The sequence below is a fragment of the Buteo buteo genome, chromosome Z (genome assembly GCF_964188355.1).
Source record: "Buteo buteo chromosome Z, bButBut1.hap1.1, whole genome shotgun sequence".
NCBI classification, from domain to species: Eukaryota; Metazoa; Chordata; class Aves; order Accipitriformes; family Accipitridae; genus Buteo; species Buteo buteo.
In genome coordinates, this window is record NC_134204.1 from 13,498,444 (window position 1) to 13,624,046 (window position 125,603).

At 38.2% G+C, this 125,603-nt stretch overlaps 1 protein-coding gene across 1 annotated transcript; it reads right to left on the minus strand.

Moving 5' to 3' along the window:
* Nucleotides 1–4,847: 4,847 nt before the first annotated feature.
* PRLR (prolactin receptor) lies at nt 4,848–86,771 on the minus strand. The gene is made up of 15 exons (XM_075019458.1): nt 86,585–86,771; nt 62,673–62,763; nt 28,304–28,372; nt 22,806–22,919; nt 21,663–21,795; nt 19,316–19,485; nt 18,374–18,540; nt 16,636–16,777; nt 13,835–13,967; nt 12,426–12,595; nt 10,983–11,152; nt 9,852–9,996; nt 8,929–9,028; nt 7,913–7,982; nt 4,848–6,678 (listed from the first exon to the last, which is right to left on the minus strand). The coding sequence occupies exons 4-15, from the start codon at nt 22,873–22,875 to the stop codon at nt 5,653–5,655; spliced, it is 2,496 nt and encodes an 831-aa protein (XP_074875559.1). The 5' UTR covers nt 22,876–22,919; nt 28,304–28,372; nt 62,673–62,763; nt 86,585–86,771; the 3' UTR covers nt 4,848–5,652.
* Nucleotides 86,772–125,603: the final 38,832 nt, after the last annotated feature.

Here is a 125,603-nt window from a genome sequence, read left to right on the forward strand (position 1 = left end):
TCATCTGTAGATCTGTCTGAAAAGTTGAAGGTTGCTTTTAAAAACAGTGTGGTACACTTCATTTCCCTTGATTTTTTTCCTTGGGAATATAGGAAATGCAACAGCAGATCAGATGAGGGGTCTAGCTCTTCAAGTATTCTGTTTGCCCAGGACCAGTATAAGGTACGTGGAAAAAAATCCTGTAACTGAAGGTGAATGACCACTTCTCATGCATAGGACTTCTTTTTCCTCTTGTATAAAATAGCTGATACACAGTAGTCAATTTCAGTGTTTTGCCAACTATTTAGCATTTAATAAGGCTTTACTACTTTAGTAGACTATTTCACTTGTGCATATTCCCACTTTTGATATAAAAGTATTGTCTTCTTTTCCTTTTTTTCTCACAAACTCATTTATCACTCCTTTCAGTTCTACTAGTTCTAATTTTTTCCTATCTACTCTTTCATTTGATTGTTTTGCTTCCATTTTCTGTTCTCCATCCCTCTCTTCTCAGCTGTAGTCAAAATGTATGTTTACCCCCTCTGATTTCTCTAATTATCTACCTATGTACCATCCTTTAGTGACTGTACTCCTCTTCCATTATGACACGTGCAGCAACTGTGTCCCTCTTCCCATCATTAAACTCTCTTTTCTATCCCCATATATTATGTATTTCTGTATTCCATTGATCTTTCATCTCCTGCTTAACATACATGGGAAAGATGAAGAAATTCCCTTATTTGTTTGAAAATGGTTTTCAAGGCAGGGCTACAAGAGGGTTAATGTAATTCAGTCCATCTTTCCACACCCACAGGAACTGGAGTGTGGATTTAGTATGAAAGTTTCAGATAGTTGAGAGCAGTGCCAGTCTCCATTTTCACTCATTTAGGGACAGAGTTTGAAGATTTACTTCTCAGGAACTTAGCTGAAAACAAGTCTTTCTAAATAACAAGTATTGCTAAATGCTTAGTTCCTTCGCTGAGATCCAGAATTAGAGCATCTCTGACAACTCAGCTCATTCAGTCCTAGCGAGCTGGGCACACAGGCAGTGGCAAAAAACTTTTCAGCCCAGGAAAGGGACTGGTGCTTGGCTGCCATACTTGGTCAGTATGGCTTTCTCTACAAAATGGAAAATTCTCTGGCATTTTCTCATATTAAAAATATTTCATTTTGCTACACATTTCAAATATCCCATCCTAGTACTACCAGAGCAACACAAGTGATAATTCCATGACAAGCTGTTAGTTAACAAAAGTAATTTGAACATTACCAATAAGATTTTTTTAATCTTGATAGAATGCTTCACAATTTGACACACAAAGTAAAATACTTTCATCTGCCTTTTCAAAGGGAGCAAAAAAAATAATCTGAGGTAGCAGTTCTTTGAGAATATGATGCCTGATCTCATGACACTTTTTCATTTCATTTGTCTTTATGGCTTTGTAAAAGATGTCTAATATCTGTCAACTGGCTTAGATGACTTTGGTTTCCTTGCACACCACCTTCAAATTGTTTACAGTTAGTGAAAAATTATTGAATACATTTACAGGCTTCATGATGTGAACCCCACATATACAATGCTTCAGAGATCACAAAAAATTTCCACTTCTTCATTTTGAACACCTGCTGTTACTACAATACTTAAATGACATTTAAAGCAACTGTATATTTTCCAGCCATTTAAACATAGTCACGTAAACAGATATACCACAGAACTCACTGCTTTAACATAAATCAATTATTATTACATATTTGTTTTACAGTTTGTTCCATAAACACATATATCCTCTTACTAGTATTATGTAAGGTCAGTTTACTGCATTTTTATTAAATAATCTTTGTAGTTACATAGTATCATCAAGACCATTCTTCAAGCCTGCATTTTATGTGACAGCAAGTTTCGGGAGCACATATCCCACTTCAATAAATCGTATTTCTTTAAAAGTCAGGAATATTACACTGAAATACTAAAACTGTACATCAAATATGTCTTTGCTAATGAAAAAAGTCTAATTAGAAAATTTAAGATAATGGGTTGTATTTGTCAATACTGAAGAAAAACTGTTAATCAAATTAGTCTGAGTCCAAAGGAAAGGTATTTTATTAAAATACATACTTTTTATTCTATGAATTTTATAAAATTAATTACTTCTGAGGAGCCTTTATGCTTCCTTTTAGGGCTTTTATGCTACTAAAAAGTAATTCACACTTCAAGTGACACATGCATAAATCGATATTGAAAACATTCAAACTTTTCAAATAATTATTCCAAGTGAGAAATTTGACTAATGGTGCAAGAGCTAGACGGCTAATCCCTGTTCCTGGAGTAAATTCTGTTACGTACTTCATCTGTCTGTATATCAAAGGAGGTGTTAAGAGCCTGTTATTCCCCACTGGCATGTCATAATTTTACAACAATCAACTGTGTAAAAATGCTGCAAAATCTCATCTATTTCCTAATAAATAGCTACTCCTTAAAGCCCTGCAAGGAAAAATGTTGTTGCAAACAGGAAGAATGAAGTATTTGAACATCCAAAGGCCCACACACTTAGCTGAAGGTTATTCTGATTTTAGAGAACACTAGTTTATTCTCTTCTTAATGTATTCCAGATGTTAAAGGCCACTTTTAGAAGGTGTTGCTGCCACCTTGAGAGTAACAAGGTGTTTTGGAAAATAAAAGCAAATCTAAGGGAAAAATAATCAACCTGCACACTTGTTCAGCTTAAAGAATGAAACATATTTATGAAAATTGTGTTCAAATTGTGTTTAGCTAGCAATTCCCTCAAAAAGCTTAGCTACCTCAGAGCAATGAGCAAATGCACCTTTTCCACTCTGGCTGAATTTCCCTTTTCACAGAAAGCCATGATGACTTGGCATATTAAGACATTCATCAGCAAAGGTGGGAGAGAATCTACACCTCACAATGTGATTTAGGCTACAGCTATTTTGCAGCTTCAGTACCAATTTATGGTAAAGCATATAAACTCTTCCACTCAGTTCTCTTTCTGTATGGATTTCTGGAGGTACACCCATAGATACATACAGTGACGCAGGATGAACCGTACACTTAAAATCTGCTAAAAGTTGTGTCTGTTTGCCTCAGGTCCAAAGTGACTGACATGACAGCAACAGCCTGCTGCTGACACTTTATCCCACACTTTCTTCAGTTTACAACTTCTGTGTAGTCACCTGTGTTTTACCCTACAAAATCCACTGCATAAGGAAAATCTTTAGGCTGTGGTTTGCTAAGATTCTATAGCCTCTACGCATCACCAGATGCATCATGGAAGGCCTGTAGCAGCTTTATGCATGGCATTTGGAGTAGAAAACAACGGCTTGGCTCAGATATGATAATCTGTGTAAAGAAAGAGAACATGTCTGATCTGGATCAGCTCTGTCAGATTCAGTCAGAAAACTGAAGTGTAAATGAAGCAGAAATACTGTCAGAAAGTCTGTATTATCAGCTTACATACATGCATACACACAAGTTGCTGCCCTGCAAAACGTTCCAGTTTTCACTGATAAGTTGATAGTTTCTTTGCAGTACTTTTAGCATCTCTAGAAAATTTATAAGGTATACTACAAATGCTACAGTAAAATTGTGGTCTTAACTAAACAAAATTTTATGTTTGGCTGCTCTCTGGAGTAGCCACTTCATGTCTTCAAGCATTAAATTTAAGTAGCTGAATTAAGAATCTAAGCTACTTCCCTACACATTCAGCAGAGCACCCAGACTGCTCTCATCAACCTCTGGAAGTGGACAATACATTGCCCGTATAGGGGACACAGGCTCTAAATTTGATGCTTAAAGTAAATGTTACAGTATACACTAACACATATGTTTACAGACACACAGATGATTAGTTAAATCCTAAAGTCCTGCCAGTGGAAGAGCTAGACAGCTCGACTGATCTGTACTTGAGCAGTTCCATGGCATGAAGGTAAAAGGTAAGAATCTGATTTCCCAAACTGGATGTGGCTTTGTGGGATCTTCAAAATCTGAAAGCCTCTTTTGTCTGGCTCTGCAGCAGGTTACCTGATACTGCAGGAAGGCTGGCTCAGTGCGTAAAATCATGAAAAACTGGAGAAATATAAAGCTGTTCAGGAAGGACAAGAACAGAACAGAGCTCATCTATAGTAAATACACTTTCCTTCACACGTCCAGTACAATTTTCCTTACCTTGTGTTTCCAATTTCCCCTGAAGCTAGTGATACTAGCTGAATACTTGGCCCAGTTTTAATAAGTCATCACTTGGTCATACTTTCCTGGAGTAAATTAAACTTTTGTTTCAAGAAGGAAGGACGACAGTAAGTTCAGAGCCATTCCAGTATTATTTTGATTCTGCCTTTGGTTACATGGGGTATGAGGAATCCTCACTGTTCCCACTGCTGTTCCGGAGACACTGGTCCAGCCCAACTACATGGACTCCTTTCCTTATTCCCACCGGTATTTCAGCAGAGCTCTGACTCAGACTTTATGTCTCATATCTTTGACTTTGGAGGCTGGATTCCAAAATTAAGGTTGATAACTTCATATGAAAAAATCAGACTTCAAACTTTCCTTCCAGGCTCAGAGAAAAGTGCAATGTCTGTGGATGCAGGAGAACACCATTCCATTCGTGATTGGCATCAGAGTACAAATTCAGTGGGAAAGAAGCTTTGCTCTCAAAACCTAGATTCTATTTTAATTTTATAATTACAGGTGATAAAAACCACGTGAAATAAATAATTTAAAATTCAAATAGTAATACATCTGTAATATATTAGAAATATAGTTTAAAAATTAATTCATATTCTTAATTAGTATAAAGTTTAATTTTATGCTTTGTATAGAAATGGTAGCTTTACTTGTTACCACTGTCTCAGCAGAAGGAAACAGAAAAGTTCCTAAGTAGCTAAATAGGATTGGGAAATTTAAAAATATTTTATTTTGCTTTTTTTTTTGGTAATAGAAAAATAGCCTTTAAAAATAAATTGTTAAATATATGGGCTTGTATTAAAGTAGAATTATGTATTATATACACTAAAGGAGTACATCAAATATTGTTCCACTGTTTTTTTTCATGTTTTGTTTGATTGGACTAGGGTAGGAATGGGATGCAAAGTCTTCTGTCACATTGAAGTGAAGAAAAAATATATTTAGAAGAATTTGTTATTTTATTGTAATCTGTTGAATCTATTCTCTTTTATATATGATTTGTCATATATAAGAGCTCATTTTTTCTTAAGGATTGAGAAAAAATATAAAGACTTAATCTAGTGTCAGAATGCATTCAGAAGAAAAAACATTGTAGATCAGAATGCTGTTGTGCAATGATTTATCCGATTGAGGAACTTCTGAGATCACTGCGCTGTACTGACTGACCTGTAACAATTTTCAACTTTGTTGAATCTGCAGTATTCCCTCAGGTTTAATCAACTAATAGATTTGCAGAGCTGAATAACTAGTTTACAATGTATTTTTCATGGCAGATAATATCCATTTCCTCATTTCCCTGTGTCAGAAATGTGTTAATATCCAAGGTTTACTTTTATGATTATTACCTCAACCCACAGTTTAGTTTATTCTCTGTATAATACACACAGAAGGCTAGGCTTTTTAAAGGAACTATTTGCTATGTGGTTTTGCTCTACTGTACATAACTACTAAGTATGTACTGTACTAACTATTAGTTATTTAAAGGAGGGCATAAAAGAAGATGGGTCCATGTACTCTGATCCATTGTTCTCTCTTTTGCACTTGCTTGGAACTGTCAGACAGTAGCTCATATTTTTCTCAGCTTGACTTTGCTGAAGGTTCTGAGACGTTTCCATTGCAGGTTCTTGAGACACAGATGTGTGCTGAATGCGTGAATCTGGCATTAATACTAGAATATTATGGTCCACAACTGTTGAGACCTTGGTATATTCTTTGCTGGTTCCTGGAGCAGTGTATTTTTCGGTCTTTCTACTATTTTCTTTATGTTTCAGTAATACTGCTGGTTCTACATCTTGTCTGACTTTGTGAACTTCTACATAATCCATTAGTTTAAGATTCAAAAATGGTGGCTTGTCATTAGGTCTGTTTTGTTTGACATGCACTGTAGTTTGGTCAGTTTTGGAATACAAATTCTCCATCCCTTTTTGCTTTTCCATGTCATCGTGGCAAGTTTCAGTGATAGGATATTGTGATTGATGCTTTTCTTCATTTCCCACCAAAACTCGTGCAATGTTGACATTTGTGGTATTCAGTGTTATCTTATGTATATCTACAGGATTGTGGTAGGCAAACATAGAAGGCTGATTATCAGGTAACTGAGCTGTAGGCCATGTGGACAATTTTGTACTCTCATCATTAAAAAGGACTATTTTCTGTTCTGAGGCTATACACTGAGTTTCCCAGCTCCTTTTTCCTCCTTTATTTTCTTGAACATCTTTTACATTTTGTGTTTGAAGTGTTGATGGAAGGGCGCGGGACTCCCTGCACTTCTCAGAAAGGAGAGAAGGGCTATCACAGCTCCCTCGGCCTGAGTCACTGTCTGTTTCCTTGGGTATAATTTTTGCATTTTTACTGGGATGACCGTTGTCATGGCTTGGCATGAGTTGCTGGTCCTCACCGTCCTCTACCTCCAGATATTCTATCAGTAGTTCCTCACAGTCTGATGTTGGAGGGAAACCATGGCAACCAAGAGCACTCAATAATTCTTCAGATTTTCCTGTCTAAGGGCATAATAAATAAGATATTTTTTTCACTGTTAAACTTAGGGTTTATCTGACTAGAACAATTGTGAACAATCTACACATTTAATATACAAATACTTTAATAGTTGTATCGCTAGACCTAAACTGGATTTCTACTCCTGCAGAAAATAGTAGAAGAGAAGGAAGTTTCTTGAGTTCCCTCAGTGGGGAGACACAATCCCAGAATTCATGTGTCTAAAATGGGGGGACTAGGGAGCTTTTGGCAGGTAGAGGTCTCATGGGTTTAACAGGAAGGAAATGGAGGAGAATGATAGAGCAGCCATGTCCTGTCTCCTCAGCATGGCAAGAGACTGTGGAGAGCAACTTCCATAAGAACTACTAGGAAGATGACACAGGCATCGGCTCTTGTGGTGTCCCAAGGAACAGCTGTGGTCCCAAACCCTGTTCTCAAATGCCCTCCTACTACTACTGCAAGGCAAGACTGTCAGTCCTAGTTTCAGCTGGGATAGAGTTAATTTTATTTCTAGCAGCTGGTATAGTGTTATGTCTTGGATTTAGTATGAGAAGAATGTTGATAACACACTGAAGTTTTCGGTTGTTGCTAAGTAGTGTTTATGCTAAGTGAAGTATTTTTCAGCTTCTCAAGCCCAGCCAGCAAGAAGGCTGGAGAGGCACAAGAAATTGGGAGGGGACACAGCCAGGGCAGCTGACCCAAACTGGCCAAAGGGATATTCCATACCATGTGACATCATGCCCAGTATATAAACTGGGGGGAGTTTGCCGAGGGGTTGGGGGGGCAGATCGCTGCTCAGGAACTAACTGGGCATCAGTCAGCGAGTGGTGAGCAATTGCATTGTGCATCACTTATTTTGTATATTCCAATTCTTTTATTATTATTGTCATTTTATTATTGTTACTACTATCGTTATTAGTTTCTCCCTTTCTGTTCTATTAAACCGTTCTTATCTCAACCCACGAGTTTTACGTTTTTCCTTCTGATTCTCACCCCCATCCCACTGGGTGGGGGGAAGTGAGTGAGCGGCTGCTTGGTGCTTCGTTGCTAGCTGGGGTTAAACCACAACAGTTTCACACATACCCTCCCCACGATCAATCTGAAAGTGTCACTTATTTTTAACATTGATTAAATTAATTGAAGCTGGTTTATACTTTATTACTGTAATTGTGTTTGCTAGTACATAATTTGGAAAAGTAAGTAATGGTGCATTCTTCTGTTGTTATCAGGGGTACTCACCTCTAACAGATGTGTATCTATGCCTTTTATCTTCGGTCCTGGAACTGGCGGTAGGATAAAGGCTATCATTCTAAAAAACCAACGAAACATACAAGGTGTTAAGTATAGGCCCTATCTCTCTATTTGTTCTCCCATTTCCTCAGACTGTGACTGAACTTTTAAACACTTTTTTCATATCTGATACCTCCCTGTTGGACCTCTGTTTCCTGTCTACCTCTCAAGCCAGGTAATTTATAAATCCAGTTACAGTTCGCAAGTTACACTTAGATGTATTTATAGGAAAAAGAACAGTACAAAAGTTATTCAACTGGAAAAGTAACACTGCTAATGCCCTTTTATTGTCCTTTGTCCCTTAACCTCCAGTTCTCCAATATCACTGTAACTTCATCACTGGCTAAGAAACAGCTATGTGGGGCACAGTTCAGGAGGACTAGTGGGCCTGTACATATATACTTGACTGTCAGCTGACCAGGATTTACAATGAATGACTTCTGATGGCTTTTCCATCAACAGTTTCTATCTCTTTCTTCTACTCAGCCAGTACTTTTTGCAAGATTTGTACAAAAGTGATAAGCTTTGCGACACCTTTCTCTTTCAGATTTGATTGAAATTAGCCAATGTTCTAATAAATTATTTGGGGAATTGACAGACGGGTGGGCAGAAAGACAAGCTCATAATATAACCTTATTTCCTTTAGGAATTTAGGGTAAAACCAAAAGTCATGTCTTCTACCTGAGCAGGGATACTCCAAATTATGTTTGCTGAATACTTATATGGCTAACCAAGATGGTCAGATCTAATAGGGACATGTCTTTACCAACTGAGAATTTAGCTTGGTATCCCTAAAGAACAGAAATACCTCTCTATCAGCTGTGAATTTAAAGTCAAATACCTGTAATTTAGAGTTTATAAGAGAACACATAACACATAGGAAATTGAATCAAATGTTAGAAGTCTATTTTTGAAAAGTTTGGTGAGATTTTCAACTCCATGTAATTGTGAAATTGGTGACTTACCTGTACCCTTTCAAAACCATTGTCCAGCTGATGATTAAACATATAAGAGATGACAAGACACCAACGACGATCCACACAACCATATCTTTTACTCTAAAGTCTAGGAAACAAACAGAATTATTTGAGAACACACATCTAGTGTATGCATAGTTGACATGCAAAAAAAGTCTCAAATTACTTTTTTTAAAAAATTGGTCTAATCTGCCATATTTGGTATTGAATCTAGAGGCCTTTATTAGCATAGATAGATCTCAACAATCACTGTAATATCTGATAATAAATATACTTCTTATTAATGGCACTGTGCAAGACATGAACTCTCTTGAATGACACAAAAAATGTATGAAGAGGGAAATTTTGTCACAGCCAGTTATAGCAATTGTGTTCAAATTCAATTATGCCAATACTGTAGTCATTTTATTATGAAATACATATCACACAATTAATTAAATGGTGGGTTAAATTATCTAGGACTATATATTTTTAAGGATTTCTATTGTAACATGACACTTTTTACATTGAGGTGTTTATTTCAAATTCATTCCAGATAAAGAGTAATGAAGAGCTGTTAATGTCTGGGAGCAGTCACTCTTTGTCGTCTATGTATCAGTTTTAATGCAGTTACTGGTATTCTTTTAATTAAAAACTACCATCATGAGAACAAATGAGGCAATAAACAGAAAGAATGTGGATTAAATAAGTAAAGAAATTGATTCACCTTAACTCCAAAAAGTAATGAAGGGGAAAGCTAACTGGCTATGGTGCAGGGATGCTGAGAACTGTGTTACCTTAGCAATAATGTTCTTACCTGTCCTAAGGAAACTATGGGATGTCACTCGGCATGGATGCTACAAACAGCTAACAAAAGTACTACATGAACTTCCATGTAATAAAAATTACCAAAGGGATGCCTGGCCACTCACCAGTAGGGATCTGAATATACTCTTCTGAGCTCCATTCACTCCATGATCCATGGTGGTCAGGTCTGCAGTGAATCTGTACAATATACTTCTTTCCAGGATTTAAACTAAACATTTTATATTGTGTTTGCTGTCCCACAAAAATAGTCTGGAAATTAAATAAAAACCATAAAATGCATATAAAATTAAGACATTTTTCTATGAAAATCACAGCTAGGTTTCAGTCTTGAATAACCAAGTTGAGAATATAGAACGAATCTGGATAGCTTTCTAATAATTCTTATGCGGGCATGGAAAAATGGTACAGTTAGTTTATTTCTATAGTTCAGCTTTCTAGCATAATTCAGTGGGAATGAGATCTGGCTCTAGTATATTGTTCAAATTACTACAAAAAACATATCATGAGCATATGGCAAATAGGGGTGAACTGTGGTAATGGTGGGAACTGCAATGGTGAGAGGAGAAGGAGGCAAAAAACAGAGATGAGGGAAGAAAATGCTGAGAGAAAAGGAGTGTGGAGTTGGTGGAACTGCACAGGGTAGTAAAAAGTGGATCTTGCAAGGGTCAGGGAGCTGGGAAGTGCAGTGGTAGGGGGAAGGAAGGAGGAGATACAGAGATGGCTGGGAAGTATTGCAGCAGACAAGAAGGGGATGCAGCCTAATACCAATAGCTAGAGTCTTTAATTTGCTGCCCAGTTGTTTGAATTGCAGATCTTGGCTATGGACAATTATTATTATGTGGCCATGACAACTATCACCTAATGACTATTTGTACAAATTTAAATGATTTTACATAATGTCACTGAGCTTTCTGTTACCAAAGAAGTGCTTGTGGTTAAGAACAAATTATCACAAAAGATACCTGACTAAATGAGAACAAACAACTTTAACTGTAAACCCAATATGATTAATATATAATGGCCACACTTAAAAATAAGTTCTTTATCACCTGCTATCACACAACAGCTTCTGAGATACCAGTATTCTCAGTAGGAAATCACATATCACACAAGCACTTTTGAAAAACAATGAACTATTCAGTGTGCCTGCTTCATTACATTCAGGCATGCGACCTAGCTGACAAAATCTAATTGATCAGGAAACACCATCTAGCGAAAACTTGCAACATCCTTACCTCCCATTCCTCTCCTTCTTCAGGCTTCAGCCGCAACTCATATTCAAGGGTAAGCCATCCAGATCTGACATCAGCCAGCGGGGGTGGAAACCATGTCAAGACCAGATACGGTTTTCTATTTATTGACTTTTTTAATTCCAGAGTTACATTCACAGGGGGATCTGGCTGTACTGTTAAAATAAAAGAATTGACAATAAGAGTCTAAGGAAGAAAGCATCTTAGGAAGAAATATGAAACGGTGTGAGTCACAAGTTGCCACCTCCATTGTGTCTAGTAATTCAGAACTGGTGCTGGAATACAGGTATCAAGAGCTTCCTGATAAAGTAAGCATGGATTTATGAATTTGAAGAAAAAACTGAAGAACAGTAAATATGTTAAGTTCACGTTGAGATTTGCCTTAATAATTTATCACCGGAAATAATTTTTTCTTACATTACCATTTATTGTTGCTTTTCCCCACAACTGTGTTTCAAAATTAACATCTTTAATGCTGTGTTATGAAAGTTGTGTTTTACCATAATCTTATCAAAGTTGGCATATATGGTTAGGAGTTCTGAAAACGCAGATGTAGTTGATGAAACTTGCCCACCTGCCCCCCCCCCCCCATCTCTTACTTTGAGAAAACACAACAGCATAATCCCTACATGCATTCATAAGGATATTTAAAAATAAAACAAATCAGTAATATTAAAAACCTGTCTATATCTCAAAAATAAACAAAAATGGAACACAGGTTTCTGCTACAGTCAGGCTTGCAGCTTCCTCAGTTCAGAGGGAGAGCTTCTGCATATCGTGCATGTATTTTACCACTGTCTGATGCAAAGCTTCATCAAGTAAGTAGTCAGGGCATGGAGGTAAAATGTAAAGCCTGTTCTCCAGCAGCCCTTTTCCAGCTGCAAGACTCCTGGCAGCCAGATCCTTGATAACAAAATGCTTATTGGTGGTAACGTTCTGTTCCCTTAGAAAAAAACCTAAATCCTTGTCCACAGTCACTCTGTGGAAAAAGTCTGAGAAAAGAGATTATCAGTACACTGCAATAAAAAAACCTAATTCAGCTTCTCTTGGGTCTGGAAACTACTTTTAGGTAATCAAATTTAAGTATTATTAGTTACAAGATCAATTTGATTTCACTTGCTGGTAGAGTGGGAAAAGATTTTAGCTGGATGATGTTTCTTAGGGCCTGACTGAAAGAAATATGGAAAACCAATAAATGGTCTGAATGCAATTTTAAAGCTTTTAGCATTTTTAGGTTTCCTCTGAAAATAAAATGGTAAAGGGATGAATATTGATTTATTATTACACCAGATAAGATCTTATTTGTTCTTGAAAGTTTTTAACTTGGATATAATACTTTATATGAGAAGAGCTGGAATTAGAATTTTTGTGTCAAAACCCATAATTCTGAATTATTTGGTTTCACAGAAAATACTTGTCCTCTCTTACCTATGTAGGTCACATCCACATAATGAGGATCAGAGATGTTACTACCCATTTCGTTAGTTGCCCTCACAGTAATATTGTATATGGTCCAGAAAGAGGTGTGCTTTTTATCAAAGTAGCAAGAATTGGGGCCTGCATTTCTGTAATCTGGACACTCATAAACTTGTTCTTCTCTGAAATGAAAGAATCACAGTGATTAGTTTACACAGACTAAAACACCTGACTTTGATTACTAGTAGGTCAGCATTATTTAGGGCTGGATCAGATTTTTCACGCCTGGCAATGTGAAGAAAATCAGAAAACTGCTTTCAGACTAAAGAGTAATTGGACAATTCCAGAGACTGTAGTAAGTATTTTCCCCCCAAAATAAAGACTATAAAGGCAGAAGAATTTAGGCTGTTGTAGATGCAGCAGCAGACTAGTAGATTGCAGCTCTTACTTTTCTGAATGCCATTGTCCACTGCATAGGCCTTACAGGTTCCAGAGAGCCAGTAGAAGTGATTGCTGAAGTCTTCCAACCCATCTATTAAAAACTGAGTATTTCCAATGTTCATTTCACACTTACACAGGTTCTGCATATTACATTAATATCCTTTCAGAATCTATTTTGGTCTTTCATCACTTGTTCCTCAAAAAAATCTACTTTGTACCTGTCCTCCAAATCCATTCCCAAGCTTCACAAAGGGAGCAGGGATAGATAGGAGAGAAAGTTGAGTATGTAGTACTTGTTTCCAGGCTCCTCTGTGATGCACAATAACAAAAGAGAAAGTTGTGGTTGTGGACCTCATACTCTGCCCTGGCTGGCTGGACCAGTATCTGTCTTCTTCCACTAAGACCTGGCTCTCAGCTGGCAAATACAGAGTTCAGCATCCAGTTAGGTCAGTGCAAGGCTGAGCAGTGCTGGGTGAATGAAAAATAGTTCATAGGACCCAAACAAAATATTGACTACTCCTTTAAAATGAATGTTTAGCACTTGATCTAAGTTCCAGGGCCAAGATTACTGCAGAAGCCAGGAGGCATTCACAGCCTATGAATACTTGTGCAAAATAAGCATTATCATAAGATGAAAATTTTAATATCTGGTCATTTTGGAAAGCTTTATTTCTGGATCTGCGTGGATGAAGAGCTACAGGACTGTGTGTTTGTATTGCATATGCAGTTCCTGAGCCATGGCAACTTTCAAGGTAGTCTATCTTTCAAGGCAGAAGAATTAACAGAATTTTGAAAAACCTGACATTATAAAGAGATCCTATTTCAACCTTAAATATGTTGTTGCTAGTGCTATTCCAGAATATGTCACTTGGACAAAATGACGTGCTATGGAAAATGACATCTCCTAAATGCAAAACTGATCAGCATTGATTTTCCAGGTCCTTCCAATAAAACACTGAATAATATACGCAGCTTATTACCCTTCTTTGCTGTAAAGCAAAGTGTAGTTAGTAGAAAGTCCTCCATCTGAACCAGGTTTCCACCAACAAGTAAATGTTTCCTTTTCTGGAGAACGGCATTTTATTATTGTAGGCTTTTCAGGAGGTGACTTTCCTGTAAGAGATAAAGAAATGAACTAATTAGTAAGCTTACTGCATTAGGTCAACCCTGAACTCATAAAACAATGTCAAGCAGAGCACAGAAAAATACTTTTTTTTCTACATGGAAAGAAAAAGTTTTGCTTCATTTTAGCACAGGAAAGGAAGGACGGTTCGGTGGTTAGGGCAGCAGCCTGCTACTTTGACCTGGATTCAAAATACTTTCCCACTGCAGCTATGCTGAGGAGCTATGTTTTAGTTCCCTGGCTGTGGCTCTTCTCTGCCCCCAAATCTGACAAGCGGTGCTCAAGTACTGTCATAGCAGGTTCTATAAAATGGTTTAAAATACACTCTGCTATCCAATCTATTCTCTACATAAACCATTTCTTCTTTAAAAAATGTGTTTTAAGATGCTTCTGATTGTTTAAAAAAATGCTGTCATTCGTTTTGGCTTTTACAGGAAAAAAATGAAGAATGTGTTTGCCTATTTATTTATGTCCTTGCCAGTAATTCTCTTCTGAAGCACCTATGCTGATCTGACTCCAAAGATACAAAGAAGCAGCTCTCTCATTTCCTTGTAAAGTGAGGTTATGCTCCATATTCAGGCTACTTGCCTGATTGCTGCCAAGCAATTTATACTTATTTGGATTCCTGATGAAGATTTTATAGTCTCAAGCAAAGCACTTAAAGTAGGGCAGAGCAAAATGCTTAAATTTTGAATAGGATGATGCTAGTCAAAACCCTGATGTGATTGGAACTTCTGCAGTTATGCATTTGTGGCAAAATATGGTCCTATTACATCAATAATATACATTTTTTACTATTTAGAGAAGGGACATTGATTTTCCAAATTTCTAATTGCCTAAGGCAGATCTGAAAATGGAACATGTAAAAAATATTTTTCTATTAACAGTACTTCAGCAATCTCCATGTCAAATAATGAATAATACAATTAGTGACAGAAGATATGAGACAACCTGGCGAAAGTGTCTGACAACAAGATATGATGTCATTCATATTTAATGTGTCCGCTCAAACCCAACAAAACACAGATAACTATTTCCATGTGGTGGTAGCTGCAAGTGTTATGCTCTGTTAGACATGGCAGTCCTTTCAGTCCAGTTACTAGTGAACAAATGAATAATTCTTACACAAGTACCATTACTATGCTATATATATATCTCAATCATATATATATATATATATCATATCTATAGCTACAGATGAAATCAACATCATTTTTAAATAGAGGGAAAGGAACAATAAATTATTTAGGCACACCTGTATCAGAAGTGACTTCCTAGTGAATCTCAGCGTGTTTGTCATAGCCAGTTTCAGCAGAGGATTCTGAGTGGATCAACAAGACTAAATACGCAATTACATACCATGTGTGGTAAGATGCATGTGGTGGGTTGAGCCTGGCTGGATGCCAGGTGCCCACCAAAGCCATTCTATCACTCCCCTCTCCTCAGCTGGACAGGGGAGAGAAAATATAACAAAGTACTTGTGGGTCAAGATAAGGACAGGAGAGATCACTCACAAATTACCGTCACGGGCAAACCAGACTCAACTTGGGGAAAATTAATTTATTGCCAATCAACCAGAATAGGGTAATGAGAAATAAAATCAAATCTCAAAACACCTTCTCTCCTCCCCTCCCTTCTTCCCAGGCACAGCTTCACTCCTAGATTCTCTACCTACCACCCACAGCGGCGCAGGGGGATGGGGAATGGGGTTTACGGTCAGTTAATCACATGTTATTTCTGCCGCTTCATCCTCCTCAGGGGCAGGACTCATCACACTCTTCCCCTGCTCCGGCGTGGGGTTCCTCCCACGGGAGACAGTCCTCCACAAACTTCTCCAACATGGGTCCTTCCCACAGGCTGCAGTTCTTCACAAACTGCTCCAGCATGGGTCCCTTCAACAGTGTGCAGTCCTTCAGGAGCACACTGCTCCAGCGTGGGTCCCCTGCGGGGTCACAAGTCCTGCCAGAAAACCTGCTCCAGCGTGGGTCCCTCTCTCCACGGATCTGCAGGTCCTGCCAGGACCCTACTCCAGCGTGGGCTTCCCATGGGGTCACAGCCTCCTTCAGGCATTCACTTGCTCCGGCATGGGGTCCTCCCCGGGCTGCAGATGGATATCTGCTCCACTGTGGACCTCCATGGGCTGCAGGGGGACAGCCTGCCTCAACATGGTCTTCCCCATGGGCTGCAGGGGAATCTCTGCTCCGGCACCTGGAGCATCTCCTCCCCCTCCTTCTTCACTGACCTTGGTGTCTGCAGGGCTGTTTCTCTCACATGTTCTCACTCCTCTCTCTGGCTGCCGTTTCTATGTGCCCTGCAACATTTTTTTCCTTCTTAAATCTGTTATCACAGTTGCGCTACCATTATCGCTGATGGGCTTGTCCTTGGCTGGCGGTGGGTCTGTCTTGGAGCCGGCTGGCATTGGCTCTGTTGGACACAGAGGAAGCTTCCAACAGCTTCTCACAGAAGCCACCCCTGTAACACCCACGCTACCAAAACCTTGCCACACAAACCCAATACAATGCACTAAGCTGTTTCTCCAGCACTATGAAGTATCTGTATGAGGAACTGGGTTTTCAGGGCTGCTATTTAGACACCTTTCACAACACTGAACTGGCTAGAATTTAAAAGCAATTAACAGAACAGCAATCATCCACTCACCATCAGGGATCTGAATGCACCTTTTGGAGCTCCACTCACTCCATTCTCCAAGGTCTAACATACAACGGACTTGGACAACATACTTCACCCCAGCTTGTAACCTATTCACTTTGTACATTGTCTGAACTCCAACAGGTATTGTCTGGAAAAGAAAATGGATGGGAAAAGTTATAAAGAATTGGGCCACTTTAAGAAATAAACCATAAAGGAGTAGGGTTGTGTCACTGACTTCTGAAAGGCAAGGGTTTCAGTTGGGCATTTTATAAGATGTGAATTACAAAGAGGAAAAGGTAGTGACTTAACAGAAAAACTCACTTCAGTGACACTGAGATTGTGATACATGTTCTCAAGAACATATTTAAGTATAGACTTCCTATAAGTTAGTACTCCATCAGATCCACAATGCAAGGAACACTACAGGTAGTCCAACTCACAGATAAACCCTCTGTGTAATGCTTCTTAGTGGCTAGTTTTAGTGCTTATTTTTAAGTGCCTTCCTGAGGCCCTTTGAATCTCTCTTCAGAAGTCTTTCAAGACCTACAGCTTTCTCCATCATTAAGGCATCACCAATTTAGGTAGCATTAAGGCCATCTGACTATGACTTTAAGAATGATATTTTATCCTGGTACCTCAGCTGTAGGAGTACTGTGGCCTGCTCCTAGCAAAATGGCAACAGCTGGGAACATCAATGGAAATAGTGTGTGTGAGTAGGACACCTGAAATTTTCTGAGAAGGGGGTTGCCCCCAAGTGATCCTGTTGAAGAGGATGATGGTGATGACTTTCAGACCAATTAAATAGTAACTAGGGAATAACTGAGAGACTTTGGAAACAAAAAGCTTCAGCTTGAAAAGCAGTATTGAAGAAGTATGAAAATTTTTAATAGTGGGGGAAGATGGGAAATTTCAGCAGTCCTGAAGTTTAGTTTGATGCTATCAGAAGCTGCTCTGCCAGCAGTCTGGGCCAGACAGAGCAGCCTCTCTCTCTGATGCCATGAGTAGCTGCACTCCAGACAGTGTGGGCTGCACCAGGTAGGAACCTACACTTAGGTGTATGCATGTGACCGTGTGGGTCATTTCTCACTGATGTGTGTCTTAGTAGACTGTAAGAAGGGACGTGGGTTCACATTAAGTTAAAGCATCCATGTCCCCTGTAGAAGCAGGTGTAAATAGGGGAGTTTGTACTCCCAAGAGGGTGGGGTGTGCTTTTAACCTACCCTTCCTGGGCGAGGGGAATTTCTGTATATAGCATATTTCTGGGACTAGTTACAGAAGTGTGTTTATAAATTTGCAGCTGTCTATTAACATTTTTAAGTGCTCAGCATTGTGATTTATCTGTGGTACTGCTGATACTGACCTTGACTGCATAGTTAACAGATAGCTTGTTAATTATATCTTAATGAATCAATAAACTGCTTTGATCCTGATTTGGGTTAAACTACATGATCTGAGCGGTGTTTTACTGTGACACTTAGGAACAGACACAGTGACAAAACTTACAATTAAATGTTGTGTCAGTGGACTAAATAGGTTTTTTTAGTATATGACATTAGGATAATTATACAAATACCTTGAATTTCACTGTGTCTACAAACCACTACAGTATTTTTCTTTCTTTAATCAGATTTGGTTATATTAATTTTTCTATCCTTACAGAAACTAAAACTTTTACAATATCAGTTAAATTCAGACAAGACTCACTGAAAAGGGCATTTATACAATAAATATATTTTTCCATTACCTCCCACTCTTCCTTTTCCTCAGGTTTTAGTCGTAGCTCATAGTGATATACATGTGAATTAGAGCTGACATCAGATAATGGAGGTGGAGACCATTTTGCCCAAAGGTTCATTATGCTAGCAGATGTTTTGGTTTCTAGAGAGAGGTTCATAGGAGCATCTGGCTGAACTGTATAAATGAAAAGTTTGCCATTAATGACTTAATTTTCTCTCAGAAAAGGCACCTCCTTTACGGTTTTGTATTTCACCACATTAATTTCAGATCATTCAGCACTTCTGTAAGGGAATAGCACAATAGCCTTTTTTTCCTTTCTCCCTAATAATGTTTAACTGGCTACTGATTTACCACAGTATCAGCAAATCTTAGACTTTACTCTGAATTTGTCAGGCTAAGGAAATAGAAATCATAATTTCATTAGGCCACTCTTGCAAAATTAAAATGTCAGATATTTCATAGCTAAAAAGTACATTTAACATCACAATGTGTAGATTATGTATATGCAGAAAGCAGAACGGAGTTATGAATACGAAATACTACAAAAAGCCTGCAGAGTGCTTAGGCAGTTATTTTTACCCTCCCAAGACTGCAATGCCAGCAGCCAGAAAGATGTTTACATTTGGAAAATTTAGGTAGCTTAACCCAATCTGAAAGTTTTATCATCTGCAGTGCTAGGAACCTACAAAACTGTCATTGAGTCTAATTGAAATACTGGAGATAACTAGAAACTGGAGCCAATTTTTCAGCCAAAGTTAAAATGACAATAAAATATGTAGTTTCTTAATTTATAAGTAAAATGCATATTTTAGATCATCTGTAGATAAACGCTCCTCCATAGCAAGTTTCACATCATGAGGAGAGAAGTCTTCTACCACTACTTGTTCTGGGATCAAAAACCACATACATCTCCAACTAGTTTTTTTCCATTTCATTCTTCCCTTTTTACCTATGGAGGTCACATCCACATACTGAGGATCTGAGCTGTTACATCCAATCTCATTCCTTGCCATTACAGTGATATTATATGTTGTCCAGGGATTAGTGTGGTTTTTATCAAAGTAGCAGGAATTGGGACCTGATGTTCGGTAGTCTGGACATTCATAGATTTTTTCTTCACTGAAATAAAATGATTTAAAAAGTTAAAAGTTTAGGAAATGAAGCAAAGCAGATCATATTCTAGTAATGGCCTAGGTTCAGCAAAGAAATTTGAAATGTTTAACTTTAAACCTATATATAATCCCACCTCTGGGAAACATTTCAGTGAGTGTCAAATGCTACTACCATAAATGCTTCATTGCTATTTTTACTGCAGTTGTTCAGGATGAACGCTTCTATCCCCTTTTTTATACATAGGAATGTCAACAAAAGAAGGGAAAGACAAATTTCCAGAGACAGCATAAGGCAATTTTAAAAAAATTTTTAAAAGCAAGTTAAAAGGCAAATTAAACACATTCACTTTGACTAAAGAAGAAAAGTTGCTAAATAGTTTCTTTACATATTTCCCCTGGGAAGTAACCTGATGGGCCCTGTGGCAGAGGAGTGTTTTATTGATTATTTTGTTTTCAGAAAGACATAAATGTACCTGCTTTTTAACATGATCATCATCACAACTGTGTCAACAAAAAATATTTGATTAATTGACGATTTCTTACCTATTACCTTTATATAAGTCTTTGTTTTTTTAGGACAGGGATTGTTTTGTACTTAATTAAAGCTGAACTGGGTGATGTACTCAGAGTACAGACTACCACCCCAGATGTAAAGCACAGCACAAACCCTAAGCACCAGCTGAGAGGGTTCAAGGTTGCACTTTAGTCCCACTGTTGGGCTCTATGCACTGCTAATAACAAGGTACTTTAGTTGCCAGGCAGTTTTGTTCCAGTTCACAAAGAAAAGGTGGGAGTAAGGAAGGGGACTGTACTTGAGAGATAATGAGCTAGGAAGGGCAACTCTGGCCCAGATCTGGAGTGCTTGGCAGTGCCTGGTGTTCAGCAGATTTAATGAAACAGATAAGCGCTCCTATCCATCCCCACGCAGGACTGTTCTAGGCTGTGATAGGTATGACTTAAAATGCTCATTAAAATTTCTGTTTTGACTGAGAATGGAACATGTGTCCTTTCATAAAACAAAAGCTCTGAGGTCATTGTTGAGAGTGATAACTTCAGTAAAGGCTGCATCTTTCCTGATCAATTAATACCAAATAATTTGGAGTTTGTTTAATTGAAGCCAGGAAGTCTGAGGCTTGACCTTATCTATTCTGCACCTCACTGGATTTATTCAAAGAAATTTAATCTCTGAGCCTCCCTGCTTACTTGGTCCAGTTCTGAGACCTCTTGTTTTCAGGAAGAAAGGACAGCTATACAAAAAAGCACAGGTTAAGCAAAGTTGCTAAACATATACGGATTTTATCCTTAAACAGGATGAGGGAGTCACAGACTTTACCAGACCAGTAACGTTTGAGATGCAGTACCCACATCTGCTTTTACTCCATTTTGGGAACCACGAGGTTGGCTACAGATCCAGAAGGGGAAGCGAAGGCTTTCTAGAGACTCTCTCCGGATGGGGGGTTGCCATGCACAGCAATGGACAAGCTCCTCGGCAGGCCCCCAAGGGCACCACCAGCCCTCGCTGCCCCTGCCCAGCCTCCCCTGGGGCCTCCCCGTGCGCCGCCCGGGTCCCAGGCCCCCATTCCAGCCCACTGCAGCAGGGCTGGTCTGCAGCTCCCCACAGCCCTGCCCTTGCCAGCTGTGGGGCCCCCGCCGAGCCACCCATGTCCCATGGGCTGAGGTCCTGGCCCAGCCCGGCCGCAGCCTGTCCCTGTCCCAGTCCCCGGGGAGGTGCCTGAGGCCAAGGGCTGGGTTGTTCCCAGCCTGCCCGGCTCCCTGGCTGGAGCGGCTGGGTGGGCCCTAGATGGAGGCCTTGCCCTGCCGCCCCAGGGGAGCCCCCATGGCCCTCCCGTGGTGCCTTGATGCTCCCCTCCTCAGAGAAGCACGCCATTCAGCTAAAAGCTGTGCGCCTCCTGGTAAGATGGACAAAGTACACCTTTCCCAGCACGTCTTTCGACCAGTGGGATTTTAGGTCAGAGGAGTTTCAGTGGAGACGGGCTGAAGGTTTGGGACTGGTAGCGGTCATGTTTACTTCCAACACGGGAAAGCCATTAGTCTCATGTAGCCCTTGTCGGCTATCTAACATGGATTCATAAAAACACCATTATAAATTAATGTTATCATTCCCTCATTCTGTCCTAATCATCACTTGATCACTTACAAAATACCTATGCACCATTTTGTTACCTGTCCTTGCTGTACAACAGGGTGTAATTGGTAGGAAGTCCTCCATCTGAGCCAGGCTTCCACCAGCAAGAAAAAGTCTCCTTTTCTAGAGAACGACATCTTATTATCTTAGGTCTTCCAGGGTATGATTGACCTAGGGAAGTACAGAAGTACAGCTAGTTATATTGGAGTTGGACATTGTTTTTTGTTGTTATTGTTGAATGATAAATTCAGCAAGGAATGCTTTTTCGAGGACAATAAAATTATTTGAAACTATGGACTGAATTTGGCAAATAAATCTGCCTGGAGAAAGCATCAAAACTTTCAGAAACGTAAATATATTTTACCTCAAACTTCTAAAACAGCTACTAAAATTACTTTAGTTCTCTTTTTCAAATGAAAATTTCATTGTTACCTAAACTTAAAAAGTGTACACTTATCTCCAAATTAAATTAAAAAGCTTGGAAGTAGATGTATGACCTTTTGTTTTTTCCTAAAATATCCAAAAACTTTATCTTAAGTTCATCTTAAAATTAAAATTTCACCTTCAACTTCGCAACAGAACCAAAATTCCACTATCTGCACATATTTGGGGTAACTTAGGTAACTTATAGGTAAGACAAATAATAAAAAGAAGGAATCCATGGGCTGTATGGAGTATTTTGTATATTGGCAACCTGAATGTATTAATTAAGTACTTGAATATTTGCTAATAATCCCAATATATTTACGAATATTTCCTGTTAAGACTACTTGTCATTAACTTCTACCAAGAACATAGGACATAAGTTTACATACATTTTGTCATGAAAAGCATATGGGTTTTCAACCTAACCTTACCTTTATTTTATGAAAGTTCCATATCATTATCTCTAATAGTGTTACCATTCATATGATGCTAATTCTCAAGAAGGTGACAAGCATGGAGTGTAGGGATGGAGTGAGTGCCTTTCATCATCACCACCACATAATCATTAAATTAATACTATAAAAAGAAAAGAGGACTCAAGCCATTTTCAAAATCTCCATACAAAACTTTAGAATAAAGTAATTTAAATATGTACAGGCTCCAGCGGTGGTCAGGATAGATCAGGTAAAGCCTCAGACTTCTCTAAAGAAAGTGTTAAAAGGAAAAACAAGTGTTCAAGAAAGTGTTGTACTTACCATTCAGACCCACTTCGGTCAGAGCAAGTAGCAAAATAATTCGAACTGATGATGTCAATTTCTGCTTCATGATGTCGGCTTGTCTTCAGGAGGAAATATCAGATCAAGGGCTCACTGAAAAATACACCATCATGCAATAGTCAATAACAATGCTTAACATGTAATATGTATCACTTGGCTTGATCAAAGTACTTTTTGAATTGCAGCTAACTGATTCTTGTTATTTCTCAAAAAGGTGCAGCAACACCTACTGTTCCACTTCAGAAGTAGAACACCTGAATCACAGAGTAGTAAGTAGGTCTTCCTGAAGGTCTTTGAACAGTTAGCAGTGCTGGGATTACAACTCCATAGTATTAACAAATCTTACATATTTATTTGGCATCTTGGGATACTGAGTGCTTTTCTTATAGCTCTAACTTTTAGACTCATTAATTTACCTGAGAAATCAGCCTTTTAGTAACAAAAAATACACTTTTATCTCTGTTGATATAAATAAGAGCTCAATATATTTGAACTTTGAAAGTCCTGAAAACAGCAGGCAAATAGAAAATATCCAAAATTTATTTAGAAGTTTATGATTTTTGAGCCAACCTCATGACTTCTAAATGTTTGGGACTGGCAATGTCAGTATCACCTGAGCTGAAGAATGCTACTCTTTCTGTGCATTCAACTCATTATTTTTACTGTGTCTGATTTTTCAGTAAAGTGGAAATGCCAAGATCAGAGAAAATAAACCAAGGAAAAAGTAGCGTAACTTCACAGTTAATTTATTAGGTGAAAATGCAAGATGGGATGCAATTATCCCTCTTTTTTCAGCCTGCAAAGGCCAGAGGCAGTGTTGCAGAACTCGGCTGAATTACAGAGGTGCAAGTGGGAAGCCACCAGCTGTGAAGGCCCGGTCCCTGTAGTGGGCTGACACCACTAGAGGTCCTCAGAATTCAGGTTACAGCTCAGGGTGATCAGGAGTCCTTGTTGCTGCTAAATCTGTTTGCTTAGCCTGAAGAAAAGACAGAATGACTTAAATCAAACCTCCTGTTTCTCCCACCAATATGCTTCCTGCTTGGAGATGGTGACTGGAGTCGGCTATTAGATTCTCGGTAACAAACCTAATTCTTTGAAACTAAAGAAGAACACTTTACTGTCTAAATAGGAAGCTCCTTACCTCAGCTTTCCACTCCTACCAAGCACATCTGACAGGTACTTGTATGCTTGAAACCCACTCAGTGTAGCACAGCGTGGGAACAAGCTGTCTCTTTGCTAAGGAAAAATTCTTTGTGGTTTATCAGATGACTCAATTTTCATTATGGAATTCATTTTCTGTATCAAGAAACTATAATCCCCCAGCATACAAATGTTTTTCAAGTGCAAGGGCGAATGAAGTATCAGTTAATTTAACTGAATCTAAAACATGTTTACTGTGGACAATGAGGAGAACAACAACAGTTGGCTACGTTTCCATATGCAACTTCTGAATATCCAGGCATGTTTCACGCATGTAACTGAGCTACAGGCTGCAAAATTGCATCTGGGTTAGTTTTAAACTCACTTACAGCAATCTGTGCATATACAGTCAGTGGAGAGCAAGCCATATAAATATAAATTCCAGGTTTGTGTAAGCACATGCAAATTTTATGACTGTAAACAAACAGCAAGCACAAATGTTAGTGTTTAGCTTCAGAAATGAGCTGAAAACTTGGTGTTACATCATGTGGAGCACACCCCATTGAGCTCATGCAAGAACAAGGCACATTTTCTCAAGTGAAGGTGAAATAACAATCCCTAAACAGTAACTATTTCATGTACATATGATACCACTTACAATATTTTATTATTTCTAAAAATAGTTAGAACATTTGCAAAATACAGGTCTTTCAAACTGAGACTCATACTCTGCTTCCCTATAGGGAAATGGTACCATGATTATTTTCTTTTTACTTTTACAGACATAGCTTTTCTGTGTGAAGAACTGACAGATAAGAGAAACTGTGAGTGAGTAAAAGAATGGAATTTGTCAATATGACAAAAGAGAGAGGCATCATTAAGAAAGAGCTGTATTAGAGCACTCTGCAAGGAAAATGGGATAATTTTGGAGACCTAAAGAACCAAATTAATAGAAATAGGATGAAATTAATGCATTTGAAAACAAGTATTTTTCATTTGGAGCATTTGTTTTTTAAAAATGAGATGATCATGAAGCACTTCTGTAATGTGGCTGTGAAGAAGAACAGGAGAGATACTGGGGAGGAATACGGACCTATTAGTCTCACAGACTGAACTTTCTGTACAGTTCTGGTCACCCGTACTTGGGAAAAAAACCTCCACGTTAACCCATTTAGAACAGATTTAGAACACAGCTACAAAGACGAGCAGGGGATACAGAGGCTGTCTCATGATGACGATGTAAAGAATTGGCTTTTTACCCCACAAAAGGGTGGTTGTCTTCTACAAACATAGCAGGAGATTAGTATTAGAAGAGGGGAAAAAAGAATGGGTAAACTCTAGCAAATGTTGGAACAGGAATAGATGGCCATAATTAGCTCAAAAAATTAGAGAAAAACTCACAACAGTGAGTGTCTGGAATAGTCTTCCAAACACAAAAATTCCATTTAGTTTTCCCAGGTAGTCTGATGTATTATGAAATACATATATCATGGTTGTTTGTGATAGCTGAGGACTGGACTTGGTGATCCAATATATGCTTTCCAGGCCAGTGTTTCAATTCAAGTTGAATACCTTGATTTATTACCAGTTAGAAAACTGTGCAGAAGTACGAGATGACTGGATGTCCTATTTTACATTCAGGATTTAATGATTTCAGAATATTTTCTATTTAAGAATTATCAGAACCTGTGTTTATTTTAAGATCATGCTTAAAAGCATCTTAGAAAGCTTCATTCTGATATTTGTATTGCTTTCTGAAGGAATGTAAGCAGCAGCAGAGCAGTGGCCAGGAGGCTCCAGACATATTAACCATATTCCATTTGTTCCAGTGCCTATGTTTCCATGGTTGCCTTGTGCTTGGTATTTGTGGTTCAAATAATGTTTATAAGGCTTCTGGAGAGATGTCTTGTTTTTTAAAAATACTTGCTTTAATAGAAAAAACAATGCACACTTTGTCATAGCTATATCAAAAGTGTGTCTCCCCTATCTAAGGTTTGAAAATGTTTTCATAAAAGAGTAACGAGCATTATTGAAGATGCTGTGAGGGAATGCCTTACTTTTAGGACTGAGTGCATTCTTCTATAAGCGACACAGTGGATGTTGATTTGCCAGAATGTCATGCAAAATCAAGGGCTGAGTAACTGGTAATTAAAAGATCATACGCCTTCTTTTTGAATGTTTTGATTTAATTCCAACTAAGTTGTTACATTCTGACATTATAGTTGAATTTCCCCTTTCAACACAGCTGTTACATAGTATTCAACAGCTGCACATTGCACCCCAGAAAACAGTGTGCCTTGATGGAAATGGAAACCATTACTGGGGTTTTAGAATGAACAGAATTGCTAGATATTCCTGTAAAATAATCCTACTCTGCAATTAATAATATTATGAAATTGTAGGTTTGAAAACTGTGCTTGCAATGTTCCTAGATGAGGCTGAAAGTTAAATACTAATACTGAAATCAGGTGCTGTGGAGCAGGGTTGAGAGAAAAATGCCCTTGTCCTAATTGAGTTCTAGTTCTTGCATTGTTTTCTCTCTCTTTCTTGGCTATGCTGATGGATAAATTTCTTGAGATTGACAGAGAACTCTTCACTCGGTTCTGTACAGATGGAAAAATTTTCTATCTGTCTGCAGTGTTTTCAGGCTTGCAAGAAGGGTAACAACTGTAGAGCACCCTCTGGCAAAGACATTATGTGCATCACAAGCTTTACTTCTGCTGCTAAAGAAATCTAAAGCCGAAAGTATTTTACCAATCTGTACTGAACAAGATTCACATTCCCACTAGTTATGATGATAAACAATGTTCGTCTTTCAGGCCTGGGGGAAGGCAGTTTAAGGAGTCTCAAAACACTGCAGTTCATTACCATTTGAAAGGCTGAACTACAGCTGTATGAAACCAAGTACAAATAAAGAAAAGACTAAAGGAAGAATGTAGCAATCTGTTAGACCATCCAGAATTCTACTGGCCATACATTCAGCTATACTGTGGACATTGCATGAGCCTGCCTTCCCACACCGAGTTCTCAAATGCCAACACTGATATATGTCCCTAGCCAAGACTCAGGCATCGTTATCACTGGATGTGTTTATGAATGACAGTGATGGTTGGGATTATACTGTGAATTAAAAGCCGTGGATGTGCAGTGTGACCAGAACTCTGCTTTCCCTCTCTGAATGAGCCCTAATTGGAAGTCTCCAGATTCTGAATCCCTCAGGCATCCAGTGCAGCCTTCATGGAGATGTGTAGGCTCCAGAGAAGATAGGGAGTCCAGACATGTCTCTGATCTGAATTTCTTGTGACTGATTCCAGATGGCTACTTTTAGCGCATAGGTTTTGTGGAGTGCTTTGTGAGGATGCATAGTTCCTGCTGTTGGCTGTGTAAGGGAACCTAGGCATCCAGTTAATTTCTTGGGACCAAGCACTTCATATTTCTGTGTTGCATAAACTGGAAGCACCTACAAGTTCTTTTATATTTCACCTGAAAAGCCTATAAAAGGGTTTCTAATATATTTTTCCTAAATTTCTCTCTTAAACAAACTTTCTCCTAATGACCCTTTGTAGTCCTTCCTTTGATTAGCAGTCGATGTGATGATGAACGGAACAACTTCTCTCACCCATGGAGATGTGCTCCTCAGTCTGGAAGACTTAAGTCACTTTTTGAAAAGAAAAATAATGAAATCCCAGATTCTTGAAAATAGGACACTTCTCCATCAAAATACTTATGCACTTAACTCCTATTGATTTTACAGAACTGAGTGTGAAACTCTTTTTAAAACTCTCAACATCTCAACTGACAAGAAAAGCCAAGACAACAACAAGAGAGCACCATTATCCCTACTTTACAGATGGGGAACCAAGACAGAGAATGATCAAGTATTTTGCTCAGACTTATACTAGGAACATGACAAAAGCTAAAAAATGATCTTTTCCTACTAGTTCTTTTTTTTTTTTCTTTTCTGAATACCACCTCTACTGCCTTTGTTTTTCCAATAAAACATGATTTAGCTAACAATAGCAATCTTCTTCTACCAGTCTCATGGCTCCTGAATATTCTATTTCTTCCCTGGTGGTTTGTACATTTAGCCATAATTTCAGGATTATTATTTTTACAGCAGTTTTTTACAGACAAGAAAAGCATAAGCTGTAAAGAGTAAAATTTTAGAGTTCGAAAGTTAGAATTTACATTAGAACTTGAAAATTGCTCTTGAAATATGATGGAAGTTCATCTCTACCAGCTACCAAGGCCAACTCCACAGTCATTATCGTGCTATAATAATTTTAAATATTATTTATACATAGCATAGTCATGAAATATAAAGTCCAGTTTCCTACCTAAAGGATTCATGTGTGCGAGGAAGATTTTTGTTCTTCTCTGTCATGAATGTCAGATCACTTGATAATCTGTGAGAGAAGAGAATTCCAGGATTAGTATATTACTGGAAGTATCACTACTTTATTTCTAAAACATAAAGAGAAAAAAAAAAAAATCACCCTTTGTATTAGCTGACTCAGATACTGACACTCTAAGTCAATACATTTAAACACAGAACAATAGCAGCTATGGTAAAATACCGTGTTACTGCACACTCTTTCCTTTATCTGTTTCAATAAAATTTTGTAGCAATTTAGGATGCAGTTTAGATTTACCAGTAGACTGTGCTAGGCTATGTGATTACAGGCTGATCACCATCTACACAAAGGCTGGGACAGGATCAGATAAAAACTGAAGGGGTCGGGAGGAACCCTAGCAGCCTGATCAGTGAAAATGGGGTACAGGGAATTGGCTACACGTAAGACTACCAAAGCACAGTCAGATCATTGTCCCTTGTGTGGAACCCACCAGGAGGAGCCAACCAAACAAATCCCCTTCCCCATATGCCTCACAGACTGAAGGAGGTATAGCACTTGTTAAGGGATGCAGGCGGGAAAGAGTTTGGGGAGGAAAGGAAGGGATCAAAGTGGAGTGGGAAGAAAGCAGCATGGGAAAATAAGGTGAAAAGGGGACTAAAGGAGTCACTTAAGTGGTGGCTTGTCTGACTGAGATGTCTGCCTCATCACCCTAGTCTACCCTATATTCTCATTAAGTCCTATTTCTAACTCTTCTGTCTGGATGTGCTCTGTTCTGAGTGGGTACGTTTGGATGCTAGTGAACCTGCAGCTGGATTAGCCAGTGAGGAGTGGGATTGCAAACCTCCAGGCTCATATGCAACTCCCCCGCAGCTGGGGAGACCAGAGGATCTGGGGCCAGCTACTGGGTTGACTGAGCACCTAAGACACTAATAGAGCAGTCCATTTTTTTTGTGCAATACACACATATATGTGTAAATGTATATGTTACATCTTTGTTGATATGTGTGGCCTCTGTGTGTGTTTATTGTGTCCGTGTGCCCACTCATTGGGAGCAGCTGCTCAGCTTTGCTACTGGCAGAACCTGAGGATATGGACCTATAGCAGTCTCATGTCTATGGGGCTACCTGATTCAGCTGCCTCTAACAGACTGAAATGAAATGTTTTACCAAAAAAAGCCACTATGTTTACCTAACTGTTCTTTGTCATCCCATCTGAATACACTATGCTGTCAAGAAATAATTTAGATGAGCTTCAATAGACCACTTATCTGCCATCGCAAGAAAAACTATTTATACATTAAAATAGTAACTTTGAAATTACTAACTTCATCATACTTTTTCTTACAAAATCTTCTCTCTTTAAAGAACTTGAAACAAAGTAGAATATATATACCACTAACATTAAGAAAGGTCTGTATTGCCTGGCGACCAGGTGGGAAGCCGCATTACTCAGATACCAGATACCCTTTTGTTTGGCTCCATTTCAGTAAAGCTAATGAGAACAATAAAAATACCATGAAATTATTTGGCATCTAGACATTATGCCATTACAGAGGATCAGATTTAATTGAGGGTGATAACCAGTGTCTTTTTTATGTGCATATACAAAATGGCATAGATAACATACAACTGAATATGGCAGAAATAATGTTTGCAGTGAAGTTACTCAACCATGACATAAGGTGAAATATAGTTTAAAGATGGAGTTCAGTAAGTGCTCCCTGTTTTAGAGGCCAGAAATCAGGCCGTCAGTGTGCATGCTGGGAACACAGTTTAACTCAAGATTGGCTAAATAGAAGAATTCTCCCCAAATACAAGCTGCCTTGTAGACCTAGATCACAGAGACATTTTAAAAATTCTGGAATTGTACCACACTCAAAAGGAAGCCTAATTCTAAGAGAAAATGTATGAATACCATCACTAAATAAAATAAACTGTCCTCTGCTTTTTCTGATTTCTACTACTTGGTACTACATCAAAACATAGAGTTCCATCCTACTGGCATATTTTATTCTGCTTTCATGACTGCTTTCATCAGGAGTGATATAATGAACTGGTGATGCATCCCTTCATAATATGACTGACATAAAAATGTGTTTTTTACGAAAGCTACAATAGTGTCATAAGCACTAGCTTGTTCATATCAGTGATCAGAAAGGATCATGATAGAATTGACCTTACCTCCTGCATTAACCAGGACAATGACTCTCACCCAAGTATTTCTACATCAAAAAATCATTATTCAAATCATATTTATTATGATAACCCTGAGAACAAAGACAGAATCCACTGTCTTGGGTACTGAACAAAGAAGAGTTTCTGCTCTTAAGAACTGAAAATGTAAATAACCAATTAATAATACAGAGTGGAAGAAAAGGATATAACAAGCAGGTCAAAACTTGAATATTTTTGGTTTGAAAGTAAAGATTATTTTCAATGCAAAATATTTTCAAAATATCCCATAAAGTGGAAACTGACTATGCAGAATCAGTTTTAGAAAATTCACTTCAGATTGTCACAAATTCTTTTTCAACCAAAGCCAATATATGCAAATTTTCAAAATTCCAAAATTAACAAATATCACCAAGTATCAACATAAAGCATTTTGTTTTGAATTTTTTCAGTAGAACATTTTCTGAAATCTAAGCAAATAATAACAATTTTATTCTAACTTTTTTTTCTAATGAAAACACGTTGTGATGAAAAATTTCTATTAATCTTTAATTATACACAGCGTTTCAATGAGCAATGCAATGGCACGAAATGTCTTGCTATTTTTGACATTTCTGGGGAAAGATGCTGGTGTAGAGGTGAAAGTTTATTGTGGAGAGACTAAAATGACTAAAACTTTACAGGAAGCAAAGGAACAGGACTTTGAAAGTAGCATAGGGAACATGGTAATGGAGGAAAGTGTGAAAGGTTTATGGATTAAATATGAGGGAAAGAGATGATGAGGAAGGACACAGAAGGGGGAAACAAATAATCTCTTGGCACTGGGCAGTAAAGGGTCAGATGAAGTTGCCATTTCGAATGTATTCCATTATCCCCTTTGAGTTTCAAAACTCCATCCATTGGATGCCATCCCGAAATAGCCTTTTCTTGGTGAACACAGACAATGGGGTTGGGTGGAGGAGAAGCATCTTCTGGATCCTAGTGACTGCAAGCATCAGTAGGGTAATGCTGAAGAAAGCTGTGACCTTAGCTCTAGGACAGTTTCTTTATTCCCTCTCACTGAGACAGGCCATTTTGGCTGAATCTGTGTCTGGAGTCTCTCTTCAAAGCTTTATGACTGTGGTAAGACTAACAAAGAACCTGGCTGCAGGGGAATAAATGTTCAATCACAAATATGCTCAGTAATTAGCAATATCAGTGGGAGCAGAGAAAACTGTTGGACTAATAATTGTTTTCTGTTTCAGTGTTCTCTTTTTCAGGAAGTCCTCAGTATGAGATCGTAAAAGTAGCTGTTTCTTTGTCTTTTTCTGAGTACATGTTGTACCTTTACACTTGAATTGCTTAAGTGACTGTGGAGTTCCTCTGTAAAAGAACACAATTACCAAAAATTACTACTCCAATTAAACTGATATAAACACTCAATATCCAATTATTTCTGAACATGAACATTTCTCAAACAGATTCCCTGAGCTTCAAACTTGTTGACAAAAACAAGATAAAAAAGCTTTGTGTTTGCATGCTAAAGGCTATTATTAATGCCACATGTACAGATCAAGTGGCACACTGGTTAGCTAAAGGAGTGAAATGATGTTATCCTGGTAATCTAAAACTGAGGGAAAAGTCTTTTCTTAACAATTACTTGAGAGAAACTGCTGACAATATTAAATATATTTAACTTTCAACGTTCACTGTCCTGAGCTTAAAATGAGTAATCTTTTGGCACTTCTAACCTAAAGCAGTATTCTTTCTTTAATACAGTAATATGTGGATATGCAGAGAAGTATCTTTATCATGCCTAGCTCTAATCTTGGCAGCATTTTGTAGACCTCCTCTGGTACCTAACTCCTGAGTAGACTAGTGCTTAACACCTTTTATAAACTGATTTTCTACTAGTATTTACATAGGTGGCATTAATCTCTAACATCAGTAAAAACCACACAGCTTCCTTATGAGGAGTGTCTAATTACAGAAAGTCAAATGTTCAAACTACTCTGAACTTCCTACATGCCAAACCAGTAACAGTATCAATACTGCTGTATCACAACCCTGTTAAGTTCCACAAAGATGCTCATTTTCCAGGAAAATTGTCTTTAATTAGTTTTGCAGTGGGAGAATATTGAAGCTCCTAAAAGCTGCAATATGCATTCTGAAGGAACTGAAATCACCCTCTGATCAGGAGTATGAATTTCCCTTCTAATTTCTTCATGATTAATATATAAACTGAATGAAGTACAGCACTAACCTGATCTACCCCCCATCTTCATCCCAGGCTGCTTATTCCTTGAAAATTCTCATTCATCGTGAATTGTGTTTTGGATATTTTCTTTGTTTTGCAGTCTAAGGAAAGGACCCTGAGGCTGCAGACTGTGAGACTTTTATGCACTTGTTTACGGAATAAAGACTTACACTGCAATCTCTGGAGGTTAAAGGTAAATTTATTAATGTATTCATTCATTAACCCATTCATTCATTAACTCACTTGCTCTGTTCCTCCGTTCCTGTTACTGCACGGACAGTATTATGTCTCCTATTGATGAATGCATTTCTATAAGTGATATTTGCATCTCTGACAGAGTAAGTAAAATGTGTCAAGAAGCTACTTGAAGAAACTCATTTTGCGAAGAGAGAGAAATCTTCATTGCACAGCAAAGGCAAACAAATGGCTTCACAAATAAAGATTAACTAAATATGGGATATTAGATTTCGGACTATGGATAGTGTTTAGTTTTAACAAACTAAGGACATAAGAATGCCTCTCCCTTACCTCTGCTGTAACACCACCTATGTCCAATTAGATTTCACATGAGTACTTCAAGTCATCCTACTCTTCTGTGGCATTTGCCTATTTCTTGGTTAAATAATGAAGAAGTAGCTACTAAACAGAATTTGGATAAGAAAAGATTTCAAGGAATAAAAAATATATTCCGTACTAGAGCAAAATCTATTTTAACAGTTTTCTTCAGTATGTTCCTGTTACTTGGTGATGCATCTGGCTACATCTGTTTTTTTCAGTAAATGCTCTTGATTCACTGTTTATTGTATAGCTTCAGTAGCTGCGAAATTTTTTCCTTCTTTGTACTCAGTCTCAGGTTGGACCTATGGTGTGTATGATAATTATCAAGTTTTATAAGCCTTACTATACTAGGTAATGACTTCACCTTGGAATACTGGAGTCAACAATGGAGTCCTCTGCCTTTGAAATGGCATGCTTCAAGATTATAAAACCACCACCCAGTTTAGGGGCCAAAGGGGAAGGTATAAAGGTGGGGTGTTGGAGTGGTCAATTTAGAACTTGCAAGCAAAACCATCTGATTTTCACCTAAAAGAAAACTCTGACCAAAATTCAGAAGTTTCAATTACTGCAGGTAGACAAAGATGACTTTTTATGCCTAAGCATCTGAAATGTCAGGACTGTAATTGGACAAAGGCTATGTCACACAAATGTCAAAAAAGACAATGTGAAGGTAACAAATCTGAAATATCAATGACATTTCTTTTAGAAGTATTTGATATTTACAAGGAATCAAAGAAAAGGCATAAGCATCAGGAACCTTCATGCTTGCCTTCTGTATGGTGGACTTAATGGTAAATTGCAGCAAATTGTAAATTTTACTAACAGCTGAAATAATTTTAATCATGGTAATTTAGATCATAGAAATCAACTATCAGCCTCTATAATTAACATAAAGCCATTTTGGTTTATATCCCATTACAATCAACTTTAATTAGTAATTTTTTGCAGGCACCCAGTTACCTAATCATATTTCAAATGGTAAAAACATTTATTTTGCATTTAATCCACAATATTTCTTCCACAACCCCTGAAATAAAAACCTTATGCTGACATTTATGAAATGGCAGGAGGAAAAAATGCTGTAACTGTGGGTTTTACTTTAGGTAATAACAACACAGGCTTTTAAATCCTTGCTTACATAAAGCCTGACATTTTCACTCGATATAAAAGTCATTTTTATTAAAACTTGGATCCACACCTTCAGTCATTATTGTTACCTGTATCTTTTCAAGTTGCCTTTTCAATGATGCCTTTTATGTGCCTGCATCTTCTTGGCTGTATGTCCTAGGTAGCAGCATATTTTATACAATTTAAATGGAAAAATCACTGAAGAATAACACAAACATGTTTTAAATTACTCTTTTAATTTAATCCCTGGGTTGCTCCACTGACAGTATGTTGAATATATGATCTGACACTGTTTAACAGATACTGGCACCAGACGTTCAAATCCAATTCAGATTGATTAACTGGGGATGGTAGGAACTTTGAGCCAGAACAGAGAGATCTCTGACTCCCTTAAGGTCTTCTTCCACTTGAAATTTTTGCATCCTTCAGAGTGCATGAGAAAAGGATGGTTACACCCCTGACAAGGCTGCCAATAGAACAGTCTTGGGTGGCTATCACCAGCACAAGGAACAAAGCAGCTGTGAAGCAGCTCAAGCACACAGAAACTGTGAGGGCTCCTTTCCTTCCTCCTCCCCGGAGTTTTGTCCCAGGTGCAGCTCAGAGAGTGTAGGGGACTCAGCTTGCAAAGTTGCTATCTGGATGAAGAACAGATTTTGAGGGTTGCCTCGAGGTGGTTTTTCAAGGCAGCACGAATAGCATTAGGACCTTAAGGGGACAAATTAGTTGCAGATGATATGGATGGGTAATTGAGGCATTTCGAAATCTTTAGATGTAAACATACATCTTAGAAATAAGTACACCAAGTGAGTCATAGAAGTCCATTCAGTTATAAATACTGTTTTTCTGCTTTTTTTGCTCAGATTTCTTCAGACTGATTTTTACCTCACTTTCAGAGCCCTAGCTACATTTAAACGTTTGCTGTCTTACTTTTAATTTACACAGCTACCTTCTATGAAGTATGCTGTCTGTTACCGAAATTACTAGCTGTTCAATAATACAGATAATTTCTTCTTCATAGCTAAATGTTGCTGAATAACATACACTAAGGAAACACTTGGTTCAACAGCCACGTCTGCAATGTTCCTAAACTGTTTCAGATGCCTACTGTCAATGAAGCAGCATGCCGATGCAAGCCTCATTTCTTAGTCCTGGACTACAGTGTGAGCTCCTCAGGACAGGCATCCAGAATCACACAGATTGAGAGTCACGGGCGTACAGATCTGAACACACAACCACTAACCTCATGTATGAATATGTTACTGCCCTTCGACAGAAGCTGTAAGCTCAGTCAGAATGCTGTGTTATCCCACACAGGCAAGAGACAGGCAATGCCTCAGTTGTTGGAAGGTTAAGTAAACACAGTAACGTTTAGCCACTTCTCACAGCCCATTTTGTCTTTGATATGAAAACAGTATCAAGAGGACAGGTTTTTTAACAGAGATTTCTGGTACATTCCTGCTCCAGTGGTGCAAAAGAACAGTGGTTCTGCAAGTTGTTGGTGCACACTGCATTTCAAAATCTACTCCACTATTTAAGTTTCCAACTCTAATTTAATTGCTCAACTCTTTAACTGCTTAAACAAAATTCGTTATTTGAAAGGTGAAAATGGTACTTGAAAATACTGATGTATGCATAGAAACGTATGAAAGGAAAAGGTCATGGGCTCTTTTTCATGTCTCAAAACCTCTGATTTGAGCAAGAGTGCTTACTTTTTATATAATCTTAAAACAGTAGCATACTAAATGGATGTGAATTATTGAAAATTTTATCAAATGATTCATGATTTGACACAATTTTTGCTCAAATTCTTCAGGAAGCAAGCATTTTCCTACAGGAATCTGAAGGCTTAGTAGCAGCTTTTCAAGGTCAGTTTTGCTATGGAATTAAATTCACTAGTATACACTCCGATATGAAACCAATTTTATTTCACTGAATTCATGCATTTTTGCCACTCAGTGAATCAAATACTTATATACAATCAATCTATTACTAGAAACTAAAAAGGACAGGAAATAGTTTGTGCTTTTGGTACCATGACAGGGCAAATACTGCATGGGCTAAGTGCATCAACTGGGTATGTAAAAAATCAGCAGGAAGCACTGCTAGCACCAATAATATCATTATCTTAAAAAACAGTGCAGAGATATGGGGGGCAACTGTTAAAATCAGAGGCATTTCTGCTGGCTGTCTACAAATTACATGTGTAGGCTTTAAACCTAGACTCTCAGTTTAGAGACTTGCTGCTGCTGTGTAAGACCTGATGCTATTTTTACTTTCCTTGGTGAAAGCATAGGTTCTGGAGCACAAATCTGTGGATAAGAGGAGGGGAAAAAAACCCCACCCAAGGTCTGAGAATCATGGAGGACACCAAACCTCCCAGGTAGCATACAAGAAGTGGGGAAGACAGAAGTGATTATCAGAAAGCAGGTGTATGTTCTGCTGATGAAGAGGGAGAAATAGAACTCAGCTCCAGAATTCTGCTCCCATCCCTGCCAATAGGTTAGTCTCTGATATTTTGGACATCTCTTGCCCACCTGCAAAATGGGCAGACACTAAATCTCACTGAGATGTGTATCTTTTTAACTACACTTACAATTTCCATGTTGATTGAAATTAATGTTTCCAAGATACTTTAAGGACTTTAGATTGAAGAGATTATTCATAAGCAGAATTATTGCTAGTAGCAATTTAGTTGTAAAGAAATTAAAAAAAAAATCCAAGTGGCAGGAATTTTAGTAATCATAGGATGGATGAGGTTGGAAGACCTTTGGAGATTGTCTAGTCCCACCCCACTGCTCAAAGCAGGGTCAACTAGAGCAGGCTGCCAGGGTCATGTCCAGCTGGATTTTGAATATCTCCAAGGATAGCAATTCCACAACCTCTCTGGGTAACCCTTTCCACTGTTTGATTGCCCTCACAGTAGATAAGGTTTTTCTTATGTTTAAGTGGATTTTCTTGTACTTCAGTTTGTGCTCATTGCTTTTTGTCCTTTCCCTGGATGCCACTGAGAAAAGCCTGGCTCCATCTTCTTTACTTCCCCCATCAGGTATTCACAGCCATTGACAAGACTTCCCCGAGCCTTCTCTTCTCCTGGCTGAACAGTCCCAGCTTTCTCAGCCTCTCCTCATGGGAGAGATGCTCCAGTCCCTTAATTATCTCAGCAGTCCTTTGCTGGACTCACTCCAGAATGCCCATGTCTTTTTTCTACTGGGGAGCTCCAAACTGGACACAGCACTCCAGGTGCTTTAAGCTTAAGACTGTCTAACCCTTCAGGACAACACTCAAAAAACAAAGCTAAAATATATAACTAATTCCATTCATTGAGAAAGGGAGAGATTATGAGGCCAGATCTGAGAAGAACTTTGCGTTACAGCTCCACTATGCTCATTTTCCACTGGTGAATATGTATAAGAACTGGCACTGAGGTTCAGGAAATTCTGGTTCTAATCCTGAATCTCTTTTTATTTTCTTTTATATGATATTTTTCCATTAGTCAAAATCTGATTCCTTTTTTAGAGGAACTGTGTTCATAACAAAAGCAGCAGCCAATGACCGAATTCCTTTACAAACCACTTTATTTTTTACTTTACAGCCAAACCATTAAATAAGTCATATAAATTCTCAACCTGGGAACAAACTGTCATTCTTCAGAAAGTTCATCTGTTTGTGTTTGGCTAACTGCATGGAAAATAAAAGCTTTATCATTTCTTGATATTTTTTTCTCTCCCTCCTTTAGCATGTAGGTTGGTAACCCCTAACAAGAATTATATGCCTGGCATTTCTATCTGAGTGACATTTTCAGTGTTTGCACTGAAATTACATCCCAGAATATTTTAATGATTATCATTTTACAAAAAGCTCAGAGGGACAGCACGCTTCTCATTACTGACGAGCATCTACAAAATGTGCAGGTCTGTGTTTTTCCTGCAGCTTTACTTATACAAGTATGTTTGACATTAAAACCCAGCAAAGCCTCCTACTTATATGATGAAAGTAGTCCTAGGTTATGAAGTCTAGGTGGAGTACCTGACTGTGATGGGTTGACCCTGGCTGGCTGCCAGGTGCCCACCAAAGCCGTTCTATCAATCCCCTCCTCAGCTGGACAGGGGAGAGAAAATACGACAAAAGGTTCATGGGTTGAGATAAGGACAGGGACATCACTCAACAGTTACCGTCACAGGGAAAAACAACTCAGCTTGGGGAAGTTAATTTAGGCTCAACTTAACTCCCGATTTCTCTGTGATCTCCCCCCCGAGCAGTGCAGGGGGATGGGGAATGGGGGTTGTGGCCACTTCATCATGCATTGTCTCTGATGCTCCTTCCTCCTCACACTCTTCCCCTGCTCCAGTGTGGGATCCCACCCAGGGGAGACAGTCCTCCATGAACTTCTCCAACCTGGGTCCTTCCCACAGGCCGCAGTTCTTCATGAACTGCTCCAGTGTGGGTCCCCTCCATGGGCTGCAGTCCTTCAGGCACAGGCTGCTCCAGCGTGGGTCCCCTGTAGGGTCACAAGTCCTGCCAGAAAACCTGCTCCAGTGTGGGCTCTTCTCTCCACGGGGCCACAGGTCTTACCAAGAGACTGCTTCCAGCATGGGCTTCACAGCCTCCTTCAGGTGCATCCCCCTGCTCCGGCGTGGGGTCCTTCCCGAGCTGCAGGTGGAGATCTGCTCCACCGTGGACCTCCGTGGACTGCAGGGGGACAGCCTGCCTCACCACGGTCTTCCCCACAGGCTGCAGGGGAATCTCTGCTCCGGCACCTGGAGCATCTCCTCCCCATTGTTCTTCACTGACCTGGGGGTCTGCAGAGTTTTTTCTCTCACATATTCTCCCTCCTTTCTCTAGCTGAAGTTGCTGTTGTGCAGGTGTCGTTCCCCCCCCCCCCCCCCCCCCTTCTTAAATCTGTTCTCCCAGAGGCACTAGCACCGTCGCTGATGGGCTTGGCCTTGGCCAGCGGCGGGTCCGTCTTGGAGCCGGCTGGCATTGGCTCCATGGGACACAGGGGAAGCTTCCAGCAGCTTCTCACAGAAGCCATCCCTGCAGGCCCCCCCGCTACCAAAACCTTGCCATGCACACCCAGTACACCTACTAAGGACACTGTGAATTGAGGAGATGGGCTCTGTGCCAGCTATGACTATGGCAGCACAGAGGAAGAGCATATTCATCCCAGTTTTTCTAATGATTTATGTACTATCCTTCTTCTCAAGCCAGGACATGAGGTTTGAATCACAGACGGTTGGTATGAAACAAAATTAATTTCAAATAGTTCCATTCTACATGGTGGTATTGACCTATGTCGATGGTTCCCGGTTGTGATGAGTGGCTTAGAAACATTGCTCATCCCTTATACCCTCAGTTGCATCAAATACTTCTTGGCCATCGCTAACACTTTGTGCCCTTGAATATAGTAAGTCTGTAATTTTGTGAGAACAAAAGCTCTTTCAGGAAGAGTTTTGCAATACAGAGTCAACAGGAGTTAAGTTCTAAAACGTGGCAATAACACATGATTAAAGCTGAGACCAGCCTGGAAAAAAACCAAGTTTTTCCATGAACAGTGGAACTAATAAAGCCTGATTTTCTAAGAATTTGTTTCATCTTGCCACTGTAATACCAGCTTCCTCCTTTCTGACATCCTCTATGATTCTTCATTGGCCAAGAGATTGAAAGGCTATGGCTGTGCTGGAGATCAACTTATGCCGATGGGGTGGCTTCTACACAAGTTGGCTTGAATGGCCAGCATGCATATGCTGACAGTCTAATGGGCTTTTGCCAAACGGAACACAATGTTAACTACATTCTGCACAATTTTCCTTCCATATGAGGAGAAACACTAATTAGGGTCTCTCTTTTCCATTCCAATTTGACTATTTTCAGAAAAAATGTATGCTTCTATTATCTTTGGGAATTCTACCCTCTTTTGAATATGATTTATGCTGGGCAACAGGATAAAATAATATTGGAAGGAATGGAGCTTATAGATTGTGAGATCAGTTAGCCTCACTTCCTCAGTAAACCTCACTTCCTTAGTAAACCAAAAGCAGTTTCACATATCAAAATCTCCAATTATTATTTTGTAATTTTAGAGCAATTTTGATTTTATTTTTCTGGTAAGTCTGTAACACTGTTTCTGTTCACTCTGAGCATGCAGTTTTCTTTTATGGGTTGCCACCTGAGCAAACAGGGCATAGGCTTTTAAGAAACATGTGGACTACAAATTAATGCCTCACTTGGATTAAAATAGACTTGTTTGGTCATTTGCCTAGAAACCAGGAGGCATAAGTTAAATTATCATCTCATCCTAGGGAAATTCAGTCCCAAATCTCTTATTTCTTATGGCATAGAGTAATCTGGGCTAGAATTGTTCTCCTCCCCTCTTGTTTCCATTCTGGCTATGAATGCAAGAGTTACAGGGACAGAAAAAAGATAACCAGGACAGAATGTGACTATAGCTTAGTGTTTAGGGTACTTCGTTGGGAAAGAACAAGGTTTGCTTGCTCCTTGCCCAAATTTTCTGTTTATTGTACAGTGGCTGCTTAATGTAAAATACATGAAGAGACCTGGTGAGCAGGAAACACAATATTTTAGAATAGCAATGCAAAGGAATGTGCAAGACAGCCTGGATCTGAATTCGGATGTGAAAAGTGATTTGCTGCTTAACTGGCAGGGTGGGTCAGTCTTCTACAGTAGTTAAGAAAGAACGTGAGAAACAAAAGATTTGGGTGACTGATCAGGAACTGTCCTCAAGCTCTGTCTAGCTTAGTCTGCTGGTGACAAATTCACAAAGAAATGTCAGAGAGACAGGCCAATATTTTTGTTTGGACAAAAGGCAAAAGGAAAGGTTTGGAGATGTTGATTCATGGGTAATCACCACAGAGAAGACAGGTGGAGTTGTTGATTCAGATGAGATTCAGAATAAGACATGGAGGGAGAATGAAAGAGGATCAAGAGTAGACTCCTGCAAAGAAGAGAGAAGACATGCTATAGTAGTCGGGAGAATTTCGGAAGACAGAGATAAAAGGAAACTTCTGTCTCCTGTTGTGTCTAGGTGTGGACACATGCGCGTGCAGAAGGGAGGGGAGGCTGAGGAAGAAGAGAAGACAGTTATAGCGGAAAAGGGACAGAGCAACTTCAATTTGCTATTTTTTTTAAAGATAAATCAGCTACTTAGCAATTTAATTGATATTTCACAAGCTGCATAATAAATAGTGAAAGTTTACATAGGAGAGCTTGTGGAGTCACCATCCTTGGAGGCTAAAATTAGCCAATTATCTGTGTTTGTCGAATCAGACATGCAGAAGCATATATTTGTTTAACTTTCCATTCAAAAGAAATGTTCTAAAACCAGTCTTAAGGAAAAAATCATTGGTATTTGCCTGAACAGAAGTGAGAAAGCCAAAAAAGCTCATTGACCTTAACTCTAGATGCACAGCAGCTGTTTAAGTTAGGAAAGTGGAAAACCAAATACAACATGTTTATTTAGAACTCCATGAAATGCTGTGAACATTTGGAACTACCTAGTATGTAGTAAACAAACCCACAAGTTTTATGGTTAGGAAGCATGGTATCCACATATTCTCCCGCATGTGTTAATTACACTGAGTAGATGTAGGAGGTAAATCTTATTGCCAAGACTAACTAAAAAGACAAGTTAAGTACAAGCTACTGAAGTTTTACTTCTTATTGGGGGCACTGCTAGTGAAGAATTTGAAAAGCAGAGGTAACTGTGTGGGACACGCACACAGGAATCATTAAATTCAGGAAACGCTGCACACAGAAAGAGACAATGTGTCTGTATGGAAAAAGATTGTAAGAAATGTGCTAAAAATGGAAAACAAAAGCAGTAGAAAGACCCAGCAGGGTCATCTAAATTTCATGGGACCTATTAAGGTTAACTAGAACTAGAGATTCAACAAATAATTCGGGTTGGAAGGAAGCTTGGGAGATCTCTAATCCATTCTCTGCTGAAAGCAGTCACCTATGAGACCAGACCAGGTTGCTCTGGGCTTATCCATTCATAGCCTGAATACTGCACAACCTCTCTGGGGCAACACGTTCCACTGCTTGACTGTCCTTAGGGTGAACAAATACTACCCTATATTCAGTTAGAACCTCTCTTGATTCAATATATGCCTGTCATCTTTTGTCCTCTTACCATGCACTGCAGTTAAGAGCCTGCCCATACTTTCTCAATACCTTCTCTGCAGGTACTGGAAGACTTCCATCGGGAAAATGCAGGCCCATATTTTCCTTTCTGTTTATAGCTCTGCTGTCTTATTGTCACTCTCTGGTTGTAATCCAAAATTTTTACTCTCTTGGAGCACTTATCTGAATTTTAGGCTCATCTGCTGCTGCAGTAATTGCATATTCATTCTATCATGTCTGTGGCACTTTGTCCCTCTTAGAAGCAAATGAAAAGAGAGTAAAACAAAACCTGTAGTTCTTGCAGTCACATTGGATAAGTACCAACAATCAAGAAAAATGCACTTGACCTCCATAAAAAAGAGTATGTCAGCAGCAACTTATTATGGACATGTATATTTCTACAAAAGGAAACAAAATTCAAATAGATCATGAAAATGAACCCTAGTGAGCTACTGCTGTTTCCTCATGGCAGTCTCAACTTGAAACAATAATTTTGATTAATTTTTCTGGAATAAGTTTTATAAAATAAAACTCATCAACTCCCGTAGCACTGTCAACTGTGACAGTGAACAGACCTAAAAATCCACCGAAATATTAAAAATAGCTATGTGTGAGATAATTACCAAGTTGTATTTTGACACTTAACTATTAGCCCTGTTACACTGTGCATTTTGATCATCCCTCTCTTCATATCTTGTGCATATGGATGCAGTTAGAAACCTGCTTTGCTGCGAATAAACTAGGTGGTGTCAGGAGGGAGGTAGGGTAAACAGTACCACAACGGTTCAACAAATAATTTGAACCAGCTTGTGGGCTCTCATACTCTCAGGAGAAAAGGCTGATAATGAAATGGTCTTGAAATTAGGGATTTCATTATAGGCTCACAAAAGGACTTTACATTTTGGCTGGTATAATATTATCAGCCTTTCCTAGTCAGTTTGGGGTGAACACTCCAAAAATTACACGAGTAAGTAGGTACAAAAAAATGTCAACTCATTGCTAACACAAAACCTATTCAAACTTTGTGTGTGAAAGAAACAGTTCTAAAACATTTCATACTTATGGAAAAAGTACTTCTTGAAATTGGCAAGATTAGAAAGAGCTTAGCTTGATGCAGCTGCCTACTGTTTCAGATGAAAAAGATTAGTATAGGTGGGAATTCATTTTCCATTGTAATTTTCATGAGACCTGCATGTTCCTGGGTCTAGTCCCTTCCTTTTAACACCACTGTCCCCTTCCCCGCAGACAGAGATACTCTACAGGTTTTCATTTAAACCTACAGCTGCAGAAGAAGAGACAATTTACTGGGTAGCATTAGCATGTCACTAAACTGAGCTCCATTGGAAGAACGGAGCCTATTCAAGAAAGATTGTTTGCCTGCTAAATAAGATCACTAGACAACAAATGTTTAGGTTTAAAACTGTTGAAATGAATGCAGTTATGTCAATAACTAATTATCAGTTCATTGTTCTTAGTCCCTAAGGCTCAAGATACCTACCTGTGGCCCTGGGAGCATATACACTATTCTCTTTACTGTGGCAAGAGACTGAAGCTACTCCTCAAGGAGGGATACAATAAAATTTTATGTGTAGAGAAAAGGCAGCATCCTGCCTTTACTCAGCAACAGAAAATACAATAAGGTTTTGAGATTCTCATATGCTTTCCCACTTTTTTTTGGGGGGGGGGGGCTTGTGCTTATGTGGTATAAGCCTTGCAAGTTTTGCTGATGTTGATGGATTCTTTTACTTGCAAGGGGAGTGCAATGCCCTTTTTCCTCATCTAATGTGTATATCATATAAGTAGCTTGTCAATACTTGAGAAAAATTAAAAAAGTTGCATTCTGCCTCAGAACATATTCTAGATCACAGGAAGTGTAACACCTTTATTTTAAATAAACCCATGCTGTTTATGTGGAAACAGTCTGGTAATAGGTTTAGAAAGATTCTAATATGATAATGCAGCAGGGCTCCAGTAGTACCTTCAGTTATTAAACTGATCTGAAGATAAAAATAATAACCTCTGTCTTTTTATGTAGAAGCAGCTGAAACGAAAACCCAAATGCAAATTCTTAGTGTTTCCCCATTGTCTTAACAAATAAATCATTAAGATCCCAGAGCTAATTTGAATGAAACAGAAAACTCTCCTGGAGCTAAAATTGGTGAGATTAGAATCTCACTTGAACAAAAAAGTCATCTAAATCTGACTTGAGTCTTTTCTGTCACTGCATCACTCTGTTCAATGCAATGGAAAGATAATCCCTGGCACCTTGCACACTCACACAGCATTCCCTATATAACAGTTCAAAATATGCTGTACAAAGTGGGACCTTGGTGGTGGTTGAGTCCTCCCTTCACCTGACTGCTGAGCTGGGTCCCAGTATACCGGACAGCTGCGTTCTCCACATCTGCACTGTGACAAAGTCTCTGTGTACAGGGTGCTGGTGGGGCTTTGACAAAATGGAGCCCTCCAGCTGTATGTTCCTGGGAACACTGTAGACCTCCAAGGCATCCCAACAAGTGGAACAGACCCTCTCTTTGGACAGATAGGCATGCAAAACTATTTCAGCTTTGCACAGGGAGTCTAAACACATCTTCTATATTCAGATGGCATGAGAAGAACACAACTAGAGGAAAATACCACACCTTTTGTCGTGGTTTCAACCCAACCAGCAAGTAAAGTACCACGCAGCTGCTCACTCACTCCCCCCTATCCAGTGGGATGGGGGAGAGAATCAGGGGGAAAAAAAAAAAGTAAAACTCGTGGGTTGAGATGAGAACAGTTTAATAGGACAGAAAGGAAGAAAATAATAATAATAATGATAACAATAATAATTAATAATAATAATAAAAGAATTGGAATATACAAAATAAGTGATGCACAATGCAATTGCTCACCACTCACCAACCAATGCCCAGTTAGTTCCTGAGCAGCGATCTGACCCCACCTCAGCAAACTCCCCCCAGTTTATATACTGGGTGTGATGTCACATAGTATGGAATATTCCTTTGGCCAGTTTGGGTCAGTTGTGTCCCCTCCCAATTTCTTGTGCCTCTCCAGCCTTCTTGCTGGCTGGGCTTGAGAAGCTGAAAAATCCTTCACTTAGCATAAACACTACTTAGCAACAACCGAAAACATCAGTTGTGTTATCAATGTTCTTCTCATACTAAATCCGAGACATAACACTATACCAGCTGCTAGAAAGAAAACTAAATGTATCCCAGCCAAAACCAGGACACCTTTTAATATAATTCACCAATTATTGTCCCAGGACTGTTTCATCTTAGTTAGCTATGGGGTTCGTCCCACAGTGTAACAGCTCAAAGCTCAAACTTAATGTGAAACATTCCTTTTACTCCTTGCAGGTCCTTGGGATTCCTTTCTTGACACATCTACCTGCTCCATTTTTGAATGGCAGTATCTACATATTTGTTCTTTCCATTCTCTGGTTGCATTTGTCTACTCTACATTTTCTGAAAAGACTCTAGAAGAACTTGTAGCATCAGCTGGTGTAATTTTTCAGATGCTCCCCCTTATTCAGGTAAATAAATAACTATTTATATAAATAAGCTGAGACATTGTATATCCCTTATAGTAAACATCAAATTTCAACTCCACTGAGGTAATTCCAATACAAAAAAAAATAGTCAGAACAACTTATAATTTACCCTGCCAAATTTCATTCTAGCTTCGTAATTTCTTTCACACTTCATAAACTGTACAGAAATTACTGTTATTTCCATTTTCTGTGAGGGCACAGTGAGTGAAATACATTAAATACAGCTGAAAATAAAATTTGGAAGGTTATTTCACCATCAAAGCTTGTATGGCAAATAATGTATGTTGCTTCCTGCATAAAAAAAGAAAGATGAAGTAAAAACATAACATTTCCTTTAAAAAATATTTGCTTTACTACCTTTTTTCAGTCTATTTTTAAGATGATGTATAGTTAGATGATTTTTAAGGATTAAAATGAACTAATGCAAATTATTTTTGCACTACATAATATTCTTAAACAAGATACTGATAAAAATAATTTTTATAACATTGCATTTTTACATGCTATGTTTCAAATTTCAGATTAAGTTGCATTCCTATGGCTAATGCCTTACAAGCTAAGAAGGATCAAGCAGAAAATCACAAATGAGGACGGAGTTTGGAAGAACTTCTAGAAGAAATAAGTGTTGATAAAAAGTATTCTTGGAAGCCAAGAATGGGAAGACTGATCCTTCCATAAAAACCTCTGTGAAAGAAGTAAACCTGAATATCACAAAACTCAAATTATAAATTCAAGCCTTTACTACCTGTCCCAGCCAGGTAAGTATTAATTTGTTCCTCAAATGTTTTTTATACTGAGAAAGGAAAGAGGAAAAACAAAGTTTATGTTGACCTAACTGCATTTGACAGAAATAGGCACAGAACAATAACCTTGACACATGATAGCACAAAAGAGGGGGAGAGTGGAGCCACAAGTTAGTGAGGGGTTGAGCAACTGCAGTGAGACTGTGTAGGCCTCAAGGGTAAGGACAAGCCGCTTAAATTCTCTTTAAGGAAATAAAGGGCCTGAGTGGATTGACTCCAGGAGAAGGGGGTGAAGCAGGAAAAGATTAGTTTAAGCAGATTCTATGCACGAGCTGCTTTTCAGTAGCTGGATTTGTCTATAAGGAAAAGGAGTATTTATATTTTGAACAATTACTGTACATATAAAATATAAAATTCCAGATGTCATATTTGCAGCTAGACATGAGGTATTGCTGAATTTGAACCTTTACCAGTTTTACACTTTGCTGTAACCGCATGCCCTATAGAAAAGTAAGCACTGCTTAAAATGTAAGCTGACTGCTGGCCGCACATTCTGTTCTGTTAATGATTTACACATCCAGGAGAAGAAGCCCTCAGATTCATGTACACCACCACTGTAAAGCACATTCACAATAAATTCTGCAGCCATGAGGTAACAAGGAAAAGTGTTTTCTTTTACTGCTGTGACTCTACAAAAGCACCGAAACCCTGCTCAGTCACAAAACATTCGGCTGGCTGCTCTCACCAAACCGAGCTCCTTTAGAGTAAAGCAAGAATGAGAAGAAACTGCCAGGTTGTCTTGGTTATTCTAATGCCCTATTGGCTAAGAAAGACCACACGGACAAACACAAAGCTGAAAGCAAACCAGCAGATCAAATTATGGAAGCTATGAGGAAAACTACCAGGAGAAAAAGTTAGAAAATACTTCTAGAAAGCAGATGTAGAAAAAAACATACTTGAAACTCAGAACTGAGACTGAGCATAGCATAAAAATGCCATGAAAAGGTGAATCTCAGCAGCAGAGAATTCCGTGCTGTAACTGCAAACCTTCAGCCCTTCCCACAACAGAAGACTGCTGCCTAAAGCACAGGGCTGAAAAATGTTCTGTCAAAAAAGTGCAATGTATTATTACAGGTAATCATTTGGGTTTTTTTTTTTTTTATTTCAGAAAGATTTCCTTTAAGTTTTATGCTACAATCTGTGACTTGGTCACAAACACATTGATTCATTCAGCTAAATCTATTTTTTTTCTCAAAAAATCACTGAAGACCATTTTAATGCAGAGGAATACTGTTTTAATGCAGGAACTCTTTCAGCTCTGAATCTAGACATTTGCCAAACAGGTGAACATGATACCACATAAAATACCTCTAAACGAACAAGCTTGCAATAATGTATTTCAGTTTTATTATCACAATATACCAACTTTCAACCATTTTCATTTTTTATACGGACAGCTGGAGTACAGAAAAGAAGAGCAAAAAACATGGGCAAGCTGCCAAGAGAAAAAAAGATTACTTAAAAATAAAGGAGGCATTATTGAAGTCATTGGATGCCTTATCTTCCTAAAATCCTGGAAAAATCTCTATCAGTATCCTGTTAACCTTGGTTTTATTTAAAGAAGGTTATATATATGAGATGAACTAGGACCTACTGATACAGAAAATGTAACTGAGCTTCAGTTAAAATAACAACCACTTCTTAAATACCAGTGAAACAAAGCTTTTTTTTTTTTTTTGGCTGACAAAGCAAATCTCACACACTCTTGAAGAGGAAGACATACTCTTTAGGTTTGGGCCTGGATAACAAATTTCAGTTTCCACTTGGCCAAAAGTTTTGTCGACTTTAGGTCCCAAGAGCTGATTTTGTTCTCACTGTATTACAGGTAGCGCATGATAGAGGAAGAGCTGCAGGAAAGGCAGGGCAACAGAGACTGAGCAGATGGGTACAGATACAAATCAATCTCCTCCTGCAGCTCTTGCTGTTAATGCTGCCCAGAAAGATCTCCAGCGACGGGCTAGTGAGGCAGCTGGGGCTGGCACAGGAATTGCCCAAGGAGTCTGGTATGTGAGGGAGAAGAATTGTGCTCTGTTGTTGTTACACTTTTGCATATAGGACCTGAGGTTTGATCTGCAAACTTTAAGGATACGATAAGAAATTACTTCGGGTCAGGACCACTCCTAAATAAAGAATGTATTTGGTAACTGGGAAAAGAGGAGCTACACTGTTGGTATGAATTAGGCATGTTTTCAGCATGCTGAATAGAACCAGCCTTTCTAGCTCCACCAAAGGCACACATGCAGAAGGCTAAGCTTAAATACCTAGGGAACTTTCAAAACCAAAATACAAGCACCTGATAGATTTTGCAAATGATGGATTTATATGCTTTGATTTTGCCTGAGTGCCACACTAGGTACCTAGAGACGTCTGGAAATCTCACAGGAGATAGTAGAGAAGAATCTTCTATCTGAAGGTAACACGCTTTGCACTGTAACTTCTATCAGCTTCTTCCTGGTACCTTCCACAAGCTTGCAATCATCTCCAACTTGCTGGGTCTTATTTTTAATTTTACTAGCATATTAATTATGAAATCTAGAGAAAATTCTTTATTATCTTGCCTAAAGCCAATTAATTGGTCCGTGGTAACTCTCTGACATTCCAAATCATAATTTAAATAGTTATCCTCTTCTATTCTGCTTGATTATACTGATACCTAATAATAAGACTACCAGGAAAAGTATGGATCCTATCTAAAATACTTACAATTAAGACTGGTGTGATGCAAGATCAGGATATCTGATCTTAGATGAAGATGAAGATTTGGAGGAGGAAAAGTTTAATTATGATATTGCTTGGCTGAAATGAACACATCTTTAAAATGTCTTAAGAGTTTGTCTAACATCCTTCCAAGAAAACAATTCTTATTTATAAATAGTACATTTAAACAGTGAATAATATTTATTTCCTAGTTCTGTATTAAGAATACATATTCTCCTTCTTGCCCACTCTCTTTCCAATTAAGCTAAATATTACAACTGCTTCTAACAAAAGAAGTGTTGGCTTTGAAGTTCTCTTACACCAGAATAGTGGCTGCACCAAGTGGAGCTCAGACATACTCTAACAGTGACACGGCAAGAAGCCTGTTGCCTGTAAGACTACTTACATAACTTGCAAAACTGTCCACAGCAACTATTGCTGTCAAAATCAGTGTTACTGAGAATAAAAAATGGCAACTCAAGATTAAATCGGAAAAAAATTTACTGGGAACATATACAGTGAACATGTATATTCAATTTCTTCAGACCCAAGATGAAACTCTACTAATTACAGAATTATTCCCTCCATGACATTGCCAGGATCCACTTTTAATGCCAAACACCAAATTCAGTACTAAAATATTCCATGAATCCTGAAAAAGATCTCCAGCTTGAAACAGAAAATAAAACAAATTCCAAAACAAAAGACTTCGGTGTCTTCATTTTCCCCTTTTATAGTGCAAAGCATTGATTTGATTTATATCTCATTTTCAGTTCAATATTTTCAGTGTCTGTGAATGCTAGCTCATGATTTTTCCATCAGGAGAAGTAGGACACAGAAATGACACCAGCAGTTGGTAAGCATGGGCAATTAAGTCAACTAAACTTTGTAATTAATGCGTAAAGAATCTGTAATACTGAACTTAGTCTGGTTTTAATCAGTCCCTTAAGACTACTATGTAGGGGAAAAAAAATATTCACATACATTTATCTTTTGTAAATCACTGCACTTTCTCTAACTGGTTAGACAAAAGCTCATCTGAGTCATTATCTTATCTCTAACAATGACCAGTAATAAAAATACAGCAGGCAGTCCTCTAAGTTAAATACTGAGTTATTTTACCTACTGTACTAACCCCATGTACATTTTAATCACTTCTTTTGCTATGGATTGTCCACATTCAGACTAGTATATACAGGGAAATTTGACTGAACTTAGTGTTAGCTGAAGATACGCATAGTACCCCTAACTTCCAGCCACCTAGCTTTCTGCTTCACTGGGCAAAACATAAAACCCCCACAAAACTCAAATTAAGAGCTTTTCCATGAAATGGAATGCATGGAAAGCTTGCATGATTAAAGAAAAACAAAATCACAGTGTTTAACAGAAGTCCAAGAATATCCCCCCGATCTCACTGCCACTTGTGCCAACTTCAGCTGGAATAATTCTAGCATAGTAAGCAGGGATACATTTTCAAACAAGAGGAAAAATGTGATGCATGAAAAGAGAACAATTCCTCAGAAATTAGGAAACAAACCATGTGAAGGCTGCACCCATACCAACACATTCAGGATCATGCTTGAAAGTAAAACTGTAAGTATTTACTCATTAGAGTGGAATTCAAAGCAACTTTTTTAAGCTAACCAAGGTCTTTTCTATTTTATGGTCAAATCATCAAACTCGTTCTCAGTCTCATGAACTGTAATTCCCAAAAGTTAACGATGGAGGGATTTTTAATGTAAAAGGTTACCAAGTGAACAACAGCTTCAGTCCTTTTCTTTCAAGAATGGCAACACTTTGAATATTTGCCATGACTATCTTGCATTTACTTGACAAGCAAACTGAAAAATTCATGTCAGTTCAAATTATCAGTATTTGTTTTTCCAGGTATTGATTTAATGTGAGACTTCCAATTTCTTTAATTGTGTTTGCAGACACTTTAAATCACAGCACCTTGACACTTGTCATATTGTGGTCCAGGATCAAACTGTATCTCAAATTTAATTCCATTTTTCTCTAAAGGTATAGCTGTCTTCTATGGTAGCCCTGTGGCCCTGTAAACACACTATTGTCATTGCTAGTGATGGGCTGCAGACTGTGCTGGCCTTGCAAGTCCACAGGACTGAGGTTTGTCAGGCTTACTTTGAACTTTTCTTGGCCTGCCTGCACCTTTTTGTGGGGTTTGTTTAGGCATAGTAATAATTTTTCTAATTTATTTTACTTCTCTTTTTTATATGGTATAACAATATTTTTATATATGGTAGTAATATATAGTTATTCTGATACAGTGAAATATTTAATAATGGCATAATGATACAATGTAGAGGAATACAAGCCTGGTCTAATAGCAGAAGCCTTGAAAATGAGGACACAGGATGCAGTGCAGAGGAGTTCAGGCATAGGTTGATAAGAAAAGGAGGACAAGCTGACACTAGAAATCCATGGGCTACAAAAAACTCACCAATGGCCAGTTAAAGAATGCCTACACTGAGCTGAGCAAAATCAAGGTAATGAAGAACTATATCCAAAATACGTAAAACCCACCAAGTACAGTAAACTTGGATGTAATGTAAACTGACAGACCAATGAATAAATAGCAAGGTGCAGAACATTAGCAAATGTACAAAACCGGCTCGAAGTGTATCCTAAAGAAGGGGACAAAGAAACCATGAACACCAATATCATATTCCTCCTAGTGAAGAAGTGCAATAAACGCCAGCATCAACATTCCACTCCTCTCAGTGAAAGACTTGGAGCCCTGATGGTTTGCTGCAATGCTCCCCCATCCTTTCTGCTCAAGGCAGACTAGCATTGTTGACCTCAGCAAGCAGAGGCAGCAAAAGGATAAGCACAGAAAAAGAGGAAGATGCTAGGAATTGTGTCCACAATAATTTTCACTGTATTTTTGAGACTTCTTCTGAAATTGTATTCTCTATTTTCTTTTTCTGTAACAATTAGATCTGGACTAGTGTCCTGGGTTCAGCTGGTGTAGAGTCAATTTTCACAGGAACCTGGGAGGGGGCACAGCCAGGACAGCTGACCTGAACTAGCCACGGAGCTATTCCATACCATGTGACGTCATGCTCAGTATATATAAATGGGGAGCGGGCTGGGGGGAGGCTCTCTCTCTCAGTGTGGGAAGTGTCAGAGCGTTGGGTTCTGGGTGGTGAGCAGTTGCACTGTGCATCACTCATTTTGTATATTCTTTTATTAGTACTGTTGTTGTTGTAGTAACTTCTCTCCTTGTGTTGTGCCAGTAAACTGTCCTTATCTCAACCCACGAGGTTGCATATTTTCTTTTCTTTCTCCTTTCTGATTCTTCTCCCCATCCCACCAGAGTGGTGCAGGGAGGAGCAAGCAAGCGGCTGCATGGTGCTTTGTTGCCATCAGTGTTTAAGCCACAACAGTCGTTTTTGGCACCCAAAGTGGGGCTAGAAGGGTTGGGATAACGTCAGGTCTGGCCAGAGCATGTTAAAACAAATTTGTTACATGCCTTTCTTATATTAGTTAAATAGTCACTAGTCACAATGTTGGTTCATTTGTTCACACGGTGGCATTGTGTAAATTCTTATATGCACTGTGTATGCCCTGCAGTTATGTTTATCATGTTTGGTAGAGGGATCAGGATTATCATTTTTCTTTACTGGGTAATGTTGATTTATGAAATGATTCCATCACTGGTCATGAGGTTAAGCTGGTATTTGTATGCAGCATTGATATCATTCCCATACCTTGGGCGTCTTCTATCAGAATTTATTGGTAGTTGCACCCAATCCATGGGGAAGTCAGGGGGGAATACTTCCTCCCATTTGTTCATGCCCCCTTTTCTCCTTCTGGCTAACTACAACAGCTTTTGAGAATTTTGAATATCCTTGGGATGCGCAAGCCAGCGTGCTGTTAGTGCTGTGTCTCCTGAGTGTGTTTCAGGTCTTGTTTAGGGCTACAAAAAAGTTTCCTAATACCACCCACAGATCTACCCCAAAGCTGCATAATTGTGAGTGGCACAGCATGTGGGAGAATATGGGCGGGTATCTAGAGAACTTCTCACCTCCAATGGTTTGGAGCTTCACTCCTGAACAACTACAGGACCCTAATAAAGTGATAGAGTATTTGAAAGGAAAATGCTGTGGCTATTCCAGAGAGGCACAATCTACCACACCATGCTGGGCCCTGGCCAGAATCTACCAAACACTACTCGATATTATGCAGCACCCTCAGGGGAAAGGAGGGAAAACAGACCAACAGGCACTGCGGCTACCCAAACCCCAGTGACAGGCACTGCAGCTGAACCAGAGAAGCAACCCATGCCAGTATCAGTCGCCCCTATAAAGAAGAAGAAATACACAAAGAAATCAGTTTGCTGAAGGGATGAAGGTGAGGGATGAAGGTGAACCAGGGTCATCACGAGAACATGAGGAAGAGGCAGAACCCCAAATAATCACCCTATCTCGATCACCGAGTGAGCTGCATGACATGCGAAAAGATTTTGGCCACCATCTAAGTGAGCACATTGTTACCTGGCTGCTCCAATGCTGGAATAATGGGGCCTGTAGTTTGGGATTAAAGGGTAGGAAAGGCAAGCAGGTAGGATCCCTGTCTAGGGAAGGGGGCATTGACAAGGCGACTGGGAGAAAGACACAAGTCCTCAGCCTCTGGAGGCAACTTCTGTCAGGTGTGAAGGAAAGATACCCCTTCAAGGATGATGTTACATGTCACCAAGGCAAGCGGACCATGATGGAGAGAGGTATCCAGTACCGGAGGGAATTAGCCATGCTGGAGGTGATTTATAATGACCTGGAAAATGAGCAGTCACCCACAGATCCAGATGAAGTCCAATGCACGCAACACATGTGGTGGAAGCTTCTCGAAGTGCACCACCAACCTATGCCCACTCATTGAGAGTAGTATCCTGGAAAAAAGGCTATAGACAAATGGTGGATGAAGTGGCTGTCCAACTCTGGCAATATGAAGGAAGCCTCTCTTCCTCCCTATGGGCATGTCTCTTGGCTGTAGAGAAACTGTCCCAGGAGTTCCAGCAATTCAAAGTGGCTATGTCCTTCTCCCCACCTGTACAAGCCCACATTGCAGCTATTAGGAGTAAGCGTTCCTCTGCTTAAGAGAGAGGAGACAGAAAGTACATACAACAGGGTACCCTGTGGTTTTACCTGCATGACCATGCAGCAGACATGAAAAGTGGGATGGAAGACCTACCCTAACCCTAGATGCAGGGGTATGTGAGTTATGAGAAAAAGCAGGCAGAAAAGAGGATTCCTCCTGGAAAAATGCTGCTCCAGTTTCCAGCAAGCAGCCCTCCCAGCCCCGCCAGGTAGAGTAGAAGGGCTGATCTCATTTCTGATCCTCTTGAAGGGACTTCTGATTCACGTTTGTGAAGAGTGAGTAATGAATACTATGGCCAGGATTAGAGAGGCCCTGCCTCCAGGCAGCTGGAGGAAATGGATAACCGGGTCTACTGGACGGTGTGGATTCGCTGGCCTGGCACAGCAGACCCACAGGAACATAAGGCTCTAGCGGACACTGGTGCACAATGTACCCTAACGCCATCAAGCTATAAAGGGGCAGAACTCATCTGTATTTCTGGAGTGACTGGGATCCCAGCAGCTAACTATATTGGAAGCTGAAGTGAGTCTAACTGGGAATGAGTGGCATAAACACAACATTATGACTAGCCCAGAGGCCCCGTGCATCCTTGGCATAGACTATCTCAGGACAGGGTATTTCAAAGACCCAAAGAGGTAACGTTAGACCTTTGGTATAGCTGCACTGGAGATGGAGGAAACTGAACAGCTGTCCACCTTGCCCAGCCTTCTGATTGTGGGGTTGCTGAGGGATGAAGAACAACAGGTGCCAATTGCTACCACAACAGTGCACCGGCAGCAATATCACACCAACCGAGACTCCCTGATTCCCATCCATAAGCTGATTTGTCAACAGGAGAGCCAAGGAGTGATCAGCATCAGGTTCTGGGTGGTGAGCAGTTGCACTGTGCATCACTCATTTTGGATATTCTTTTATTAGTACCATTGTTGTTGTTGTAACTTCTCTCCTTGTGTTGTCCCAGTAAACTGTCTCAAACTTATCTCAACCCATGAGGTTCCATTTTCTTTTTTTCTTTCTCCTTTCTGATCCTTCTCCCCATCCCACCGGAGCGGGGTGGGGCAGAGTGAGCGGCTGTGTGGTCCTTTGTTGCCGTAAGGGTTTAAACCACGACAACTAGTAAGAATTCTTAGGAATTCTACTCTTCTACTATAATAAAAATAAATTCACAGCTTTACATATAAGAAGTGTTTGGTGTGCTTATACCAAAATGTGAAACACATTACTCCTTATCTACAGCTTATGTAAACATTCAAATTTTATTTTCAGTTTCCTGAGTAGTGCTCCTTAATATCGCATGTTATTTCTCATGGGAAGGTTGTTTTGACAGCAGTTTTTCAGATATAATCTCTTTACTTGATTTTCCTAAAATCTGTGTCATCATATTATATACAGAAACAAAAACACCATGGCAAATACAGCTACATCATATGACTCAGTATCACAGATATAGGACAGAGATATATGGGTTATCTTGAAGAACTGCTAGTTCTCAGTTTTTACCTACCTTTGAAGCATGCCTTTTTCCCCATTGCATGCATATAAAAAATGGTACATGTACATGCATGGACAAAGAGAAGGTGAGGGAAAATTGAAAGATTTATGTATAGAGCTTAATATACAGACTCAGTTCTAAACCCAATCAGTGTAATGCTTTCTCATGCGCATTCTTCTGCTGGAACTGCTTATATAGTCAATTATCTGTTTTAGCATTTGTTTCTAACAGTCTTCACAATGTGTAAACCATGCTTTAGAAACAAGACAGTTGCTGGCCTGGACTACTGACTAATGTGTAGTTTAGTGTGATGTTGCTACAGCAACCAAAAAGATGGAATAGCATGTCATATATCATTTACACATTACTTGGAACATACAGCTTTCTAAAAGCCATTAACCAAGCAGAGGTGCTGTGATGGAGGAGACGAGGATGTCTTAAAGCATTCTAAAACAGTTTCCATTGTTCTGAAGGTCCAGGGAAGTAAATCAAAGTAATAAGCAGCACAAATAAGAGTTAAGTATTTAAAAATAAATGAGCCTTCCTTTTTTAACATATGATATGAGCATTTCTCAGGGTCCAGTTGCCAGAAGAACATGCTTCTAGATCATGGACGAATGACCTAGACTTTTTACTTCAGACTTCCAAAAAGTGAATGTTTGTGGCCCACATCATGGCATGCAGAAATCTTGTAGACCCCATGTTGTGCATAGCAAACAAACTACTGTCTGGATGAAAGCTTAAGAGGTTTTCAAAATGGGGGCTATGACCTTCCTCCAATGGACATCCTCAGCAAATACATGTGCTTTTATTAAAAATAGTCTTGGTCCTCCAATACAAGCTAATTACCTCTTCTCCCTGCAGATAAACAAACTAATATGAAAACATAACCAGGATGTGTTTGTGTGGTGGTGATGGACAAATTTAGCAGACAAATTTGGAAAATTCAAACTGGTAAATTTCCTGATTTAGTGAAGCTATTAAGCATTGAGTTTGTAAGTGATTTGGAAAACATGCAGTTTATTATGCATTGTGAAAAAAAGTACCCACTATTGGGTTAAAATTTTAGGTTCACCAACAGGGTGCACATTTTGGATAAGAAAGTGAACAAAACATCTGGGAATGAGTCTGGGGATGTTTTCCAGACCACAGTAGAAAGATTAATGACCTAACTCTGTCAGGCTGAAATGGAAGCTTACAGAGGGACTGGATAAGGTTTTGATTTGAGAAAAAAAGAAGAAGAAAGAGCAGTAAAACAATCTATAGAGTGAACAGGCCTGCTGCTCATTGTCAAAAAGGATATAATTCTTTGCTCATGTACAAACACAAGAGAGTTTCATAATTTGTAAAAAGGGAACATTTTGTACTGCCAGCAAGAGGAGAAACTCTGTAAGCAATGGAGGATGCCCAGTCTTTTTCTACATCTGAAGTACCAGAGGGTTTCTGGCAGTCACATTCAGAAGAGAGACAAGTTTCTGCACGTTCAAGACACTCCCTGAGAGCACCAAACTGAAACCTCTTGAGTGCACAATGCGTACTATACTTTCCTCAGCATCCTCCTGCACAGTGAGGAAATTGGTGCAATACATCATTTCAGGGCTGGAGACAAAGGCAACAAGAATCCAAGTGGAGTATAGCACCTTCCTTATTTTATTTAAGATGTTCGTGCAAGTAGGATCAAGTTTTTGAAAATGCCACCTACTACATGGACATCACTGCCTATATGCCATAAAAAAATGGACTGGACACAAGGGTAAGAAAAAAGTAAAGAAACTATGACTACGACAAATCTGAGGACAGGGACAACTGGAAGAGGAGTGAGGAGGAAGAACTCTTGGTAGAGGTCCTCACTTTGGGGAAGAACTACAGATCCTGTAACTGTGCATGAATAGAGGACCAGCATAAAGAGGACCTTCAAGATATGCTGCAGATATCTCCTCAGAGGGTAGTGGCAAAACTTCTATTCACACAGCTGTTGGTATCCTTTTACCATGGTACACCACTGTTCCAACAATGTCTTCCCTAGTCATCAACTCATCTAGGTTTACAATTCAGAAACAATGAGATAGAATTACCAACTAAATCCATCCAGCTGGGATGCCCCCTCCTTCTTCTTGCAAGGAGTATCAATGCTATGGAGCTTATTGGCCTCCATCCAGCCTGTTAGTTGGCCCACATACAAAGAAATACCCTTCCCTCTGGAAGGATCTGACTGACAAAATTTAGCCAACCACAAAAAGGAGCAGAGCTCCAGTGAGTCTGTTTCAGTATCACCTAATACAGAGGACAAAGATCCCAAGACAGTGCAATAGATCATGGCTTTGCAAGGAGTCCCAAAGGATGCCACAAAGGATGGGGCACAGTCCTGAATCAGGACAGAAGCTCAATGCCATAGCTAGTCATGCTCTTACAGTGAAATCTCCATTGCAATGCTTGCTGAATGTGCTTTGAGCTACTACGGAAAACCACATGTGCTAGCAAGTAGACACATGCAAGGCTGTCAGCAATGCTCTGGCCAAATGGAGGAGGCTGATTAGATCAACAAGGACTGGCAGCCTTGCCCCATGCTTTTTCCAGAGAATTGTTTCAGATGGAGGCCAGGGACGCTATCATATCATGCCATCTTTTCTTGTATTGCATTCCAGGCTGCAGGCATAATCTCTTCACTCAAACAATATTATCAAATTGCCCAGCAAAGGGAGTCATGGCTTTGGGTGAGTGCATCATGAGCTGAATTAAAGGCAGGCCTGCAATGTCCTACAGAAGATAGGGCAGCATCAATTGTGTATGCTAGAAATAGCAGAGAAAGAAGGTACAGGGCAGCAGAACTGGGTTGCACAACATAGAGACTGGAAAAGGGGACATACAGATATCATTCTGGGGTATCTGCTGAGGCTTTTATCAAAGCTGCTCATCTGGTCTTGACAGGAGAACAGCGTGTAAGCAGGAAAAGTCTGGGCAGCAAAAAGACTTACAGAAAAAAAAGAGGAAAAACCCTGCTGGCACAAGCTATTGGAGGCAAAATCTCATTCAGGTACAGCCAAATGTCCTGTGTGACTGATGAGACTGGGCCTTGGGCAGAGCATTTTCTGATCTCATACACAAATTAAGGTTATTTAAGCTTGAATGTAATGCAGTGCTTGAGGGGATCACGGCCCCCCCAGCTGCCATAAAGCACTTCCTTCCCACCACAGGCAGCACCTTAGCTTCACAAAAGCATAACTAAGCCTTTCATATTCCTCACTGACATGTCAAAAACTCAAGAGTGAGAATATCTAATACCCCTGCACACATGAACCAGCTCTGACCACTGCCTAGACCTGCAATGAAAATATGTGCTGCAGGCAACTGAAATAGTAGCTGAATCAGACAATTCCAGAGCCGACACTAGTGTCATAGTTCAGTCTTCAAAAAATAGTTTTTGAGTTAAGGTAGATCTGTAATATATCAGCAACCTGTCATCCACAGAATTCTCTACAGATCCACCCACACAGAGGCAACAACTGGGAGCAGAGGCTGGAAGAAACCACCCGATTCAGCCAAGCCACCTGCTCTTATGAATCACCATATTGCATAAGCCTGTTAATGAACTAATCAAGATACATTTTAAAAGTAGCTACTTCTTTGGCTCTTGACTTTTCTCATTGCGAGGTGATCCAGCCTTTAATTGCTTTAACAGAAAAGAATAATCTTTGAATCTCCTACTGAAGTTTATTCTCTATTTTACATCTACATGTTCTTGTGGCTCAGATAGTTCAAAGAGTTTTGCATTTTCTTTTCCTCTCTGCCCTTAGTGTTACAGGCTGCCCTTGGCATTCTTCCTCCGCTGTCCAACATGTTACAGAGAGACACAATATCCCCTCTCAGACAGCAGACAGTTGGGTGGAGCTGTGATGTCCCTGCCCATGGTAGGGGGGTTGGAACTTCGTGATCTTTAAAGGTCTGCCCCTCCAACCCAAACCATGATCTATGATTCCATGATTTTATTCCTTCTTGGACTTTTTGCTAGGGTAAACAGATTATTTTTGAGGTATATCATAAGAAAGGCTACTAGAATAGTAGGACTAGAGCCTTTCTTTTCATCTGCTCCAATTTTCATTCATGTTTCTTGAATATGAATGAGTAGAACTTCACAAATTATTTTGATGTGTTCACTAGAACTTTGCATAACATCATCAACGCTCTTCTAATTCTGCTGGAAGTAATTCAGCTAAGGCAGACCAAAGCTTCTAGGACTGTACTTGCCAAAGTAATTTGCCTGTGTTTCCAACTAACAACCTTCTGGCTGAAACAGTAATTTTTGTTACTAGTCCACTCCCAGTCTTTGTATTCCATTCCATTGGATTTGCATTTTGCACTACTGGATTTCATCCTATTTATGTTACTGTAGTTCTCAAAGTCACCTAGTTCTTCCCATATAGCACTTTGATACCGAGAGTGCACTTTGCATAACAGGGAAATTTCATTCCTAGGTTTTATGTCCAAGTGATTGAAAGAAGTAATGAAGATTCAGATCCAACACTTAGGATGAGGAATTTCAAAGCTAACCCTCTTCTACACAAGAGCTTTCCTTTCATTGCTAGTGTTATTATCTATTGAGGTACAGCCCTACAAATCCTTTTCTAAATCCCATTTTCAATCCCATAGTTCCCTACATGTTAACATAAAATATGCTTTACTGAAGTTAGATGAGATTTACTGCATTTCTACATAAACAGGTATCAGATTAGTCTAGCTCAAACTACTTCAACATTTCATTCTACTCTCCCTTTATTTCTGTATTTGTCTTTACCTTAAAAGAACTGTTCTAAAGTTCTGCATATTTTCTAAATTACTCTGACCAGTGCATAGCTGCCTGCATCTTTTTCTCCCAACCTCCCCTTTAATATAGATTCTATATACACAACATTCTTGAGTCATTTTGTAATATCTGAGAATGAACAGACTTTATAATTACATGCTTTGCTTTCTTATACCACTTCCACACAGCTACGTGATGGAGATTCCCTATTCCCCAACATTAGCAGATGAGTTGGGAACTCAACAAATCATTTGTAAAAAGAAATCTTGTGTGAAACCTTGAAAAAACCAAAAATACCAAGTGATATATAACTGTAGAAATCAATGCTGGAGAAAAGTTAAAACATCTACTGAAATGTGTATGAATTTATGAAATGAAGAACAATATTGAAACCGGACTCTGTGTGTTGCTGTGTGTCAGCAATTTGGGCCACTGTTCTCAGATCCGTAGGCAGTATGTTTTTTATTAGCAGCCTGGGTTTCTGTCACTGTGTCTAAAACACCCTTGGTTTTGTGGTTCTCAGATCTTTAAAATTATTATTCTGGTATTGCCTTACACAAATTGGCTTTAGCCCAGATGTTTGTCAGTTCATCATTTCAGCTGCTTCAAAGATGTTCTGCAATTTTAAAAGCAAGTGCTTTTCTTTTTACTAAAGTATCTTATTTCTCACATATACAGTTTCAAGTTATAAACTCAGGTTTGTTTCTTCTATTCAAGGAATAAAATTCTTACAAAACCCACAAAGTTATACATATTGACATCAAAATGAAAATGCCAAGCAAACACACATAGTTCTTTTGAGAACAAATTACTGTAAAAGAAGAACTTTTTTTTCTTCTGGTGATACTAGTTTCTAAAGAAATATAAAATTTTCAGATGGCCTTTCAGGGTTTGCTTGTCCAACTTCATTCCATAAACCTGAGGAAAATACTTTGAAATAAATTACCTACATATATAGATGTAGCACTATGTCTAGATGAAAGAAAAAAACAGAAATAGTGAAATAACAGATCTAGTTCAAAGACACAGGGTTTTTCATTATATTAAATAAAACTGTCTTGCAAATATTCTTTTTAAGTGGACTTGATCCTAAATCTGCTTCTTAGCAAAGTCTGAAGTGTTTTTACAAGTGTTTTCTCTGAAGTCTTTCCTTACAACTCTGTGTCTCTCTTCATTAAACACAAAGCCTCATGGATATTTACTAACATGTAGGTTGTTTATTCCAATACTTAAACTGTGGGGCAGGTACATTATTTAATTTGAAACACTGGGAATTACTTTTCTTGGCATAATGTTGCATTTAAAACTCAAACTCAAAGATTATATATGTATTTGGTAATAACATGATACAGAAATATTCTATAACCCTAGGCTAATAGGAATTTTATGTCAGCAGTAGTTTGCCCATGGCTCAACTTTCTAATGGGATACACGCAGCAGGGCTCTATCCCAGCACCCCAGATACCCGACTTCCTATTACTTAAATCATTCCCAAGTTATTTGCAGACACTGAGTTCAAGGACAAAAGGAACAATCATAACTTCTAGTACCATTTGCACATCTGAGACTAATACATTTCATCCATTTAGCCAAACAATTTGAGATAATATGTATCATCCATAAAAAGGGCAGAAGTAACAGTGTGATCTTACCAGGCTCTGTTCTCAAGCAGCCTCCACTGATTTCAGAAACCTTCTTTGTCTCCAAATCTCCTGGCTGAAGTGCAGTGTTGTGGCTTTTCCCCTGTCAATTGACACAAAAAATATGTTGTGTCACTTTTCAGCTTATGCCTCGTTTCTCCCTATGGATGCCTACCATAAAGTCCTTATCTAGACATTATCCCTGATAATTCATCTTGGGGGGGGGGGGGGGGGGAGAATCACGCTCAGAACTGAAGGGGTATCGTTAACTTTTAAGTTTTCTGGGTTTAGCTTCTGTTGATGTGTTCCTATGGCTTTAACCCCCAGATGAAAAGGCTTTTAATAATTTTTCTCTTTATACAATGACCTAAAAATTAAGTCACCCATTCTTTCTGAAAAACCAGATGGACCCCCTGATTCTCCCCACATGAAGACACTGACTTCAGGTCCCCCCCAAATACTGCAGATCTCTGCACCCTTCTATTTCGTCAGCATTCGTAAAATGCAGGAACATACTGAATACATGAGAATGCATTTTGTAATGGTGTACAGAGAGATTGTAAACAAAATTGCCCTGTTACGGAGGCAAGCTTGTTGAGATCTCATGTTAGCCTATAGCGTCAAACTAACAGTACCTGAGTTGCTCATCCTCTCTGAAGCCTCAGCAGTTCTCAGAATCAGTGATACAGTCTCTACTCTGTAAAAATTAACTTCATTACTCACTGCTTGCTATCTAACATTTTGCACCTAACTATGCTTTACACACTGTACAAATGACTCTAAGCTACCGTGTGACCCACATTGCCATATATGATTACCTGCTTCTCGTCCTTATTTACCTCCATGACAATTGTTGGCCACCACTTTACTAAGGAGTGATTTAATTATTTCTTTCATCATCCAGAATTAATCAAGCAGAAGCAAAGGCAGTATTGTTCTCTCCAGAGGTCTTCTGGCAACCGCTCTAAAGAAACACCACTACCTTTTGAGATTTAGTGTGTATTTTAATCCATTTTTTAAGCTCTTACTGTTTTAAACAGAACTCTGAAGAGAAAATTAAGATTTTTTCAAAGAAAATATATTTTCCTGAACATTACATCATTGATGGAACTCAGACCTTCAAGAACCCTTACAAAGAAATCTTGCTTTGGGATTTAAAGTGGTCCCTATAGCTCAAGAAGAGCTTTAGGATTCTTTTCCATTTTGGATTTGCTGTGGTTAACGAAATCAAATTCAGAACCAACTGATGTAATCTACATTTCAGCTATTCTGTGTTAGATCCTGTGACCTATTCTGATCCAGCAAAGCCTGATTCTGCCAAAAAAAAAATAATTTGGCCTGTCTGTGTTCTTACACTGAACTCAAGAGAACGACATCTACACCTAATGCCTTCTGCCAGCTAAATCATGTCCATAATTAGAGGATTAGAGGATATAATTCTCATACAGAAACTTCAATGTATATCTGAAACAAAGAAATATGCTCAATGACATGGACAAGACGAAACTGTTCTAGTACTGGGCCCTTTTAAAAAGCTTGTGAAAAACCCTTTGTCTGTTAAAAAATCTGAAATATATCTACATTCAGAAGAAAAGCAGTCTTTTCTTGTGGAAATATTTGGTGGAAAATTGTAAGTCCAAATAAAAATCTTCAGGATACAATGATTTCTCATTTTGTTTTTCTAAAGAACTAGCACAACAAGATCAACCCTCAGAGCTGGCCTTTAGGAGTCACCATGATATTCTTTTTTAAGGAAGAATGTAGTTGTTCAAATATACATTCTTCTGATTAAATTTATCCTTGTTGACTTCTGGTCAGTTGTAACAGGGTCAGGCTATTTTTAAGTTTTAGAGATCAGCTAAAGATTACATTAGTTAATAGTTTTCTAGCAGAAAGCATACCTGTAAATCAATATTATTTTGGTATGCCTCCAGGGGATCTCTGTGTTCAGTTTTAACTGGACTTTTGAACAAACTGCACTTTCTGTGCACCTGTAATCTTCATTGTTTGGTGCTATGCCATGTGTTACTGTATCATGTGCCTTGCCCGTGGAATTCTCCAACTAGCTACACAAAAAAACAGAGTCTTTGCTTGACTATAAAATGAACACAGTCTTGCCTATGTATTTTTAACTTCAGTGGTGTATTTAAGGCAACACAGAAGACAGCTTCAGCGCAAGTCACGTCATTTGATTTCAGTTTATGTTTTACATGGTAAGATACCTGCTTTGTAAAACGCGCCAGAATGTTTGCATTAATAGATTATCTAAAGAAAAATAGGACTGACTTCTTGAGGCAAATCTCTTCAGCACAGCTGGGGACCAAGGCAATGGGGAAACAAAAGGTGGAGAGGGGCATGCACAGCATCTGCCCCAGGCCAGTGGCTGCAGTGACACACGTGTTGCTGCTCTGCGCTGTGTTCATGTCCTGAGTCCTGGGAAATGCGCACGCAGCCTTTGGGCTAGGACAGTAGCCAAGAGCGGACTCCTAAGCTACTCCATAGCTTAGCAGGATTGCACTGCCTGATTAACTACCCATTCCGCAGACAAGGGCACCTGGACCTGAGTTTCAGAGTGGATAGAAAATTAGCCTCCCACCAAATTAAACGTGGGAGGTTCTCCACAGGGAAAGCAGCAGAACCACGGAGACTGGAGGCAGTTTTTAATCTACCATTGCTATATGAAACCTGACTAAGCTGTTTTTAGCATGGCATTGATTTACAAATAGGTTTCCTGCTTCAGCTTAACCCTCACTAGTGCCTACACTAGCAGGTTGTGAACTGGATTAGTAAATAAAAGGAAGTAAGTTTAACTAACTCTAATAAAATTATGTAGCTGAAATAAAAAATGAATAAACAGTAACAAACTCATTAATTCATTGATTTAATCTCTTTAATTTTTCCCATGAGGTAGTTTATATAGGAGTTAATGAGCTGCTAGTCATCAGTCATTGGACACTGACTCCTCAACATTCAAGAGGCTGATTAAACAATAGAGGTGTTTATTTCATTCTGGCAGCACAACAGGATTGAGATTATTAGTTAAGAACGAGAACTGGACATTTTGAACAGGGAGAGGCAATCATTCTAGTTGTACCAGTCTGAAGTTATTCTCATAAAACTCACTATAATACTAGCTTTTTCCTTATATGGATTAGAACAGAGGAAAGCACCTAAACCAGGGTATGATACATAAAACAAAACAGGGCATAGGATTTTAACATGCAGAGTTACTCCAACTGTAAAATAGAAAAGGGGGTCACCATGGCTAATGGACATCTACTATCTTCAAAAGAAATTTCTATAGAGAGAGAGAGATTGTTAGAACAGCCTCCACCCTACTTATAAATTGTAGATGTCAACCTATGAGAAAAAAAGCTCACATTTTGTAGTAGGGGATGATTTTCTTCTAGTCTTTTTTGGTGATGCTGAGCAGTTAAGCCAGTTTATGTGGTACAGTTCTACCACTTGAACTAATTTCAGCAGTCTTGCCCAATAAACTCCAGATACTCCTACCTTCTCTCTAGCCTCATTTCCAGCACTCACCTGAACCTGTAACGAATCAGTTCAAGGAACTACAATCAATCACTTTTCTTTTTGTAGAGTTATTTCTTTGTTATCTTAGCTCCTTGAACAAATCAGATGAATATCAGTCAAAGAACAAGGGAGGAGGTGGAGATGGTTTAACCTCTTATGCGATCACACTTAAACCCAACTTTTAAAGTACCTTTGCTTCAGGCAAACACTAAGAATAATCCCTGTGGAGTTTTGATTCAAGTATGAGGACGTAGCTAAAAGTTAACATCGAGGTGACAATGTCAAAGCCAATGAAAAACTAGCTCTTTACTGACTGCTATCAAAGTATTATTAAAATATGTCTGGCTGTTCTTTGTAGCCATTAAAGCTGGCCCTGCATAGTCACTGACCTGCTGAACCTAGTAAGCTGTCTGTTAACAGCAGTTAGCTGAAAAGCAAAACTCAAGACTGGAAATAGAGTAAAGGCATTTTTCAGGTACTCATGAGTATTGCTTATTACCTGCAACAAGTTTCCCTCATGTCTGTTTGAATGAAGACTGCTCATGCTACAAATCCTAGTACAGCTGTGAAGACATACCAGGACTTTCAGAGTTACTAGGCAAGAGTCGTATAAAGAGTCCATCACACAACTGAAGAAGAGCTTCCAAGCACCAGGTGACCTGTGGCTCAGCTACCTGTCTCCAGAATCACAAAAAACAGCTACACCCCCCCTGTGAGATGGGAAAAGCTAGTTGTGATCTGTGGGAACCAAGGAGAGATTTTCCTGAGAGGATTAAAATCAGCTAAATACACAAACAGCAATTTTCTCAAGTATGTTTGTTACAATTAAGTAGCAGTAGGATCCCCATGCAATGGGACAGCATGAGCAAAGTCTGAGAGGTAAAAAATATGGAACATTATGTTGGTCCTTAAGCTATTTCCCAGAGTCAGCAAAAGAAAGCTTTAAGATCTGGTGGAAAAAATGGTAATGGGGGTGTGTGGGGAGACAAAGTCCTACAGATCCAGTGAAAATTATGTCCTATTCAAGGAATCTAGTCCATACACTCTAGACCATATCCACCTGGCTTTGGATGCACAGTACATATAAAATTGTGATTTCTTCTATAAAGAAACTTGAAATTTCATGTTTGTGTCAAGCACCATCCCTTACCAGTGGTCAGAACAAAGGCAGCAGTTCCCCAGCTAATAGGGTTACAGTCCTCAGCTCAGACACCGTTCACATGAGTGTAGGTTACACTAACCTCTCTTCCAAATGCTAGGGGTGTAATTCTACAGCACACTGATTTACATCAGTACAGCTATCTGTCTCACGAATCTTTCCTAAATAAACTTACTGCCCTTCCCATACTGCAGTTTCCTGCTTATTCAGTTGGGTTGATATAGCTACTTATGGGTCTGTGAAGCAATCATGGAAAGGGTTTGTAGTAAAAAATAACCTACATTTTTTCTTAAAGCCTGAGTCATCTCAGTGATTCAGTTCATACTATTGCTAAACAAACAGCTGTATTGTCATGACAGAGTGATAGTGAATTGGAGGACCAGGGGTAGGCAATAAAAGCTTAAGGCTGGAATTTCTTTAGCTTTGCTATTACAAGTAATGTATAAAGGAAATACTCTTTAGTTGACACCTATTCAAGGTTAATATTCTTCCTTACTTCACAACAAATGTCAGATCAAACCCCAACAAAGAAAGTGGTGGGTGCTTTAAAGTCACTTATCCTAAAGTCGTTATGGTCATGATCACACTGTATCAAATTTCCAATACTAGGCATTGACGAATCAACATAACTCTATCATCTCTTGCATTTACAAGAAACAATACTTTTCAGCTGAAAGGGGACAGACAACTCTTCCACTTGAGATCAGTGCCTACATGCCAGAATAATTGTTTCCTTCACTATTCCTAGTTTCTGGCATTAGCTGGTAATTCAGTTCAGGGGGCTGCTGCTCAGCTGACCCTATACTGCAGGAACAGGATAAGGAAGAGAAAAGCTGCTTTTCTCCTCCTGCTGAAGCATTCCTGAGTTCTGGTCTGAACTTGCTAATAAATTTTTACTGGAGCAGGCAACAGCAATCAGGTGTTCACCACTCCTTTGTTTCCAGGATCTGCTCAGGAATGGTGTATTTTGTTGCACATCGACCTGCCAGTTTGTATACTGCAAAGGACCATGTTTCAAGACTTTGGGGCTGGAGCATTCAGGCTTGGATTTTGGGATACTGGGGAATGGAACTCAAACCTGAGTTCTGACACAGGATTAACAGATGTTGAGAAGTGAGATTCTTTGGCAGGGCTGCAGCTTGAAACAGGGCTTTCATTGCTCTTCGATAGATTCAGCTTTGAAGGACAAGGAAAACAAAGATGATTACAAGTTTGTCCCACTAAAGAAAACATATTTTCCCAAATATTCAAGTAGCACGATAGTAGCTTACAGAAAATACAGGTTCCAGACTTTCTGTTCCTTGATTCAGATTAAGAACTTGAATGCAAGTCTTCCTTGCTACAGCGAGTGCCTCAACCACAGAGCTCCTGGCTTTGATGTAACAGTTGTCTCTGTCTTTTTATTAGTAATTCCATCTTGTTCTGATGATGCCTTACTTTACCTATACGAAGACTTGAATGTGAGGTGCCCTGGAATGCCTTGTCCCTGTTTCTTTGGGCACAATCCAGGCACATTTCTCCCTCAAAGAATTGCCTTCAACAATGCTGTATTGCCCTGACAATCCTTTTGTACTATCCCTTCCTTCCAGAACAATAAGAAAAATGAAAACACTTCTTGCTATGCATTAGCAATCTTTTCCCAGAATAAGGACTTCCAGAAACCTCTCCTGGGGTGCCTCTTAGCTTCCATACTCCACGACTTAGACTGCCCTGCTTGTATCAGGCATAAAATCTCCCGGCCATGTCCATTTCTATGTCCCAGGCTTTCTGGACTGCTTTCTTTTGTAGCAATTCCTAAATCCCACTTGAATGCAATTTTAAAAAACATCTTTCCCTATTTTTTTCTCTGTTCCTCCCAAATGTTCACAACAGTGCTTGTCCTATTCTGTAATACTCCATGATTTTAACGCATCTCCAGGCCCCATCACTAGCTTACCTCATTTCTAGCAACCTTACACAAGGATATAGCCCTTCTTCAGATTTACAGAGCCCATCACAGTTCATCTTCTGCAATACACCAGCAAACCAATGCTCCCTCACTAAATTAGTTAAATTTTCCTCCTTACACCACTCCCTGCCTGTCACAGGACATACCTGCAGAAATTAAGTGAGACACAGCTAATTTAGTGTGTGTCTGTTCTTTACCTCTCTTTACAGGACCCCCTCACGGCCTCCATCAGGAGTATGCATTATTAGATCAGGACTGGCCCTTAAAAAGTCCAGGGACCCTCAGATAATCTCTCAAACCCCAACCAATGCCATTATTACTGAGTTATGTACAAGTGTCAACTCCTGTATCTCAACTCAGCCTGCCTGAACTGTTCCCCTTTGTATAGTTATTAAATATTAATTGAACCAGAGAGCAAAAGGCAAAACATAATCCAGCAGAAAAAAATTCACCTACAATGCCGGACAGCCAGGATCTGTGCTACAGTTAATACTGTATTATTTATGAAGAGTGGAACTACTGACAAAAGAAATTAAACTATTTCATTTTTCATAAATATTAGGTATTAACACTAGTTAACTAATTGGTGACATGAGGTGAAATAATTCTGTAGTAGCTATTGTGACTCCTTTTGAACTGGAATAAAAAAGGTGTCACAGTACTTCTATCCTAGTGGGTAGGATAAATCAGCTGGGGCATACATTACTACAGGTAAAGGCTCTGCTCAAGTTGAAAGAAAGCAAGAACCTGGAGTGGATTCTGTAGAAACCTGTAAGAATGGATGCCTTAGCCTTTCAACTATTTTAACTAGAATTTCTGTTTAAAAATTATAATGAGAAACATCTCCCCTGCAAATTTTTAAAAAAACCAACCTTTTTTAATATTCTCATAGAACATTTGTGCCTCAGCAAATAAAACTTCCTAACATTTTACACCAATACTTATTCACATATGTCATGAATTTGTATGTTCCATTATGCATCAGGAGGTTGGAAAGGGGTGCTGAAGGAAGTTATACTGAAAGAATCTAGATAATACTGTGGAAGAGACAAAGAAACATGCAAGTTTGTTTTAGAAAGAAAACAGTTTAATCTTAAAAGAATTATAAAATCATTTAAAGAAGTTACTATGCAATTTTTAAATTAAAATCTTCTGTAACTGAGCTCAGATTTTGTTTGCAAAAATGGATACTAAAACACACCATTTGATAGCTGCACTATCTCTTCACGCTTGTTATAGACTCAGGTGATGCACTGCTTCAAGGAGTGTGTCTTTCTAAAGACCTGAGTCTTATAAAACTCACCCTGCTTTAAACCATAAAGCACCCTTTCACCTCAGCAAGTTCATCCCTGATTTATACTGTTGTTGTGAAATCATATTCAGGTTTCTTGTGTCTGAAACAGAAAATTAAGGGTCTGTTTACCTGTCAGTGCCATCTACAGATACTCAAGCTAGTTCTGAGTCAATTAGCCTGAGCATGGAAATCACTATCACTGCATTAATGTAACCCTCCACAGGGGTGAATATATTCTGCTTTTTAGCATTGTGTAATGTAGACAATTTCCCTTACAGTTTTAGTTAATGAAAGACTCTTTTCCACATTTTCTTCCAAAAACTGTTGTGTAACTTCACTGTGTGCTGTAAATAGCTTCCCACTTCCATCTGCTGCCTAAAGCATCTTCTCTAACCTGCTTTGGTTTGTGAAGTGTTTGATTTGTAGTTTTTCAGGATAAAGCATTTGCTAGCCTTGTCACAGTATATCATCTCTTCTAGACTACAGCTGCCAATAAACACCAGGCAGTGGCACATAAATGCTATACTGTTAATACAAATATATTCTTACTAGTTAAACAGAGTCTAAAGAGTAAAAAAAAAACCAAAAAAAATTTAATGAAGACATTTCCCAACAGATTGGATATCATTCATTTAGGGATTATTCCCCTTTACCAAGGGGCTGAGCAGTATGGCTGTATTAATCTGCTTTTTATGATTGTATGGCGATTGATGAATAGAGAAAAACAGTAAGAAATCCAAGACCTCCCTGAGTTCAATGGCACACAGTATTATTAACTATCTGATCTGAGTACCTCTTGCTTAGTGCTCTGGGAGTAAACAAACTCTAAAGGCCCCGCAAACATGATATGGATAACAATCATTCTTGACTTAAATTGTGTTTATGACTATATTGAAAAAAAACATATTAAAATAGTAAATTAGAGTTTATCATGGCTGATTTCTGTTACAGATCATATCAAAACATGATTTTTACCTATATCAGTCACTGCCACAGTTTTCAATAAAGTTCAAATTAGTCAAGATAATTTGAATGATGCCAGGTAATGCTGAAACATGGTTGTATTGGGTTTGTGTGGCAAGGTTTTGGTAGCTGGGGGTTACTACGGAGTTACCACCCAGTAGTTACAGGGATGGCTTCTGTGAGAAGCTGCTGGAAGCTTCCCCTGTGTCCCATGGAGCCAATGCCAGCCAGCTCCAAGACGGACCCGCCACTGGCCAAGGCCAAGCCCATCAGCGACGGTGGTAGTGCCTCTGGGAGAACAGATTTGGAAGGGGAAAAAAAACCTGCACAGTTGCAGCCAGAGAGAGGAGTGAGAACATGTAAGAGAAACAACCCTGCGGAACCCCAAGGTCAGTGAAGAAGGAAGGGAGGAGATGCTCCAGGCGCCGGAGCAGAGATTCCCCTGCAGCCCGTGGGGAAGACTGTGGTGAGGCAGGCTGTCCCCCTGCAGTCCAGGGAGGTCCACGGGGGAGCAGATCTCCACCTGCAGCCCGGGGAGGACCCCACGCTGGAGCAGGTGGGCATGCCTGAAGGAGGCCGTGACCCCATGGAAGGGACCCACACTGGAGCAGTTCGTGAAGAACTACAGCCTGTGGGAAGGACCCACATTGGAGAAGTTCGTGGAGGACTGTCTCCCGTGGGAGGGACCCCATGCTGGAGCAGGGGAAGAGTGAAGGAGGAAGAAGCATCAGAGACAATGCATGATGAAGTGGCTACAACCCCCATTCTCTGTCCCCCCTGCACTGCTCGGGGGGAGGACACAGAAAAATCGGGAGTGAAGCTGAGCCTAAATTAACTTCCCCAAGCTGAGTTGTTTTTCCCTGTTGAGTGATCTCCCTGTCCTTATCTTGATCTATGAGCCTTTTGTCGTATTTTGTCTCCCCTCTCTGATAGAACGGCTTTGGTGGGCACCTGGCAGCCAGCCAAGGTTAACCCAATGCATGACTGATAGCACAGCGACTCACAGTTTTACAGTTATGTTCCAACACAATGACTAGATACCACTACTACTATACAGTTTCTATAAAGACTACAATCTCTAGCTTTGGATTGCTTTGCTGTGGGCTGTACAAACACAAAAGATATGGTTCCTGTTTCAACAAATGTGAAACCTAATAATTTAATGTATAAAAGTTTCTCAATAAATAATAGACTAGAAAAGGTCTCAGGAGGTCATCTAGACCATCTAAGTGCCCCAAGGAGTGATTAATAATGCCAATTTAATTCCTGAGATTTGCTTAATCTGTTCTTAAAAATTTCCAGTTGAGGGAATTTCACAATCTCCTTAGGCAATGTAGGCTGCTGCTTTATTATCTTTATTATTAAACTGTTCTTAATATCTTATCTGTATCTTCCTTGCTGCAACTTAATCCAAGTACTTCTCTTGCAGTCTAAAAGCAAGAAAACAACAGACTACTGCCTCTCTGCAGAGCTAAGAAACACTACTTTGATCACTTCGTCTTCTCTTATTTAGGTTTATTAGTCTTGATTAATTTTCTCATATTCCACATTCTCCAGACCTCTAAATCTGTTACTGTCCTGCAGACCCCCTGCCTATCTTTTGTGAAGCACTGTGCCTCAGAACGACAAAATATTTTAGTTGAGGCCTTGAAAATACTCAAGGGAATAAAAGAATCACTTTGCACAACTCAAACTAGACCACTATTTATAAATCCTCGCATGGTATTTACTTTTTGCACAGCAGGATGACATTAGTGACTCCTGTTCCTCTTGTGTACCATTACAACCCCTGTTTATGCAAAAAACCTTCCTGAATCCTTGTTACCTCCTTCCTGTATTTGTGCAATTGAGTATCTGTGTTTAAGAGCAGCACCTTGCTCTTGTTTCTACTGAGTAACTTTTAATCAGAAACAATACAGCAACATATCAAAATAACTGCTTTCTCTTTCTCTTTTTCTTTCTTTCTCTCTTTTCCTTTTTCTCTCTTTTTCTCTTTCTCTTTTTCTTCCTCTTCTCTTTTTCTTCCTTTCTCTTTTTCTTCCTCTTCTCTTTCTCTTCCTCTTCTCTTTCTCTTCTTCTTCCCCTTCCCCTTCCTCTTGCTCTTCCTTTTTATCTTTTTCTCTCTCTCTTCCTCTTCCTCTTCTCCAGTAAACTGGAAGCACCTCTCCTTTCACTGTTGTCTAGTAAATACACTAGGTATAACGTTAGCCATGTCACTAATGAAATACTGATTAGTTGCCACACCAATGACTTCGGCTTGTGAAGCTGCTTTCAGTCTGTCCTTTTGTTTTGACTGTGACCCACTGATACCTGCTTGTAAATGGTTTTCCAAGGACCTGCATAACCAGCACAGTAGTTTGATCTAGACTATGCGTTTCTAGCTAATTTATTAAAATTTCGTGAAACTGTATTGAGAGCCTGACCACAGTGCAGGCGTATGACATCACTGCTGCCCTTCTGTCCCCGAGACGTGTTGGCCTTCTTTAGAAGGAAACTGGAGTGCTTTGAGAAGATTGTTTCTTTTTGGCGGGAACCTATGTTGCTGTTACTTATATCCATGTTCTCTCATATATTCATTTCAGTGTCTTCCAGCAGTTTATGATGAAGCGATCTACACGCAGAGGGTACAGGTGTCTCAGTTTTAACTGCCTAAGAATGGATGGTTAACTGAAATGTGCACAATGATCATAAAAGCTACTCTTCACTCTGCTGCCCCTAAATCACATCTATTAAATTTAAATTGTCTTTGTTACATTTTTTTTCCTTGTGACTAAGCAGATCCAACAGTTAAAAACCTTCACCCAACAGAAGCGCAGAGGTACTAACCGTGAACAGACTACAGAAACTGCTGACTGGCTGTTCTGTTGCCTGAAGAAAAGGTTTTTTTCTCCCTTTTCCCCTGTCCTCTTTCAGATTCTGGGAAAGGTCGGGACAATTTCACACAAGCCAAGAACAGGGCAAGTGCCGCGCTCACCTGCTCCTGCTGCAAGTCCAGCCCCTTGTGGTCACATGACCCCTCTGCCCCAGAAGCCCCCCCCCCCTTTTCCGGTCATGTGACTGGCTTATCTCTCCACCTAGGTCAGGCCTCCCCAGACTACATCACTGTGCGCATGTGAGGCCACCATTTTGACACCGCTGTAACCCATGTGATATCACTACTTCCTGTGATTGGCTGGCAGATGAGGCCACACCTTGGTCAACCCAGAATTATAGCGAGAGCAGAATGTCCTCCCTCTGCCCAGCATGTGGCTGCCATTTTGTCACAGCTGCCATTTTGTTAATGGTATAAACCCTGTGATCTCAGTGCACCTTGTGATCATTTGGCAGCTGAAATCCCGCCTTCCCGGTCACCTGGAAGCTTCTCAAGTGCCTGCATATATTCTTGATACATATGATATATAGCCTTGTAAATATTTCTAGAAATATATACAGAAAGGAGTATATAAATATGTATAAATACATACATACACTTTATCTCTCTCTCTCTCTCAATGAACTTATATTTCCAAAAGTTTACCTATAAAAGTTTATAAAGAGGTACTGAAATTAACAAAGTTTAAATATGAATAGGAAAAAATATATAAGAAGAAAATACAGTTATGGGACCACCAGTTAACAAGCCTGCTGAAAAACTAACCAGTCACCATACAGTATTATTTGGGCAGTCTTTGGACTCTGTGCTGTGCTACAAGATACAGGTAACATTGCCTATGAAAATGGAAAACTAGAACAAAAATTCAACTTTACAGGAACATGTGTAGGGGCACTAAGAAAAGTTCCCAATGTGTTTTCCCCAAAAGACCACATCCATCAGATAAATGATAATTGGGTTGCGATTTCTGAAACAAAACCAAATTGTGTAGCATGACAAGGGCAGGGGATTACACTTACCAAATGGCCTCCTGAACCTCTCCTGAACCTGATGCAGCAGTAAACATGTCTCCTGTTAGGAAGAAGATGAACTCCTGAAGGCAACTTCCAGGTCACCTACACCTTATATAGCAGACTGTGGCTTACAAACTCAGAATGACGATGCCTCCCAACATAACATCCAGGTGGCTGAAAGTAGGTGCCAACAAGTAATTCATCAGACTCACTCTTTTCTTCAACGATTTTGCAGTAGACATCCAGCACAGTTGTTCAGACCATCACAATCTTTCCCATTCAAGTCCAGGAGGGCAAACTGTGTTATAGCTGAAAGTAATGGCATCTCATTGAACAAGATCTTCTTGATGCTAGTCTGCATTGGTGCCACTTCAAATGAGTCCAGTTTGTGTTTGGTACATTATTCTGAGCAGCCATGAACAAAAATCAGCCTTATTAAAATAGATCTCCTTCTCTAGTGGAAGAATGGCCCTTCTTCCTTGGGATTTCTTGTTTCTTTTCCACTGTGCAGTAGTTTTTGTGACTGGAATGCAGCCTGGCATTACCCATTCATTTCCTTTTAAGGGTCTGAGGAAGGCTGTCCCTTCAGGGCTGTGACATGTCTCTCAACAACCCCAAGACCTCCTGCTTTGCCCATGTTTGCAACTTGGCCACAACAGCCTGGGAGACACATCTGATCACATCTTTGGCCATGTTTTCAGCCATGCTTTTAACATGTGGCTTAAAAATTTCCAAACTCCTTTAGAAAAATTATATAGCTTTTGAAAAGAGGGAATATACCTTCTACTCCACCTGGGCTCTTTAATAATTCATGTACAAGGAGGGGTCCTTTTAATTCATTTACTACTTCCTTTACTACTTATTCTTTGCTACATGATGGTGTCCTTTCTTAAAATACCAGAACCTTCCAGGGCAGCAGATGCAATTTCACAATCTCCCTTCCACTGTGAAATAAGATGTGCTTGTTTTCATTTATATTTATTTCAGTGCTGCCTGTATCAATATGAGGTTGGTTCACTGGCACATAATGCAGTTTGCACTGTGTCACTGTAATGATCTTGCTGCTATTACCATTTGCCAGAACACAGCATGATAATGGGACCAATAAATCTCCAACCAGCTGGTGCTCAACAGGTTTTCGTGTAGAGGTAGACTGAGATAAATCTTCCAGGCATGTCAGCTGAAAAGGGAAACCGTCACTGGCAACCACAAGAGAAGGTTCCCCAAAAAATCGCTAGCTTCCCAGCTGCACAAAAAGTATATGAATTTCATCTGGTTTAAGCTTTGTTTTCCTAATTGCAGGATTGAAGACCAGGCCTGTGGCTGGTCAACAGTTAAAGCTCTGTTGTTGGAACTAAGAAGTGTTTATATATTCCAGCAATATGCATATGGATGGATGATGGACTTGCCACAAAGAATAATGCCATGTCTTACCCAGCAGCACTATTAATATTATTCCAGCTGTCTGGGTATTGTATTTCTGCAAAGCCCACCTCCCACTGGCCTGACAGCTCCCAGGAGCTTTGAATAGCTCTTTGGTAAAGTTCAAACTGGTGTTTTGTGGGGAAATTCTGGTGCAAGCATTGTTGGGGAGCATGATGTAAAAAACGCAGTTTGCAATCCTTCTTTTTTTCCCGCTCTGGCTCCAACTGCTAAACATCATGGACTTGAGAAGGCTTTTATTCAGCTGTTAAATTTCTAGGGCCAGCAACACCACTTTACAAACAGCTGTTTCTTCCTTCCTTGCCTTTTTACTCCTAGAAGCTTTTCAATTTTGCAGATTCTGTCCTCAACAGTGTTCACTTTTTAAAGTTCATTGGAATAAAACGTCCCCTTGACAGCTTGATGACTGTTGTCTATTAAGCAGTATATGGGTATCTGACCCTTTCTCACAGTTTCAGCTACTGTCTGTGAACATCTGCTCATAACCATTGTCAAATCTTTCTTTTGTTGTAGACATCATCACATGATCTTCCTATCTGAGTGGAGGAATATTTACTCTAATTTTACAACAATTCCCAGACATGGTTTTCCAAATCCTTGCAGAGCTTGGAGGTTTCACATCCACAGGTCTGACTATAGCAGTACTGCGGGAGCTGTGGTTACAGCTCTTTTTTATAAACACCAGTAACACACTGATGTAGCAAATGGTAACCACATGCTGTAAAACATCCCCACGTCTTGGTTTCTAGCATCCTGTTAAAGCAATCTGTGACAGAGGCCTCTACTTCATTATTAGTAACAAAGTAGTGAAAATTATTCTACTTTAATGGTATGTCTAAAGGCTGGTTTAAAAACATGCATTCCCTGCTTGGTCTGTAACTACTGAGGCAGCAAAAAAGCCTCAGCTATTTCAGAACCCCTTCTGCCTTTTAGACACACAGTCCAGGCACTTTTAGATCATACGTTCATCATCATTAAAATAAGCCAAACACTGTTATTGTGTTTAGAATATACCACAAATACCTGCTGCTTCTAAAGTGCCTTCTCACTGTCTTATGTATGTTGTAAGTGTTTTGGTTTACAAGCCATGTGGCCGCCTGGTTTCTGTTCAGATCAACAGGTCTCCTCGCGGTTTCAAAAAGGGGATTTACATCCCCAAGGCTTCCCACTTCTCCAGGAGCATAGTAAATATCTTTCAACAGATACTGAAACCTAGCAACATGCTGCTACTACATGCACATAGGAAAACAAACATTAGACAATCAATTTAAGTCATGATCAATGAAACTTTATTTATTAATTGATCACTGGAGTGATGGTGACCTGTCTCTCACTGTCACTGTTGCTTTTCTTTCAAAGCTGTTTTTCTTTTTTAAGTGTTCTCCTTGTTTTGAATCCTGCATCCTAAGCAGGAACAAAAACAGTTCACAGAATAATTCTGTCTTCTATGTAATCAGCCAGGATTATGTTTTCAAAAAGTGCTATAAAATCCACGTCAACATAAGGATAAGGGAACACATGCAGCCCAATCCCTGTCATGGTATTACAAGTAGTTGTGAGCACACTGAGTTGCAGGCAGAAGTTGCCTCCCACCCACTCCAACAAACTTTTGTTTCCAAAATCCCAGCCCAGTCTTCTTTCCAATGCACATTTTAGGAAAACCCTTTGGGGTGTAGGTGTCCCTACACACATGTTCCTGTGGAGCTGCTGTTTTGTTCTGGCTTTCTACTTTAGTAAGCAATGTTACCTATATTTTCTAGCACAGGTCAAAATTGAAGGGCTGCCCCAGTAATACTGTATGTCAGATTCACAGGTCTGGTCTGTTCTTTGGATGAGCTGGGGCTGGGTGACAGTCTCTTGATTAGCTTCACAGGCTTAGCCCTTTGCACAGTGCATATTCAAATGTTTTCATGGGCCCCCACTCTCTCCGACACACTCCCACACACTTCAACTTGACATTCCTTTTATTTAATTTTCTTTCTATTTACATTCAATTTTGACTTAATTTCATTATCTCTTATTAAACATTTTTATACGCTTTATAAATATAGTCCTTACATATTTGTTAAGAAGTGTAACTATGTATAAATATACATTTATATGCTTTGTACACTCTCACATGTATCTTTATACACACACACATATATATGTGTATGTATATGTATACATACATATGTATGTATGTATGCAAACACATACATATATACATATGAGGGCCTTTGACATACTTCTGAGGTAAAGAAAAAGACAGGGTGTCAGCAGTTACAGGGGATTCTGAGATCACATGGGGTATGGCCATGACCATGTCAAAATGGTGACTCTTATGGACAAAGGGAGGAGTTCTTGGGCCTGACAGCTCTGATACCCTTCTGGGTGAAGTGGGTCATACAGCTGGAAAAGGGGGCAGGGCTTCTGGGAACTATGGTCATCAGACTTTTGAGGGGCAGGTCTTCCAGCAAAAGTCGGGGGAATGGGGTCTGCACCATCTTGTATAAAAGTTCTTTAACCAGTACTAAAGACATTTCCCTTGGTTGTAGCCTTTCTTCATGCTCTCCTTACCTTTCTGAATCACAATAGAGATCTATGTTGCTACCACTCAAACAAGGAATGAAGTGAGGTATCTGACATAAAATAATCTAGGAAACAGTAAATAATTATCATTGGAGAGAGGATTTACACGAGTAGTATTTTAACATATATTAGTAATTATTACAGGCTGGTTTGGTTAATTTGGCATTACTTAGTCTAAGCAGATATATGATGATTAGGGTATAGTAATGATACAAGACACATGAGGTAGGGCTTTCCCTGGAGAGAGAAGATTAGAATAAATATCTTGAATGCCAAATAGCCAACAAAGTATTTTTTATCTTCCTTACATTAAGACAAAATGGTATGATCATAACAAATTACCCTATATAGATAAAGATACTTTATGTTATTACTTAAAACAAAGGGGCCATACGAGAATCCTACCTTCAGATGCTCAGACCTTGTCATCGAACCTTGTAGTTTAGTAGTTTAGTTAAACCTGGTAGTTTAGTTAAATCTTCCATCTTAAGAGGTAATTTCTCTATTAATGTTTTTTAAACTAATATTTACTCTTAACTTAAAGTATGTACCTTTTATTCTTTGTATTTTTAGATATTTTTGCTATTTTTATTCTTTATTCAAACAATCATGATCTACCTACCTTTCATATCACCACAGCACATGACTTTGTCCTATCATAACTGAAGTGTATTGTTTATTTTCTCTTTGCATCATGATTAAGTAAAATCAATCTTTTAAAGGAAAAGCCTGCTCTCTTGGGATTGGCTGCCTTGAACTCTCATGATTTCCCAGCTAATGTTCAGGGGTGAAGAAGTAGCAACAGAAACAATCCAATTTTTGGATCAAGCTGTGAGCAGATGTAGATTTGGCTACAAGTCATCTTTGCTTTTCCAAAGGCCATGTCTTGTCTCCTCAAAGGAAGAAGGATCACACCATACAGAAGCATCCAAAATGTGCTATTCATCAAACAAATTATTCTGTCCTAAATTATAAAACTTCCATTTTCATGTCATGATTGTTCCTGATTGTTCTTGCTCCAGTTAGAGGACTGAAAGTTTTCAGAAATTATCAGTGCTGAGTTTATTGACTGTTTTTATGAACCAGTACATACTTTCTCACAGGGAACATTATGTATCACATGTTCACCGGAAGTGGAAATGTGACAATTTAAAAGTACTATTAATACGGAATGATTTCACGCTGAGGGAACAATGAATGTGCTAAGAGACTTGCCATGCTAAAAAACTCTGGTTACCTCAGGTTGTCAGGATGTTGAAAATCAGGAGATAAGAAAATTTCTCAAGATAAGGAAAACAAATTATAGCAGATGCAACAATGTGCTGAAAGAGATCTTTTCAGATATCATTAACTGTAAAGCTAGAGGGATCATAATGATTATCTAACCCATTTACAAAGGTGATAGGACTCACCTAAGTGCAATCCTGAACAGCAGAGATCTTTCAGAAAACTGTATTTTTAACATTTATTTTATATGTTTATTCTTTCACATTTTTAATTCAGCAGCCTAGAGCGGGGCAGGAAGAGAAAGCAATAAAAATAAAGCAGAGTGCCCTTGGCTCTTCGAAAGACAAAAATAAAAAATAATCTAGTGGTCTCTTAGAAATGTAAAATAATCCCCTAGCTCCTTTTTGGTGCATTATGCCAGCCTGCCCTAAAAGGAGTCTAACCAGACTCCTCTGCTTGGTTGGTCATATGCTACTGCAAGGTATGGGGGTATACGCGGTAGAGGAGAGGTCATCAGGCAGAGCCGCAGCTGCGCTTGGCAGGTACGTGCTGCAGGTAGGGCAATAATGGCTCCTGTGTTAAGGGGTAGTCTGGGTTCAAGCTGCCCCACAGAGCGTGTTGCAGAGTTCATCCAACGGCACCAGAGCACCTGACAGGCATCTCCACGTTCTCCACATTCTCTACCATATGTGGACATATAAGCATACATATTCAAGAAGCTTCTAAGCACTATTCTGAAATGTTTATGTGTTGCAGATACTTCCAGAATACTCTGTCCCTCCGAATGCCCATGACATAAGACAAGAAGCCTGGACTATGGAAACAAGTAAGTGCTTTGAGATTTACACTTTTTTGTATCTTTGCAATGATTTTTTTAGTTTCTTTTTTTTTCTTATCTGCCAATTTCACAATTTTCAGTGAAATATGGAAAAATATGCATAATAAAGCAGGTTGCAAAAACAAACCTGCAGTCCTGCAAAAGATTTTCGAAGTCTGAACTACTGCAGATCTCAACTTGAACTGTTCCATGGCAGTGAGTTGTGTTTGTGAATACTATAATTTGAGACAAAATTGATTGTTTTGTCTCTCTTCTCTCCTTTTTCTAATCACTTTAATGTATATCCTAAGAAATGCTCTTACAATAAGTTGTTTGAGTTGAATGTTTGAATTTGATGGAAAAAGGGATATCTATTTTTAAGTGAAAGTAAACTTATCATATGGTTTCCCAGATTTAACCTCCAGATACCTCTTTCAGTTGAATCACTGTAGTTACAACTAGAATCCTTAGTCATACAGTCAGAAACTGATAAAAATTTCCTCACAGTTCAGTGCTTCCTGATTTCTCATTTTAAGAATTCTGATCCAAACTCATCTGAATCCTCAAACTGAAACATCCTACATAGTTTATTTTGAAATAAAGATTAAACAAAACCTTTGTAAGGTCACCAGCTATCCTGTAACTCAAAATACAAAACTTTTTTACTGCAACAGAAAATTCCAGAAGAATATAGCATATATAGAAAACATCACTATCAGTACAGAATTCTACCAAACATGGGCTGCTTCTGGGAATATGAAGTTACTTGCTATACACAATGAATTGAATTACTCCTTAAGAAAACATCTGTTGATCAGCTGTAGAGAACTGTCATGGAATTTGACTGAACTCCAAAGGACAGTAACAGTTTGCAATTCCTAACCCAAAAATAAGTAGCATGTGATGTCCCAAGTAAGGTGAGATGACTAGATAATTTTGGCGTTTATCAATATTCACACTCGAAAAAGTGGGAGAAAGATTTTGATGGTGGATGCAACAGCTGCAAGTCTCATAAAGTCCTTGCACTTGCGTGATGTCCTGGTTTCAGCTGGGATAGAGTTAATTGTCTTCCTAGCAGCTGGTATGGTGCTATGTTTTGAGTTCAGTATGCAAATAATGTTGATAAGTCTGATGTTTTCAGTTGTTGCTCAGTAGTGTTTAGACTAAAGTCAAAGATTTTTCAGCTTCTCAAGTCCAGCCAGTGAGAAAGCTGGAGGGGCACAAGAAGTTGACACGGGACACAGCCAGGGCAGCTGACCCAAAGTGGCCAGCAGGGTATTCCATACCATGGGACGTCACATCTAGTATAGGAATTGGGGGGAGTGGGAGCGGGGGATCGTTGCTCAGGGACTAACTGGGTGTCGATCGGCAGGTGGTGAGCAATTGCACTGTGCATCATTTGTATATTCCAATCCTTTTATTATTACTGTTGTTATTTTATTAGTGTTATCATTATCATTATTAGTTTCTTCTTTTCTGTTCTATTAAACTGTTCTTATCTCAACCCATCAGTTTTACCTCTTTTTCCGATTTTCTCCCCCATCCCACTGGTGGGGGGGAGTGAGTAAGTGGCTGCATGGCGCTTAGTTGCTGGCTGGGGTTAAACCACGACACATGATTAGAAGGTATTCCTTCTTAATCGTAACAAACAAACAACAATTTGAAAAGTAGTCACAAGATTCTCAGAATAACAATTGTACTAGTTCAGACCATACAAAAATTGATAGTAAATCTTAGAAAAGGAAAAGCAGAGATTTAAATTACACTAAGTGAAATTTTTGGTTAGAACTTTTATCCAGACATGCAGGCTAAAACGAGATGAAACATTTAAATAAGCTGTATCAACATTAATAAAGTGTTTCAGAAGAGAAAGAAAACCTAGACAATATTCTGAAACACTGAAATCAGTCACCACAGATTTTTATGAAGGAAACTTTTACATTTTTAATATGACAATTTCACAATTCACTTTATTTCTAAAAACAAAAAGCTTTAAAATGAAATGGTTTCTTTCAGGTTAGACAGCATTAGCTGAATGCTTTGTTCAACCTGAAGTTTTGTCTTCTCAATTTGCCAAAACACAGTTAAGAAAACCTGATAATTTTAATTTCTTCAAAAGCAGTTTTCAGTATTGCCAAGGAACTGAAAAATCAGTTATATAAAAGTCCAATTAGATTGTCTGCAAAGGTATTCTTACCAACAGAATCACCTGTGGCTCTACTGGAAGTTATGATAAAGTTTTAGGGCTAAAGAGTGACTGTAAAAAACAGCCCACTGGATATGAAAGTTTCTCAGCAAGTCGGTTTTTACAAGGATTAAAGGTCATGTTAAATAGAACCATTACCAACCGGTATCTACCAGAACTGTGAGATACTATTCTCTCAGAGCAAGGTCATGACCTCTTCAGTAAGGCCAGGCAATAAAACAGATAGGAAGGAGGAAGGGCAAGAAAGTGAGAAACCTTTCTTCTCTCATTATTTAGCTCACTAAAAAATCTGAATCCTTGATTTCATAATGTTTAATTAAATTGCTCCACAGTGATAACTTGGGGTGGGGGGAGGACTGCAGAATAGGTACAGCTACAGCTGACCAATCAGTAAAAGATATTAAAATAACATAAGCCAGTTCTTTAAAAAGGATGAAGACTAGCCTCAAATGAACTAAGTTTAGCCTAGCTGCCCATGTAGCAGGAGTAAGTACAGCGTCATGTGAGAGGAGATTTCTAGCTCAGAGCCAGGCTGAGGGGAAATGCGACAGCAATCAGAGCTAAACAAGAATGGGGACTAAACCAGGGGGTAAAGGCAGCCCCCCAGAAGTGTAGGGACCAGTCAGGAAAAGGTCAATGAGAAGGTCTTCATGAGTGAAGTAATTAGAGCAAAGTTATTAGAGCATTAGATTAGTCCAATTAATTAGTACAACAAAAAACTTACGGTACAGGCAGAGTTGCCCTTTGATCCTACCTGGTGAAGTCCTACAATCTCTCTGAACCAAAAGTGGTGCTAAAGCTGAAGCCACAGAAAACTAAGGTTTTCAAGGTGGCATAGATCTTTGAAAGAAGGGTACTGCATAGCAAGAGTTTGGGACAAAGCCCTAACAAAATCCTGCTTGAAGGATAAAAAGTGTATTGATATGCATATATGTACACGCAGGTACATAAATATATAGAAAACAAAGTTTGTGAATTTGGGTGTCTGGAAGTACCAGATTATTAGCTTCAAACAAGACAAAACCAAGAGGTAGCAGGAATGAAATATTTCTATGGTTTTATGAGTCTGTAATTAACCTGCATCTAATTCTGGTGAAGAATACAAGCCTGGGAGACTAGAAGTTTGGACTGAAATCCTGATGAAGCTTGAAGGAAGTGGCTGAACTCCATTTTCTTCACTGCAGTAAGGAATGTGTAAAAGTCAGACTTCCACAATCTCTAAATGAAGGCCAGAGCTTTCAAAAGCCACCTTTGTTCCTGAGCTCCCTGTTTCTGATAGCAGAGCTTCATTTGCTATGGGTGTTAACTCAGCTGGAGCCAGGAAAACTTGACACATTTAAAAAGGATCTTTACCTGGGCAACAAAAAAAGATGACAATCCAATGGAAATAGCTTAAAAGCATATAAAGCCCTTCTCAAAAATAAAGATGAAAATTTTTAGACCTGAACTATCCTTCCGAGCTCAGTCCACTGGAAAACATTGCCCTGCCAAAGCATCGTGTCTTTCACAGCAAAATTTAGTCTGGCAGATTTCCAGTTCAATTTTAACAACACAAAAAATGCTAGGATTACCTATCAGTTTTTGCTCCTCATTGCCTTTATACTAACTGCATTTCTCTATATTTTGTTTTCCTTCAAGACCTGCAAGCGCCATGCCAAATGAGTGTCTATGTTAATCCTTGTGTCAGACTTGAACTAGCCTGTACTTCATCACAGAAGACCGATGTGCACTCACGCCACAGACTTTCTATAGATACTCGGTGCCACGAAAAGTGCATGTGGTAAATGGCTGAACTAATTACGTGACATTTAAGCATTACTTTTTGCTTGACCTTGTTCACTGCCTGGGGAATCCATCTGCCTGCCTTGGGGAAGGGAATGCCTAGCTCAGCTCAATAATAGCAAGCCAACTCTCAAAAGAAGAAAAGACTGATAGCTGCAGCATAGCATTTCTGCAGCAGAAAGCGTAAGCTGGCAATACGGACACTGAATCCATACACTGTCTTGCAGGCTGCTGCGCTCTCTAGAGGGAACTCATAGCAAAGGAAACTGTATTCATTCCCAGACTATTAATGAATTCCCAGGTGACTGTTGGAATAGTGAAAATATTACAGATGATGACAGTACAGTGTTTCAACAGAATGCAGGGAAAATTGGCTAAAAAGATGATTTCAGGATCAAATCACACCATTTTCTTTACTCCTCACCAGCTCAGTTACCAGCTTTTCTTTCCCTTCTCTCTGAGATCGGTTTCCCTTTAGCCTTTGACTGCCAGTCTCTGCCAATATCAAAGAATTCTGAAGATAGTAACCCACAACAGGATCTGGTAACTAGTGAATGTATATGCAAATGCAGGAGAGGGTAGCACAGGAAGAATAAAATGATATCTAGGGAACATGAGATAGTGGAAGATTTGACAGCAGTTACAGGAGCTCCAGGAGGTTCATTTCCTCAACCAGCATATTTTCATTAATGAATGACATAAATAAGGTATAATTAGTGAACATAAATCATATAAAGCAGTAATATAATGAGAATAGTATTACCAAGTGCATTAAGAATGCTTTAAAAAAATAAACACAATCCTGAATGTCATTTTAAAAAAACATATAGGAGTGGCATATCTGTGCCCAGCTTATTTCAGTATTTTAAAAGAGAGACCACTGACTGACAAGTAGAAATGTTGGGGTTTTTTTTTCAGAATGTGAGCCATACAATATTTAGCATACCATATTAAGTTGAACTGATTTTACTTTTTTTGTAAGTATTTAATTTCTGTTAATAGAACTACAGTCTATTCTGTCCTCTATACAACAACACAGAACCCTTTATAGTCAGGTAAACATACAGTAGGAACAGGTTTAACTGCTGTACTTACTTTTGCCTGGGAACGAAAATTATGTTGGCCCATGTCAATTCATGAATGCTTCCTGAACAAGGATGTGAAAATCCAGCATGTGAAAGAGTTTCACATATATTAAAAGAAGAATCCAGAAAAAAAGGGGGAAAAAAGACCCCAAAGTAGAAAGACAAACAAAGAAAAACCCTGTGAGGTTTACAGCTCTGACTGCAAAATATTCAGCCTGGCAGCTCTAGGAGAAATACAACTCTGTGTACTTGTACATGCTCTCCCCATTAGAGGAGGAGTCAGTTTTGCAACACTTATGTTCCTTGCTCATGGCAAAACAGTGATTCTCTTCAGTGCAAGCAATGTTTGGAGTGTGACAGCTTTAAAGGTGAGAGGTGTACTCTGGAGCATAGGAATGCATCAGCAGAAAAAGCATGTTTTTAAGCATCAGCTGCATACTCTACAGGTTGTTGTGGCTCCTTTTAAATGCTTATTGCCTAGGATTAATTTTTTTTTAAAGGGAAAACTAATACCCCTTCAACATAATTGCATCCATAATACTCTTTGTGCACCAGTAGTCCATGTTTTATATTCTAGAATAGCAAAAAAAAATAAATTATTTTTACAACAGGATGAAAGGTGTTGGTTTTACATCAAAAAGCTGACTAAACAGAAGAAAAAAAGATCTTTTCTTGTAATTTTGTTAGCTTTTTCCTGTGGTTTGAAAAGAGTTTCAGATTATGTGATAGGGTTTTGAATTTTACTGACATAGTCATTTATTCTCTAGCCATCCACTTCTACTTAACTGCAAATAATTTTACATATTTTTATTAATGCTTTCACTGAATCACATTTTTATCTTCTCTGTATCCATGCCAGTGAACTGAATAGAAAATAAAATGCATGCATGTATAGTGAAAATTCTTTTAAGCAAGAAGATTGAGCAAGAGCATTCTTTTTCATAATGAAGCAGGATTTCTGTGGTGTGGATGTTAAGTTGTTATTAGAGTCAAGTCTCTCCAGCCACGGTCAGAACTGTTCGCATTTTTTGACCAAACAGACATTCTGCAGACTATTTCAAACAATCATATGAATCATATGAATCATATGAACAGTTTCTTGGCAAGACAGACAAACATTTTCAAACATACCTTGTGATCTATCCACAGAGACTGTAAAACTTCAGGTGTGTTTCTTCAGGATGGTTTGGGCTACACTAACTGCCAGCTGCTGCTGAGAGGAACAGTTTCACTCTGCACCTCCACCTGTGTTGCTCCGTTCCATCCATCGTGTGTGCTGTGTTATCCATCTGACTCCATGTTAAGATAGTTTAGGCAGCTAAACTGGTGGAAGACAATTCTTTTTTTTCCTCTTCTTGTAAATTTCTGAACAGGCTCGCTCTGAGGTCAAACAAATGCCAGCAATAGGGGAACGGAATGCATAGCTGGCAGTAAAGACTCTGTTGATTGTATCATAAAACTATGCCCTAAAATTGATCACATGCTCACAGCGTTCAGCCAGCTCTGAGTAAATTCCACCAGTGACTCTCTATGTTGAAAGGGATGAAACTGCTCCTGGTAAATAGGAAATGTGTGCTTAAAAAGATACTATCACCTCAGAAATGAGAAAAGGAACAGAAGGTAGAACCTAGCAGGTACTTCACTAGCCAGAAAAGATGTAGCAGACTGCGGCTGATTGTTTTATTTCTGCATCTGCTTGCCTCTGCTAAACACGGGGAGATCAAAACGGGGAGGGGGGGAAGAGAGAGATAAGATCCTGACCAGGGAGGAGATTTTCAAAATGAAGGTGAATCAAGAAGTACTGTCCACACCATCGCCATCTTAATTTCTGTAAGAGGAGCGTATGATGTTAAGGTCTGCATGTACATTTTCCCCTAAGAAAAATAGGCTTTATACCCCTGGAATCTGGTTGACAGGAAAAAGAGAACAAAAACTAAATCACTAATGATTTAGTGAAAGATGAGGGATGAGAGTTAAGAACTATCACTGAGATCTGGTAACAAGGATAACTTTATACATTTATACCTGTTCTATCCAGTTTATAGCTAGCTGACATAATGCAACCTTGGTAACTGTGGCAGCTGGCAGTGCAGTGTGAGATAGTTCTTAATTATTTCCCCAGGATTTTGAGTTAGTTTTTTCAGCTTTTAACAAGCACTGTGTGCCTGTGGCTACACTACTAGCAGTATTCAAGCCAGTCAGGCAAGTCTCTGCAATCACACTCAGCCTCTGGTGGAATACTGCCAAGAAAAGACAACTGTTATCTTAGGAGCACTGGATTAAGGAGAATATTTTAAGGCAGTAGTAAGATCTCATACGCCCAGAACACAGGTAACCCACATTCAAGAAAAGTTCTTTCAAATTAGGACAGGAGAAAAGAAAGGTCACCAAGATGAGGTAAAGGCTCTAAAGCCTATCTGTTAAAAAGTGACTGAGAGAACTGGGCTGGTTTAATGTGGCAAAGTAAAGATTGAGGCAGAAAATGGAACAGGCACTTGCATGTCCCTATAAACGTAATTTACATCTATAAATACAAAAGAGAGGAAGCACTGGAAAAGTCCAGTAGCTATTTAGGCTAAGGAACAATGCTGGAGTAAAAACAAGAGGTAGAAACAGAACACAAATATAATCAGGCAGTAAACTCAAAGTATAATAACCATCAGAGTATGGAAAATTGGAGCAGACTTTCAATAGGGTAAAAAAAAAGTATAGCTACTTGTAGAATAGAGCTTGGCCAGTCTCTGAAAGGGATTATCAACTTGACTAATCCCATGTCACGTAACTGGTGTATCCACTTTAGAAATCTGGTTTAGGTCAGGATCTTAAGCTGCCCCTATAGTCAGCAGAGAAAGATTTCTCTTTGGCTGGTCTAGAAGCATAATAATTTCATTTCTGAAGACTGATTTCTTTAGAAAAGTTTGTAGGCTTGGAATCTGTTACAATAAGCTATTAAATTCCAAACAGCAGTCCTTAACATCAACAGATTATTTATGGAAAGGAAGGTTTAGTAAATTAAGAGAGCAAGGGGCTAACTTTATTTTCAACATAATAACATTTGTATTGGTAAAACCTCATCAACCTCAGTGAAGTTATTCTACATTGGAGCTCCATCAGACTTCTGATATTTAGGCAGAACAGAATTTCACTGCTGTCAAAAAGAGCAAAATAGTGTCAGAACGGGAAGCACATAGCATCAGGAGAAAGGCACGAAAGAAGATACAAGTTGGAGGAACCAGTCAAAGGAAGCAGTAAGGTTTCAGGAAAGGGCTTTACAGGTGAGAAAAATCCTAAAAGGAGCATGTCAGGCAGTGAGATAGAAAGGGCATATGAGAAGACTGCAACCTGTCTTTCCCTTCCTCCCCTTTCCCATAGCTGTTATCTACCAAAAATCTCCAGCCTTCCTTGGACAGTAATAGTTTGTACAGGGGTTGTGGCTGTTTGTCCCTACCCTTCCCGCTCTGCTCACCCTCACCCTCGCCGCCCCCCCCCCCCCAAACAACCTAAAAATGGAGGAAAGCAAACAGGGCAAGCCTCTGTTTTTTAAATGTAGAGGAAAGAATGTGAGAAATAAAATAGGAATAAGAATGCATAGAACTACAGAGAGAATGATATTTTCTTCTGCTGCCTACTTTCCTTACCATGATCTCCTCTGAAGAAGCAGCAGCCACAACCCTTTGATGTCTCTTTAGAGACAGACAAAATGTACTTACAGGACATTTGTCATACAAGAGAAGACACAGCTGGTGCCATGGCCGCTTACTCACTCTCACGTCACCCATGTGCCGCAAAAGTCCTGCCCCTTTCCTCGTCACACAGCAGGTTCACCCCAGAAGTACAGCAAGGAGCCCTAGGACCAGGATGTCCTTAGCCCATGGTGGCTACCATTTTGACAGAGCCGTAGCCCATGCTATCTGAGAATGGCCTGTGATGGGCTGGCAGCTGAAGCCATGCCTTCTCATTTACCCAGAAGCACCCCAAGGCCAGCAACTCCAGGACATTCTGCATACACTCCATGTCATCAAAAATACAGCCCTTCCCTCTTTCTGGATTTTTGGTCCTGGACAAAAAGTACTGAAGCTGGTTTATTTTCAAAATCTGTTCTTAACACATACCACATTTCCAGCCATTACATTTGTGAGTCTTTTCCACAGACCCTTTGCACCTCTCAAACAAAACCACAATCACTTTAATAGCCAGGGCCTTGTGCCGTTGTAACCATTGCCCAGACCTCCACGGCGGTCTGCACTTAGAGGACCCTGTTGCACTCCTGTTCTTGGGATATGCGAGATTGCCATTTGCCACAGAAATCCCCAGTCTTTTTTACCCTCAGACATGCTGACGATCTTTGTATTAACACGTAGCGGATGGTCACACCATGGAATCTCAGTCCGTGTGGCCTCTGTGTGCGTGGACCACCACACTGGCAAGCAGGCACGGCTCCAGGAGCCAGGCAGTCACGGGGAGTGCGGAGATCCCGCCGCTGTCACTGACGGTGGCAAGGTGGCAGCTGACATGAGCAAAGGAAGGGATGACTGCCTGGTCGTGAGGGTCCTGACACTTTTCTGGGGTAAGCCTGTGGCAGGCAGGACTTCTGCCAGAAGTGAGGTCACTTCTTATCTTGTGTGAAAGTTGTCCTTTAACCAGTGATGAAGTATTCCGTCTACCACACTTGCTCATGCCTGCAGCCAGTGCAACTCATCTGTGTTGGTGTAATAGAGAAAACTGGGTTCCTACTAAGTGAGGTACGATGCGAAGACCTAACTAGCTCTAACTGTGCTGAAGAAAACTGAAAATCCTATAAAGCCTGAAAGAATTAAGGAACAAATTAATTAACCAGATATTCTAGTTTTACAGAAGTTGTTTCCATATGTTTATTTTTATTTTGAAATTATAAGCACATTTTTGGTATTTACATAACTATAAGGAATATGCCTGTCATCACTGAGAGCTGTTCTTCAGGAATCACCCTTGTCTCATGATGTCCAATATACATACAAAATCCTTTGATATATTTTTTAATACAGAATGAACATTAAATGTAACATTATCTAATTCAGCCTTGTATCACTTGCTCTATAAACCCCTGTGAATTCATATTCAGCTGTACAAGGCTGGGACAGTCAGCTGAGTTTATCTGTTGATACAGATAAAATAATTCTTTTTTCTCGGATGGGATTATTGTACAATGTGGCAGTTTCCTACTTCACTTAGCCATGTTTGATCAATTGACTACCTCCTAAAGAAAGTTGTGAAATGTTCCTATCTCTTTTAATTGTGGACTTGTAACAAACCCATAGCTTTCCTGGATGCCTTCACTGAGTATCTCATTCTCTCGCAGTTGGCACATAGTTTAATTATGGTTACTATTAAACCAGAATTGGAACATGGTGGAAGGAATGGGGACCACATCCACTATCTGTATTTCAAGTCATTATTTTTTATATTTCTGTGTCACAAACTCTGTCCCTTCAATTTAATCATGCAGAGAAAAACAGTAAACTCTATCTATTGTCTAGAAATATGTTTTCTTCTCGTGGGAACATTCATGAAATAAAGATGATATTCATACTGACTGAGATTTTTTTGCTTAAGTTATAAACAACAACATTCCTGTATCACAACAGCTTGGTTGATGTGAGATGCACAAATACAAAACTGGGTTAAAAACATTAGATCTAACTGATAAACAATGATGCCATGAACACAAAGTAGCATTTACACAGTAATATGGTCTCTCTGTACTGGTAATAAGTGACAGACCAGCCAACCCTTTCAGAGTTTAACAGTTTTAATCTCTTTGGTCTATAACTGAAGTTACACTGTCACACAATAAGTAGTTTCTTATTGGATATTTTTACTGTTGCAAAAAGCCTGCCTACATTTCTAAACCAGAATACATTTCCACAAAACTCTACATCTAATTAGCACAGTACATCCAACAGAATTTCATGTTGTCTGAAAAGACGAATAGAGGAAGAGGTGGTAATAAAAATCAGGTTTTCAAAGGACTTGTCTCCTAGTTATTTATAATCTATCTTAAATTGATTCAGTCTCTTAAAATATTCTAAGAAAGGGTCCCATCCATTATTTTAGGGCAGATAGATACAGCTTTTGAAAAGACAGAAAACAGAAATAATGCTTAATTTCTAACTTCCACGATTGTCTAAGGACCAGTAGCTGTAAAAGTGTATTTTAAGTATTGCCCTCCTTATGTTCTTACTTTTTAGCCTCTTCATATGCAGAAGTGTTAGAACTGTGTCTTGAGTTGTTTGCTCCCTAAATCAATCAGAAATTGTTGAAGTAGATGAGGAGATGTATGTGAAATCAATAAAGTATGTAATATGTAGAAGGCAGAACTATGTAATGATGATGAGATTCCTTCTGATTCTGTAATCTGTTCAATTATGAACTTGGCCTAATGTACTTCTCCATGCTGTTCTGCTGATGGCCATCAATGCAAGCCCGATGCCCACGAGCAGTGCCTCCTGAGTGATGTTTAAGTTCAACCCTGACTGCAGTATAATGGCTACTCAAAGATCTTTTCTGAAGTGTGCTTGAATGTATTTGTGTTCCTTGCTCCAGAACAATCTCAGGTGTCTGCTCTAACTTCTGGGCCTGATAGCTGTGCTATCCAATAAAGTTGAAAAATCTTTGCCTTTTTAAATTGAGAGTTTTCCAAGTCATATCATCTATATAATCTAATACGATATAATACATCATATTATGAGATGTATTAGAAGAAACCCCTCCCTTAAGAATTATTTCCAATAGGTGTATTAAATCCTTTATGAAATAGAAAATAATGCTTACTTCCAAAAAATATATTGCTATTCAAAATCATGTTACATCATCATTAAGAGTCATATGGGATCCCAAATAGGAAATTTGGAAATAGTTCCCTCCTATCAAGGCTGTCCAATTTTCCACTTAATTATTTTCAACAAAAATACTTTAATTGTTATTCAGGATTATCTGGGGGGACTGATTTACCTCTTGACCAGAATCATACTTTTTAGTTAGAAGAAATTGCACAAGGACCATCAGCATACTAAAAGCATTCTAGCTGATCAGTTTAATACTGACATAGTTACTAATAATTAATTTTTACTTAGCTATCCTTTTCTCCATTTTTATTTTCCTTTCCCCCCCTTTCTTTGTGCACTATCAGTGATGGGCATAATTTCAAGAAAAAACAACTTGTCCATAATGATGATAATTGTCTCTCTCAGTGGTAATTACTAACTTTTCTTCCTAAGAGTCAATTGAGTTTTGTATGTGATAGTTTGTTAACAAGGAACAAATAGTTACAATGCCTAATTCATGTTTTTAAGTGATGCTGTTCTATTGTAGTAGTTCAAAACTGGAAGAATGTTTTATTAGCGGGGTATCCTTACTTCGATTTTGAACTTTTTTTTCTGCATATTAATACAAAGAACTAAATTCTGCAAAGAGACAAAGACAGCCACATGGTAAAAAACTAGCAATGATAATGGCTGTGACAATTTCTTACAAACCACACACTGAAAAGAAGGAATTAACACATGGAACTTTACAATTGTATGACCTGAAGAGACAGATTCTAGAGACTGGGAAAACAATAGCTTCACATAATTTGCTCAAGCCATTCATGGGACACAACACACTAATCAGAAAAACTTCCATGGAAAGCAAAATAGAAATAAACCACATGGCAAATAAACAATATAATGTACACTCGGAGCACTCTGACAAGTAGAACTTGTGTATGAAGTATGTTTGTTTTCTTGGTATTTTTGATTTGAGCTTCAATATCCCAGTAAGATTGCCTATCTGCAGGGACAGCAGCTTGTTTTTATATTTTATTGTTTTCTTCAATCTAAAATAAGAATTTTTATTGAATGTACATGCCTTGCTCTTTATGCATAACAATAAATGTTTTTTTTCAATAGAACTACATATTTGAAAAAACCTCCATAAATACTTAAAAAATTCTGGGCAAAATCATTAAAAATACAAAGCCTTGTAAGATTATTTATGAATCACTCTCAGTTGGAAGCAAATAGAAAAACTAATGTTAATTTTGTCTGCTTGTGCTGTTTCTCGCGGAATTATTCCTAGAAAAGAGTAAGGAACTACCACCACAAAATTACAGAAAATGTAGTGCATAGAAAATAAAGTGTAAAGGCAGCAAAAGCAATTTCTTCAAATCAAATTATTGCTGTACTCCCCCAATGCCAAACATGCTCTGCTCAATTTAAGCATCCATTTGAAGTACTGCTTCTCTAATAAATAAAATCTAAAATCAACCTTCTGACCTTAGAAGAGGAATGATAGAGGATAAATCCCTAGTTTCTCATGAGTCAATGGAGAGAGGCGCCTTTGAGAACTGCAAAGATGCAGATAACAGCCCCTTTAGCTAAACCAATATTATTTAACCACTCTCTCTCAGTATTTTTTCCTTATGTCCAATCCAGATCTCCCTTGTTGCAGCTTCTGACCACAGCCTTCTCCCACTATACACTTTTTAGAAGAGTCAGGCCTTTTAGGTAGTTGAAGAATATAACTAGATCCCCCATTAACCTTTTCTTCTTCAGGCTAAACAAACCCTCTTCCCTCAGGATCTCCCTGTGCATTATATGCTCCAATCCACTAACCATCCTAGGGACCCTCTGCTCCAGTTTGTTGACATTTTTCTTGTACTGGGGAACACAGCAGTACAGATGCAGTTACGCTCCTCCTCAAATAGCACAATGTACGGTTGCCTGTTTCACAGTAAGAGTGCACGGTTGGCTCATGTTCAACCTGGCATCCATTATAAATCCCAGGTCCTTTTCAACAGGGCTGCTACCCTGCCAGCTCATTCCCAGCCTGTACTGATCCATGAGGTTATTCCATCTTAGATGCAGAAGTCTTCTCTAAGAAGAAAGCCTTCTTTTGGTGCACTCCTTGAGTTTATTAAGTATCCTCTGGGTTGAAACTCTGCCACTTGTCCTCTCAGCCTGACCTCACCCCTCATTTACTACCTTTTGTAAATGTGCTAATGCTGAAGTGTCATCATCCAGCTCACTGATGGAAGTATTTACATTTGACCACTACTAGATGGTCAGAAAGTAAAACTAGCACTGGCAATAGGGGCAAGAACAAAACAATGTCTACTGATGCTACCTGAGCTATAAATACTAGATGTTCCTAATGGAAGAAAAAGCCACCTCTGTAGAACAAATGGTCCTAAACATGTTTGGGTATGCACAACTACCTGCCAAGGGAACTTCTGGTGCAGAAGATAAGCACCTGCACATTATAGGATGATGGAGAGTAGATGGCCACACTCCCTGCCAGCATTTAGATGAGCTTCAGGAGCTACTGTCCTAGTTTAGGCAAGAATCCAGTTAACAGAATTTCATTCAATGGGTATAAGGAGCTAGAAAAATAATTCCCAGGTGCTCAGGAACAGTAAGTGGCAGCATATAAGACCAACCCAGATGAGCCGAAGAAGTTATAGGTGCTCAATACCTGATAGAATATACACACAAACTTTATGGAATTTCTACGGTAATAGTTCAAAACAGTGTCTTATCATTATGCAGAAACTTTAGGTTTCTAGAATTGTAGATTATTGTTACAGAATCAGATTTTTTTTTTTAACGATTCTTTTCTTGAGAACGTTTCTTGTTTCTTGTTTTAAAACTCTTTTTATAGCTTCTCACTTCAGAATGGTAAAGCTAACGGTCTAATAGCATGATCTCCATTTCAATGGGTGTGTTGCACAGAAAAGAGAAGAGATTTTCATCCTATCTATGTCAAAATGGCAGAGGAAAACAAACTATAATTATGTAGACACACACTCTGGTTTTCAAATATAATTTGGCACCTCAAGTTTCACTTTTCAATGCTGGTCTATGGTAGGTTATGTTGCTTTTCCAGTTCTACATAATCTTTCATTATTGTGCAATCAGAAGCTTTCTTACAAAGATAAGCGAGGTTCCTTGTGAAAAGCTTATCTGCTGCAGAAGGTTGTACAGAATCAAAATACTGGTTTCCTAGTGAAGTCCTTTGTTATTATTAGTTTGCTGATATGCACAGATAATTAAATGGAGACAAAGATATGAATGTGGTTTTGTGATAGTTTTACTCCTTTGTTACAAACCACAGCTTTATGTTCATAGTCTTAACAGAATTTTGAAAGACTACAACATATTCTGTTCTCAGCACCCTTTACAACAGATGTGCAGTATTTGACATATGCACACCAATTCATTAGCAGAGAGATGATAATGAAGTTATTGATGTATGAAATTGGCTGCCTTCTCCTCTTACCCAAATATAAAAGAGACAGGAAATGCTTTTGAAATGGAAGATCTAAGGTATAGGCCAAATCACCTTGTGTGAGGAAAATAGGAGCAATCAAGCTTTTGGAGAATACTCAGTCTGTTTCTTGCTTTTAAAAGCAAAAATACAACCTGTGGAATGGGGTAATGTTTTCAATTTTACACAATTAAGCACAGAGCACAGTTGATATTCTGAGGTTCCTTTAAACCACTCTTCAGTTCGAAGGTATAATCAAGTGTACTAAAGTCATTTGCAAAAGATACTTTTCTAACCTGTTCTCAAAGACATCTAGTAACAGAGGGTCTACATTTCCAAGCAATGTTGAAGAGTTTTTCCCATTGTTCTTGAAAAAGCTGGCCTTTTACTTTGATTTTAAGGCACCTGATGCAGACAATTACAGTTGCAATTGTTTATCTTAAATTATTGCACGCAATACATAGACAGATAGTCTACATATCAGTATACCTGATTCATACACATAGGAAAGTATTTACCTGTCTATGTCAATTTGTAAGTCTGCCTTTACAAGTGTAATATGCAATTGAAGAGCATTTTTATCTATACAAAACTACCCTCATTCATCATTTGTGGATTAAATATATGAACTAATTCTCTGGAGTCATCTATTTAAAAGGCCTCACAGAAATAATGCTTTGGAAAATATCCTTATTATGAGTTCATTTTCCTGCTAATAGACTAGATTGAAGTATCTCTCAAGCGAAGTACCAGAAGGTACTTTGCTTTAGATATTTAAAAAACAAATAAAGACATACAGATTTTTCGCTGGTCCTTCTCTATTCTGTATATGCTTTTGAAAATACAATATTTTTTTTTCTAACAGGAATGTAGAATGTCTATGGGAGATTTTGACAAAAGTTTTATTTTCACCCATAAATTCTGCTCATTGTTTTTTCATTTCCCACACAGGTTGTCTAAAGTGACTACTTAATATACTGTTTTTCAGTCAATCATTTAGAATAATTTAGAAGGTTCCATGTAGAACCTTTGTTCTCCATGGATTCTGTTTGATACTGTTTATTATGATAAAAATATTTATTTGTGAAACATCAGATCATACTAACCAGAAAATACTTAAAAAACCCAAGAAGAACAATTTTCTCCCTCAGGATGTTAGTCTCACATTTTGACTTTCTTTGACATGTACTAGCTGAGAATTATTTTATGCATTCCATGCCATTTTCAAGAAAAAAAGCCATCTTTTAAAAATAGGATCTATGTTAATAGAAATAATTTGGTGAAATAACATTGCCTTTTTAGACATTGAAGCAGAGAAAATAAAGACTAGTTGTATATCATTCTGCAACTTGATGTGTTGGATTTGACCTCTACATGTATATGCTATTAATTTTCTATTCAGCCTTTGTAGTCTGACCTAGTTTCCACCTTTTATGTGACTCTCTCTTCATGTTCTTCAGTCAGTGAAGAACTCATGATTTAGCCAAATTGGTCTTTTATTGAACTGCCTCTTTCTTTTGTTCAAGAGTAATTTGTGTGGGTGCCCTTCAGATTGTTCCTTTAAGAACCTGCCAACTTTCTTTAGTTGCAGTTATGAAATAATGCTTCTGCCTAAATGTGAAAACAAACTAATAGCCTATCTGTCCTTCAGCTCTCTGCAAGGAGGAAAAATTGGTGGGAGCTCTCATTCTACTACTGCTAGCACTTGTCTATAATACTTTTGCCATACTTTGACAGTATATTGTGTGGGGTCTGAGATGATCTGCTTGTTTTTGTGTAACTGTTTGTTTGTGAACCACATTGGGATTAATTTCAAAGAATGCATGCACACTGATGTATGTTAGTAGCACATTGCTGGTACTACCTATGTCTGTGGGAAATTCCCGATTGTGGGGTTCTATTTTATTAAGCTATCCTTGCACATATTTATCTTTTAGATATCCTTGTTTACTTAATAACAAACCTTGTTATTAACAAGGTTATCAAAAGTGATCCAATTTTCACCTTCTTGCTCCGACCGGTATTAAGTGGTTTACAACTTCTGCATACCAATACAGCCATCATTGAACAAAAAACCCCCAGACATGCCATGGGTAGAATTTGAGTGAAACAATCTGACTACTGAGTAAACACAGAGAAAAAAATTAGATCTTGGAAAAAAACCAAGGCTAAAGAGTACTGAAATTCAAAAAGCAGAGGGCATGTCTACAATACTAGATGCTGACCATCACATGTCCAGCTGACCTAGAAAGTGGATGGACCACATATGAGCAAAAAGTAGTGTAGTGACATTAGTGTGACATTGAGTTTGAGTTAATAGGCCCACTTCTCTGCATGGCCAATGTTAACTTGAGCTTAGGATGATGCTTGCAGTTTTGATGTTTGCCATCCTTTACTGGCTAGTTCCAGTGATGACTTCCCCTATTCCACCTAAATACATTTGCCGGTGTCAAGTCTCATTCTACAGTATACTTAAGCAATATTATCTCATGGTGAAATTTCCGATTTCTGACCATTTCTTACCTGATCATTGTGCTCTGATATCTCCTTCTTTGGCAATATGGTGTTTTTACCTCTTTTTCTCATACTAAAATCTCTATTCTTATCCCACTGCTTTTTAGGAGTCTTCTGTTCATTGTACTTTGTATGATTTTCCCCTTTCATTAATTTGTAAAGATTCAGTTCTTCTAGCATCTCTTTCTACAAGTTCTGTCTCTCAAACATCATCTACAGCTCTATATTTGGCTATAACTTAATAAAAAAGAAAGTTGGAATTAACAAAATTTGCCATTTTAAAACAAAGCAATTTGCTACATAGAGGAGTTACATGTATTTCTGAAATTCTCTAATGAATATAACTGAACAAATTAATCTGCTACTGAAAGTGATTTGAAAAGAAGAAATATTGTCTACTTATTAATTAGAATTACAAAAAGTAGCCAATTGTACCACAGTACTTTAGGAATAAAAACATAGAAATATTGTAGCATCTGTGAGCAAGATTTAAAAATATGATGCATCAGTTTCTTTTATTACAAAATATTTAATTACAATAATAATATGCCATAAGTATACTACAAGATGTGAATCACACTGTACAACTTGTCACTCAAAATATGAAGGAATAAGATACATATCTAGTCAATGTCTCCAACTATGTAATTTCCTTATCTACCCTCAATATAATGTAGTACAGTCCTGTTTTACTAGGCCTAGTTTCATGCCAATTAAAACTTCAGTATGATTGACCACACTTGATCTGTTATATATCTGCATTGTTGCTACAGGCTATAAATTGGAAATGGTAAAAATGGCCAATGTCTTCAATACTGTTTGGAGTGTTTTATCTCAAATATCTGAATGAAGATTGTATTTCTGTTAGAAAAATATGCTTTATATTCAGTAAGTATATGTTGTTTTTCTTTTCCCCATCCCCCATATGCATCAGTTACTGTTAGCAGAGAAGTGTATTTTATCTTAGACAGATGACCATTTCTTGGTTGGTATTTTAACAAAGTGAAGATTACTCGTAACAATATTCTAACACTTAAAGTGTATATAAAAATATATTCTTTCTATTTTTTTCAAACATAAAAAATTATTCTTATCCAGAGGAAGGACAGCTGAACTGAATTGCTGCTGAAGAAATTAGGAAGCAGAGATGCATTTCTTTGTAAAGACAGAGAAATCTAGATAGATTGGAGCATTGGGAAATCATCAAGGGAATTAAATTTATCAAGTCCAAATGCCAGATTCTGCACCTAGGATGGAGTAATGCCAGGCACAAGGATAGACTGGGAGACGACTGCCTGGAGAGAAGCCCTGCAGAAAGGGACCTGGGGGTGCTGGTCGACAGCAGGCTCGATGCGAGTCAGCATTGTGCCCTGGCAGCCCACAGGGCAAACCCCATCCTGGGGTGCATCAAACATGGTATCACCAGCCGGTCAAAAGAGGTGATTATCCTGCTGTATTCAGCATTGGTGTGGCCTCACCTTGAGTGCTGTGTACAGTTCTGGGCCCCACAATTTCAGAAGGATGGTAAGGAACTTGAATGCGTCCAGAGGAGAGCAACAAAGCTGGTGAGAGGGCTGGAAGGAAAGTCCTATGAGGACCAGCTAAGGACTTTGGGTTCATCTAGTCTGGAGAAAAGGAGGCTGAGGGGTGACCTCATTGCTCTCTACAGCTTCCTGGGGAGGGGATGTGGAGACGGAGGTGCTGAGCTCTTCTCCCTGGGATCCAGTGCCAGGATGCATGGGAATGGTTCAAAGCTGTGCTAGGGGAGGTTTAGACTGGACATGAGGAAGCATTTCTTTACCAAGAGGGTGGTCACACACTGGAAGAGGCTTCCTAGAAAGGTAATCAATGTCCCAAACCTATCACTGCTTAAGAGGCATTTCGACAATGCCCTTAACAACAATCTTTAAATTTTGGTAAGCCCTGGAGTGGTCAGGCAGTTGGACTAGATGATCATTGTAGGTCCCTTCCAACTGAACTATTCTATTCTATTCTATTCAAAAAATACTAGCAGCTAATTCTCCAGAGTTGCCCACAGCTGGAATTTCAATCCCATTTTTATTGTGTGGCTCAAAGGTATTGATGTTTGCAACATCCTTAGGATAAAAATTTAACCTATACCTTCTCAGAATAGCAATGACAGATGCTTGATAACTAGTATATGGAAATGTATAGACAGAATTTTTTAAATGGCTTGGGAGGATGGGGGTATGAGCCTGACCCCACAGATCCATGTATATTTTGATGTTGACAGTGCTCATTTTAATGCCTTTGATCACAACCTGCATCTCATTGTTTCCTTCCCTCTCATGCCTCTTTAGTTACATCAGCTTATTTATTTTGTAGGATCTATTGTGAACTGGATCTAGGAACTGGTCCAGCTGAAAAAAACTTACACATTTGATCAGATCTTCCACAAAATAAGAGTTTGTTAGTTGCTCGATTCAGTTCACAGTCTTGCTTCACAGTCAATTGTGTCAAAACAAAAGAGAGGCAGTGCTCTGTGACTTGAAATCACCAGGGAAAAATGAGGAACGATCTACGAAAAGAAAGTAGAGAAAGACTAGAGAAAGTGCAATTTAATGTAGGGAAATGAAGACTGAATGTAAATATTATATACCTTCAAATATTGAAAAATAGAAAGGTCTTATGCCAGTGTTGCTGTTGAATTTTGAACTTTACCCTAAGAATCACTGCAAAAGAGGGTCAGAAACAGCCCTAAGACAGCATCTGGTCTATCTTCAATACTAAAGCACTTTCTTATTCCTGAATGACATTTTTCTAGCCTACTGTTAATGATTCAGTGATGAATTTCCACAATCTGCCAAGAAATCTAAAAATCTCAAAAAAAATTCTGCTTTCTCCATAACCTTTCCTAAACTCTTACATGAAAGTCTTCCTAATCTCTCACCTAAACAACCTGTTCTGTGAGTTGGAACTATTACTGTTTGCTCTGTGCACCACAGACAGAGAACAAACAGATTAACCTGTTCCTTTTTGCAGTGGCTTTTAAGTAATTGAAAATTTATACCCCTCTACTCTCATCCTCCTAGCTTATCTTCTCAAGATCTAAGAATTCAAATTTTTCCCTTGTCATAGATTTCTCTGGATTCCTGCCAAAGCTTGCTGCTTTCTCCTAGATTCTCTGAAATTACTCTTCTTGAAGGAAAACACTTAAAAAATGAATGAAATACTTCAATTTAGTCATTACCATTGTTGAAGAGTAGAAGGAAAAATACACATCTTGTGAACTGTACTCCTTTTCATATCCAACATGATAGTTGCCCTTCTCACACATGATAGTTTTTCCTAGTAAACCAGGAAGTAGCCATATGTCTAACTCAGATAAAATATGTTTATCTGCAAAGAATAACTGAAACATACGGCAAAACAGAAAGTCTTTCTTTTGCAAACAAATCATGGTTTCAATGTGCAAATAAATTTCATATTCAAACACTTGCAGTGAAACACACCAAACAGTAATTAACAGGCTTAACTCTCACTCAGCTTGTGATCTGCTATAGTCTATGGTTCCTTTTATTTTTGCAGAATTAGTATTTAGGTTTTCCCCATCCTATTGCTGCGTGGCTATTTTTTACTACCTAAATTCTTGTTTCCATCCTTTCTTGTTATGTTGTCTCTTATTTTTTCATAACATGATTTCAATTTTTAAAGGCTATTTTGGATTATCTACCATTGCAGCTCCACCACACCAATTTTCTTTCATTTGTTTACTTTCTAAGTTGATGTTTAAGCATGTTAATAAAAATCCTGAAAAGTACTGGATACAGGACAGATGCAGACAGAACTCCACTTGATACAGATTTTTGATGCTGAACCACTGATAATTATCTCTGGTTTGATTTTTCCAACTACTTTTGTTTTCACCCTAACATAAATTAATCTTGACCATGTTTCCCTGCTAGCTTATAAAAATGGCATGTGATACAGCATTGAAAGCTTTATTAAAATCAAGATATCTAATATTTACTGTTTCTCTATCTATAAGGTCTGCTGTTGTCTCAGAGAAAGAAATCAAACTGGTTTGACACCATTTGTTCATGACAGAGCTGTTAAGTCACTTATCTCCTTGTTCCCCTTATGGTATTTTTAAGTAGTTTGATTGTATTGTTCTATTTCTCTCCTTCAGAATTAAACAGATACCATTAGCTAATGAAAGCTAATTAAAATCTTTGGCCTTTTCACTTGTTAGAGAACTAAAATTCTCTTGGTCTTTCTCTTACTTCTCTTATTGTACCAGAGAGCTATTTTACATTTTCCAAGTTGTCCTTTTCAGTCACATCTCATTTCATGTCTTGTGCTTGGGAAAGGTGATAACCCTGATTTATAAGAAAACCAAGACCCTATGCTGTTAATAAGTCAGGGAAGATTCATTCCTATTCAAAGGTTTTAACCAGGGACTAAACCCAGGAAGATAAATGTGCTGTATTAAAATGGTCCCTTGAGGGAAAGGATAGGCAAGGCATGTAAGGATCTCCCTAAGGAAAATAAACACATTCCACAGTAAAATGTGAAAAGGACTCACTAGCAATATTTACTACAGTAAACAAAATAAGGTCACGGCACAAGCTCAAGCAGTAGTATGCACCTGTCCATACTATTTAAGTTAGCACATTCCTGGTCCAGTTTTAGCCTGTTCAAATCAGTACTCTTCCAGGGGATGCACAGGAGCGTTTGAGAAGAAGCATGGACCAGTTACTGTTCCCTACAGGCAGTGAGCATGGGACAAGGCCATACTGTTTTGGAGGATAGAGAGTTTATCTATACGGATATGCCATGTGTAGCACCACATGTTCTTGGGGCTACAGATTTGTCACTGGCTCATTTTATATACCAGTATAGACACAGCCACTAACTTCTGTCTAATTAATCAGTGGATTCTTTTATTTTGATTGCTCCAAGTATTCTGGATTTGTCTGAGTTTTTCTGTGTTTTATATGATTCTCTTCTACTTATCTGTTGCGATTTGACCTAGCTTCTGCTTTCTTTGTGCTTACTTCTCACATTTGAGCTCAAACAAGAACTTAGGATTTATCTGGGCTGTTGGTTTTTACACTGTATATCCTCTGCATTGTAGGAGTGTGTAGTTAGTGTAATAGTATACTGTATTTAAGGTGATACCAGTTTTCCCTTAGTCTTTTCTTAGACCTACCTCCTGTGAAATATTACATATTAATTTTCAGAGCTGAAGTCTGCTAATTTGGAGTCTGATGGTTTCATTTTGCTGCATTCCTTTCATCAAAAGATATTTGAGTATTCAAAATACTTCACTATCACTAGCAACGGTAGGTGATTCTACTAGTTGCTGATTAGAAGCTTTTTTTCTTAATCCTTCTAGGTTAATCATTTAGTAGGCCTCCACCATGATAATTGTCTATGTTCTTGTCCCCTTTAAAAACTATCCAGAAATTTCAATATGTTTATCTGCCACTGTATTACAGACACCAGAACAAGTGTCCAAGCAAACATCACTGAGCCTTTCCTATATCTATTCATAAAGTCAGTACAGAAAGTACAATCAGCCTGTTATGAACTGATACAGCAGAGAATCAGTAAGATAATTAATATGTATTAGTATAAAACAGTGTAGCTTCTTTGTGAAGGACAAAAAGGGGTAAAAAGGAGGTGGTCGTTGCTTGCACACTGGAAACAATGCAATTATCAGCTATATACATTTGGAGGAAATGCTCTGACATGTAAGTTGAAGGAGCATTCTTAGGAAACAGGAATTTTAGACATGAACAACTGTGAAACAGGAGCACATTAGTTTGGAATGCACCAAAAGATATAAACAAACTTTCTGAAGAGACAGAAAGAAGGGCAGCCTCAGCATGCAAGAACTAATGAATTCTGTTCATTCAAAATCCAACTTACTGAAAGCTTCCAGCCACTTGTGACAGAACATTCTCATGCCCTGAAGCTCACTGTACTGAAAAGCTGTGAGACAGAGGTTGCAGTCCTGGACGAAAGAAAAAAAATCCAAATTAAAATGCAGTGCTGTAGGTGCTATAGAGAAATTGTCTAAACACAAAAGAACAAGGAAGGTAAGGATCACAGACAACTCAAGAAGTCTCCATTGTGGTAAAACTAGCAGGTCTAGCTAAGTAATGCAGCAAAATCCATATGGTTTAAAAATATTTTTAGTATAAAAGAAACATAAAAGCACACTATATAGGTATAATGAAGTACACAGTTGGAAAATAATTTCCCTAAGTAAAAAATAATTTGAAAACCATAAGCAAAAACCAGCTAGAATAGGAAAAAACATGAAAAGGAAAAGACTCTGATCCATATCTCTCAGTTAAGCTCTCAATTAACTGTATGCTGCCTGCTTGCAACATTAACTCTTCAGCACAGAGATCCCTGACTTTGCATGGCTAAAAAATTCATAAACTACATCAGTAAGTTACACTTCCATGTTTTTAAAATGGTTGTCGATGCTGTGATGGAATCCTGCAGCTCTTGAACTGGAAAAATTACTATTTTTAAAGTTGTAGTTATTTTCCATTACAGATCTGCCAAAATGACTAGCCTAGAATTGAATTATTTTACAGGAATATTCCCTGTAAGCTGATAGGTATCCTTCACTAAATCGTGACTGGTTTTAGTTATAACATTGCTTAATATTCACTTTGTTAATGTACAAATCTAAATAAGTACTGCCAAAACTCAGAGGTCTTATTTTGTTTCTCAGTCAAGATTCAGCAATGATTGCGATAAGATGCTCAACTACTGAGATGATAATGAAAACAAAACAATTCACAATATATTTGCTAATATATTAGAAAGCATCATGGATAGGTAAAATCATTCATACCCATTGAAAAGTAAAAGGACATACACAAAAAATTTAGGTGCTGATTTTTTTTCTAAATGTGCCAGTAAAAGTAGCCAATCTGATTCTTGTTGAAGATAGCAAACAGAATATATTAATTTCTTTTTTCCTCAGAACCTGAAGTTATTGTAGAATTCAGTAGAGATGTCAACAGCATTCAAAAAGTGCACGAGTGATTTACAACTACATCACACATTACTCAGATGCTAACAAGATCACATTGAATTTTACAGTCTGAAACTACTATGTGTTATTTGCAATGTCTACCTACATCCATACTTGTAAAGCTAGGAATATGTGTACCTAGGAACATTCCTGGGCATTGGAACCTCATTGTCTATACTGTTAAATTTTTTGAATGGTCCCTGACACAGATTTGGTTCAAGTCATCCATTAGCCTCCCAAAGAACTGCAGATCTGGATACAAATCTGGAGCTTGCACAAGGGACTGGTCCCAGTAGGTGGTCTGCATGAAACTACAGTGTTTTGGAGGGCAAGACAATTTAAAATTATGGACACAGAGTATTTCCTGTCAGTTGGCCTCCAAGCCATTATTCCTGGGCACATTTAGTTTACTTAAAAAGATGGAGCCATACTGACTGCCTGGCAGAAAAGAATGCTGAAACTTTTCAGTACACGTAGGAAGCCTACTGATATTGTACTTAAAGTACATATGAGAAAGAATAAACAAGTATTTTATATGTTATGATTAGTAAGCTGTAAGTGGTGTTTTATACAACATCAAAGCTGCATATTCTAATAAAGTATGATAATCTATAAGACATGATACTTTACTGCCTGTGAGTTTACATATTTCAGCAATGTAACCTTCTTACCTGTCCAAATGGTTATTTGGAGCTTGTAAAATGGTATCAAATGGTAAAATGGAGCTAAGTAATTAAGAGGACAGCAGAGAAAAGTGTGTGAATTTTAAGAATGTCAGTGTTTGTTTTTGGTTTCTTCCTCAAGCTCAAGCAAAGTCTCTTTACTTGTAAAGCTGGAGAGGTGGGGGTGGAGAGGAAGGGACTATTCCTTGAGCCTAATGTTCATTACTGGTATTTGCCATATTTTCTGCATGCTAAAGGAATGGGATTAAGGGAATACCCTCAGAGTATAAAGAACTCTAATACGATTGAACTAATACTCTGATTACAGAATGAACTATGCACTGCTCAAGACACACACAGTGAATACAGTATGCATGCAAACATGCAGATACATGCATATCATAGTCAGAAAAACCGTGTCACAGTAATTTTGGTATCATTTATTGACAGCCTAATCTTTTACTACTATATTCTTATAACCTCCTAAAAATTCTTTGGGTCTGACAAACATACCACACTGTCCTTTGGATAAAGAAAAATAAGATCCTGAGTAATCCCATCTAATTTTAGCCATGTAACACAGACATACACATTATAAGCATACACTTTTCAACAGCGAGGTGGGCAAAATGTTAAAAGGAGCTGAGCCATCCTCAGCTTCCTTTAAAATCATTCCAAGCACCAAAACAATGTTCTAGGAAAGACTCAATATTTATTTATATTTATGTAAGGAGAATCTGACTAATTTCTCTCAGAAGAAAAGCACACTTTCCTGAATAGCCTACTTATTAAGTATGCATCCTTGTAGGGTATTAAATAAAATAACAACAGGAAACTCTGTGGCAAATGCTAAATGTACAATCTATGCAAGTGTTGGTCAGCCTATTAACAGCTGAAATATTGATATAACTGGTATCTGGACTTCTTTACCTACATCATTGTGTCTCTAAGAGCTGAATTTTATGACATTTTGTAAGGGAAAAGATTTGTGATTGGATTTTATTTTGGGTATTCATGATTTACTGAGGAATTCAGAATTTCTTTTTTTCCAGCTTAATGTTAAAGGTAGAATCGCAGGCAGTCTCAAATGACACTTGGAAATGATGATATCACATGAGACAAGACAATGAAAGTCAGAAAATTGAAAGAAAATTTGTTTGCCTTTTGACATTAGGAAAGCTGGTGATTTTTAAAGAATCCCAACCTGACATATTAGCTGACATATGCTAGACAACGTGTCATTTAACATGTATTAACTAATTGAGATAAACACCAGGGAGCTTTGGCTTCAATAAGATTACTTAAAAGGTTAAAGTCTTTCTCAGCAGAGTCAAAACTTTCAACAAAGCCCTCTTTGTTTAGATAAAAAACCCTTCCTCAATTCAAACTCTTACAGAATATAGATAGTTGCCTGAAACTGATTTACAGTTTTATTAAAGTAACTTCTTATTTCAGCTGGAAAACATGGAAATAGAAAAATGCCTTTAAAATTACTAATGCAGAATCTAATCCAGATTATATATTAGAAATCTTAACCATTTTAGTTTGCTGAAATAGAAAAGCATGTAGAAAGATTATAAATCCAAGATCTTGAGAAATGTTCAACCCAAATGCCAAACAAAGAAATAAAAAGGGAAGGTTTGATTTTGGCTATTCATTGTACCCTTTTAATTTGTAGTCTATTTTTATACTTTTATTTGGGTGTTCAAGCGTTCATAAACTTCTAATATCTTAATATAGCCAAAATAAGTATAACCATGCACATTGAATGTACAGCACTGTCAAAAGAAAAAGAATAGCAAAACCAAGAAATGAGTTGTCTATGAATATGGGAATTGGAGGAAGCTAGGTACAGTTTCTACCTTAGTGAACAACTTGTCACTAAGAGACAATTAATCATAGATAATTCAGTCCAAAGGAAAAGCTGATTTTGCCACCTGGGCTCTTGTAGGTCAAGCAGCTGGCAGTGAGTAGAAGTAACCTAGACTGAACCCCAAATGTAACAAGACAATGAGCAGCTGCCACAGTGATTTATGACTTCTTAAACAAGACTGGAGGAGATAAAGAAAATAGCATAAAAGCTCAAAGAAGTAAAACAGCTGCTGAATTAAGTGAAAATACAACAAGCAAGAAACTGGGAAAATTACAGAAAGTGACCAGAACAGCCAACCTGTGAACTCTCAGAATGAAGAAAAGCTGAGTCTACTTAAGAGTTACATCTTTTCCAAGTTCTCCAGACTCCCAGGACATTTGATCAGAAGTAAGATCTCGTTAACAGGAATTATATATACATCACTGGTGAGTTTTGCATACTTACATATGCAGCCAGTAAACTTGTCCGTTATGTTACGGACAGTCCTTTGGTCACTGGTGATCAACTACCCAACCCCCAAACTGACAGTTTGGACAATGGATTTGACATCCATGGGTGGGTTCAAAGGTTGAGTGAACCACAATAAGCTTTTTGGATTGAAAGACTGAGACCTTCCAGCTCTCACTGATCTCACAACCACTATTTAATGAGGCCTATAAAGCAATTCTGTGTGGTTAATATGCTACCTCTTTCAAAAACAACTGACTTTGCCTAGGAAGGAATGACCCAGAAACACCAATTTACGTGAATTCTTATTACAGAACTTTCTGGACCTTACAGTTTTCATTCACACTTGATTCTTAGGACAAGATGAAATGCTCTTTTCACAAAGAAAATTGAGTCATGATCTTGACACTTCAAAAAAAAGACAGCTACTACCATCCAACCTTTCTCAGACTTAATTAGCTGTTAATAATTATTGACAATATCTCAAGAGCATTTACATTCAATCACCTTCTCATCAACATACACAGCAGCTTGGATTTTAATTCCAATCAATCATGAAATTATTTAATTAAAATTAAATGTTGAGCTCTGGAGTTTTGCTTAAACTCAAGTCCCTTCCTATCTACTTAACTTTCCATATGTTTAGCTTACTTCTCCGAGCATTACTTTGCTTCTAAGAATATGTATACCCTCTATGTGCCAAACTGTGCACTGAAGACTTTTCAAGCTTGCTTCTTTTCCTTTCCTGCTGCTATTTACCTTCCCTTACAATTTATGTTATTGGAGTCCACTAGGCAATCTCACTCCCTGCAAGCAGTATAAATGCGTCCAAATCACAGGAATTGCCACCCAGCATAGCTGCTATTCTCAAGAGACAGTCAGCAGATCTAACAGGTCTTTTGGCACTTTAATTTTTCTATCATGCAAGATAGAAAGATGCAGACAGGTCAGTGTTTTCTGTAAAGGCTGTTTTGCAGAGGAAGTGCTTTTGCAGGGGAAACCTTGTGGCAGAGGCCCCCAGGCTACTGTATACCAATGTCATTTTAAGTCTTGTCATTTTTTCTGTTTCAGCATTCCTATGCAGACAGGTAGGGTGCAGCTTGGCCACATTTTCTAAAACCTCTGTCAAAACAGGAACTTTTGTTAAGTTCTCTTCAACTTTTGAGCAATATGGCTCAAATGACTGGTACAGCTAATAACAGCATGTTCCTGTAATCAGTCAGAACATGAGTCTAAAGTATGAGAACATCAAAACTATGGGTATAGAAGAAAGCACTAAGAGTGAAAAAGCAGGCCCAGGGATGGACAAATCTCAGGGACAGAAAAGGCTGGGAGAATGTGATGTTCAAACACCTACTTCCACCAAGCCTCATTTTAGCTGTTGGATATACAATAGCCCTGCAATTCAAGATGAGAAAAACAGAGTGCAAAATCTCTTCTCTGCATTCATAACTACAGTCTGCACAACAATGACGTGAGAGCAGAAAATTGCCAGAAGGAATATATCCTGTCATAGCTGATTTCAACCACTTCTTTAATACTCTTGCATGTATTTCTGATTATGCAAAAGAGTTAACACTGGTATCCATGTATCTCTAAGTGTTTAATTTCTGCATGTTGTTTAATTCCAAAGCCAAAGTGTACTTATTCTCAGAAAAAAAAAGAAATCCATCAAATGAGTTTAAATGAAACAGAAGGAACTGACACTTACACCTTGGAACTTCTTTTGGAGTTTCCTTTCACCCCAGAAAGGGCTACACTCTTTCCTCCCTGCGCCCCATTTTTTTGGTTCTGGTTAACCAATTCATCATGTTTCTCTCACAATTGTAAGAAATATGTCTTCCATGAATTAAGTAACATGTATGCAGTTTCTGGATTGATAAGAAGTGGAATCAGTTGGAACCAGCTCTAACTCACTAGCATCATTGCAGCCAAATTTCCTGTTTTGAGTCACAGAGCAAGACCACTACTGAATGCAGAAATTACAGTGCAAAAGGCTACAGCAGATGAACACTTTCTCTTTTCTTTTCAGGCCAAAGCCTCAGCTAGTCTAAAAATTTGTTAATGTAAAAACCACACTGCTCTTGCACAATGTCTGTGACCATCAATAGGGCCCAGAGATAGTACCAGAAATAAAAGACATACGTATATTCTTTGATAACCTGAAGGTAATTGTGTAGACGTATTTCATTACTTGTAGTCACTGTTATCTAACTTCATAGTACTCTCTATTTTGCTAGCACAGTGGTGAAAATGGCATTAGAAATTACAAATTTACAACTTTAAGCAAATCAGATGCACAAAAAAAGCTTGGTCAATCAAAAGCCTATGCACAGACATAACATCAAATGCACATCTTATATTCTCCACTAAATGCAGAAAAAAAGTATTTCTTTGCAATGGAAACAAACATTTCTGAATTACTGCTAACCTACTGAAGTCACGCCAAAGAAATAACAGCTGGACTAGTATATAAAATACCTGCACATTTAAGGATTCCATTAAGGAAGGAATTTTCCATGTCAACTGAGCAGTATGCGGGAAAGAACTGTCCTTATATTACCATGGTTGTAATCAGAAATACTTATTTCTTTGTTGACATTTACAGAGTTTAACATGCAAACATAAAAGTCCTCCAAAAAAGCAATGGAAGCAGTTTTACAATCATATCCTTTCAGAAACAAAATGCATTATAAGTCACCATAATCACAGGTAAAATATTTCCATCGAGTTTTAGTTATCTCTAAATGAAAATAATTTGCTCAAAAAAATACTATAAGCTTATCTAGATGATGACTAAGCATAATAAAAGGTTCTTTTGTGTATACTAATCTTTGCAATTTTGTAATGTTTCAATTAGAATTTTTAGAAATACTTCAGGAAGAGATTAAGAAGTCCTTGTAACTGCAGCAGCTTAAGACACAGTGATTTTATCTTAGAACTAAAAATTCTGTATGTAGAATAGTAACACCATATATTATGCTCTATTTAATAGAAAAAATTCATTTTTTTCTTGAACTCTTTTTAAGCCTACTAAGAATAGTTAGGTTTTGTGTGTAGTTCCACACAAAAATGCCTATTCATTCATCTCTCATATGAGTCTTTAGCCAGTTTAAAGCAGAATTTACTAAGGGATGAACAAAAGCAAATGCACGAGATAGTTCTTAATTATAGTTCATTTCTCACTATGTTCATATAACTGAAAACTTACCACTGATAAAGCTCAATATTAACATCAATATTATTATCTCAGGTACACCTTGTCATTGTCCTTTAATTATAAGACCTAATTAGTAGACCAATTAATTTAAATTACCTAAAACCAGGGGATGCAAATGTAGTTCTTTAGAATGGATACAGAATCTCATAAATCACACCCGAAATAAGAACTCAGGTGGGCTAAGACACAGGTATGCATCCTGACAGCAGAATAAGGAACTGCAAATTACAGCAAAATGAACTTCAGTTATCTATTTAGTGAAGAGCAGCTGTATTAAATCTGGAGATGACAGTTCACTTTCAGTGGAACAAATCAGCAGTCTGACAGTGCTGAAAGGGAAAGGACTTGCTTCCTCATTTTCTCCCTGTTCCTCTTGCTTCCTCATTTTCTCCCTGTTCCTCTTGCTTTTGATTCAGATCCTTCCTTCCCACCCTCAGTAATGCAGTTTCCTCACCCTGTCTCACTGTCCAGGATCCATGTGAACTCAAGATTAAAGATGTAATGAGTTAAACAGCTTCTGGTTTTCCCAAGCTAGTTTTCTGATATTTTAATGAACTGACCCTGCTCACGTGCAAGGTAAGCAACTCAACATTTGTGGCCAGAACTTGGGAAAGAGAAACAAGACCGGGGATTTCCCATTCTGCCCTAGAAAGTTGTTAATGTATCTACATCTATTTCATGTACCACATCTTATTAACATATTTTAAAGAGGAAATATACTGTTCATTCATTAACTCGTAGCCTGTATCAAAGTTTCAGGATTTATTAACATCTGCAGGGAAAGAGAAATGAAGGCAAAAGATTTTCTAAATGTAAAAAAGGTGAATCTGAAGATTCAGATAAATCTGTAGCTGGAAGAAGAAATCCTGAAAGTACTATAGGCAGCTAGAGGACAGAAAACACAGTCAACTCTGTCAAGTAAAATACATGCTAGAAAGACCACTGTAACTTGCCTATGTTGGAACAAGGAAGTAATATTCCCTCTTCAATGAGTTTGACCGAGCTGAACTTTGAGTCAATTGTGTACTCCCTAAGAAATAATACTTTCAGGATGACAAATCAGGATTCACCTCACTTAACCAGACGTTGTAGCTAAACTATATAGGGACCCTATATGGTCAATGAAGACAAACAGGTTCTTACAGAATGTGACTCATCTTACCTGTTTTAGATAAAGGGTAAGACAAATTTCTCTGAGAAGTGCCTATTGCTTCACTGACTATGAAGAATGAGCCTACACAGCCTGTTGTAAGTATCCACACTTAGAAGAATTGCCGTCGCAGTAACAAGTGGGAAGGTGTTGAGAGACAAACAGCAAAAAATCAGAAAAAAATATAGAGATAGTAACTAAGCCTCATCATCGCAGACAACTGCAAACACCCTCTAGGAGCGTATCATTCATGTCCGGGTATGATACTCAGCCTTTTTTCATGAGACCCCACTCTTCCCCCATGACCAGCATAAAATAATGGGAGAATCTTCTTCATCTTGATGAACTTAAGACTTGGACCTAAAGTCTGAATGAGACATGGGGTTACACTTTCTTTTAATAAAATAGTAAGGAAAGATTAAGGATGGATGAAAAGTATATATTGTAGTAGGAAATAAATACAAGCTGTAAGGCCAACACACTTTTTATAGTTTATGTGGGAATCTTCAAAGAACACAGAAGATAGAAAGAGAAGTTCAAATGAAAATTAATCACTGCTAGGCAATACTGCCTGATAATATCATTTAACTGCCCTTCAGCCTCCCTCTTACATCACATTTTATTGTTGATTATACTCACTAGGATCTCAGGATGAATATTAAGGTATCTAAGACAATAAAAATATTGTGAGTGCAATTACTGACAGAAAAAAATAATTTCATATCATTAAGTAAACTGTTTACTATAAAATGGCATACATGATACCTTTCATAAATTAAATATTAGTTAAGCTATTAATCAGTTTAATGTTCCTAACATCATCTCACTGATGTGTGGAAAGAAATACTAAGAGCTTGCAGTTTAACTTCCCTTGTCAATCTGGACAAGGTCAGGGACAAATATACCTGTGAAAAGAAACAGATGAGGGGGCTAGCGGGGAGAGAAACATTTACAATTTTAGTTCCAAGGAGTGACTAGAACAATACTCTTTGTTTTGAGAAATTCTTACAACTATTTTGCTTTAGACAAGAACACAAATTTTCACTTTCTATTACAAAATCTGCATGGAGAAACTTAAAAAAAAACAAACCACAATTTCCTTAGTAAACATAGGGTACAATTTTATGTGAAAGATGGATGAATTGAATGTGCTGGCAGACTCTCTTAATTTTGTTTCCTGAAGTGCTTTAGAACAGAAATAATGGCTTTTTCATTATGGTAATGACATACAGATTTTTTGAATGTGTGTAATTACATAAATTCTTGTTTTGACACAAGCAAGTGGTATTGCATTGTAATTGGACATCTATTTATAATGAGAATTCATGTAATTTGATTTTTCCTATCTCTGTCAAGATCTACTGTCTTGTACTGATGTTTTCTTTTGTTATGAAACAGACCACAAAACACAACCAAAAATCCTTCTCTGAATGCCCTTACCTTTCCACTCAATAAAGAAAACACAGCAAAAAAAAATTTCCAGAAGGCTGTAATCAAGCCAAAGAGTGCTACATAAAAGGAAACTTTCTGCATGAATGTAATGGAAAAGGGGACTTACATGCATCCAGCACCAGGCTAAAATCTTGTCTTTCCCAGATACTCTGAGTTTAAAATTACAAAACAGTGACTGTGCAGTTCATTATTACTTCAGACCTAATGTGCCCCTAAGCATGCTAAATAAGACTGAGCATGAAAATCACTGTACCATTTAATGCAAATAGTCTCATACTCTCGGAAGAAATGGTTGCTACAGTATTTAGAAAATCAGAGGATGTTTAAAGTAGGAAATTAATAAATATTCAGAAAAAAAAAATCCTGCATTTCCCTCTAACTTTTTGTGCAGACCCTTCATTATTTAATATTGGAAAACCTATACTTTCGTAGTCTTCTCAGTTCCTTGAAAGTATAGAACAGTGACTCAAGATATCAGAAAAAAAAAAAAAAGTAGAAACATGTATGATCTATTGCATAATTATGTTTCTTAGTGCACCTACAAAAATAATATTAATTTGTCCCTACTATGCATGATGAAAATTGCAGCCTCCTCCCACAAAACATATGTCAATCCATAAACATTTCATATTCATACATATATGGGTCTCCACTCAGACTTTAGAATTCTGATCTAACTGCTTCCCTTTAATTTTTCTATTTGCTTTTCTTTTTAATCTTACAGCAACCAAATATGGGGTAATTTTGGCTTAGACATACTCAATTTTAAGACAGCAGTATCATACAGTTTATGTTGTACTGGTGGAAGTGAAGGGCAAGTAAAGAAATTAAGAGTAAAAGAAAATATTTACCTGAATTGTTTTATAGATATGAGAGAATGCAGTTCATTATTTAGTTAACAATATAGTCCCATTTAAACAGGGTATGGTAACTCAAAATATATTACCAAATATATGAAAACACATAAGTGCAAAAAAATTAAGAAGTAAAATGGAGAAAACAGAATGAATGGTTTTAAATTATTTTAATAACTTTGTACACATATAAAAAACATGGTGGAAGAAAAATAGTAAGTGGAATGCTTATTGTGTTCAGTACACAAAACATAGGAAAAACGGTTGTTCACTCCAACAGAGGAGTAGTGTTAAATGCTAAAGTACCTGAATCAAAACAGATAAACAAGTTCACTGTATTAATAAGGAAAATAGGATCAGTATGGATTGGGATTCCTCACCTATGTAAGAAAGCACAGGATTTTTAAGACTACAATACTGACGGTGGGACTAGGATGATGATAGAGACTGTGACATATTGTGGGAGACCAGGAAAGCTGAGAGCAAGCAGCAAACAATAACGTAAACCAGGTAAACTCCACACGGGTGCACTGCTGAGGCAAAAATTTATAATACTATAATGGATTAATTCAGTGAATCCAGTCAGGAAATCCATAGGAGGAGAAATAACTCTTCAGCTAGTCCTCCACAAAGTACAGGACATGATTCAAAATTGTATTATTAAGGATTAAGGAGCTACCTGTAACTGTGTCCACCACATTCTTCATCTCATGGGCAATGTAAGAAAGAAAAAAAAAAAAAAAATAAAAAAATCCACCAATATAGGGTTTAATTTAAAAAAAAAAAGAAATTCTTTTTAAATGAGTGGCCTTGTTAAAAAGACATCAAAAAGGAAAGTTTAGATCTTATCTGCTTGTAAGTGCCATGAAGACTTTTCAGTGGCACCATGAGAGGGTTTCAGAAAAAAATAGAAGTTTTCCTTACAGGGGATATACGGGAATATCTGTTTGAAATGTATGTGACTGTAGAAGATCTGGAACAGAATAACAAAATGAACTGTCGCAAATTGCCAAAACTAAATGAAAAGTACTCACTAGTTTTGAAGGAACACACCTCCAAAGTAAATTATTAGTGTAAATTTACAACCTATCAATATCAAATGCCAACAAAACAGGCAATTTTATTAAAATAATGATTCTTGCAGTATCTTAGAAAAATAACAAATCGTACAAAAAAAAAAGAAACACACAGAATGAATGGCATCTTGAGATTTAGTTACCCCCTTCTCTCACAACTATTGCTTTTGCTATTGGCTCAGACTGAATTAATGGACTCAATGATCTTAAAGGTCTTTTCCAAACTAAGGGATTCTATGATTCTAATAGTGTGCTTCTTACTTAACTATTAGAATCAATTTAATAGCATTGTATTATTTCCTTTTTGCACCAATACCAAGATTTTAATTGTATCACCCGTCACTAGATTTTTGAGAGGGAGCTTAGACACCTTCACAAGTAACTTATACTTGTGAAGTAATCCATAGAATGGAACACAAGGAAGTGAAAAGAGATAAGGAAGATAAACAAGAATGAAAGAAAGTTGAAATAAGATTGGAAATAAGATACAGGTAGGAAAGAAAATGAACTGTCACAAAGATGATCATGTGTACTGTTACTGGATGCTCAAGAGAAGATCAAAAAAATGGAGTGCCACCTTTTGTCACTCAAAACTTCAAAACTGCACAATGGACATTATTCTAGGTCAAAAATGGAAAAGTTAAAAATAGAAATATTTTTCAATTGAGCAAAAGAATGGGAAAAATATGATAAATATACTTGGACAAAAAATCAGAATTATTCTTTAAAGAAGCAAACAAGAAGTCACAATAATAAGTATTACATTTGTAACAAATGATTACTTTATTAAATAGACCTGCTTTTCATACCTGAGGAAGCAGCATATTTTCTTGTGCATATACTGGAGGTGCAGTCAAATGCACCTACTAAGAAAGAAACCTAAGAAAGAACCCCCTCTTCTCAATACCTGAAGTTGCTCAAAAGCTTAAGCAAAAATAAGTCGTAAGAATTAGAATGGAACAGAATATGATCAATGTTCATATGGACTACAGAAATCAAAGACATAGCTATATTAGTAATACTGATTTCTGTTCTAAGAATGACATACCAAAAAAGAAGAAAACAGGAAGAATACAAAAATAGCAGAAGAAAGTTCAGACAGAAATTTGCAACATAATGTTAAAAATATAAGGAGAAGTATAGACAAAACTACCATACAAAAGGGAAACAAAATCCCAGACTCTGTAAATTAGAAAGTGGGCTTATAAAACAACAAATGATACAATGAAAATAAACTAGGCTGCTATTACTCAGAAACCAAAAACCAGTAAATTCAAAATTGACAAGAAAAAATGCTTAAACCCCCCTTTTTCTCAGCCTTGTGGTTCTTGTCTTGTTTACTGTCAGTGGCTGAACATGAAGCTCTTCAGATATCCCATAGGTCTTGTATCGCTGTTACCTAACAAGCTGTGTATCAGGAAACACAATTAACATCAATCAATATCTCAAAAGCCTCATCCTTCCCCTTACAATATATCCAAGGTTCTCATCACACTCATGACAGACACAATCATATCCCCTCCCTGAAACTGTATCCTGAATTTTACCCAATTTCTCCATTCTTGTCCAGGCAGCATCCATCAAATACTGACTATTCAGAAGAGACTGTCAGCTACTTGTGTCATTGTCAATCTATGGGTGTCCATCTTTCCTTTTCCGTCTATCAATCTTACTGTTCTCCTTTGCCCAGCAGCACTAAGAAGTAACTTTTACCTTTTCTTCATTTTCTCCATCCAACTCAACAGAGCAGAGTCTTCGCATACAAATGAAGCCTCACAAGAAGCAACTGGGAGAACCTAACATGACATTTTCTTTATTAAGCTGATTATTCTGTAAATGCAACAGATTCTTGCCTTTTTCCTCTGAAGAATGGGTTATCAACTCCAATCATAGGCTGAATATCAGACAAATGAACAGCTTTGATCCAGTACAGCCATTTCTATGTTCTTGTGTCTGAAAGGATTTAAATACCTCCTACGGAAGCACAACAGTTTTGTGTTAGCAACCATGTGCCTCAGTATAAATCCTAAGCAACAAGCACTGAAATAATCATCATCTTGGATGTGGGCCTCTTAATACCCTTAAAAACCAGAACCGGTAATCCAAATGATCCTCTGTGTCATTTTCCCAGCCAACCTGAAGGTCTGTTAACAGGACAGACATCATTACTTCCAAAAGGATACTGTATCTCTCAGCTGAAGCATCACCAGTTATTTACTCGGGTTTTATCAAGATTGCAGACTGGAAATGGAGACAACAAAGACTGTTAGCAAATCAGTTGGTTCTACCACTTCTAAAATACTAAACTGAAACACTGGTGCTTTTAATAAAAGTAGTATTGGAAAACATGCACATTTTGCATTGTTTCCATAAATAATCTGAAAAAGTGCACAACACTTAACAAGAGATCAAAAAACCCAACAGGCATTGAAGCTTCCCTAAAAACCCCCTTTCTTAAAGTGTTTGACAATGAAATAATAAGGTAGTAAGCTATGTATTACTGGCAAGTGTTACACAGCTTCCACAAGATACTAAGCCAAACTACCTCGATTCTGAAATGAAACACCTTCCCTATTTACAGACAGAAGACCGCTGTGAGAACCACTCTTCACTTTCCTCCAGTGCAGAGCTACAACTTCACAGTTCCGTACCTCTGCAGCAGCCTCCTTGCTCTCTGAGCTAAGACGTGAACAGGCACAGGAGAAGGCACTAAGCTACTACGCGGTATTTGAAAGCCATCTGCGGTCTCCTGGAAGATGCAGTGAGCCATAGGGGAGCAACCTTAAGCACAGTCCAGCTTGAATGAGGCTTGTTGGATCACAGTAAGCCTCAGTAAAATCATCTTAAATATGATTAACTACTGCTGCTGCTGTCAAACAACTTGAATTTAGGAAGGATATGGATTCAAACATAGTGATAACAGTCTTACAATTAAGTTTTGGGTTGGTTGTCCATCTAAATTTAACTGGGTTGTAAACGGAAAATCAGTATGTAAAACCATACACACTTATGCAAAAAACACACTCACAGTGAATTGATTTTTAATATCTGTAGATCTTAAAGCCTACCGCTGGTTATTTTTCTATTGTTTTATTACTTCTGTATACAAAAGACACATAATATAAATACTAAAGGAGCAAACAACAACAACAACAAAAGTCAAGTATGCAGAGGAATAAAAAAAATATTGTTGTAAGCATTTTGCATAATTTTCTATACAACAAACGTCAATTAGTTTCAGGAAAAGAGGGCAAGCAATTTGCAAAAGCATGAGGTACTTCTGGCTGGTTGTTAAGAGTCATACCCTTGATTTCTGTTAGGATTATCTATTGCTACCTATCATTGCAGTGATACAAAGACATATACTACAAATGCCTTTAGTTATCTTGTTCACAGATAGCTACTGTGGCTGACAGTCTGACTTAAAACTGATGGGTGACAGCATATTGCCATGTTATTTTTTTTAAGAAACCACACATCTGTTGATTAATATACCCATCAAAAAATTTGGATTTCATAACTGAAAAAGTGTGTTCACAACAAAAGTTTGAATGTTTCACTGATCAAAACCTGTTCAGAAAGTGGTTTATGGCTACTAAGTTAGCCTTATGAGAAACTTACTTTAAAATGTGTAAATCAGATAAGAAGTCTAAAGGTAAACTAGAAAAAGAAAAGCATCCAATGTACAGATTTGTATATATGTTATGAACAGTGCACCAAATTCAAAATATTACAATACAATGTAAAAATAATACAATACAGTTTATTCCTATAAAAAACATAATCTCATAACAACAAATGAATTAATGTACCATAATCTAAGGGGATATAATTCACATGCAAAAGATTGAGAAGAACATAGGACTACAGTCCTCCATTCAGCCCTTTGACAATAGCAGCCTAAACACTTGAGGTCTTCCACAGCCTCATTTTTTTCTGGGGTTTTGTTTTCAATGTTAATATCTGCCAAATGTGAACATTTTGATTTGGTAAGACTGTTCTTCTATTTTACAGCACTGTAAATAGCTATATAAGATGAAAGATGAAGAAAAATTAGATGTAAGTAGAGTACTGTAGGTCTAGTTCTGGTTTCCTCCATACTGATATTACAGAATTAAATCTGGCTTCACAGTAATATGTTTCCAATGACTACTCCTGAATTCATGTCTGAATTTGATCAAATAAATTAACTCTCCTTGGTACAAGGCATTTAGAATAGATGGACCAAAGTTACACCAGTAATTTAAAATGGAATGAGCAAATCATATTTACCAGCATTTCACATGGAAGAAAAGTGATACACTAGTTGGAACACCTGGACACATGGTTTTGGGCCATGCACAGATGGCTTGATGTAAATCTACAGCATCAGGAACATCTTAGACTTGTTATACACACACATATCAGTTGCACAGCACATGTACAGGAGGGGTGACATGTCCTGGATGCATCTAACTCACTCCATAAGCAGGGGAAGGCTGATCTGCCTATTTGTCCACAAATAACCCAACTAGAGAGACTGCTGCTGCTCTGCCTATTGCTCAGGATTGCAGATTATCCCAGAGAGTGGCAAGGTAGTAGATAACTTGCATTAATTTACTGGCACACTGTTAAAGCAGTTAGTTGGTTTAAAGAAAAGAAGTTGGATTCTACTTGTTGCTCCCTAAATTGGTGATAACTGGTCAAAGTCATTCATATTAGTGAGCTCTAGATTAAATATTAAATTTAATTCACATCAAACTCCTTACCGAATCCAGACTATTTAACAAAAGCATGGATTTTAGTGATTGAAGAGCAAAGAAAAATGACCATAAAGCTACAGATAGAAGATGGACCAAGAGAGAATAAAGACAGATATATTTATACAAAATTAGGAAAAATGCAAGGAGGGAAAAAAGGTCAAGATGCAGACAATACATTAGGAAAAGTATCCAGCTCTGTACCTGACCTTCAGAATAACTATTAGACACATAAGGAATAAACAGAAGCATGAGAAGATGAAATCACTGATACTAAAGTGACTAAATATGACAATAGTACAAAACCACCTGAAAACTGAAAGTAAAAAATTAATAAGAAAGGAAGGAATGGGAATGAGAAACTTTTGGGGAGGCACAGCACATTTATTAATCCTTTTATTTTGAATATTAATATTCTGTTTCTCTAAGCATATTTGGATCATAGTAGACTTCTCTGCAAGGTCTTAAGTCATAGTTTTTTAAGCTAAATGCTGCATGTATTCTAACAACTTTGATGTTGTTATGCTCTTAAATATTTAAGCATTGAATATGCTCTCATCTCTAACTTTTCTATTGTGTATTTAATATAGTTTAGGAGACTGATATCATATTCAGCTCACAGAAATAGCCAAGTCTTCCCTGTCCTCTTTGCTTCACTTCTTCCCCTCATGTTCTGATAGAAAATCTTATCAGGAGAGTGGCAACTCTCAGAAATGAAGCAATGAAATCAGGTCTATTTCAAGTTTTCTATAATGGCCTTAAATATGCTGTAAAATGTCTGAACTCTCTTTAGTAGGAAATATCTTATACACAGAATTTTTCTGTAACTTAGATGATATGGTAAAAACAGTAATTCTGGAAAAAAAGATCAGGTATTTTAAATAAGCAGATATAAAAAAGAAAAAAAATGCAGAAGCACTGAAAAAAAGGAGTGGGATGCCATGAAAGAATAATCAAAATCTGACAAAATCCATTGGCTTTGGCAGGTTTAGATTAACCTCTGTAGGAAAAAAATCACTAAGAAAATAAATCACAAGATAATGTTGGAAGGAAAATCACTATGATAATCAGAAGTGTCACTCTTCACATTTTGCTTCAGTCCTCCCTTCTCTGTACAAGACACAGGACAGTATCACTATTGAAAAATGTTCATCTGGCATTATCTGCAGACAAACTAACACTGATTTTTTTTTTTAAATGGGCATGTAACAGCACAAGAGATACTGAAACAATAAAAATAAATGGTTAATACATGCAGACTAATAATTAAAACATAGGGCTAATTAAGAAAGACATTTAATCACCTTTGATGTTACGTGACAATATAAAAAAGAAAAGCACAACAAACTCCAGAGGTTCTGGCAAAGCACATAAACTTTAGTTGCTCACTCATTCATTCTTATGTATTATGAAGCGTCAACTGAAGTGTAACCTTCTATTTTCCTTTAGAAACAAAAAGGAAAAATGTTTTAAAGTTTTAGCAGAAAACAATTAACTTCTGACAGCAATTTAATCAACTTTTTCAACTTCCTTCCCCACCCATCAAAAAACTGCTAGGCATTTTCCTCTTGCACTTACTTATCTCAGTTCCATTTGGATTTTCATTCTTTCAGATACAAAATCTGGTATGAAATAACATGTGTATGTTGGAGTGTGGTTTTACTTCAGTGACACATGCATTAATTCTTTTTACTAAAGAAGAACACGGTGCTTGAAACTGTTGACAACTATTCTGCACCTCAGTGTTCTAAAAACTTTGTTTCTTATCATTGGGAAATTAACATTTTTTATAGTGGCATACTTGTTTGTGAATTTAAGCCTGACTATAAAGCTACAACAAAGATCAAAAAAACTTCCAGAGTTCATCATACTTTAATTATGTCTTCCTCATTTCATAGCTTACAGAAAAACATGTCACATTACCTTCTTTTCTATTATTTAATTCTATTTTAGATAAACATTTTACTTACACAAATGGAGTCTTTTAATCCATCTAACTGGGAAATGCATTCACTTGTTAGAATAATCCAGGTCTGGCATTTAAATCAGGTATATTGCATATATGTTTTTGCCTGTGTATATCTCCCTCACTCATGAGGGACACCTGCACAGTGAAGAACAGGCAGATCTTGTTGATCCCTGATAAGGTCACAGAGGCTTAGCTATAATATAGCCCTGCTTAATCCTCATTGGTTTTGCCTACTGAGCACAAGGCTGTTTCCTTGACAACACAGCTGCAGTTTCCACAGCATCCAGAGCCACATGTGATGTCCAGGTTTAGGGTATGGCCCAGCTGAAAATCTATTATTCAATGCTATTTTCTACAAGTCATTGTAGGCTAAAATTAAAATCAGTGAAAATCTTCCATACATTCTATTTCTTCTGTTTAATATTAAGCCCTTTGCTATTACTTATTTACAAAGACATTCCCTATAGGGGATGGACACTTCTGAAACTCAGGAGCCATGACAATTCTTGTCTTGGTGCGCACACAGTCTAAGGTTATTCTTTATTCAAGGCATGTCATTTACATGTGATATGGAAGTAAGAATTAATCATCAGCTGGTGATATAAGATGACTGACAGAAGTTGGAAACATATAAAAAAATGCAGTATTAATCTGGAAAGTGGAAATATGACTAACGACATCACAACAGGGAGACAATTTTACTTTTTTTTAAACTTTTTGAAATGTTTTTTCAAAAAGTGACTGGCATACATTATACCCAGTGAACTAGTTTGGAAGTTGAGAATCATGCAGGACGATGCAAAACCTATCATATTTTTTAAGCCTCACCTCACATCTTAACCAAGGCAGTCAACTGTCTATCCTCTTCAGGCTAATCAGAGATTTGTCATCTAACATTGTCACTAGAATGACTTAGTATTAAAATAATTCCTCGGCTTTCTCTGCTGAAATGGCCAATGCATTAGGAAAAGGGGCCCAGAGAAGTTCTTCTGTTGTTTTATTATCACTGAATTAGAAAGAGGTTATCTGATTTGTAAATGCTCACAGTGTGTTGTCGTGGTTTAACCCCTGCCAGCAACTAAGCACCATGCAGCTTCTCAGTCTGGATTTAAGTATTTCAGTATTTCCTGGAAATTTCAGGGATGAGTTGAAACTGCTAAGTGTATATGTAAGTAACTGCTGAAAAACATCTTGATTATCCCATGGTAAGTGGATGCTGGGCAATACACAAAGATTTCAAAAGCAGAAGTGCAATTAGGTCCTCTGGTTAGAAGTTGAATGTAGACAAATTCAGGACAGAAGTAAGGTGAAGAATTTCAACATTACTGACAATTAGGCTTTGAAATAACTGCTGGAGGACCATGTGGAATATTCCATGAATTAATTCTGGATGATTTTCTAGGTTGTACATTCTACTTTAAAAAACAATAAATTCATGGAAATTCTAGCCCCAAATTAGAGAGAAAAGCTGACTAGACAATGACAGCATTATAATCTATAACTCATTACAGGGGAAAAGAAGTGTTCAGAATAAATCAATATAGAGTAATCTGTGACACTGGCGATTCTGAAGATGCACATATTGTTGAGTTTCACAGAAATACAGCAGACTAGCCCAAGAACCGTACATGCAATGTTCCAGTGCTCAGCTAATTAAATGTAGTTTGTTGCCATGAAATGCAAGAACACCTAAAAATCTGTCTTCCACTGAGTTCTGAGCTTGGCAAGACTTACAAAACTTGATACTCAGAGGCTACAGCTGTACTCA

Coding starts and splice junctions, on each gene's coding strand:
- PRLR (XM_075019458.1), bottom strand. CDS start 22,875: ATGAAGCAGAAATTGACATCATCAGTTCGAATTATTTTGCTACTTGCT. Junction 19,486..21,662: donor CTGTTGTACAGCAAGGACAG/GTAACAAAATGG, acceptor ATTTTATTTCAG/TGAAGAAAAAATCTATGAAT. Junction 9,029..9,851: donor GTATATTCAGATCCCTACTG/GTGAGTGGCCAG, acceptor TTTGTTTCCTAG/ACTTTAGAGTAAAAGATATG.